At 41.1% G+C, this 116950-nt stretch overlaps 5 protein-coding genes and 1 pseudogene across 15 annotated transcripts; 5 read left to right on the top strand and 1 right to left on the bottom strand.

The window, feature by feature from the left end:
- Positions 1-10819: 10819 nt before the first annotated feature.
- On the top strand, positions 10820-47504 carry LOC109641574 (leucine-rich repeat and immunoglobulin-like domain-containing nogo receptor-interacting protein 3). The gene is made up of 4 exons (XM_020106083.2): positions 10820-11419; positions 37817-38426; positions 39339-40082; positions 40259-47504. Exons 2-4 carry the CDS (start codon positions 37872-37874, stop codon positions 40826-40828), a joined length of 1869 nt encoding a protein of 622 aa, XP_019961642.1. The 5' UTR covers positions 10820-11419; positions 37817-37871; the 3' UTR covers positions 40829-47504.
- A 1150-nt stretch (positions 47505-48654) lies between these two features.
- On the bottom strand, positions 48655-65272 carry onecut3b (one cut homeobox 3b). 3 transcript variants are annotated; one of them, XM_069511322.1, is made up of 3 exons: positions 63496-65272; positions 58692-58786; positions 54028-54268 (listed from the first exon to the last, which is right to left on the bottom strand). In XM_069511322.1, the coding sequence occupies exons 1-3, from the start codon at positions 64574-64576 to the stop codon at positions 54170-54172; spliced, it is 1275 nt and encodes a 424-aa protein (XP_069367423.1). In that variant the 5' UTR covers positions 64577-65272; the 3' UTR covers positions 54028-54169. The 3 variants fall into 3 exon arrangements, with proteins under 3 accessions (XP_019955712.2, XP_069367423.1, XP_069367424.1); XM_069511323.1 differs by having other exon boundaries at positions 54127-54268; positions 58687-58786; XM_020100153.2 differs by lacking the exon at positions 58692-58786 and having other exon boundaries at positions 48655-54268; positions 63496-65271.
- A 7463-nt stretch (positions 65273-72735) lies between these two features.
- On the top strand, positions 72736-80593 carry LOC109638647 (organic cation/carnitine transporter 2-like; annotated as a pseudogene).
- An 882-nt stretch (positions 80594-81475) lies between these two features.
- On the top strand, positions 81476-86439 carry map2k2b (mitogen-activated protein kinase kinase 2b). Of its 7 annotated transcripts, none has more exons than XM_069511681.1 (8): positions 81494-82276; positions 82406-82585; positions 82678-82818; positions 83406-83491; positions 84554-84752; positions 84875-84927; positions 85063-85125; positions 85355-86439. In XM_069511681.1, the coding sequence occupies exons 4-7, from the start codon at positions 83411-83413 to the stop codon at positions 85072-85074; spliced, it is 345 nt and encodes a 114-aa protein (XP_069367782.1). In that variant the 5' UTR covers positions 81494-82276; positions 82406-82585; positions 82678-82818; positions 83406-83410; the 3' UTR covers positions 85075-85125; positions 85355-86439. The 7 variants fall into 7 exon arrangements, 3 of the variants coding, with proteins under 3 accessions (XP_069367783.1, XP_069367782.1, XP_069367781.1); XR_011238832.1 differs by having other exon boundaries at positions 81500-82276; positions 84589-84752; XM_069511680.1 differs by having other exon boundaries at positions 81500-82276; positions 83435-83491.
- A 3694-nt stretch (positions 86440-90133) lies between these two features.
- Positions 90134-113021, top strand: tcf3a (transcription factor 3a). 3 transcript variants are annotated; one of them, XM_020109259.2, is made up of 20 exons: positions 90134-90728; positions 94172-94267; positions 94438-94510; positions 99642-99715; positions 100618-100693; positions 101332-101372; positions 101470-101605; positions 102146-102195; positions 103450-103549; positions 103892-104028; positions 104162-104312; positions 104436-104494; positions 104623-104701; positions 105899-105975; positions 106119-106292; positions 106454-106562; positions 106708-106840; positions 107815-108062; positions 110068-110214; positions 110348-113021. In XM_020109259.2, the coding sequence occupies exons 2-19, from the start codon at positions 94214-94216 to the stop codon at positions 110205-110207; spliced, it is 1911 nt and encodes a 636-aa protein (XP_019964818.2). In that variant the 5' UTR covers positions 90134-90728; positions 94172-94213; the 3' UTR covers positions 110208-110214; positions 110348-113021. The 3 variants fall into 3 exon arrangements, with proteins under 3 accessions (XP_019964818.2, XP_069367714.1, XP_019964828.2); XM_069511613.1 differs by lacking the exon at positions 107815-108062 and adding an exon at positions 109436-109677; XM_020109269.2 differs by having other exon boundaries at positions 90397-90728; positions 106122-106292.
- An 854-nt stretch (positions 113022-113875) lies between these two features.
- Positions 113876-116054, top strand: uqcr11 (ubiquinol-cytochrome c reductase, complex III subunit XI). Its single transcript, XM_020099965.2, has 3 exons — positions 113876-114034; positions 114711-114841; positions 115650-116054. Exons 1-2 carry the CDS (start codon positions 113895-113897, stop codon positions 114829-114831), a joined length of 261 nt encoding a protein of 86 aa, XP_019955524.2. The 5' UTR covers positions 113876-113894; the 3' UTR covers positions 114832-114841; positions 115650-116054.
- Positions 116055-116950: the final 896 nt, after the last annotated feature.

The following is a 116950-nucleotide window of genomic DNA, read 5'->3' on the forward strand; positions in this document are numbered from 1 at the left end:
ACTCAATAACCTATGATGATTAAGTCAAAACAAGATTCTTATGAACATTTACTGAGAATCAAACACAGTGAAATGTGTAAATTCAATTTAAAAAAGTATCCAGATGCTTAATCTAGTCATTTACAAATGCAGCTTCGGGTGGTACCTGAATTTCCTCCTTTTATCCTGTTCTTACCGGACAGATCTCTCAAGCTGCATTTAATTGGATGGGAAGTTTCTGTGAGATGCCATCTCAGAAGTCAGAGTTTGAGTCCCAGTGAAACCAAACTTCTTTAGTTTACCAATTATTGAATCCACTGTGCTCCAAGTAACACTCAAATCTTTACGCTTTATATAGGCCTAATACCTTTGCCCTGATATATGTCCCAACTCAATTTTATCACAGAGGTCCAGAGAGAGTTCCGTGGACTCGATGGCTCGGTTCTTATCCTGACATGCAGTGGGAATTGTGGAAACTTATAGACACGGTTGTGTAGCCTTCCTTCAGATGGAACTATCAACAGTTTGGTCCACAACAACAAAGGATCTGAATATTACCCTGCAGGGTTATGCATTCGATAATTGTTAAAACATTTCAATCAATATCAAAAATGGGAACCTTTGGAGCTGCAGGAAAATAATTTTTCCACTGGTCGAAAAAACCCACTAACACCCACTAACATTTGGCTTTTGCCTGCAATGGGAATGAACACAATCTGCATTCACTCCCAGGTCAAATAGGTTTTTATTGGCAGTGGCAATGTGACATCCTGGGGTGAACACGCTCATTTCTTTTTCTTTATGTTTATTTTATTTAGTCTACACAGATGCTACACAATGTTATGACTCACACTGAACTTCCAGGCATTGGCGTATTAAATAGCCACAATTGTTTTGTTACAACTTCGAAAAATAATGTGCAACAGCGATTTCTTGTACCACAGAACTAGCAAGACAGTGAAGTAAGAGAGCTTCTCTGGTACATTCATGACATCAAACATGAATCTTCTACTGGTAGTGGGAAAGGATATTTTTAGCAGGTTTACCTTTGTTCAAAAAAGCCACATATAACTGGTAATTTTGATGTAAAAGTCATTAGTTGTCATCTAACCCTAACCCATAGTTGTTGCAGTATTTCAGGTAGTACAACCAACAGACACACTAACAGACATGCATTGCTTTAATAGAGCCATGCTGCTGTCATCACTATTTCTTTAGAGGTGTGAATGTGAATGTGTCTTAAGGTGTTTTGCCAGACAATAACCTGTCCTGTAAACAGGTAGGTAATGTTTAATATATGTGCCTGAACACAAACACATGACCCCTCAATGAACAATAGATATTCAACATAGAAAAATGTATGGAGTGTTGCAGCACATCCTCAGCACCATTATTATCTGCAATCCAATCACAGAAAGACAACATCCTGTAATGAAATGCTTGGTTAGATACCCACAATTTGCCTATAACCCATATGGTCTGGAATGACTATGTGATGGAATATTACATGGCCAACTGTGGCAGATGTCCTGTTACTGCTCTGAATGGAAACTGTTGCTTCACAGGGAGGGACCCTTCTGTTTATCCCCGCCACATATTTGACGACAATACCGTATCGGCAGGTGATGGTGAGAGGTAGGCAATCAGCCAACACCCCTCCACTGCTCACTTCGCTCCATAAATACCAGAGTTTCTGCAGTCAGTGAGATATTACACATCTCAAGCTGAAACTTGTGAAAGGTGAGATGATATATTGTCCTCTGGCTCCACATGTGTCCCACAGTAAACACATATAACAGACAGCCCTCTGCTGCTCTCCTCCCTGCAGGGCCCTCTGGTGAATTTTTTGATTTAATAGCAGAGTTTTAATTATTTCATAAAAGGCCTCAGTGGGTGACTCCATTTTCAGGCAGCTATTTCAGTGTGAGGGCCCTCGGGTCCCCGCAGGATTCCTGACCATTAGAGTCGACACGCAAATTGAGAAGTAGCCAAGCCTTTCTTCTTTATTCTGAAACTAACAGAGCCTCTAAATCTCTGGCTGTATGAGAAATGACCTCCTGGAACCAGAGAGAAATCTCTCACACACAGTACCTCCATTGAATTCATTGTGTCCCTAGTGGCAGTGAGGTGGATGAGGCAGGGAAACAGCAGCAAAAAGGGACTATAACTTTTGAGGCTGTAGCTCAATGTGTGAAATCATGTGTGAGTGAATGTAAGGACCAAATCCAGGTAATTATAATGGGTCTTTATAGTTCAGAAAACTTTACAGTATACTCTTGTCTTAAAGGAAACCCGCCAAAAAACATGTAAAAGCAAAGAAGTTAGAGCATAGAAACCCAAACTGGAGAACCAGTTTTTGTTGCCATTGTTCTGAATGTACTGTGATCTACTATGTCACCTATGTTGGTGAGTCCCACCCACTGCTGCTACAGAGTGCTGCTACGTCTAAAGTGGAAAAGGTTTCTCAAAGTATGTCCATATCTCGAGATATGCGAGCCACAGACAGACAGAGATTTCTGGGAATATACATCACAGAGCAGCCACCATAACTTTTAACTTTTGTTAAGTTTCAGCTGATTTGTGTTTATGTCTTGTATTGATTGAAGAAACTAGGAAACCATGTTGAATTTGTAAATTCATCAGAAGAGAAAGTAGCAACAAAACATAGACATGAGACATAAGATGAAAGCAAAATGGCACATCCTGAGATAGCAAGTAAAATTTCCAGAAAAGAGATCACACCTAATGTTTGATATCTCTCTGTGAATCATAAACGATAAAATACCATTTAATCATCTATGTGGCTGCCACAGCTTGAAGCCCACAGACAAGACTATATTCAAATTGTACAGGCTGTGAGTCTGTCGCACTGCAGACTCTGCACAGGACACATGCTCAGCAGTGGGACAAATGATCAATAATCTGACTTGATGGACTGAGAGTTGGGTGGTCTCTGGGTCGATGACCAAAGACAGGTGCGGTACCTGGTATTTAGGCCATCCGAGGCCCGGTTTAGCCCTGTGTGAGGGTGAAACAGATGAAAATGAGCTTTTAAGCTGCAGCTAGTGAAACAGCATTCTCTTGAGCTACCTCATTTATCCCCCCTCATCCTCTCTTAAGCTGGGGATCCAGACAGCCGCTGGGTGGCTGAGTTTTTCAGCGTGGGACTCGTTTGGGACAATGACCCAGATGCCCCGATCCTCTATAAGTAATGCCCCCCCCGTTAGAGACCTGAAATATGTTCATCTCCGAGAAGCCGTGCCCGTCACTGTCTTGGCTCCCAGGAATGCTCTGACTAAGAGCCCCGTGGTCTGCGGTGGCACGATAACAATAACACCACCTCCCTGTTGCTGCAAGCTCCTCTCTCCTCTCATGGTGAAAAAAAACATCGGGCGTGGATTGGTAAATGACAGATAACATTTTTTTTTCTGTAATTGCACTGTCACACCTGTTTTGTCTCTACGTGGAGGTAGAGGCTGTTGGATTTCAGTTTCCATGGTTTCTTCTGTTTTGGTCTTTCTTATATAATGTTATTGGTGGCTGGTTGCTGTGAGAAATGAACACATAGACGCACACGCTCACAGTTTGTGTCAGTAAATGTTGCTAACCACCCCCACATCCTTGTCCTTCCTTGAAGAGAGCAGCCTGAGGACAAACAACAGCTCCTCTCACATCGTCTTCCTCTTGCTCATATACTCTCTCTCTCTCTTTTCCATCACCCTCTTACCCCTTCTCTCTATACCTTCGTTGCCCTTCTCTCAGCTTTATTGTCACCGTTCTCTCTCTCTCTCTCTCTCCTCCCCTGCCCAAAATTTCGCTCAATCCACTTTATCCTTCTCTAGTCAGAGGCGTATTGATTTTTGCAGGGCCTCTCCTGTCATATCTCCATATCTCTTAATTCTCGCACACACTCCATCGCTCTCAGGCATGTTAACATTTTCACACACACACACTATCTCTCCCTCCCTCTCTATCATTTTGTTTTCACCAGCTATCTCTGTCACACTCTCTGTCTTTCCCTTACAGATATCATTGTTCTTTATGCCTTTTTTCTGCATTTCTATTCTATCAATCTCCTCACTATTGGAAATGTACAGTATCTCTCTATATACCCACCTCAAAAACACATATGTCTCTCTCCCATTTCTAAAAGATTTGACACTGCTTTTCATTTCCTCTCTTCTCACCTATTTTACTTAAAAGTCACGAAGCACTGAGGAAGCAGAGGCATGTTTGAGGCTCCAGGCTGTTTGTACATAGACTCACGATTTGTTTGAGAGTTGCCATATATCCAACTTTGCTTTGGATAAAATCAACAGTACAAGACAAGTTAATGATGCCATCCTCAAACAGAGGAACACTTCTTGTATTATGAGCATATGAGCATCCTGACTTGAAGCTGCTCTAATCAGTATATTTCTATTAACAACAGATAGAATATATAATATTATAATTTGGTATTCCACTCTGGCTCAGCAGTTTCCCTTAAAAGTTTTTAAGTGTCTCTTGCAACAAGTCCTCCAACCTGAAAGACTGTGGTTCATTTGTCCCCTCCCTCTTATACAAACCACCTGAAGTAGCTCTTAGTTGTGCTGAACCTTTCTCATCACGGTTGGTTACATAGTTAATGATAAGTAAATGAATTACTTAGCTAATGGAATGTTACGCCTTGGTAAGAATTGTTGCAGCTTTGTTAGATTTAGATGAAGCTTTATTAAGGATTAATTAAGGACCTTTGTCATCATGGTTATAATAATAAACACATGCTTTGGCTTTTGTTTTTCATCACCTCACCCACTTTTGTGTCCAACATTACTGTTGTCTTTTATTCCGAGCAACAGTTTCCGCAGCAGTGGGCGGTTGGTTTCTCAAAAAATTTGGAAAGAGTCCAAAAACAAGCTCAAACCAATAGAGCATTCATGGGGTGGCGAGAAACACAAGTCACCATGAGATATGATGCTGCTCTGTCAGTTGCAGGAGTAAATAAAAAATGTTAACATGTTATGTTGCCTATTTCAGAATAACAGCTTGTCAAAGCACTGCTGTCAAGATCAATTACTGTAGATATAAGTGTTTCTCTCTTTTAATCTAGTGTGAGAATTTGATGGCACCATATACACTCCAAGTCAAATGTTTGAGGAAACCTCCAGTTTTTCAGTTTATTTAGAAATGACAGCAATTTAAGTCAATATGAATATGGTTTAAAAGTTTTGGTCCTAAACCAGACAGTTTTTTTCACTGCTGCAAAGGAAATAAATGAAGCCTTTGAAGTCAACAGTGCCCCACTTACAAACCTCCTGTCTGAGCAAAGGCAGAGATGGAACAAATTGTGTTCCTACATCCTCTGATGAAAGATAAGGAGTATACAGTACTGCAGGAGCTAACTGTAGAACAACGGAAGCTACTCGTCTGCAAGTTTATCACATTTGAAGGAACTAATGCTGAACTTTTTCATTTTAATTGAAAGAAGAACATCACGAGTGGCTGGCTTTTGAATCAGTCATTTAGATTAAATTCATGATTCAAATTGTCCTTGTTTGATTCGATAATAAATCTTTATATTATTTCTTTGCTCTGTGCTTCCGCTACACTATGTAAATTTCAGTACCAACTGGAGGTGTTCTGAAGCCTTTGACAGGTTGTGTAACATTTATAATTAAAAATGAGAAAATGTGAAGCCTGGTAGCAAATAAAGAGACTTTTCAGGCATATCTTCAGAATCCTGGGTGATTTTAATTTCATGCATTGCTGTCAGAGCACACAGGACATAATGTACAACCCACTACAGCCTGTAGGCCATTTTAAAGCCATGTGACAATACTCTGGATGAGAGCCCAAAGGGAGATGTGGGATTATTTGCCCCCTCGAGGCATCTGCACAGAAGACATATCCATCGAAATCGTCATTTCAGATGCCTGTCTCTCCACATGAGCCCAGCCCTCCTAATCACCTTTGAAGCATGGTCCCCAACTCCAACCAACTGCTGTTCTCTTCCTCCACCCAGTCCCTCACTCTGCATCCCCCACCCCCTTCCACACACTCTTTCCATCCGGATCACGTCCTGCCCGCTCCCCCTGTTTCCCCCCCGCGTCTCCACTTTTCTTTTTTACTTTTATCTATCGGCTGTCCTCATTCACAACACATCATTCCTTCCTGATATCCTCCATGTGTCTATCGTCCATCTCCCCGTCTCTGCCAAGCTCCCAGTCTCCCTATTTCTTTTCTTATCCTCCAATTTTCACTGTTACTTTTCTACCCCCACCCTCCACATCCTCCTCCTCCTCTTTCTCCTGCTCACCACCCTGCTCACGTCCAGGTCTGTTTCCACTGATAAGACTCTCAGTAACACACACACGCGCACGCACGCACACACACAAGAGTAGATAACGACACTGAAATTGCCAGCATAGTTAGCATGGCGGCTAACTGCTATTCCTCGCATCCCTAACATAGTGGCTAATGAATGTGTCATCAGTGATATTTTTCTCTGAGCCAAACATGCGCAGTGAGTAGATAGGAAAGAAAATGATGGAGACTGGGAGAAGCTGAACAAGAGGACAAAAACATTCTTTCTTTCTTTTTTTTGTGTGTGGGGCCGAAAACAAAGTTATTAGCTGTTATGTCAGCGCTGGCTCAGGTAGTGGGAGAGCGATGAATAAGCTGTGCTATCTGAGACCACAGGCCGAGCTACAAGTCAGCCAGTTTATTATGGTGCAGAGACAGATAAAGAGTTTCAGTCTCGCCCACGCAAACACAGACTTTCCTCAAATTGCCGCCAATTAACATGAGCCTTGATTAATATTAATGCATCTGATCGTGTTGAAGGTACTGTGGAGCAGAGTGACAAAAAAATATTATTTATTTTGTTTTCATCTAACTGCAATAGAAAGAGCAGATTAGAGTTCATTTGAAGTTTAGAAAACTCATTAAAAAATGTAACAGGTAATCGACCCTTAAACTGCATGAAGAGACCTTTCACATTATTTGTGATGGAAAAACAAAAATGAAAAACTGAGTCAGAGTATAATTAAAACAGAAGTGAGGCAGCATGTCTTGGATTTGCAGTGTCCCATTTAAGATTTTCTGAATTCATTTACGAAGCACGTATCAGCTCACGAGTTATTTGTACTGCAGTTACCTTTTCGTCAGGCTAAGAGAACTTTCTTCTACCTTGACTTTTGATGAATCACATTTCAGCACCCTGATACACACAGTTAATATGGATTTTTACTTGAGTGATTTGCTTTTATTTTGATGGTTTACAAAAAACATTTTGTTGGCAACAAGTGTGTTTATTTCTGTAGTGTGAAGTCATTTCTTAGGCAGAGTATGGAAAGGCATATGTAAAAGCATTTTCTTTCAGCTTTAGTCACTATATAATGCAAAACCTGTTAAAACTTTGTTGTCACTGCTGTGGTGTTTATACTTATGGTACAATGTGTGATGACTGAATGTAAAAATCAATATAAAAATCAGACAATCAATCAATATTTATATGATTTCAATCAGATTTTTCATTTTTAAATACTCAGTTTGTCAATTAAAAACAACAAAATATGTGTCACCATCACTCAATTACACCAAGGAAACCACTGTCATAATGTTGTCATGTTATCTGGACTGGAATATCCTGACCTCCTCCTCTATTAAACCATCTTAGGACTAAATGAGAATTTAAGTACATTTTTCATCTGTAGCAGCTTTATGCTTTTGGAGTCTCAGACTGTGGCATCCCCAGTGTAGAGTTACTTGATGGGAAATAGCTCCGGTCACATGAGAAGCATGTGGTATTTTTGAGTGTGACCACATCAAAGCCCTGTCGTTCCACCTGCCTCTCGATCGTCTCCCTTTTGAGCGGGCTGAAATGCAGAGAAGTTGCCAAAGACAACAGTAATGAACAAGGCCGTGATTAGCTTCTCGACAGAGCTGCTGATAGAGAGCGTGTAGGCCGAAACGCAAAAAGACAACCATTATGTATGCATGTGCAAAATGAAATTTCTTCTGTCATCCCTGAGAAATTGCTCCTATTATGGAATTAATTTGCATATCTTGTGAGCATAAGGTGACATGGAAAGGTAAGTGTGAACATGAATCATCCCCACAAGTGTAATAAAACCTTGCCGTCTTTGAAGATAATGAAAAAATAGACCCAGTAGTTACATTTATCACATATACCTCCATACATTTGCCTAATGAATAAACTGGAGTGTGGATGCAACTATCCAGGGGTTTCATTCGTTTTTAAACTTCTTTGCTGTTCTTGCTATATTCCATCCAACATATTGCATTTATATCTGACCCACATCCCACATGCACTCACAACTCAAATGTCATCCTATTCTGTCCTAAATGTCAGTGCAAATGAAAGTCCTCCCAAAAGGGAAGGCTTTGAGAGACAAGACTGTCACTTGGCTGCTTTTTGGTATAAAATTCTTACATTTGCAGCCATAATCTTCAAACACACATCTTCACACCCACTGTGAAGACATCTTGTGCAAGCAGTCACTCCACCCACAAGCATATCACAGGGAGAGCCACGAAATAAAAACAGCAAAATCATCAGAGAAGCTAATAAACGGAAATCATTTCATGATCTTGAAGCATGGGTTCAGTTACCGAAGGGGTTGGATTTCTGCAGTCAAGGCTGATCCACAAAGAACAAAAGTTATACATGCTACAAATCAGTAGAAAAACATTACTTGCTACTTGTGTTTCAGTCAGAAGTCATTTATCCAATTTCATCCTATTATCTAAACCGCTTATTTGAGGGTCACTGGCTGGAGCCAATCTGTCGCTGGGCAAGACGTGGGCCAGAAATATATAAATGTATAATAAGTATGAGCAATCATAACTAAACTGTCATGTACATCTGCAGTGCATCTGAGTGTGATTCAGTGTAATTCCTAAAATACACAAAATAGTGTATGGCAATAGTAATGATGGTTATATGCTATAGTATCAAAACACATGCAACTCAACTTATTAACGTTAACTTAACAAAATTACAATCAGGTGACAAACAAACAAACGACTCACCTAATTTCCTAAAATAAATCTGCCTGTGCGGACACAAACAAGTCTGCCAGATATGCATCACTAATTTAAAGTACAATGGTTTCACTGTCATCAGATAAGAGTAACCCTGAACAGACTCGGTCAGGACAGCCACTGCTGTAGTGGATTTGTCCATTGATAAAACAACTCGAACTGACAGGAATCTAGTGATGTGTCTCTGGTTGGATGTGTTCAATGAATAGACTCGTCCCTAATGCTTTAGCCTGGTGCACAAACTGGAGAGGAGGTATCTTACATTATTGATAAATTGTATCGTCTAAGTTGACATGCTAACGTTAATCACTGGTCCATAAGACTCTTCAAAAAGATGGATGACATGTCTCCACTTCCTCTATCCAGGAGTGCAGCCAAAATATCCAGAATCTAAACGCTGCCATCTTAAGTGGACTTTTTTGTTTGGTCCCATCCACTAACATGGAGGAGGCAGGATTTATGACCCACTCTGCAGCCAGCCACCAGGTTGTAAGCAAGATGATTTAATTTTCTTTCGAGGAGCCGTCATGCTGTCTGTTTATATATAAAGTGGTTTAACACTAGACCATTGTCTTGACCATTATTGCATCATTTTACTCTGCTGTGAAGTAAGAAGTGAAGTAACAGGCATTAATGCAAGAACACAATTTTCAGTGTGCACAAAGTGCTACTTCCACTCCGTCAGTAATGATCCATGTTTGCTTGTAAATAATCAGTAACTGACTACATTTAGCTCAGAGGTTGGTGCGCGAGGTGTTTGCTGGACTTGGTCTCCACCGAGCATCATGACATGTCTGACCTCTGGCCTCAGGGTCGCAGGCTGGACTTCTAGCTCCTCTCCTGCGATGAGCTGCTAACTGACCTTTGGGGCGCTCAGTCAGTCTCGAAGAGTGTGTTTCCCTGCGCATTTTTCTCTGTGTCTGAACCTCGGTATCCTGTGATTTAATTTACCCTGACAAGGCAACAGGACTGAACAATAAAAATGTCTATTCTCTCTCCTTCTCTCCCTCTCTCTCTGCACACTCCAGGCTAAATGGGGGAGGTGTTTAAACCAAACAAACCCACTGGAGGAGTGAGATTCCCAAAGAGTAATTTTTGGAATTTAAATCCACCTTTTGTATGTTTGTGTATCAGGAACAGTTTGCTGCTACTTATGGTTCATAGTGCAGCAGAAAAAAGTATAAGACCTAACAGATGATTCATGGAACTGAAATGTTAGCATCCATACACTGCCTGCTCATATTAGAGCAGATCTAAACATCAGTTTTTGGGTCATCTTTTTGAATTGTAATAGTTCCTGGGTCAATGTTAAAAAGCAGGGATCGGGTACTTGCATTTGAGGCCTGTTGACTTTCAAAACATCAAACAAACTAACTATTTATCTTTGCTATCCCTCCAAAGACATTTCTGTAGAAGAGCATTTTCTTATATATATATATATATATATATATATATATATATATATATATTTTTTTTTTTTTAATACACCATGGGTGCTTTGAAAATCCATTATTATTGTTATTATATTTTCACTATAACTACAACTATGATCAATAGTAGTAGTAGTAATGGTATTTTTATCGGTATTATTAATCAGAGGCTGAAAATGCAGTAAGCCCCCCCCCCTCCCAGTTTCTCCATCGTCTAATCTCGGCTCTCTCTCATCCTTTTCGTTTTTTCACCCTGCCTGGATGTTTAGAGAGACTCCCTAAACCACTGCACGCCCGGCAGCTCACTGAATTGTAAGTCCAAACAGCCGGAGCAGCAGCAGATAGATAGTGACTGAGAGGAGGAATGGAGGGGAGGCAGTGAGTGAGCGAGAGAGAGAGAGAGAGAGAGATGAAAAGCAAGCTAAGCGAGGGAGAGGCGTTCATACTGAAGGAGGCAGAGGCAACAGCAACAGCACGCTCCTTCCCCATCCTCCCTCTCCTCTCTCATAATCCCACATCCACACCGGGGGAGATGGAGGGTGCCCTGACCGGCTGAGAAGCACAGTCTGAAGGAGAAGAAAATCTCAAACCAGCCCTTCCCTCCCTCTCTCCCCTGCTGTGAATGCCTGGATCATTTTTTTGGGAGGGGGACCATAACTAACAAGGGGTGAAAGGAGGTGTGTACACACGAGCCTGCTGGAGGCAGAAGGGAGAGAGGGAGGGAGGGAGAGAGACAGAGAGATAGAGAAAGAGAGGAGGGGGACGAGTAGCAGGTTTAGTGCAGCTGCTGATGCCAGAGTCTGGGAGTGAGACAGACTGAGGGGGACCTGAGGAGTGGAGGAGGGCTGGCACGTGTGGAGCGGGGGTTGGCAACTTGTGGGCAAAGCGGAGGGGAAAAAAGATTCACATTCACAAACAGCTGGACAGATGAGGAGGCTTCAAGGACCACGCTTCAGTCCTGGGTATGTGCACGGATACCACACACAAACACACAAACACACACACATGTAAGGCTACATTTTGTCCTCAGTGCTTGCTGTTTTTTTCAACATCAGAGCTCAGACACACTTGAAACACAACAGTGCATGTTTGCAGATCTTCAGCGTTGATGACTACCCTCCCTGACAAGTCTCCCTACTTGCCCTCAGATACTTGCAGCAAAGGAAAGAGGACACAGAGGAGCGTTAATGTGTGTGTTTCTGTGTGTCATGCTTTCTACATCTTGTAATAACAGTATTTTGCACCACTAGAGGCATTTCACACAGGCTTTCGTAAGCTGTCACTGAGACGATGCATGTAAATAAATGGTGGAATGCTGTCATGTTGCAGATTCATCTCACTTTGAGCCTCATTACGTTAACTTTGGTACATATTTGTCCTGCACACAGCGTTCTGTCGTAAATTGTGCACAGTAAAAATCCGATTGGCTAACTTGTGTGGCTGCTAGGGGAGAAAAATAAAGCTGTAGTCCAGACTTGTTTGTGCGCTCTGGACTGAGACATGTATAGCTCTGCTTACCCATGCTACACTGCAGGATGCAGGAGCCGTGGTAACATGACATGTGTGGCCATGTGTTATGTCACGTTGTGGCAGAGTGCATATGGCTTATGACAGCAGGTTTTGCACGAGGTGCATCAGCCTCTTCATCTAACACCCCTCTTTTCCTCTTGTTTCCACCATCTTCCCTCTTTCTCCATTTCCAATTATAGAGTGTCGCCTCTCTGGCTTTCCTCCTGATCTTATCTACCATTTCATTCTACTGCTAAGCAATTACCTTTACCTGCCTCTGCCTCTCCGGACAGCAGGGCTGACTAGTCTCCTGTCTGCCCCTTCAATAATAGAAGTGAGGGATGGCTGGTGATTTCATGACCGCTTTCTTACAGTTGAGCGACACCTGTGACCTCAGCGCAACTAAACGCAGCAGCCACTTCATGCTATGTCTGCTCCCACAGATCCGGAACAGATATCTGAATATGAAGTGTAGTGTAGCTGCGGGGGCTTTTCAGTGAACAAAAGAACTTTGCCTCTAATCAGGCAATTAGCTCATTATTTCCTGGTCCTCATTAACTTGTTTGGGTTCCTAACTTCATTCCTGTTTGCCGTCTTGTCTTCCTGAAAACAAAACCAATCCAAAAAAAGACCCAGACAGAGCTGGCGGACAGATTGCTCCCAGCATATGGGCGAACTTGCTGTTGGCGTCTGAGCGTGGAGAGAGTTGCCAGAGAGCTACAACTCCCCGAATCACAAACCCCCGCTGACTCCCTCATATATTCAAAACCTTGTTTTTCTACCTTTCTCTGTCCCTACATTCCTGAAACCTAATAATCACTTTACAGGAACATTAAACCTACATAAAAACAGACACACACCCTGATGCCCAGCATAAACCATTCAGCGCAGCGGTGTGACAGCTACCTGAAGCGTAGCATCACTGTCCTTTCTGCTGCCAAGCTGCTGGAAAAAGACACACAAGAGAGAGACAAGTCCGAGACTGACAGTGAGACATAGAGGGATTACTGAGGAGAAGGATAAAAAGAAGAAGAGATAGAGGACAGAGTGAATTGTGATCGAACAGTGAATTATTAAAGAAGATTGAGGTGATAATGGAAGAATCTGAGGAGTCAAAGGAACAGAAGGATGTTGGAGGGTGATAGAGACACAGAAGAATGTGTGTGAAAATGTTTGGCTTCTGAGCTCACAGGTGCTGATTGCTGATGTCTTTTTCCAGTAAGTGGAAACCACAGCAGAGTGATGGTGTTCAAGCGCCCCTCAGGAGAGAAGGTGAAAAGACGGGCAGACACACAGACACTGGAGGCAGAGGGTTGGTTTACATTTTGAAAGGCGTTCTGTTGCATCTACTACAGAGGCTCTAAAGTGAATATCACAACAGTAAATACAGAAAAAACAAGAAATCATGAAACACAACCACAACCCCATAGCATTATCACAGTGCATCCATCCAATCAGACATGAGCCTTGTTGGGATAGCAATGTATTGTTTCCTTTAGAAGTGAATGCAGTTATGTTTTGTGATTTGTCATTGTGTCATGCACTTCAGGGCCGTCGTAAAAATTACATTTATTATTTTTTAAATTTTTTAAATTTTGGCAATCAGCAAGTTGCAAACAAGCTAGCCAAAAGTCAGTTTATTTGGGGTACAAACAAAAGGATGCACATTCAAAATGCCGATCATAATTTCAGTGTCACTGTTCACATCAAAATAATTGTGGACGTTTAATATTATTATTGTATCTGATAGTAGAGATGGAAAAGGCAATGAAAAAACACAGGTTGCATGAAAACTCCTACAACACAGAGGGTTAAATCTTTGCAGGGAGAATAATGTGAGTTTGTGCTGGAGGAGACGTGTGGAGGGAGAAAGGGAGCAATGATTGGCTGCATAGAGGGTTTGATTAGTGAGGTGACAGCGGCTACGCAGTCATTTTGAAGGAGCTTTTGATCTTAGCGTGTTCACGTCTCTCTGTGTGTGTGTGTGTGTGTGTGTGAGGATGACGGCTGACCTTGAGAAATTGCGCCAAGGGTCTTAAGGATGTCCTGCTTGGTGGATTGCTGCTATTAGATTGCTGGATGGTGATTGAGGTGCATGCACGGACAAGGGCAAAGACACACATGTGCAACGCCCACAGCTACCCACACATGAATAATACACACACACACACTCACGGTGAAACAGCAGTCTTTTTAAAGTGTGGAATTACACCACAGAGTCTTGTGGTTGCATCAGAGGTTGTTCATGAAACTGAATTTAATGGTCTTGCTTCCAGTATCATTCAGCATAACTGCACAATTGTACCAGTGTGTGTATGTGAGTGTATGCACGGGCAGAAGTTATTATCACACACACACACACACACCTGTAAAATACAGGGCATGAACCTACAGGTTTTTTTTAAATGAACAAGCGTTCTTCTACCTTATGGCAAATAACCAGCAAGTGTGAACTCTGACTCCTCCGCTGCCTCAGCCTCCTTCACCACTCTATAACAACCTCCTGACCTTCATTCGCAGCCGCCTTTTCCTCTTGCACTTTCTCCCTCACGATTTTTGCTGTTTTCCTCATTCTGCCCTTTCGCTTTCAATTCCGCTTACTTTAATTTACTCTCCTGGCTGCATTTTCTCAGACGTGACCCCGGGGCCGCGGATTCTGTTCATTCCTCTGCTCACGAACCTGATTGCTGTCTGTGAGTCTGTCTGTCTCTTCCACTTTCCCCCCTTCGACTCTCTCTTTCAGCTGCGTGGCTTTGATTGAGAAGTTTTAAGGTCACCTGATATCTGTCCCCTCACACTCAAAACAAATTAGCATTTAGCTTTACTTCATTATTCAGTCTAACACAACCATTCCTGGAGTCATTGCTAATCTCTGTCAAATTGAATTTAGAAATGATTCAATTTGTCATCGAAGGTTTGTCCATTACTTGTCCTTGGATCAGCCATGTACCTCTTCATTTAAAAGTCAGCTTTAATCATTTTACTGACTTTTGAAAGTTCATAAACAAAACACATGAATATCTTTAAATCAATTCATTGAGATTATCTACAGTTGCGCTATGAGTTTTATTTTATTTATTTCAGAAGAAACCTTCATACTCCTTTGACACCAATTCCAAAGCCTTCCTAATGCAGAAAGCAGAACGATAAAGTGTTGGAGACAAAAAGCCTTTTACCACAACATCACAGAACTGCAGTTAATGTGACACTCTGCCAAGAACCATTATTATGAGGCTGCTCCTACAAGGCAGTGTAAAATGAGTCATGAATAAACACTGGCTTATTGTTGGCAAGGAAAAATACACAGGTTGGTCCTTGCAACGGATGCATTAAAGCACGGAATTTATTGACCTTCAAGCGAAGCCTTGAACAGACACAGGATTCTCTGCTCAGTCAGTAGATGTAATTTCACTGGTATTCATGCAGCAGCTGATGATTCAAAAAGAAATCGATCACTACTGTTTACAATCTTGACAACAATGTGAGGAGCCGTGCTGCTACTGGGCCAATGAGGATCAATCGCACAGCCAGACTTCTGTCATTCCTCTCGGTCGACTGGTTCTTCACTGGTCTGTGATCTGTTCTTACCAACTTTTGACTCTGAGTTTCTTCATACGAGTGCAATGGCCATTCTGAACCTGCCTGTTTGGAATAGGCAGTTTGTTTGGACTGTGGTGGTGCTAGTTGTAGCTTTCTCTCTTAAACTGTAAAAGTGACCTGCAGATATTGAGCCACAGCAAGAAAAGACCTGCTGCAGGACTCAGTCCACTGAACCCTAAAGCTCCACCACCGCTGAAGGAGCTGTTCACCTGTTTATTCAAAGTACGTGAAGCTCGACTCAGTACTCAGAACCCATAACTGGAGAATCAGTTGTTGTTGACGTTGTCGTGACTTCACCCTTTTTATACAAAGTTTATTAATATTGAACATGTCCAAACGGCACCAAATTCGACACTCCACTTCTTTGAGCCCTTCAACAATGCACATGCAAAGTGTATGATAAATGATTTCCAAGATATGCAAGCCACAGACTGACAGACAGAGATTTCTGGGACTATTAGACAGATCAATGAGTCTGACTAATATTAATATTTGCTGGTTTCTGCTGACATAGCTGTGTCTTCCCTGGTTCTATCCTTCTAATGGGCTGCTCTCATCTCAGATTTGTGATTTAAAATGATCTGCTGCTATGCTCTGTTTACTACCAATAAGGAAACAATCAACCGATCAGAATTATTAAAGTGAAATAAATACACAAATACAAATACATATACCATACATGTATTCCAAACCAAGGAACCACATTAAAAGTCAATGTGCTGAAATTGTTTCAACTCCCAATTTTTTCTTTTCTGAGCTTTCAACTGCTTTTCATTGTCAGGCTCAGGTGACATCATGGTATCGACAGTACACTTGTCTAATGTGATTTAAGTCATGTGTTTATAAAAGCGAGGGAGATCATGATTCCTGCTTGTAGAGGATATTATATGTGAATGACTTCATTGATCCATCTCTGATCATTAACTGACTCCCGGTCAATGACTTTGACCCCTGCCCAGTCGATAATGTTACCACGTAGAAACTGGCTGATGTGTTTGATGGACCTGAAAAAAGCCAGTAAATGGACAATTGAGTTGGAATTATTTTAACTTACACAATATGTCCGTGGTTGTATTTCAATGAGAGACAACTATAACAAGAGAATTTTCACTTCCTTTCACAGGATGTGAAAATCCTATTGGAATTTTAAATCAACTTGATTTAAAAAATTATCTACAAATATTCTTAATACTTTGGTCTTTTTAATTTAGGTTTTGGAACAATAGTCTGAAAGGAAAATCAATAGAAAAGTGTCACCAACCTGTTCCTCTAATCACCTGTTGCAATAAGCGGAGTCGGTTGTGTGTGTGTGTGTGTGTGTGTGTGTGTGTGTGTGTGTAATAGACCTCTTTTACCTGCCCTGCTTGAATTAGGGATCGTATTTCATAGACTTCATTAAATGTTTATGCAGTTCACAAAGTTTGTAGTTCTGCTCACCTGTGCTTCCCCTCCCTCTACAAATGTTAATGCAGGTCAATGACATTAGCCTGTGTGTGTATCTGCTATTGTTAATTCAATGTTAATACAGGTTAAATAGTATCACCTTACATTTTAATAATGTAATGATGTACCTCAGTTTAGGACCACAAGCAGGTTCAGGAGCTCCACTTTCTTCTCTCTTTTTACTCTTCCTCCTCTCTCTTTGTCTTATGTGTGTGTGTGTGTGTGTGTGTGTGTGTGTGTGTGTGTGTGTGTGTGTGTGTGTGTGTGTGTGGCAGAAAGGTATTTAAACCAAGGTGGCAACCTAATGTAGAGTGAAATGTAGATGTACAGTACTCTCAAACTTGCTGATAGGCATATTCAGGACTGGTCAGATAGCATTTAGTATTCATGTGAATGTGTGTGTTTGTGTATGTGTTTGTGTGTGTGCGTGTGTGTGTGCGTGTTTGTGCGTGTGTGTGTGAGTGTGTGCATGTGTAAATGCCATCTGTAGAGCAGACCTTTGGGGCAGGGGGGGTGATATTCATTAACTCTAACCACATGACTTCTAGCCAAGAGCACAATCGAAGTGTCACTGTGTATGTATGTGTATGTGTGTGTGTGGGGGGTCAATCTCACTTGTACGCTTCACTTTCCTCTTCTCACTTCTCTTCCTCTCTGTCACTCTCTCTCACTCTTTCATCTGTGATGCTTCGTAGTTGAGCAGTGTCCTGATCAGTGAGGCCTCTGACTTAATGAATGCTGTAATGCTGTATTGCTATTGATTTCTCCTATGATCCCTCGGTTTGTTCTGGCACAATACAAACCACGTTTTCCCACGATGCTGAGAGGAGGGCTTGGCTGATAGATCTGATGGAGTGTTGTGCCCCAGTCCTGCAAATTGGATTTTAATGATTCAAGTAGCATTTCTTGAACACTGCTGACTGCTGCAGAAATGAAATTGTGATACCTTCTATAAAAAACTATGGCTATATCTATGCCACTACTTTCTTCTGAAAGGGGGTCATGTGATTGTATCTTGACAAATCAGTAAGAGCCAAATCTAAAATGGAACGAGCAGCAATTCCCAACTTCTCTGTTTCAGTAGTGTTGATGCCAGGCATGTCCAGAGCAGTGTTAATACTTTCTTAAATGAAAATGTATTAGTATGAATGTAGCTTAATAAAGAAAGGGTCAGAAAATAAATGATTTGGTGTTTGGCCTAAAATTATACTAAAATTCTTTACAGACCTTTTTACATCAGTGTGAAAATGTGTTGGATTCATCTGGAATTTTATATTGTTTGTTGAAAACAATAAGAACAAACGATAACACTACATAACAACCTGTGGTAGGCTTGTGGAAAATAGACACAATAACATGATGGATCAACATTCGTAGGATATGACATGTTTAAGTGCACCAGGAAATTGACTGACATTTGAGAGCCAGCGTTGCTAGACAACACACCGTCAACTTCCTCCACAGGAGAATGTCCACCCAAAGGCTTGGACGCTGTCTCCACAGATATGTCATATGTCAAATAGGTTTCATCGTCTCTTGAAAAATGGAAAATGCTGAAAGGTTGTTGCTGCATCATCTCTGTTTATATTTTCTGGCAAAAACGATGGAGTGAAATTTCAGCTGGACAAGCAAAATGTCTATATTCTATTTGTGCTTCTGCTTCTTGTTAAACATCCTCCACGCTGTGGGAGTAATTTGTTTGGGTGAATGTAGATAGACAGATTTTCTGTAATGTCCTTCAGCACTGACCCTCTATTCTACTCAAACACACAGACACAGACACACACACACACACACACACACACACACACACCCCTCTGAGGGAGCACAGATTCAGACATTACTTCTGCCTCACTGCTACACAAACAGGCTTGCAGAGGCCTGGGGACTGTTCACCATTGGTGCGCGTATATTCACACACACACAGACACACATTTACACAGGAACACATGTGCATCACCCCCCCCCCTTGCAGGACTGGGGGCATGTGGGAGTCACTTAGGGATGCAAGCACATATGTGTCACTTTGTCCTTTTTATGTGTCACATACTGTGAAGATGTATACGGCGTGTGTTAAGGTCCTCGCAGAGCTAAATGTTGAATGCCTGAAAACGAGATCACTCTCTGCTTGGCTTCTCCTTTTGTTTCAGCAAAACTGTCTCAAATCATGTGCTCGGCTACGCGCTGACCTCTGTGTTTTTCACCAGTTTTAAATTGGCCCGAGATACGTTGCCCTTCAGCGAGGCAGTCTGGGTTTTTTTGGCATTTGGAAACAAACCCCAGAGAAGAGAGGCTGCTGCATCCAAGGAGAACTTCCTGTTTCGCTCAAAAGTTCAAACGGAGACAGAAAGGAGGGCAGCAGCTGCATTCGTGCATATTAATGTGAATGTCTACATTTGCAGAGTTAAAGAAAGTGATGAACTGAGAGAAGTTGTTCATTAGCGCATGCTCTAGCGTGACTGACTGTGTGGTGCCTGCGTGTCCCCTGACGCAGTTCGTTTCAGCAGCTTGTTAAAGTGACTGTTGTTTGTTTAGAGAGAACAAAAGCCTGTGGCAAGTTGCTTCCCTTCTTCTTTGTTGACTTGTCTCTTCTTTAGTCAATCACCTGGTAACTGGTTTCTTGCAAAGCACCGTGCTGGTCCAGTTAGAAGACACCCCTCACGTTTTGAAGATAAGAAACACCAGTCTGACATAGTCCTTTTGGACAAGTCTCCCATGACCTCAAAGAAAAGAGAGTCCTCATTCTTAAAACAGTTTCAAAGATGAAACACGCATTACTTCTATTAAAGCATAATGCAGCCTCACATCCTCTCCTGTCAAGCTTTACAGATGTTTTTTGTCTTTTTGAGCTCCTCATCATGACACCTGTATAACAGCAGATGTTTCCTGTTTCACAGATGATTCAGTCATCAGGAGAGTGGTTTGACTTGTTTTCAATTGATTTCCACAGTGCAAACCATGTTACACAGGCTGTAAGAAACACTTAAGTTTGAGTAACAAGAAATATTAGAGACAGGTTAACACTTAGGCCTTGAGAGTCAGACATGAACTCCGGAAAATGTCTTTTTTTGTCTTTCGCATTATGTAGAATGCAAGATAATATATGCATCTGTTTTATTAACATCTGTCCTGAGAGATCCGGTCACAAGTGAACAGCACAACGTTTGTTTCTTCAGAACTGGAATTTAAATCAATACTCCTCCTGTGACCACTTGAGATTGGATCTCACTTGCCTGCTTTATGCGAATAATCATTACTTTCATTTGTGTTGGCTGAGACCAAATGATTTTCACCCAGTTTGAGTTCATAGATGTGTCAGATGACAATGTTTCTGTGTGTGTTTTGGTGTGTGTGAGATGGAGAGAGAGAGAGAGAGAGAGAGAGAGAGAAGTCAGGAGGGACTGAATGTATGAATGTGTGCTGCTATGAGGAAAGATTGTGTCAATTGGAAAGTACCAATCATTATGTGATCTAGCTGATATTGTGGTGATGTTAAAAAAAATCAATTTATAATGAAACTGAGAAGTGCAACAATATAATTCACCTATAGCGGGTCATAATGTGCCTCAGGATGCATTTACACTCACATAGAATGTGTACACATGTGTTCCAGACCACCTCCCAATGTGACTTACTGATTGGGTCTCAGGGAAGCATTTGGGTCCGTCAGACCTGAACTTATCACTGACCACCTGTGATTGGATCACTCAGGACGGATGTTAATACCAGCCTCATTCTCCACTGATCCTGGGTTAATATGCTTCATCAGTGGTGCCCTTGGGTGTGTGTGTGTGTGTGTGTGTGTGTGTGTGTGTGTGTGTGTGTGGAATCTACTTTAACGTGTTTATCCCTGAACCTTCTACATCCTTCTCAATTCAGAGCCTTCATTCCTGATCTCCTGCTACTTCCCATATCATCCTTGTTTCATGCTTCCCGGCTCTCACTACCTGACCTCAGCCCACCACTGTCCTGCCACCTCCTGCTCTTCCTCCCCCACTCCTCCTCCGTCTATCTCCCCTTCCTTTTAAACATGGAGTCATGAATTTATTATGCGAATCAAAATAGAGCAATGACTCTTTGTCCCCTTCGCTGCATGTCATTGGTCCAGAATGAATAATTCAGCCACTGTGGTTGAAATTAGGATCAGGGATTGAAAAAAAGGGAATTATTTTGGAGCTATTCAGGCTATTTTCGAGCTGCGAGCTGTCAGTGCCTTTCCTGCAGCGCTCACTCTTTCTTCTCCCTCTCTTCTTGCTCTCCCTTATTCCTCCCACCAGTTCACTCACTATCACATGAAGATAGAGCAGATTCTTCTCTGTCCTTGGGAAGCACTGCATACTAAGCAGATAGGATGGGATTAGCGGTGGATAAAGTCGGCCTCGTTGATTGTGTTTTTGCTCCATTGTATCCATATAATTGAGGTGTGCATGCATTCATCCATGTGTGTGCATGCTGGGGTTGCATGCATATTTGTTGTGTTTATTTGATTTATCGTCTGTACATTATGTTTTTTGATGAGGTTATGCATCCACCAGTACCAATCCTGAACCTTGTCAGTCAGTATGTACAGTAAATGGTGATTACTGAAGCTGTTTTGCAGATTTCATTGGAATATCTTTGATGGCACAACATGCAACAGACAGTTTATTGCTTTAGCTTTCTCCCTCAAAGACAGCCGCTGATCTCATTACAGAGAACTTGCCGTCTCACTCCGTTTGACTCGCATTCGATGTTTGGCTTTTAAGATATGGAATGACAGTTATTGAATGCCCCAAGACAGGTCCCACAAGCTCTCATGCAGTTAAAATTTGATGATATTTTTACGGAGAGGGGAAGCAACAGCGGGAGAGGCAGAAGTGCTCATCGGGTCACATCAGATTGCCTGTTTGGGATGCAAAATGGTGCAGCATCTAAGCTGCAGGTGATTTGTTAACCCTTGAAAGGCTGACGCAGAGGCCACTGTGCGGTCAGCCACCTACACTTCTATACATGATCCTCAAATGGACAAAAACACAGACACACAAGCTCTGTGTGCACATAAGGTCAATCATGCCCTCGGATACACACACATAGATGCAGACGCACACTTGGATGATTCTCCTCGGCCTCCTGGGGCATCATTGAAACTTTTCAGCCGTGACCTCGCTAAGAGATAGAGGGGGAGCGAGATGAGCATTTGAGGGAGCGAGAATGAGAGAGACGGAGAGAGTACTTGAATTTTAACCGGATGCTCCCTGGAGAGAACTCCCATCATCTCTGTGTGTCTTCAATGCCTGAATTCCACAGCTTCCTTTAGGAGCGTGAGGACCCTCACTGCTCTAATATTCTCTCAGGGAAACTCATCTGCCATCATCCACTTTATAGCTGCGTTTTCAGAGGGAAAATGATTTGGTAAATCAGTAGAAAAGCATTTCTTTTATCTGGTTTCAGTGCTGGGCAATGACATTCCTCCAGGGGAAGCCAGTTCTTCCTGAGTGAAGGATGCACCAGTGGATAAATGTCCGTCATTAGTAATGTTATCATGCTTTGGGACTACGGTAGTGTGTGTTTGGAAATTAGGTCTTGGTTCTTATTCCACCAGTTTTGGCAAATATTTCTCTCCATATGAACGCACTTATTTGTCATAATTCAAAAATCTGTGAATATGGCGACAACAGATATTCTGCAATTAAATCAGTTTCACTGCAAGGTCTGCTAGCAGCTGTTCTGGAGTGATCACACAGCCCCCCCTCAGCAGATGGAGTTTGCCCAGTTGCCCTCGAATTATTTTTCAAAAATATATAATATATCCAAAAATCCTTGTTTCTGAGCAGGATAAAAACAAATAAAAATAACACACCATTCAGACACGGCACGGCCATCAGGGGCAATTTTGGGTTCAGTATCTTGCCCAAGGAGATCAGACCCCCCACCTTGTTGTTAGTGGATGACCCCCATACCTCCTGGGCCACAGCTGCCAAAATGTCATCAAGGCCGGCTTTAGCCTGAACCCAGCAAAGGTTTCCTACCTTTCATGTGTCATGTTTATAGTCAAGGTGAAAGTGATCCAATCAAAAGCTTCAGAGGGGTCATGGACCTTGTGTTGTCAGTTCAATAGTTTATTATTTATCTCCTTCTGCATTTACCTTTTATTTTATATTAAATATGACCAACTAAGTGTTAATTCTTCACCTCAGCAGTGCAGCCATGAACACCTTGATGCATGTGGGCACTTGCTTTATGATGTTGGAGCACTTTGTTGTTAAATGTTTGTTCTATTTGTCTGAGACACACAGACACAAAGATCATTTAGAAAAAGGATAACAAGCTGACAATGGTGCTAGACGGGACCCAGCATTGTACTTAAATGCTTTGGTTGTGGGAGATTGGATAATACGAAGTGTCAGGAAAGGAAAACAAAACAGGTTGACATTTGGAACCACTTGCATTAAGATGAAACTTTATTCCTAAACAGAACAACAAGTCTTCATTAAAATGCCTAAAAACCTTTAGAATTATCTGATATATTTAGTCAACTTATGTACTTACATTATCCAATCCCATGAAATCAACAATTTTATTCACGTTAACTGGAAGTTTTATTCTGGTGGCTTATCAGTTGTGTCATATTTGCTTTACTGATGGCTTTGTACATCTGTGCTGTAACTTCCGGGGCAAACCACGAATGACAAAGGAAAAACCCAGTGCTAGTCGGCTATTTTTTCCATCCACTGTTTGCATTACTCACTTGTACTGAATCACGATTAGTCGTTACTGTTTCATCAAACTAGGGCTTTTGTTATTGAGAGACCCTCAGCGGCGTAAGTCACATATCAGACACTTAATTTAGAACTATCTAGAATGACACTTAAGGTCTTTGCACACCAAGGTTGTATTTTTTGTTTGTGTATTTTTTTAAATGACAGGTCACCACCTGAAAAAAAGTGATTATTAATATGTTCTAATTTATTCCAGGGCTGTTGCAAAAAAATATTTTTCATTGTCAAGGGTTTTATTTTTTCTGGTTTTTGATTGGCTCATTGTAAGAGTAAAAATGCTTAGATGTTGTCGCATCTTTTTAGGCTTAATTGTCGGATTTGAAATAATTCCACACAGGTTTAATCAAACTGATAAACATGGGTCTTGATTGAAATAAGACAAAAATAATATAAAGATGAGGTTGACTTAACAAGATTTTAAACTCACATTACTAAGACCATGAGTCTATAAGTCTCAAATTGACAGACAAGATTTGCTGTCGATCGGCAAATCAACCCTGAACTCTCCCTAAACCTGGCAACCAGCAGCTCCTCGTCCAGAGCTCTGTCTCCTCCCCTGGCTCATCCTGCCTTTAATATCCTCCTCTTATTTATCTTCCCTTTCGGCGTGTGTGCTTTTCTTTCCATTTTACCGTCTTCTTACTTCTCCAGCATTCCTTATTTGTTCAACTGCTTTTATGACCTTTGCAGAAACTTTCTCCCTTGTGATCTCTCTCCTCTGCCTCCTCCGTCTCCTCCTACTGTAATCTGTTTCTCTTCGCCACCTTGCTCTGCAGTGTTTACAAAGCCTTCGCGAGCATATAGGAGTGTACATACCATGTATGCGTGTGTGTTTGTGAGAGAGAGAGAAAGAGAGAGTGAGAGTGGATTATGTACATCCTCCTGGGGTCTCTGGTGAGAAGAGGATCCAGGAGGTGTGATGATCACCTAATGTCTTGTGGAGCACCCTCAACACACACACACACACACACACACAAACACACACTCTGTTGGTAGTGTACAACCACAAGCTGGACAGTTTTATCAGTGCTCAGGGATTGTTGCCTTTGTTTCCTCAGTACAAAGGACGCAGCTCTCTCCTCCACATCCACCGCTTCCTTTTATTCTTTATCTCCATCCTTGTCACTCTCATTTCTCTCCCCTCCCTACATCATCCATTCCCGTCTTTATCTGCCTTTACCTCTGTTTATTTCTCTTTCTCTCTCTCTCTCTTCCCCTCTCTCTCTTACCACTCCGTCATCCCCACATCTGAAACGGCAGTGACGGCTCCCATTGGTTGTGACGGCAGAATCAGAGAAACAGGCAGCCAATAAGCTTTTGGCCTAACAGGGTCACTATTGTCCACGAAGCAACGCAATTACTCTGCTGTCTACATCTCTGCCATGTATGCATATGCACTGCTTCCCCCTCGTCCTTGTCTCTGCACTTCCCATTTCCACTGTACATGAATTTCCTTTTTGGTCGTATGTTTTATTAACAGCAGCTTGAGAGCAGGAGGTCACTTTAAAGGCTTGTGGCTCATTTCAGGTCCAGTTCTTGAGATTTATCACAGTTTTAGACAGGAGGTAATTCTAACAATAAAGAGAGAAATTACATTAGAGCCTGAGTGGAAATTTAAGACATATTTACAATCAGGTTATGCATTCAGGTCAAAGCTCTGCACATATTCATCATGAATTCTTCCAGCATGAATCTGGCACCGTGCTGCTCTTCAAAGACCGGCGAAGGAAAACTGTCACAGTCCTCCCCTCCCCCTCCTTTCCGCCTCCTCTCATTCTCACTGTTTACTTCTCGCACTCTCTTCATAGATTAGTACCACACACCAGTCACTCACTCACTCACAAAGGTTTTCTCATTTCCCTCTGTGGACACGAGTGGCCTTTTCACTCAGCAAAAAAATGCCACTGAAGCCATTTTGCATATTTGACGCCTCTTGTTATAAACCGAGGATGTTTGAAATAATAGATCTCAGGCTGTTGTGTTATCGAGCATCATCAGGATTCCTCCGCCTCAGTCGCTGGCGTGTGATTGAGCATCGGGCCTAATGTGCATCATTTGATTCTCTCAACTGTGGAGCGGCTTTGACCTTCCTCCATCATTAGTGACGGAGTGAGACTGAGTGTCCCTCTAACCCCCTCCACCCCCACTCACTCTTCTCCTCCCCCTTTCATCCATTACACTCAATTCTTCCCCGTCCACCATGTCCATCATCTCTTTTCTCCCCTGACACCTAAATCTATCCACTGCACATACAGCAGTCGTATTTACACTGATCTTTTTCAGTCACCTTCAATTTCTTTTCGTCACACTTTTTTCCTTTTGTTTGCACCCTTCTCGTTCGCTGTGGCTTATCAAGGAGGCAGCGGCTGTCTCGGTTTTAAATTCCCTATTTGGCGTTCACCTATCTAACGAGCTGGAGAATTGAATTAATTTTCTGTCTTGATACCAGTGGGATAGGAAACACTCCCACATTTTATACACACTCAAAAACATGCACACACACTCGCACACGTCGAGCTGTTCAGGGTGAAAAAGGGGCCGTTGCCTTTCAGGTGAGATGTCTCCGGGGAAATGTTTTCCTTCGCAGAAATTGCCCGGCAATCATCACAATCTGCAGCTGCTCCATTGAATGCCGAGAAGAAGACGTGATTTTACTTCCCAATGACCAACCCATGGGATCGCCCCACCATTTTGTTATCTGGAAACTCATTAGCCTTTAGAACGGAAATGACAACAGAAATGAACACCCCCCTCCCCCATTCATATCCCACTCAGACCAGGTAATCAGAGCTGTCATGACAGAAGGTCTTGTTTGCATGAAGACAAGGTTTATTTGTTTTTTTGCAACAATAAGAGACCACATTTATCAACACGACCCACAAAAAAAAAGAAAAAAATCCACAAACGGATGGAAATGACTAAATAGTGTAGTTCTTGTGTTGCACAAACATGAGGCAATACCATCAAATAAAGCTGGTGGTGGTGACCAAGATTTTTGGAAGCTTGTGTCAGATAATTAATGAGTCATTTCAATCCACGTCAGTAATAAGGCCACGGATCCCCAAAGGGCGAGACTAATTCAAGGCTGTTCAGTCACTTGTCATAGTGTGTGTCACTCAAAATGATTGGTGTCTGCATGTGTGACTTTTTTTCTCAGAGACGGGTCAAGTTTGATTAAATGATTTCATCTTCCTGCTATTGTCAACTCTATCACTCCGACTTCCACTGCTCGGTAATGGTGCAATAATCTCCACACTTGCTGGTTAATTACACCCCAGCATAAACAATTGCCACAGTAAACGTGTTTCCCTTAATACACTTATAGAAAGAGCTATGCAAACACGGGCTTAGTCGTGTGCATGCACAGGCCCAATTTGTGCAGCTTTGAGAAGCTTCAGCAGTGCACATACCAGACTTAATAACTTGTAAGTCTTATATCTGCCTATCAGCTGGCGGGCGTCCAAATCTCTGAACTGCAAAGGAAGCTCTTTGTCATTCCTGATAAAAAAAAAAACATGTTATGGCTTATATACAGTAACGTATAACACAGGCAGCACATTTCACCATTACACACATCTGCGTTCAGAGCTGACTCTGAAAGAAAAGGCTGATTTTGTACATCTGTCAGCATGAGGAAACGAGGTCTGTGGCAGCTCCAACCAGCTCGCTAATGAGGCAAAGTCCTATCCTGGATATGACAGAGCCACACTTGTAGTTGCCATTTAAGTGCTGAATACACATGAATAAGGTTAAGATGCGCAGGCAAAGGAAAAAATCACTCAATTAGAGAAACAACTACATCAAATGCAAATTTCATTTTGTGAATCTACTTTAACGTCTTTCTGTTTCTAATGGTTTGCTTTTGAGAAGCTGAATGTAGAGATGCTATATGTGGCCTGAGCATGTATAGACATGTGAGTCAGAGCTGCCTATATGACATAAGTGAATGTTTAGAGTTCAGTGATTTAGTGATCATGTCTGGGTGACTTTTTATGGGACGTAATTCAATCCGTCCCCCTTTTAGCCCTGGCATGCTGCTAATGTCTGCCGACTAATCTGAAATGAACACTGCCCCGGAGATTTATTATAGCACCGTGACCCCTGAACCTGCAACTCCCATGACTTCCTCAAGAGTAACAGAGGACAGTGTGATGTCACATGGTATAATTAGTGTGTGTGCAGGTTTCTTATGACTGTGGGTTTGCTATGACTATAGGTGAGAGTGAAAAACCCTGAAGATGTAACACCTGAGCAGACACCATATGGCTGCAGGCAAGGTTACCAATCTAATAAGCCACATTCCTGCACTGCCTTCCATTGTTTGTTTACTACACTATATGTACCTGCATGTACGTGTGTGTCTCTTGTCGGTGCTCTCAGTGTGTGTACCCATGTGCTCTGGTTTGAGCCAGAGAAAAGCAGGTCAAAACACTGCAGGGTGTGAGAATCATCAGTGCAGCTACAGCTAATTAGACGTGCCAGGCCTTCGAGTAAAACAAAAGGATCTGTGTTCATTAAAACGTGAGGACTGACATGAAACCCGCCGCTCTTTGTTTTCAAAACATGACATTTTGGATGAGTTTAAAAGGCCAGAGTAGAACCACTAATTTTCTATTAGTCTCACCCAAGTAAAACATATTGTACTTTGGCTTTTTACCTGAGTAGACTTTAAGACACCATTTAACATTAAGATTTTACAATACCTGAGTTGTTGGATGGCACAGTTGGATGCAGCAGAAGGCCAGTGTTGATCACACAGAAAACAAAGAGGAAGTGAAGTAAACCAAACCATGCAAACCACGAAGGCTGAGGCAAAAGGTCTAGTCTAATTGAGACACAGCTTGTACATAATGGTGGACGACATGACAGCTCCCTAAAAGTGAAGCAAATCGTTTATATATATATATATTTGATTTTTTAAATACATTCCACAATATACATCTATGTCATTTCATGTTAATGTGTTTGCTCCATAAGGATCAGTATTAAAAACTTGTGACAGAGACACAACAGATGCGAAGCTACGAGGTTACAAATAAGTTCATATATGTTTGTTCCACTTTTGAAGAGAACAAACAGTGTTTGAAGCGATTGTTTGGATGCCTCTGTGTTTTGTTTCTGTTTTTGCCTTTAATCGTGTCGTCCCTCTGTGTATATTTATCATGACTGTCAAACGCAGGACTCTCTTCATCTGTCAGATTTTGCCTGAAAGAAAATGAGGAAGCAAATACAGAGGGAGATGGAAAAGAAAGAGTATGTGTGTGTGAGTACTTGTATCTTGCATGTCTTTGTAAGGACCATTTTGAGTATAGACCTTACAAAGTGAGGACAATTTGGACAATCCTCACGTTTTCAAAGAGCTGGGTTAAAAGTAGCTGTAAGGGTTTGAATTAGGTTTGGGTTAGAGGTAGGGTTAGAGTAATGCATTTAGTTGTTGTGGATAAGGTTAGAGTAAGGGGGAGCATTGAACCATTAAATGAGTGTCCCCACTAAAGCTATTTTCAGACATGACCTGCGGGTAAAATCCAGAGAATTGGCTTCAGAGTTTACCAAGAGTTTGCTTTTCACACATGCACAACACACATGCACTGCACAGACGCATTCACAACAGCATCTTAGTTAATAGTAAGTATAAGAATGTGAGTGTGTGTGTGTGTGTGTGTGTGTGTGTGTGTGTGTGCGTGTGTATTTGTGTGTATGTGTGTTTGTGTGTTTGTGTGTTTGTGTGTTTGTGTGTGTTTCCTTTAGAAAGAAGTTTGATGTGAGTTGTGCGCAAATGTTGTGTACCCTTTTAAGGCTGATTTGTGGGTCATGGGTTAGGGGTGTTATAGTTTGCTTTAGCTACATTGTTGCTCCTCTGTGACATTGCTATTTACAATGTTCAAATGTAAGGATGATTTAGTGAAGGTTTTTTACGCCTGAAAATCTGGACCATGATCAGAGCCAAGGTTATGTCTTTGTTATATTGTTGTGTGTGTGTGTGTGTGTGTGTGTGTGTGTGTGTGTGTGTGTGTGTGTGTGTGTGTGTGTGTGTGTGTGTGTGTGTGTGTGTGTGCGTGTGTGTGTGTTCATGTGTATAAGTTTACATGTAGAACTCCAGTTAAATCTATTTTGGGTGCACAGGGGATTTTACATAAAGGTTGAAATAACCAGTGCTGTGAAAGCTGAGACACTGACAGCTATTTACCACTTAGATTAGTTATTGGGAATTAAACAAAAAAATTACATTCTTTTAAAGCCAGTTATCATTATAATCCGACTGACTAGACAGGATCAACCCCATCAAGATATAAGGTTCTCTGTTTCGACAGGTGGACAATTCAGCATTCACACAGTTTCTCTCTCTGGTGGTTTTTGCATGTGAGCTCCGAGAAAACAATTAAGTGGATGTACAGATACAGAGGACTGAAACATGCCCCCCCCCCCCCCACACACACACACACACACACACACACTTCATTGATGTTTGCCATGGAGTTGATTATCTGGACTACACAGCACTGTTGCTCATTATAACAAGGAGGAAAATAACAAAGCCTGCGCTGAGTGGGAGCAAAATCATGCAAGGAACACAAGACTTCAAAGACAAGGAGAAAAAATATTGTCTCCGTCTCAATATGCCTGTTCAGAATGACATAGTGGATGCAAAATCTTATCGACAAAATTGTGATCGAAGCAGCAATAGTTCAGTCTCAATACCAACCATGTGTGCATCAGACACTTGGAGAAATCAGTGATAAAATTAACTCCTGCTTCTATGCATTCAGATAGTTTCTCTGGTCAGATTTATGCTGAAAAAAATTCACACTCTAAAATACTTAATTTCATGATTGAAATGTTGTCTTCCTCTCTGTGCATTAGATGTTGTATTGTTGCATAGTCTCTTATGCTACTTGCTACGTTTGGGTTTGTTGCTGTAAAATGTGTTAAATATATGACATATAAAGTGTAGTGAAATGTTTTTTATCCATCTGTGTATCTATGCTACAGTTCTATCCACAGTTTTAACTCTTAACTTTATACTTGAGCCTTCCAGATATATTCTGCCCCTACATGGTGGCACTCACGGTTAATATTCAAGCTGTGAATGTGAAGAAACAGAATGTTCCGGATTATTGTGTGTTTCTGACCTCCTTGTTTGTGCAGAAAAAGGAAACTCAAGTGGACACTCTGTAAAATAGGTTGCACTCAGTAGAGTCCATACATATGCCAAGGACACTATCTCCTAATGTTGAAGAAAATGATTAAAAAGCTCCTGCATCTGCTCCTTAGTCTGGATCTGCAGCAAAATGTATTACTGTACAGCACATGAAAAAAGCCCACACTTCTCTGGAACCACATTTAAATCAAATATTTGTCCAGATCATGCTAAAATTTTACAAGTTGTATCTATCTATCTATCTATCTATCTATCTATCTATCTATCTATCTATCTATCTATCTATCTATCTATCTATCTATCTATCTATCAATCATCTATCTATCTATCTATCTATCTATCTATCATCTATCCATCTATCTATCTATCATCTATCTATCTATCTATCAATCATCTATCTATCTATCTATCTATCTATCTATCTATCTATCTATCTATCTATCTATCTATCTATCTATCATCTATCTATCTATCTATCAATCATCTATCCATCTATCTATCTATCTATCTATCTATCCATCTATCCATCTATCTATCTATCTATCTATCTATCTATCTATCTATCTATCTATCTATCTATCTATCTATCTATCTATCTATCTATCTATCGGACTGCCAAAAAGAACAAAACTAACATATCTTTTCAGGGATTAATGGAGTGAGATGTTATCACAAGTAGTCACTCGAGACGCAGGTGGAGACACATTCTAATGCCGGGTGTGAACTGACGTACTCAGGTGTCCGCTTGTGATCAGGTCGCTCCAGATGGATGTTAATGCCACGTCTGAACACAATCCTACAACATAATAAGAAACGAGACCTCTTTTCTAATCATTTCCTCGGTAATCAAGTGTTGAACAGTACAAGTGAACAGTTCAGTAAATATTCAATGAGTAATTGCCAGTATGTTTTATGGATTAGCTGCATTTGACTAATTACTTTGAGTGAGTTTGGCTGCACTGGATGACACTGATACAGACTAAAGCTATCAGTGTCATGGGATTTGCCCGTCAGACTCCCTGCTGTGCCCGGTGCCTCTCACTGAGAGCTCAGTGTTGGTGAAGTTCAAGATGAAACCATGACACACATGCACACACAGATGAAATGACCTTTTTGGATCATCTCACTTCTAATCAACTTAGAGTTGTCTATGTCCAGACAGCTCCTGTCCAGATACAGGGGCATTATACTGCCTGTGTGTGTGTTAGTGTATGTGTATTTGAGTGTGTTTCTTTCCTTTAGAAAGAAGTCTCATGTCAGTTGTGCGCAAATGTTGTGTACCCTATTAAGGCTGATTTGTGGGTCACGGGTTAGGGGTTGTTATAGTTTGCTTTAGCTCCATTTGTGCTCCTCTGTGGCATTGCTATCTACAAAGTTTGAATGTTTGGATGATTTAGTGAAGATTTTTTTACGCCTAAAGGTCTGGACCATGGTCAGAGCCAAGGTTATGTCTTTGTTATATTGTTTACAATTGATCGGGTTAGTTTTTGTTTCACACTGTAATTTAGGGAGCACACGAAAGACTTCTGTATGACAAACATACATCCTGTTCTCAGCACCTTAATGAGCTGCATCCATACTTGACCTTGATTCACTTGTATGCATACATCTGACGTCTCTTTGGAAAACTATATAAAATGCATAGAAAAAAGTAGTCTTTCTGTTTGAAAATGATCATCCTCATCGTTCCAACATTATATCTTTGGAGGTGAAGACTATAAACAATCCTGCAAGTCGCCTCCACTTTGTTTAATGTTGTCTCAACTTCCAAAAAATCTGAAATTCCAACCTGTCCAACAAACCAAATCATCATTGTTCAGTTTGATCAGGACCTCTTTCTGACTGAATCTTGGTCCATTGGTCTAAGGCACCTTTCAAACTCTTTATTTTCGGACCAAATTGAAAAGTCAGTCTATATCCGGTAGATATGAATGCCTTTGTAAATGCAGCTAGAGAACTGGAGGCTTGAGTTTGGCTTCTTTAGCTTCTGCCACTTTTTTATTGACTAACTGTCAGCACCGCTGGCTTCTCTCTTTATACTGCACTTCTCAGGAAAGATCCAGACATACTTCAGCTCAGAGGAATCACAGAGATCTGTGAGGTATTTTGGGGATCACCTGGTTAGAGGGGAAAGAGTACAGTAGGAGAATGCATGAGTCAGAAAGCGTTTTTCCATCTCAAAACAGCATCTCCTGTATGAGGAGACAGTCATCAACAGAGAGGTGATGCTTCCCAAGAGGAGGTTGAAGTGTGTGTGTGTGTGTGTGTGTGTGTGTGTGTGTATGTATGTGTGTGTATGTATGTGTGTGTGTGTGAGAGAGACCTTAGCTCATATACGTCAAACTTATAAGAATAACAGTTTGAGTATTTTAAAGAGCCACTTTGCAGTAAAAGGTTTTTTTATTAAGTCAAATATGTCAATCAACTTCAAGCAACATTTCAGAGAAACCTTTTAAAGGGGTTGGGAACATCTTTCCCGTCAAAAGCCAATTCAATTTTTGTATCATCCTTCATGTATCTATACTACAGTTCTATCAGGTGCTGTCAAATGTTACCCTACTGCAGCTGTACCATCACAGGTTTAGGTTTTCTCATCTCTAATCAGCCAAAGGTAAAAACAAGCAGCACGTCAGTCACACCGACTGCGTCAGTGACTCCGAGTTCTGAGAGGAGAGGATTTCATGGCACTGAGCGCCGTCATGAGCATCGTCTCTGTTTGCAAACTAAAAACAACTGCAGAATCCCTCGTGTCACGCTGCGGCTCACTGGACTGACGCCAGCTGAACTTTTGTTGAACATCAGGAGCGGTGGTTTCTCGTCTTTCACTGCAACCATTGTCTTGATGTAAACAAGTGACCAAAAGTTTGTGAATGTGTTTATGTTGTTTTTATTCTTTCTGCTCCAGTTTTTATTTTTCTTAATTCACATTTTATCTTTGTACTCCCCCTCCAGACGCACTCCGCACTCAGAGGATCCTGCTCTATTAAGTGATTCTTCCCTAATTATTTTGTGTTGACAGTTTTCCTTTGTTATCCTCAAGAGTCCTCGGCAATGTTTTCTTTTCTTTTTTCTTGGTTTGTTCTTTTTACAATGCTAGAGTTGTGAATCCTTATTAAGATTTAAACTTTGAATAAAAGGGACTCAAAATACTTTTGACTTGGACAAGTTGATCCTGTAGATTACAGTAGATAAATTAGAATTTCAGACTTTCGTGAAACTGTAAATCTTTGCTTTGACTGTTGCTCTTCCCACCTTCTTCAGTGCAGTTTTACCAAAGAGCTGCTAAGTTGTATTCAACACTTGCACTGGGCTTAAAATGAAGTGACTAAGCACAGATTTATTATTGGACTTATAACTACTTAACATTGGAAAGTAACAACTGTCAGCTTTCCTCTGGAAGTAAAAATGTCTTGCAATAATACAGTGTGTGCATGTGTGTGTGTTGAGGATGCCCATGCTCCTCAACACACACACAAGACTTATAAAGGCTACCAGTGAGCATGGGTAACCTATTTATGATCGGACACACTGCCTCACAAACACACAAACCAGACGACGTCCACAACCTTTCTTTTCTCGACAGATTAATTGGTAAGCCTCTTTTCAACCCTGTCTTCAATCCAACTGTATAAATCAGGTGAAACAACTGGTGTTTCAAACATCTGGCCCTGGTAATGAGTGTTGTGATGATGTACCTATAATCAGAGTGTGTGTTGTTCCCCTAACATCTGTTCATCAGGTCAGCTATCTAAAAGCTGGTTATTTTTAGCTTCTGGGCTGATTTTCCTCTTTTTCCTTTTCCTCCATGGACAACTGAACTGTCTGGATAGTTGTAGGTTTCACCACTGCTTTTGACCTAACAGCTGGCTGATGTTAATTTTCAGTGTGTGGATTTTGGGGCGAGTGTCAGCTCTCCAGGCGTGGGATCATGTTGTAAGACTCTCCCTGTGCTTTTTAATTGTGATTCAGGACATGGAAGCTGCTGCTAAAACCACCTGTGGCAGTGATAGAAGAAAAAAGCATCCTCTGTATTTGGCATGGGAGTGAGAGTAAAGGTTTATATTTATTCTTCAACTCTGCATTATGCACAGATTCCTCTGAGTGTGTGTGTGTTTTTGAAGGCTCCCCGCCTGTTTTTGAATCAAGCAGTGTTGACCTTGTCTGCTGCTACGATGTCAGTTCACTGATTCATGCTGCGACTCTGCCACTGACCCATAGGATGACTCTCAGGGGGGTGCAGAGACAGATTGCATCCATCCATAAAGCGCTGGGCAGATGTGCACTGACACACACATACACACACACTATACACTCAGCAGAATGCAGAACTCAGAGTTTATAGCCATGCTGGCAGAGCTTTGAGTTGAATGCCAACATCAGCATGCTAACGTGCTGATTTTGAGCAGTTATATCCCTAACATATCATTTTATCCTCTTAAACAAACAAACTACCTCAGATGCTCGTAGAGACATCAAACAAACCAAAGTACTGAAAACTGAAATTTGACCTTAAGATGGTGTAAGATTAAACCAAATTTGTCAATCTACCCAACATTTAGAAATAATTTAATAAAAAACAAACTTGAATTTCACATTGGCATTAGTACATAAGGTCACATTATCATCACAGCTTTTATATGGGCTCCATAATTTGCGAGGTGAAAGAGTTTCAAAGTTTTCGGCACGTTAGTGACGTCAAACCGGGGGAAAAAAGCCCAAAGGTAAACTTCTTTGGCAATGTGAGAGGAGTCAGTTACCTTTTTTTCTGGGTTCAACTGCATTTTAAAAAATCCCCTGCACCCAGTAATTTTAGTATAAAAGAGAAAAGTGTTTAATCTCTTGCTGTCAGTAGAGAAAAGATGTGAGAAAAATTTCCCTCAAGAAACCCTAAATGTCTTATCCAAATTTCAAGGTGAACCATCGAATCATTTTAATTGTCAAGATATTTCACGTAGAAGCCCAAATGTCAGCCTCCTTGTGGCACTCGAGGAAAAATCATGAGACCATTAGAGTCATTAGGTTTTATCCTCAGGGGACAATGAAAACAGCAGTGATACTGATGTGGCTAACAACCTAACATTTCTTCAACACATTCAGTGGAGAAGAAAAAGTGCAAGAGGTGGAAATGTGTCACTGCCACACAAAAATGATCCAGACGGTGCAATGACTCAGACGCAAATTTGTTTGATTTTGTCCTATAAATAGCTCGTCATTCCAGAACATCAGTACTCTTGTGTTTGTTTCTCAAATTTCTCTCTGCTCCTCTCCTGGGCTCCCTTCCACGGAGACACTGGGGTTTGCTGCTCTTTTGTTGTGGTCATTGTGAGTTGCTGCTGGTTGACAGTGCGAGGCGGAGTTGTAGCTGAGAAATGGGTCAGTTTGTGCAGAAACCTGCATAGCAGCCTCTCAATGTCTACGTTTTGTCCCCCAGCGAAAAGGGAAAATCGTGCCAGATTTCTACCAGATCCTTCGGAATCAAGCTCTGTAAACAAAATGTTTTCTAGGCCCTGTCAAACACTGTGGGACTTATCCACCCTGAGGCTTAGTAAATGAGACACAATCTCTGGGGATTTCACTGCAGTTTCATGTGTGAAATAGGAGCGTTGTGCATGAGTGTGAAGAATTAATGTCTGCCATCATTTAAATTTAGCTTTAATCCCATTTCATCCCATTGATGCCGAAGCATTGAAACAGTCAGATATGATTAGGCTTTCAAGAGACTGTTTGCTGAATCCAACTTGCTAGAAAGAGAGTTGAGGCGAAGCCCAGAGCAAAGAGAGAACTGACAACTTTTGGCTCTTTTCACTGTGAGACTCTGAACGCTGCCCATTAAACACAAACCAGCCAATATATAATTCATCCATTTGGCTCCTCCTCCTTCCACTGCCAGCATAAGAGTGCATTTTAACATGATACTCCCCGGTGAAGATGATAGATCCTCTCTCATTTATCTGAAAAACAAACACCCAAGTGTGGAGTTTAGCTTCTGGGGTTTCCGGTAAGCAGTTTGTGAACCCCCCTCCAAAACCCTCCTTCTTTGAACGACTTCTTATCAAGCAGCATTTCTCTTCAGTATGAAAGTGTTCCTAGCCTTTCCTACTAACTGGACAGACAGTGAGTTGTGTTCCAGATCCGATGTCATGTGCTCTCTCACTGCCTGTGAGTTGAAAACAGTGTGTGGGAGAGATGACAGGTTGCCTGAAGGAACGTTAAAGCTTGAGTGATTCATCTCATCTTCGTGCGAGAAGGACCAAAAAGGATTTTTAATTCATGCCCAGCAAAATGCCAAGTCCCCCGCAACACACGCATCAACACGTACCTGATCAAAAACGTAATATATGACTTGAGCACCAGTCACTCAAACACCTATTCCTTCTCACATTTCATCGGCACGGCCTGCGCAGATCCGAGGCATAATAATGAGAGCCGAGCAGCTCAGTCTGTTTGTGCGTGGTGATAATAAATTCATTGTGTTTGTCAAAATGGAGCAGACGGTCTCAGTGCTGCAAGGAGAGCAGAGGAGATACAACATGCATGAATTCAGCTGAAGTAAGAAGTTCCCAATGTCCCAGTTCTCCGACTGAAACCACAGACGACTTAGTGAAAAGGCAAATTATCTTAAATATCTTAAACGGATCAGTGTTCCTCTAATGGGGCCTTGTGAGTAGCATTTTTTCTTGTTGTGTCATAATATGTCTCAAGTCTCTGCAGCTTTAAGCACAATATTACTTAAACTGCAGGACCAATACATAATTTACTGCCGTGTTGATGTAATCTTTATGAGCCTGCAGATGATGAATGATAGGCTCCATCTTCTTCCTGTTGTTACTCACACTTCTCTTTTCCTTTCTGTTTCTCTCCTCGCTGCTTCCCTCCCTCTCGTCCTGCAGGCGTATGGTGTACTGACCCTGCCTGCCACAGGCGAGGAGTCAGAGGACCAGGGCCATGATTGGCTCTCCTGGCCCTGGTGGGCGTGCCTTAGTGCCATGGCCGAGGGTGTGGCGGTGGGTCCTGGCTGTTTCTCTGGTTGCCATGATAAACTTGATGCTGCCAGGAAGTAGCCAAGCCTGTCCGCCACGGTGTGAGTGCTCGGCTCAGCTGAGGTCGGTGTCGTGCCAAAGGCGGCGGCTCACCAACATCCCAGAGGGCATTCCCACCGAGACACAGCTCCTGGACCTCAGCAAGAACCGGCTCCACTGGGTGCATGCAGGCGACCTGGCACCTTACCCACGGCTAGAGGAAGTTGATCTCAGCGAGAACCTCATTGCCACATTAGAGCCCAATGCCTTCGCCACCCTCCAGAGTCTTAAAGTGCTGAAGTTAAGGGGAAACCAGCTGAAGTTAGTGCCCATGGGGGCTTTTGCCAAGCTGGGAAATCTGACCAGCCTGGACCTGAGCGAGAACAAGATGGTGATTTTATTGGACTACACCTTCCAGGATCTGAGGAGTCTGAAACATCTGGAGGTTGGAGACAATGACCTGGTTTACATATCCCACAAGGTAAGCTCTGCAGCTTCCTGTCAGTCAGTAGGTGAATGTTTTACAGATGAAAAAAGTTAACTTTATTTAAAAAAGAAAATGTCTCCTTGGATTCCAGAGGATCAGACTTTCATACTAAGAGCAGTAGAATATATTCTGCTGTTGAATAGATAAGTACCAAGGAGTCATTTACCCACTGTCGTATCTGTAGCTTTGGTTTAATTTAGGAATATTACATGTATTTCAACGCTTTGGGTAATTCACCTTCTTAATGCTGAATTATTCATTTAACAAAATACTATTATGTGTTAATCCTGAATCAGGGAAAACAAAAGTAATCAATAAGCATGCAAACATGTACAGTATCTCTGTGGAAACAAGGGTGGAGCATTTTGAATTTCAAAGCTCTTTTCAGAGTAATTATGGCTCCAAAAACACCTATGATTGATAATGTGTATTATTCAAGAGATGTACTCACTCTTATTATAGCAATGGACCTTGAGTTTCGGTTAGTAGTTAAGTGTGAACACCTTCCTCCGTAAGATTTAACATTGACATTAAGGGGGCTTTCACACTTTGTTTAAACTTCATACTTCTCAGTTTTCAGTGTCCAAACCAAAACCACAGGTGTGAAAACTTTTTATTTGGATCATTCGGACTAATTGCAGGAAGTTGAGACATCATTAAAAAATAAATAGAAGAAGAAAACGAAGTGTAAGCAGCTTGCAGGATTGTTAGTAATCTTTACCGATGATAATATACATTTACAAACCAATCAATGTCAAGTATAGGTGCAGCCCATGTAGAAGTAGAGGAGCCAAAACTGGATATAATGTAAAAACTGTAACAAAGACATGAACTATGGTTTGGATCATGTTCCAGACTTTCAGTTGTGAAAACAACCTTCACTCCTCTGTCCTCTGTATCTTCCAGGCTTTCTCAGGGCTGCTGGCGCTGGAGGATCTCACAATAGAGCGCTGCAACCTGACATCCATCTCTGGTCAGACACTGTCCTATCTCCGCAGCCTGGTCACTCTTCGTCTCCATCACCTCAGCATCACTGCCCTGGAGGACCAGAACTTCCGCAAGCTCTCCAACTTGCGGGGTCTGGACATCGATCACTGGCCGTACCTGGAATACATCTCCCCTCTGAGTTTCCAGGGTTTGGACCTCCACTGGCTCTCCATCACCAACACCAACATCACCTCTGTCCCCTCCGCCTCCTTCAAGAACCTGGTGCACCTCACCCACCTCAACCTGTCCTACAATCCCATCTCCTCACTAGAGCCCTGGGCCTTCAAAGACCTACTGAGGCTGAAGGAGCTCATCATGGTGAACACAGGGTTGGTGACAGTGGAGCCCCATGCCTTCGGAGGCCTCCGACAGATCCGGGTCCTCAACTTCTCTTCCAACGACCTGCAGACCCTGGAGGAGGGCTCCTTCCACTCTGTCAACAGTCTGGAGACCCTCAGAGTGGATGGGAATCCCCTGATGTGTGACTGCCGTCTGTTGTGGATCCTGCAAAGACGCAAGACCCTCAACTTTGACGGCAGAGTGCCGGTGTGCGCAGGGCCGGTGGAGGTGCAAGGGGTCAGCCTCAGCACCTTCACCGATTCTGCACTCTTCGATCACTTTACATGCCAGAAACCTAAGATTCGCAACCGTAAGCTGCAGCAGGTAATGAAGATGATTACATTTAGGTTTAATACATTTAATTTTTTTTTTAAATCTATAATTATTACTAGTTTTATAACAGAGGTTAAATCTATATATTCTACAAGCATCTTGTGTACATATTTCCTGACTCTCCAACATGTATTAGTCAATACGGTCCTTTTCTTCACCTCCCGCAGGTAATGGCACGTGAAGGTCAGCCTGTGAGTTTTCTGTGTCGAGCCGAAGGAGAACCTGCACCTGCCATTGTCTGGATTTCCCCACAGCGCAGACGGATCACAGCTAAGAGTTCAGGGCGTATCACTGTCCTCCCAAGTGGCACCCTGGAGATCCGCTACGCCCAACTCACTGACAGCGGAACTTACATCTGCATTGCCAGCAACGCTGGAGGAAATGACACCTACTTCGCTACGCTCACAGTGCGTGGCCAGCCGCTGGACGCCGCCTCAGCCTTCTTTCTCAACCGCTCGCTGTACAGCGGTGAGTTCTTGAACGACACAAATCTGAACAGCACACGTGTATTCCTCAAGTTCACCTTGGACCTGACCACCATCTTGGTCTCCACGGCGATGGGTTGCATCACCTTTCTGGGGGTGGTCCTCTTCTGTTTCCTGCTGTTGTTCGTGTGGAGCCGGGGACGCGGCCAACGCAAGAACAACTTCACAGTGGAGTACTCTTTCCGGAAATCTGAACCCGCCACCGGGACCTCCTCGGGAGGGACGAGGAAGTTCAACATGAAAATGATATGAAACAACGCAGCCAGGGGTCCCTCGGGGGAGGCATGAGCACGTCCCAAAAACGTGTTTGACACACGTAAACACACACAGCCACTGACTCGCAAAGAAGTTTGATAACACAAAACAACTTCCCATCCATGGCTCCATTGAAAATTTGAGTGCCCACATAAAAAACTGGAGCCATGATGTGATTTGGTTTAATCTGTGAATGAAAACAAAATGATCCTGATCTCCCTGTCTCTCTGTGGTTATTCAGCATGTGATGAGAAACATGTTTGAGTGGTACTGTGAGGAAGAGTATTGATAGATCGGAAAGAGCTGCTTATCGTGCTTGATAAGAATAATAACATTAAGCATTATAGGAGATAAGTTGTGAATTGGTTTGATCACTGAGCTGTGGAAAACTGGTAGTCGTGTTATTTTGATGAGGAAATAAAAAATCATTCCTTCAAATCAAAACTCTTCTCTATTGTGTTGTGTGCATTTTAAGAGACACATGTAGAGTTGGTAACTATGCTCTTGTTAAGAGTCGTGCATGTAGAGTTAAATTTGAGAGTTAAGTTGTAAATTAATTTCTCTAAATAAAACACATGGTTTTCAAATACATTTTTGAATAAGTTTTCTATAGAAGAAACATTGAGTCGAACAAACAGCTTTATCTAATCTGACCACATCTGAGCAGAGAGGACGATTGCATTGGGTCAAACACTTTATTAACATTATCATGTGTCAATTATTTCAAAGAACAAAAGCTCAGGGGATGAAGAAAATCATCTGAGTGTAATATCTTGTAAGAAAGAATAGATTGGGATCATTCACCTAAATGACAATCCGTCAAAAAAATTGGCTTTTTCTTTGCGAGATTTTTCAAGAACATTCGCTGTGTGAGTTTGGGACGAGCGCACTAGCCGTGAGCTGCTGTGGCTGCCCGTGGCCCGGAGGGTTTGGTTAGGAAGTCAAGACCGACGTGCACGGGCTGCTACAGTAGCCATAGCAACCAATACGATAGAGAGCAAGGGGGGACAGGGCATGGTGGCCATGGGAGGGTTGCTCGGTGGAAAAGGGGGAGGGTTGAAAAAGAAGTCAGCGTGACCTCTGCTTCCCCTCCCTTAGATCACAAGCCCCGATCGTGCTCTTTCATCAACAGGAGAGGGGCGACCCACTGGCCTCCGCTTCCCTGTCCCTGCCCTCTGCTGTGTTGGTGGGCATCTGACCTTTCCAGTGCTGCCAGGGGGGAGCAGCCTGGAGAGTCGGGTCACACTCAGAGGCAGATAGAGGACACACAGCAACACTATAGAGGTGTTCGCCTACACAGTCATCCAAGTAGTGGAACCCACACATAGCAACACGTGTATAGCACCTTTTCTCAGGAAAAGTGAAATAACTAGCCAACAGAGCATGTATAACAACACGTGCTGTGTTTACTACATTCCAGCAATACTGTTTGTAGAACCATGAAGCCAAATCAGAGAGAACTGAGGTAAATCTGTGAGTGAAGAAACAAAGCCATAGAATCTGTATGTTTATTTTTATACTAGTGTGTGTATGATTTAGTTATATGATAATAATTATTGCCACTGCCATCTTACAAGCTGTCACGATGATCAAAAGACCATCTGCTGTCACCGGGCCTGCTCAGCGCTGTACCTCGTAACACGCGCACTCGCACAAAACCAACATCAAGGTTATTTGAATTGGAGGGAACAACAATCACCGTCACACATGAATAAACATACAAATTGACAACACGCCGCAGCCCCATCGCAGAGTGTCCCCCCAACTGATCTCTGTCTGCCTCTGAGACGGCAAATGCGCAAATGTCTCTGCCTCCCTAGCCCAGTGCATTCCCCCCTCCTCACCCCCACCCCCTAAACCCCCACCACCACACGCCCCCACTGGGTCCTCCTTTGGGAGGGGTCCCTGGCTGGAGACCGAGGATTCAAATGTAAATGAAGTCGTGTTAACCCTACCCACGCCATGTGCATCGTATAGTGGAGAGTAGTACTGTGGTTTTGAAACGCAACAACAAAAAAAGGCAAAAAAAAAATTCTTTGACTTGTTCCTTTGTCTCATGTTTGTCCTCCATTTTTTTAACCTCTGTTGTTGTTCTCTGTGACCTTTGCCCCTTTAAGGCTCCTTGTCCTCTGTGAGGGACTGTTCTGTTCTCAAGACCCAATAATTTGAGTTCACTTGACCCCCAATCCACTGAAACCAGGAAGAGCAATATCGAGATCAAGAAACATCCTACAAACGTTTCCTAGCACTTCTTTAGTCGGTTATATCCTATGTTTAACGGTGCCACCACTAAAAGTTACTTGACAGTTTCTCAGGATCTAAGGAAGGATTTCACACACTAAGCTTTTTACTTGTTTAGACTGAAGATTAAAACAAACCTTACCTCACCTGGCATGTAAGGCCTTTGCACACTAGAAACATTTTTGTCATGCAATAATTTGCACATTATAAAAAACCTGTATCCAGTCATGCGGCCTTTTAAATCCGATTTTGTGGCTCCTGTTTTTAGACGAGGTGCAGTCAGATATTTAATGATTTATTTAATATGTTTGTCACTAAAAAGAATACCTCGTAAACTACTTGCAGCTGGGATCAAGCAACAGGTTACCCAACTCCTGTTTAAGAAAATGAATCAACCACATAAGCAGCCACTGAATTAAAAGCTGAGACGGGACCTCGCTATTTTGTGCCATTTATTTGTCGCGCCCTTCATGTACAAAGGCCTTTAATCAAAATGTTATTTAAGATTGATGTAAACTAGAGATGTAAAATTGCATTCCACCAAAATGTAGAATATTTTTTTCATTAAATGCCGAATGACAATAGAAGAAAGACTCTTCCATGTGCATATTAGGGGTTTCTAACAGTCTCGTTTCACTTTAAAGGGTGACACTATTAAAAAGTTGATCCATTGATCTAAAGTACACGTCCAACACAGTTTAAGTGGTTTGGGATTAATTTGGCCCATGTTTAAGTGAGTCTCAACTCTTAAAACTTTTACAAAATAGATCTTGCAATCTCCATTTTTGTCCCTGGTGAAGAATGATGAAATCCCGACTTCTGTGTGAGGATGAATAACTGAACACGCTTTAAAAATTCATAAGGCAGAGTGAGATTAGATGAATACATTGGCCTGGTTTATTTTTTTAACACGGACGGTTTTTGGCTCGTTCGGTGTTGAGAACAGGACGCTGCCCTCACAGATGTTTCCCCTCCCTGAGCCAACCCGCTGTTTTATGTTTCCATTCCCTGGTATTTCTCAGTGGAACGTAGGTTTAGAAGACAACGAGAATGTCTGTAGTGATTGTTGATGGTGTTATTGTGTAAGCATCAATCACAAATGTAAGCCTAGATGAGGGTGTGTTTCATTTTATGATCTTCTCCTTCTCCCTCCTTCCTCCTCCCCTCTGTAATGTTCCCGTCTTCTCTGCATTTCTTCCCGACCCCTCGTTGTCCCTGTTCACAGTATTAGGCTGGAGTATGGTTGTGTGGTAGTAGACACGTGTTCTGTGTGGTCGGTGAGTTGGTGTTGTCGTGCTATGATTTGTTGCTCCTCGTGGTGCCATCAAACATGGAGCATCGGTTGGACCAGTGGAGACAAAAGAAGAAAGGGGTGACCCAGGTTCCTAAAAAAAAATTTAAAATTTAAAAAAGAATGAACACTGATTCCCATTTCACACCCTACCCATTCCTACAGACCATTTCTGGAACTTTCCCGCTCTGCACAGTGCCACTCTGGGATCGTTCTCTACATATGAAAACCCATGGACTGTAATGTATGTATTTTCTCTGCTGACATCTTGTCACTTTATCTATCACATGTAGAAAGGGGTCTTCGGTTTGGGTTGTTCTGGGGCCTACCATAACTATCTGCAGTCCATTTGATGAACACTAGCCTTTGGTCAGGGTTTGGAAATGAGCAATTTTATGAAGTCCTTAAAAGTTGAAGGCACACCTTTTGCTTCCTACTAAATGCTCCTGCTACTTAAATTATTAAAAAACGTTTTTGGAATACGTAAAACATTTAATTTCTTCAGCAGTACTCATCAGAAGAAAACGGTGCCACGTCTTTTGCAGCAAAGCAGACTCTTGGTGTTTGTAGTTGCCAGCGAAGAGCTTGAGCCCGTATTCTTCTCCTCTGCCGTGATTCTTGAGAAAGTAGGCTAAGCAATCCCTCCTCTACCTCCTGTGGTTCGACCTTGCCTCGGGTTGGTGTAGCGTAGTCTAGACGCCCCATATACAGCAACAGCAGCAGCAGTACTATTAGGGATGCCTTCCACGGGGGGGGGGGGGGGGGGGGGGGGGGGCTTCTGATATCCAGACCAAAATAAGACAAACCCTCACATGCTGACAAACATGGCATCCTAACCAGCCAAACATGAATGATTCATCTGTATTTGTAATTTTTAAGGGGGCTTTCTAAAAATGTTAGCCTCACCTTTAGGATGTCGTCTCTACAGCCTTCTGTCACTCCTGACTCCATATTAGCCCTAAATGAATCCATCTCTTACTCAAGATCCTACAGCTGCTGTTTGATTGGATTAGACTTGAGATGAATTATCCGAGCTGAGAGGAGCAATAATGGGATGACTGAGGAGTGAGCTCGACTGACTGGGTGATTACTTGGCTTATTAGGCTCATTTCCATAGCATACCTCTTAGAAAAAATGGGTGTCGCGCAAAAACTGGAGGCTGAATTCATGCTGTTATCTCAGCTCTTCCACATCTGTTCAGTAGAAATATATGTAAATACGACATGTCAGGTTTCATCCGACATGTAGCGGAGCATTGCTGAAGGATTGTTTTATTTAGAACACCTTGGACAGTGACTGCTCCATCTTAACCTTGACCAGAGGAAGTGCGAGTGTCCACCCCCCCCACCCCCTTTCTACGTGGCAATACTGACCCCCAGTGGTCAAAGGGAGCAATGGCAAAAACTTGGGACCATACTGTTGCAGCTGATGCACCGGTAGGAAAATAAACCAACAGCTCTGGGTCTCATACAGTGAAACACTGAAGAGAACAAATTGACTGTTAGTTTCTTGGGTCAGTGCTTCGCTGATTATCTTATAGCCATAGTGTGGTGATCTCCTCTGCGTTCTGGGTGTCACAGAGCAATGCTTTGCTCTCGGCGCGCCTGTGTGGGCATGCAGAGGCGTTATCGGGACAGGCCTCACATCTGGTCAAGAGCAACAAACCTGGCCTAGTTCTAGACAAATGATCCCCCCCCAACTAAAGTATCACAGCATAATTTTTTCTCTGTACAGGACCGAGAACTGGTTGCCAACTGATCGGTTCTTTCTCTCTTGTGGTCTTAGCAGGTTTAATCTATGCATGCCTTTTGTAAACAGTGATTGGTCTTGCCAAACTCTCACCTGCACTTGTAGAGAGAGCGATGGGTGCCATTGTTGCTGGCCATGGGACTGGTGGAAAAAGAGCATGTGAGGCCATCCAAATGTGTTGCACCTGCATTCACGGATACTTAAATAAGTATTCATCTCACGAGAGAAACTTTTTTTTCTTTTCTTGGGATGATTGAATACACACACATACATACACACACACACACACACACAGAGGATCCGTTCAAATGTGTCAACTGTAGATAAAGCGATTGATATTCCAAGCAGGACGGTGGGACTGATCAATGCAGTATGGGGGATAGGATTATTAATGGCACACGTACATTGATTTATCTTGAACCTCATCACTGACCCAGAATCCATCTGGAGTAAGAGGAGGTGTACAGAGCTCTCACAGACCTGGTTGGCACTCATTCCTAGGTTTCCATTTCACCGTTTTAAGCCAATTTTCCTCCTTTAAGAACGAGATGGTGCCGGATTTCAATTTTAAACTCCAGGTCTGAGCCAACGTGACGCTCTCTCGCCTTCCCTACTCCTCAGAGGAAAGTGTCTTTGGTTTAGCTCTGTATTTGTTGGAGCCCTCTAATGGAAAACACTGAAGTGTATCTCTCAAATTGGGATGGGGTCAACTTATCCTCTCTCTCTCTCTCTCTCTCTCTCTCTCTCTCTCTCTCTCTAAGCATGGCACCGACCTCGTTATACATTTCAGAAAATGTTTCATTGATCACATTATTTTTGCATTTATGCATATTTTTCACGTCCTTTACTGACTTCTGAAACCTAGGAATGGGTGCTGAGCGCTCCAATTAAATACAGAGCTAATATATGTAGAAAAGTTGTCAATTTCACAATAGCGACTGTTATACAGCAAGAACCAAATTTGGACTCTTCTCCTGTCTGGCTTCACGAACATCTCACTGCACCTCAGTTGTTACATTTCTATTCTGGATGTGTTGATCCTTGGATGGGAAGAAACAGAAACTGTACATATTAGGTATATTAGCCATATCACGTCATCCAATCTGTAGACCTCCTTGCCATGTCTGACAGAGGAAAATGACTGTTGAACTGTAAATAGTGTAGGTATAGAAATATATAGGATTTAACATGCTGCTTCTTTTCTCCAGGGATCACCCACATTTTGCTCAGTCCCATGGCTGCTTGGTCTCAAAGGGAAGGATAAGACAATAATGTACTTGTCTATAAAAGACACACACAAGTTCTTTTTTTTATTTCAATGTATGTTTTATATACCGTCTGTCTTGTAAATTAACTCCTTTTTCGTCATAAAAGCATGATGTGACTCTCTCAGCTGTGTCCTGTGTCCCTCTATGCTGTCGGCTTGTGTCACCTGACGTTCAAACAAATGGGCTGAAGTTAATAAAACAGGAAAACACACACACACACACACATACACTCGTTATACTGCTTTAATAGGATTGCTGAATGTTTGACAAAAAGAGTGAAACTGGAAGTGTTGAAAATTAAACATACAATATGAATATGAATAGATATATGTAGATACGAATGATATGTTCAATAGATACACACTACATTAAAAGCTGCTATAATTAATAGTTTTTGGTTAATAGTGGCAGATACCACTTGTACCACTTGTGCTCATGTTGACAAAAACACAGAAGAAACACAAGAAGTGTCTCTCAGGAGGTTTTCAACATCTCTAAGGTCCGTGGTTTAACTTTATTCAATATGCACATGTAGGCAGCAGCAGCAGGAAACTGTTTTCAACCAAAAACCAATGTATTAGATAAATAAATATCAATTACAGGAGTAAGGCCAAATCCAGAATAATGTAAGTGTTATTCTTTAACTGCTGGATGTGCATACAAGTAACTGTTGTTTCCAAATTTGTCAAACCAGCCTAAAAAACAATGACATGCCAAAGTTGCATGAACCGCTAAATTCCACTGCTCTTAAATAGACAAAAGAATCAGTCCATTTAAACGCACACTTTGACCCTAACCCTAGTTTCCAATTTTAGAATCAGCCATTGTTTTTATTTTGCAACTCTGTTAAACTGAATGAGTTATAATAAATACAAATTTTGGCAATTGTTTCCCAAAACTGTAATTTAAATTTTAAAATCCATGGTGAAAATTAAAAATCCATATAAGATGATAATCGTGAGACACCTTCTTTTAGGTTTCTGCTCAAAATGTTGCTGGGTGATGCATTTAAAGGGGCAACTGGTGCAGTGTGGGTCTGGGAAGAGCAAATAAATGTGCAGATCCAGGTCAGGGGGTGAATCCAGGAATACTTTTTCACTTTCTTTGACATTGTGAGGTAGGATATTTTTCCCCGAGAATAATTAATGAATGTAATGAAAAAGTCAGGCACGTTTAGAGAACTGATCTATGAATGTGTGAAATACTAAGCGCCATTCTAGCTTGAACTATTGACCAAACCATGACGCCCTTGATCAAAAGTACACATAGTCATATGATATACAGTTGTTCGCCACCAGATGGCAACAGAGCACCACATTAAGAGACAATCAGGCAGAAAATGAAAGGCCAGTCAGCCAATTGTTTGTTTTTTATTTGTTTTTGTCAAAACACACAATTTACCCATACTTGGTGTATTAATTGTCCCATTACTTGATTCTAACTCCACAGGCTGAGGGCAGAGCTGACAGATTCACTGTATCTTTGAAATGAACGTCAGAAGAAAGGCTCTGTGTGTGTGTGTGTGTGTGTGTGTGTGTGTGTGTGTGTGTGTGTGTGTGTGTGTGTGTGTGTGTGTGTGTGTAAAGGCATTTGATCAACATCTTCGATTAGCTGTCCACTTAACAAGCCAGACCCCCCACCACCACCTCCCTCGTAGCTGGGGGAGGGTCCTGGGTGCCTTGGCCCCCACTGTAAAGGTCATTCTGCAGAGGTTAAAGGTGACCACACACACACACACACACACACACACACACAGACACACACACACACACACACACCGATCCCTCTGAGAGCCGTCCTTCCTCCATTCTTCCCATCTCTCCTGTGCAGTCAGGTTCTCTGCCCTCCTCCATCGCTCTCTTTCTCTCTCCCCCCCATTTTCCCCACTCTGTCTCTGCTCTATTTGAAATTGATTGTCTTCTACCATCACAAAGACACTTGGTTCTGATTGATTGATTGGTAAGGGAAGAGGAAGAGAACATCGACACCGGGGCTTCCAGAGCTATGTGGACTGTCTGAAGGGAAAAAAAGCAAATGATCCCATTTTGATTCAGTGGAAGAAACCGTATTTCAGCTGCCCGGCTGTCTGTTTGTTTAGCCTCCTATAGCAGACAAACACCCGGGCTGATCGAATTCCGATTGGAGCCGAAACACGGGAACAAAACAGAGAAACTCACACACAGACTCACGCTCACACTTATGTGATGAAACAAGAGGTAAATACAGATACAGACGGTGGAAGTGTGAAGAGGGGGTTACAATGGGGGGGGGGGGGGCACAGTGATGAAGCTGATACACATTCAAATACACATTTTTATACAAATACACAAACAGCACATAAAAGACAACAAAGCTAAAAATAAGAATGTAGAGATCATTTGGAAACCAAAACCAGTAGATTTCTCCCTGTTTCTCCCCCTCTCCTCCACCTGTAGAGGTACAGTTCATCCTGCAGTTTATTTACACTTATATAGTATCCATGCATAAAAGAATTGCTCATCACACCCCTAATAACAGAGGTGCTTCAGTTGAATCTCTTTTTTTAATATGGGAATTACTTTAACACACATAGGAGACAATCTTCAAACACAAAAGAAGCCAAAAAGTGACGCAAAACAGAAATTAGTGTGTTCTCAACGTCTGATTTGATGTTTTCAATTATTATTCATGATACATTTTCTGATTTCTTTCTTTCTTTGTCACATATGATTAATTTTCACCCATCTTTTCCCTGTATACTCCTCCTCCCTGTTTCTTTCTTAGTTTCTCTCTTAAAGGACAGCGTGCAAACCTACAACAATAATTTAAAAAGATGTTAAACCATAACACACACTTCTTTAAAGAAATACAAAACAGAACAATCATGTCGCCGTGTGACTTCAATGTCACTCTCATTGCTAAACATTGTCATTATTGTTTCACTACATAACCTTTACAATAAAGATTTGAGGTATATCGAGATGAATTGTCTACACGTGCCTGCCTTGCTGTGATGCTACCCTGGACGCAGGGACCAAGAGGTTTTGCGTGGATGGGGGGGTCACCGGTGGGCGTCATGTGTCTTTATGAAATGAAAAGTGTAAGAATTTCTTGCTCATTGGCTGATTTTAGAGAAGGTTTAGATTTGAGTCAGTGAGAGAGCAGGATCAGAGGGCTTTGTAAACTGCCAGATACACACACACACACACACACTCGGATTATAAATTACACAAAAATATCTCTGATGGGAGTGTGTGTGCATGTGTGTATCATGGAGGGGACTTGGTTAGATGACATCTTATCAATATGTTTTTAAAAAATGGCGGTAAACAATCTTTTCCCATATTTTTGGAAAAAAAAGTGCTCTCAGAACAAAAGTGGCTTTTTTTGTTGCTCCCCCCTTCACCCAGTGTGTGCCCCCCTCCACTTGTGTGATCGTATGTGTGTGTGTGTGTGTGTGTGTACAGAGCAGTCCAACCCCTGGTTGAAGGAAAAAGGCACTCAACTCTTCCCACATAACAAACACCTCTGTGTGTTTGTTATGTGGCACGACTGCTCTGTTTTGTGTGTGTGTGTGTGTGTGTGTGTGTGTGTGTGTGTGTATGTGTGTGTGTGTGTGTGTGCGTGTGTGTTTGTATGTGTATGTGTACGTGTACGTGCACAGATGAGCATATCTGAACCCGTCGCTGAATCTGCATGTGTGTGTTGGCATCCGTGTTGTGTTTGCTTGTGTGCATGTCCCAAGTCCAGTGTGAACTTAGCAGGCTTGAAGTATCTTTGGTATTGATGGCTGTGTCACAGTCCACTCTATTCTGAGAAGTACACACACACACACACATACACACACACATACACACACACATACACACATGCATATACACACACACACACACATGCATACACACACACACACACACACACACACACACACACACACACAGCTGTTTCCATGACTCTCTGTTTGGGGCATAGACTGTATGTATAGATTGACGGCATCATTTCTACCCAAAAGTGAAGCCAAAACATCTGGATCACCACCTACAATGGCTGGTTGCAGCATCGGTCGTAAACCCTGCCTCCTCCATGTTAGTTGATTGAACATGAACCAAATCAAAAAAGTTACATGTTAAATATATTTTTCACAAAGACGTCTTTGGTCATTGTAGGTAGGTATCATTTGTCCGGTCAGTTTGGATGTAATTAGTTATTTGACGGTATGTGATTGACAGCTGACACTGACTCATGATTGGTCGAGCACAAATATCTTTGGAACCTGGCTATCACAGCTCCATCCCGCGATCGCTACTGCTCATACTCTGCCTCCAAATTCTCAAGATGGCAGCGTTCATATCTAGAATATTTTGGCTTCATCTCTGGATAGTGGGAGAAATTACAGATGTGTCGTCCATCTTTATTTACAGTTTATGGTTTTGTGTCTATAATCAATAATCTGCCCTAAAAGTCTACAAAGTTTTCCCCATCTGGACTCTAGCAGAAGTCCTACATGACACCTTGGACATGGAATCAGTTGTAGTGCACCACATCACAACCAGAACCTGATCTAATGTCATTCGGATGTTTCCTACCAGTGTGATGACAGGCCTCTGGTGCTCCTGCCTCCTCGGCTGCCCCCCTTCTTCCTTCTGTCTGCTTCTCCTCTCTAATATGATTATCTCCCGCTACAAGATGCTACACGACCAGTGGCTTTGCCCACGAACAAATAAATAAAAAGGCATAAATAAAATGAGGCGGTTCTCATGGTAACCAAAAAACACTATCAGCAGAGGAATGCAGTGACAGTCCAGTTCAAAAGGGGTCAAAGTTCAGAGATCAAGGAAGAGGTCCTTCACGTCCAGACAGTCCACCACACAGGTATTCACAAAGATGCACAGTTAGTCACTTGTGGTATCCCCTCCTTGTCTGTGCATAGGATCAGTCAATGACGTGTTGATTCTTCTTTTTTTTCATTCATTAAGTTTTTACATTTGGTTGACAAGGTGCTTCTTTACATATAGTTTCAGCACAACATAGCACAATAGTCACGAGAGAGAAACCATGTGTCTATGGTACTAATATTACCCGCATCAATAGTAAGGAGGGAAAACGAAAGAGAAAGTCACAACAGGAGGGGGTTAGCAAGAGAGTAGATAAATAGAGAATAGATAAGACAAGTGAGATGAACTCAAAGGTTATTTACAGACATTTTTCATTGTGTTTCACGTCGATCGCGTCAATGTTTGGTTCTGAGGTATGGAATAGGCTACATGCCCGTATAGTGCTCGCAGTCTGAAGGTTGTAATGACGCAGGCCAGACACAGTGGGGCGTGTGGTGAGGGAGCGGGCCGCGCCTGTTCTCTGATTATCATAAAGAGGCAAACATCATTGGCACTCGGGATCCTATATTGTGACGTTTGACCTCTGTGTTTGGCCACTAGAACAGAGCAGACCCCCTCCCTCCGTTTACTCCCTACACTCCGGGACGACACCTTTGGAACGTGGGGAGTGTCGTCCCAGTTTGATTGTTCTCCTCTTAACCTGAAATTATCCTCTCATGTGGCTACACGGGTTGTGGCCATGTAGCCATACAACAAGTCTTAAGAAATAAACCTTCTAATATGTATAAAAGGATGTGTGGGTTGTCATGTGTGTTTGGTGTCTGCAGGGCCACACTTATGCTTGAGTCGAGTATTGGTACCTGTGTCCTATTAGAAATCTACAGTGCAGGCTGTGATGTGTTGTCGGCCTGCTGGAGATGTGAGTTGTAACTACGGCAACATGCGCTAAACATGTCCAGAGGTGGTTTGACTGGACAGCAGGTGGCACTGTTACTCTGAAGTGGAGCAGGGGAATCACTGCAGAGGAATTACACCCCTGGATCACATGCAAGACGTGAACATTGCACACGCATGACACACACGCACGCAGTGATGCAGAGCTGCTAAGTTGATGTGTGTGTGGTAAGAGGGTCAAAAGGACGAGAGCTCTTAACAGACAATTGACAAACACAAGCAGCTTTCAATCAGCCACAGTGTGTGTTACTTAAATGACGAGTGGTTGATCACGGCCAAACAGAAACATGTGCTGTCTGATTTCTGGCTGATTTGTGAAGAGCAGCAAGGTTCCCTGTCTTAAAGCTATCAGTTCCTTGTCATTAATGATTCTTTGGTGTGTTCAAATCCTGACACCCCCTCCTCTTCTCCCCTTTCAAGGCTCAAACACAGGCCCACAGTGTGGTGTTTCAGTGTGGATGGATTTTCTTTGGTTTTCAGGTGGATTATTTAAGAGCCACGATGGAAAACTACTGGATCTTTGGTTTGGAGTCACAATTTGAGATGCATGTGAGGCCCCTACGATTATTACATTCAGATTCATAGAAAACACGAGGAGCTTTGAGAAGATCTGATCCATCTGCCCAAGTCCTCAGCACTGTGAGCAGATGAATCAGATGATCTAAAGTACACATCCTAAAACGCTGCAGGATCAGAGTTACAGCCCACTGCTTTAGTGAGAACCCCCCCCCCCCCCCTTCATCCCCTGTGCATCCGTTCAACAACCTGTCCAGCCACCGTCAGGCCTTAGAAAACGTGGTCGCAGAGGAGGTACCGGGTTGGAGCTGTGAGGTGTTGTTTCCGTGAGGTGTGTGCACATGGCCATGCATCCCGTGGCCATGCTCCTCTGTGTCCCAGCGGTCCGTACAGCGGCGGCGTGAGTTCATGAAGAAGTTGGAGACAGTTGAAAGCTCAAGACCCAGCTGCTGGGAGATGGTGATCTGCATCTCTTTGGAGGGGCGGCGGTTCTCTCTGAAGATGGCTACCAAGGTGCGACGCTGCAGGTCGGTGAAGACCAGTCGCTGCTTCTTTGGCACCTGGTTACGCTCTCGTCCTCGGTCCTCCTCCTTACGTTTGCATGCTGGAGAGAGAAGAAGGGATCAGGCAGAAGAGAGAAAACGGAAAGAGAGGAGAGTTTTATTGCTACTAAAATATTCAAAACTCCTGCAAAGTTACAAAATAGATCATCTGCAGTGGAGAAACAAATGATGCTACATGTGGCGACATGGTCAGGGTTGGATGTTTTAGCTGCCTGATGATGACATAAACGGAAATAACAAAGAAATTAAAGTGGGTGAGGGAAAAATTAGAGTGTGAAAGCAAGATGCAAGATTGAATATGAAAGAAAATGAATGTTTAATGTTCTGTGAATTGTAATATTTCATTTAAACTGGTTTGATTACTTGTTCAAATGTAAAGTAGGCCTATATCATGAGTGTATAAAGTGACATGTGACAGGAGAGGATGCCGGCAACAAAAAAGAGGGAGTGATCAGTGGAAAGGCAGAAAGGAAAACAAGATGTCAGATGGTCACATTCTGAAAGTCGAAAACTGAGATACTTAATCATGAAATCTCACTTAAACCAGTCTTCCCAAGCAGCAGACAAACTTTAAAGACTTACAGTGGCTTTCACATTATTCAGCCTTTAAATTGTTGTATGTATTTTAGTTTTTTCAGGTTCAAGACTGTTTGTTCTTTTGGGGTTTTTTTGCACCTACAAGACAAACCAATGAAATCATAGGTTTTGCCACGAACATGAACTCTCCACTCGTAATAAAACTTGTGGGTGCAAAATGCATATATCTGTAACAGCTTAGTATCAGCATCCAAGTGTTAAACTCTCCTTTCTTTATGTCTGTTTACACCTGGCAAAAAAGTTAAGGGTGATAGTTTAAGATTCAAACCTCGAGAAGTCAATTTTCAAAGTGCAGTGAAATGTAGGGAACCCAGAGGTCAGTCTGTAGGATGTGAAATCAATCTAAAAACTTACAGAGGGCAATAATCTATAAGCAGATAGATATCCATGGTATAAAATGGGTGGATAATGGACCACAACTGAGAAAACCACAACAGGCATCATTTAGAGTCAGTACAGTGGCCACAACGTGGAGGAAGGACGAGTTTAATTGTTTATGTTCTGTTTCGACTATTCGATGTAGTTTTACTCTCTGCACACAAATGTTCTGTACAGAGGAGCCCTTTTAGGAGCCTGCTGTGTACTTGTGGTGTGGCTTTCGCAGTGCAAAACATTTCAGCTGGCACATAATAATGATGCAATCAGAATTTTGCTCAAGTTACCAAGAGGGACAAGTTTGACTCACATGTTTGATTTGATAATGTTCCCACCTGACTGAAAAAACGTGGTAAGGGACTTGACTGAGCCCACACAGCAAAATAGTTTTCGCTCCGATCTGGCCCACACTGCTACTTTTTTCATCTGGCCCACATACCCTGTGAATGGATGGCACTTGGACGTTCAGATTTGGGCCAGATCTGGGCCCAAATTAGTTTTGTGCTATTTGGCGCATATTCAGCATTTACCATGGATTGCACTTTGCCTAGAGCACTGCATGTTTGCCAAAAAAGGCCCAGATTTGTTTTGGAATATTTGTGCCACATTTGCTTACAGTACAAATACAGTACACTTTGTCCATTTTGTCCGGGCCACAAAAAGGCCAGAAGTGCCTCATCACTGCCTGAAGTGGCCCACATCCATATGGTGACACAGGGTTCTCAACAAGGAAACACTGGAACCAAAGTCTGTATGTGTTTTTAATCTCTGCAGACTTGTAAAGTGTGGTGATTGTATATTTTACTGCTGCTTATTGCAATGTATTTATTCTATCTTTATACTGATATGGACCTTTAGGATTGTCAACTTATAATCTTAACTAACAAACTAACTTCACTCTCTAATGATGAAATTCTCTTGGGGCTAAATGAGGCTATGGGGGGTAAATTGTTTTCACTGTGGGTCTGTGTGTTGAAACCGGAGGAGCGTGATGTGAAATGCTGACAAAGAAGCGCTCCTCCGTGCCTGGATGCACCGTCAGATGGCTCGGCTCTCCGGCTGTGGAGACTGGAGGGAGTCTGTTCTGTTCTGCTGCCCTAAAAAGCTGCAATGATCGATTTTCCGCGGTTTTCTCCCGAACACGTGGTCCAGTAATCAGGGCTCCCTTCCCCACCCGATCGATCCACATCGATCCGCAAGACCCGAGGTGTGTGTGCGTGCGTGCATGTATGTGTGCGCGTGCGTGCGTGCCTGTGTGTGTATGTGTGTTGGGTAATATAGCTCAAGAGCGCGCTTCGTGACAGACAGATAGAAATTGTTTATCTGTGGAAGAACAAAAGAGAGATGTGGCAGTCATCCAGTCTGAGAGCTCTGGAGGAGGACACAGCAATGTCTCTCATCTGTGACACTGGTTGTTTTTTATTTGGGGCTATTAAGAATGGAGAAAAGTATGAGTGTGCACGAGGTGTGGTCTGTGGGCGTGCGTGAGAGAAATAAACAAAGTCTTGATGTGTTGGTGCACATGTGTGGAGGAAGAAAGGGAGGGATGAGATGAAGGGGAAGAGAGGGAATAAAGCTGGCTCCTGTGTGGAGGTGGTGTATGCAAATGATTGATGACTTTACAGCAGGTTTAGACAACAGCAGTAAACAGATTTGACTGTGAGTGGGGTGGGGGGGGATCAATATGAATGTGCACATGTGTATGCATGCATGCCTGTGTGTGAGCGTGCATGTGTTTGAATTGCCATTGTTCATGCTTTGTTACTGCAAGCAAAGCATAATTACAAGACGACCCCCCCCCCCAGCAGCAGCAGCAGCAGCACATGGAGGTTACGTGTTTGTCCCTGCAGCAGCAGAGCCTCCACTGATACATCACTCCATCCCTCCTCGACTTCTTCAACTCTGCTTGTTTTTCTCAATTGTTTTAATTTGTCCTCAGATTGATAGCCCCCCATATTGATTGATCTGCACTTCAGAACCATTTCATGGAACGTTTATTCAATTGGTTCAGGCCCAGCCATGCCAGAATCTCCTCACGGCTCTTTAAGTGCTGTCTCCAACCAAACTCAATACTCCCTAATGTAATGACTGAATGCTAGTGCTAATATAGTGATAATTTAATATGTAATGCCTGTTTTCGAACAACTCGTGCTACCGGCCATTTTACAATGCCAACACCACTCTGGTTCTCCTCCATCAGCTCCGCGGCTCGGAGGCCTCCGCAGCAGCACATCTGCCGTCCTAACCAAGTGAAGCCAGGGGAGTTAGCGAAAGGCCTGTGAACCTGCATGGTCAATACATATTGCAGATAATCAATAGGTCCATATCAAATGAGAGTCCTCTGGCCCCGTGGACATCCCTCGCAATGAATAGGACCACAGGGAAGGGAAAAGAGGGAGCTGCTCATTAAAGACACCCCTCAGGAGACGAGCAGCACACAGTTGTGGGTTATCTTTAGGTGCCTCATTACCAAATGAGCATTTCTGAAGAGACAAGGCAGGGGACGCCCGGCGGCCTCAAGTGGCACTTGCTCACGTCGCCTCTTTCATACGCCCCTGGTGTCAACAATGCTAAAGGTATCAGGCAACTGCCACTTTGCTTAATCTCGACCTCTTGTGGGTCCAAAGATTAACTCGCTGGCTGTGTGGTGTGTTAAGTTGCACTCGTGGCTCCTTTTAAGAGCAGCTCTGCTTTATCACTTAAGTGGCTGCTATTGTCCCGACTGTGCACTTACATGTGAAGACGAGTGGGTGGATGTTGGTTATTGCAGCAAATGTCAGTATGTGAGAGGAATTTACAACTAAAAGCAAAACAAACTGCTATTTATTCAGAATATTTCGTGTTTCCTCAAATTAAATTGTGCAAATTCACAATATTGCTGCCCTTTAATCAAAAAATTAAAAATGAACATGCAAAATGTGTTTTTTTTGCTAGAAACATGAGTCCTATGTCACTGAAGTGTCCATTATCATTGTCTCCAGATCAACAGACTTGTGCATACAGACCAAAGAACAATGTCACAAATCTTGTTCGGTCATGCACATCCTGAGCTCACAGAGCTTTACCTCTTCAACATATGACTTTGAACGCAGCTCTCTGCAAATCCATCTGTCTGCAAAAACATGTATTTTTGATAAGAGGAGGCCTTTAAATTTCTTTCCCTTACACTCACAGTCACGGATAAGGACAGTGGATTATAGCTACAGGCTGAATTACACAACAACAGGACCACAGACTTGAACTCAGTCGTACTTTTTGTGGATGTCAAATGGCAGCGAGATGTGATCTGAGGTGTCTCGTTGACATTAAACACACATGAAGCTGAGATGTGGGTCTGATGCTCAAAATGCAGAGAAACAAACACAACAATTAAAAAAAAGAAAAAGTTTATAGGAGTGTGTGTATGTGTGTGTGTGTGTGTGTGTAGATGAGACATGGGGGGGGAGGAGAGAGAGAGAGAGAGGAGGGTGGCAGACGGTGAACTAACCGCACCGTGCTGCTGCTAGTGGTAGTCGACGCCTGGACGGAGGGATGAGATCGGGCTTTGTGTGCGGTGAGACGGGCCCTCTCCCGCCCTGGACGGACTACTGCAGGCGAGAAACAGTTTGGCGTCAATCACACCCCTCAGATGGATACGGTTATTGATTATATTGATCATATTATAGGCCTATTCATTGATGGGAAGTTTAAAAAAAGACAAAGAAAGACGCTCGAATTGCCCCCTCCTCCTCCACCACCTCCACCATCCACACCCGTATTCCAACCACACACAGCAGCGGTGAAACCAAAGCGTCTTAAAACACTTCCCATTGACCAGGATCGGATTATTTGAAAGCTTTCGTTTCTTTGTCGATGTAAAGCCTGTGTTGTCTTGTTGAGACGAGTGACGGGCAGCTGCACAGTCTGTCACACACACACCTACAGTCCATGAAAACCTCTGCTTGCGATCCATACTTCCTCCCACTGTCTGCTCTATTTACAAGAGAAAAACTCAAAAATATGAACGTAACATTTCCCCACAGAGAGCGCAGGCTTCTGTCAGATATGTGTGGTTTTGATTTGTATAAAAACAAAACGAATCTCAGATAAAAATGAGCCACTGAGGGAAAAGTGAGAAAAGTTTTTATAGTTTCTGAAACGGTTACAAACATTTAATGAAAGTGTGATATTAAACAAAATATGCATTTTATCTAGGTCAAGCTGCTGATGGGGTCGATATATAAAAAGGATTCAAATGCGAGGGATTTTGAATTTGTTCTTTTGGGTGTTTTCTTTATATGTTCTAATTTATCATATATATTTTTTATCTTCTTTTCGAAAAATTTGCGGAGAATAGTGACAACAGTGTTTGGCTGAAATAAAAAGAAATGTGCGGCCTGAGGCAGAGTAGCAACAATCTGCTGTTTAAAATATTCATGTATTGGCCCGGGTGAAGTCATACGCTATAAAAACAAATACATGTTAAATCAAAGATTTTGAATATAAATCTAGGAAAAAAATATAATTGTTTATTTCAATTATTATTTTTTACCTTTTCATTTTTGTTATTTTCCCTTATAATAAATTAAAAAGGGAAATTTGATGATAAGGTGTTAAAATCGGGCTCAAATGCTAAAATAAATTCAACCTTTATGTATCATCTATGTCTGTGTTAATATCCTTTACAAACACATGCATAAAGTATCTCACACATAGAACTATAGCCTAAATATGTGTGTGTGTGTGTGTGATAAATTTCCCTTTGAGGATATTAAAGTTAGAATTTGAAACTTTTCTACTTTCCTCATCAGAAAAGTCTGATGATAAGTGTGTCTGGTGTTTTCACCTCTAACACCAAACTGTGTGAGATCAACTGACATGAAGTTAGTTAACCAAGGTTTTCCAAAACAAAGTTTGAAAAATTAAGAAATGCATCAAATGCACAACATCGCTGCTGAATGTTTGCACCTTAATGATTTTAAATCACACCTCAAGGGAAAATGAACATCTGTGAGCAAGTGGTTCATATGTTTCTACCTCCTAACCTTGACATTCATTTTTACATGAAATGTTACATGTTGTGCACAAATCACATCCATAAAACATATACTCTGATCAGAATGATAGGTTTATGGTCATTTAGTGCCACAAATATCTTATTTCATTAGGTGCACGGTAAGAAAAGGTGTTTCAAATGTTTGGCGGAGGTTGTTGTGTATGATGCTACTGCATATCGAGCTTGTTCACTGAGTATGTTGTAAAGTCTGGAGATTTTCTGAGGTCATGACACGTTAACTCTTATTTACTGAGTGTCCAAATATTTCACAGCATGCTTTGTGCCAGTGTGATGGCTATGCAAGATGAGGTATGCCTGTTACAGAGACAGGGATGACCAGAGAGCAGCGATGAAATCAGGGTGGAAGACAGAGGATCTGCTTTGCTGATGCTGGTTCAGAGCCAGAAGAGACAGAAGGGGGGAGGCAGGGAGGGAAGGAGAAAGAGAGAAGAGGTAGAGAGAGAGAAAGAGAATGAGAGAGCCGAAGAGAGCAGAAGAGAGGAAATCAATACCGATTCAGAACGAGTCAGATAAGCCTGAACAATGTATAGTGCAGACACACTCTATAACCCAGTCACACACATGTGTGCATGTGGAAGCACTCACACAGACACACACACGTGTTTGCATGCCTCCATAAAGACATATTACAATCCCCATAAAGCATAGCAACCTTTAAAATCAAATGACATCACAACCTTGGATTGCTTTAAGGATTCGCTGACATGAGCAGAAAACACTCATTACTTCAACTCGATAGGCAACTGGATGCTCTGATGCTCTTTGTCTACTGTAAGATGCTCTTCTCATGTTGGTGTTAACACATCAGCCTCCCTGCCCTGGTTTCACTATAAATATTACAACCTCTTTGCAGCCTATTCCCAGATAGGTTTGTTTTCCTGCTTTGTGTTCTGATGTGAGTCTTCAGCTGTGTAAGTCTACACTATCCCCACATGGTGTCAGATCTGTGCTGTTGATATTTCACAGGATGTTTGGGGTGTAAACAGCATTCTTCAAAACCACTTACACGCCCTCTGCCATGGTGTTTAGGCAGCGATACCATGGTGTGTGGTCCTCCTCTGTTAACCACAGATCTGACTCTGCTTACCTAGAAGATGCTGTTACATGCGCTAACACTACCACTCTCTTTCCTCCCTCCTCTCCTTCTCCCTTATACTTATCAATTATTAAGGTCTGTATTGATCCTTTCACTACCCTGCCTCTATCTGGCTGTTCACACAAAGCCCAAACCTGCCTGCCCTCACTCAATCAATGGCATCTCCCCAGCTCTTCCAGTTCTTTTTCCACATGTCAGTTTAGCTTTTTCTCACTTTTGCACTTAAGCAGTGGATGCCGACGGAAGTTTTGTTCATCCCAATTTGGTCCATTTGAAATCTTCAGAAAATATGAGGAACGGCAGACTGGCATTAATCTTTCATGGCACAAGCAAGTTTGATGGGCATTCAAAGATGGAGCTGGTATAAGAGAGAAAAAGAGAGAGAGAGAGAGAGGAAGCAGGAAGGGCGGAAAATGGCTGTGTGCATTGTTTGACTTTATGAAACATGTTCTCCTCGTCCTCCTGTCAATTGTTTCGCTTTTGATATTTTCAAGCCCAACAACCTGCTGGCCTGTTGCCAGGTTAACCAGTAAGAGATTAGTGATGTTATTTTCATATGCTGCGGAGAGAAAGAGAGAGGGAGAGAAAGAAAAACAGAGAGGGAGAGCACCAGGGAGAGGAAGAGAAGGGGGTTGGGAAGGGGAAACAGCCGTATTGATCTCCTATGTGCAAAGCCAGGCAAACACTGAAAGGACAGAGCTACACTATTAATGACACTCACAGCCTCAGCTTCTAATCCTTATCTATCTATCCATCTATCCATCTATCTATCTATCTATCTTTAAAACAAAGTGAGGCTGTTCTCCAAAATAAGAGCATCGAATACATAAAATCCCTGATGCATGTTTACATGTTAATAATTTATCAATCAATCTATCTATTTTCTGTATTTAATTACATTGCATTAACCATCCTGAAGACATTATCAAATGCATGACTGTGATGTATTTTGAGATAATATATTTACTCATTTGATATTTATTCTTCGGAGTTGATGAAACCATTCTTTCACCACTGTTGTGAGTGGAAATGTGCGCTAATGTTTTACTTATTCTCATCACCCAGGTTTGTGTATTTCAGCATCTGAAATTTTTAAAAACCTCAAACATTCTGTGTTTTCTCTTGTCCATACACCTTGTCCCTGTTACCAATTCCCATCCCAGCTCCAATCAATATTTCATCACAACTGTTCATGCAGCTTAACGTTGCCTTGAAATAGATCCAGGGATCATATTGGCTGGGTTGGACTTACACTTTCAGTTATACAGCCCGTGTCTTTTAATTGTTTTTTAAATCTGCAATTGCAATAACTGCGTTCTGAATTAATTCAGTGACATTCTGGTGATATTGGAAGTCACAATTTAATTTTATTTCCACTGACAACACATGTGGAGGACGTGTCTGTCCGTGCGTAAAATCCTCACAATATAGTAATAAGTTGGAGCGATCATACAGTGTCTAAATTTAGAGCTTTTACACCAGAGTACTAAATGAAAAGCCGGAGAGACCGTGCGGTTATTGCGTCTTTCAGCTCCGATACGAGTATCGATCAGTGTGCCACATTTAAAAGGGAGAGTGGGAACTGGCGTATTGATCAGGCAGCCTGGGGTCACCCCGCTTCTCCTGCGCGCAACTGGTTGGCCCAGTGATCGCACCACCGCCGCGGCTGTGTGTTTATGGTCGGACCGAGAGAGAAAGAGGGGGAGAGAGAAGGCGTTGAGGGAGGGCAACTATTCCGAGGTTTATTGTGAATCAATGGCGATTTGCTATGTGCCGATCAAAAATATAGACCTACGATTTTAGACAACAAAAGCCCGCTTAAACGCAAATGTACACGCCCAAAGCAGTCATAAACATCACTGGTCTCCAGAGATCTAAATGAACTACAATTAAACCTGCTCTCTTGTTATTATATGTTGTGTAGACTTGTTTGTTTCAGGTTGTAGGAAACAGAGGGACTTGTTTCAGTGAAGCCTCTGTGCGCTTTGTTTTGGCCGGTGGAGCTGTCCGTGGTGCTGAATCTTTTAGCCCTGCTTTAGTGTTCCTGTTTACAGTTTGAAAATAAAGGTGGGAGGGGGCTGGTTGTTACTTAAGAATGATAATATGTAATGTGAAATATTCATCCAGAGAGGGAAGTATCTTACCGGCGAGTCGGAGAGCAGACATCCGCTGAAACTCGGGCTCCTGCAGCCACTTCCACATCCTCCTGAAGGTCTCCCGGCCTGACTTGAGCTTACTCCAGGGTTTGGGGTTCCGTAGGAGGTCTGAGAGTGTCCCCTGCGACCGGCTCAAGATCCTCTGGGCGAATATGGCCTGCGGGATGGAGTATCGCTTCAACTCGGCCGTTATCCTCTGAGCTACCTCCTTTGTGTTGATCTCCTCCGCTTGGATGTTCGACCCTGCTACTCCCTGGCCGGCTCCGTGGCCGTGCCTCTCCCGGTCCCCGAGCATCACCGCGCCGTTCGCCTGGGAGTGAAGATGACTGTGCGGGTGGTGGTGCATGCCGTTGAGGTTGGAGATCATGCTGTGGCCGTGACCGCCTAAACTCCTCGCCAGATGATCTTGTTCACTTCGGGACAGCATGGAGGCGTGGGACTCAAAACCTGTCACCGGAGAGATCATCTTGGCGTCGGCGGAGAGGTGCGCACTCGGACCGTATGCTGAAAGCGGCTGCTGGGAGTTGTGCAAAGAGCCCAGCCCGCTAGACATGGGGGAGAGCGAGCCGTGGCCCATGCCAGACACGGACATCTCTTTGGGGTAGTGACTGTACAGATTGCCCATGGAGGCGAGCCCCCGGTGGTCCTCCCGCATCAACGTGAAGCTGCCGCTGACGTTCCCGGCAGAGAGTCGTTGATGGGCGGCAGCGTGGTGGTGCGAGTGCGGGTGGTGAAACTTATCCGAGACGGTGGATATCGGAGGTAGATGCTGCAGGGGCGTCAGGGTGGTGTACGTGTTGCTGAGGCTCATCCCGCTCTCACACATGCTGATGGATGGGTGCAGGTGACCGGAGAGCGAGGACGGGTCTGTCCGGTAATCCCCGCCGGAGCTCTCCAGGAGCGAGCCCATGCCGGTGACCATGGCTGACCGTGCGCCAGGAGCGTGCGAGACCAGATTCCTGGGTGTGGAGCTGGGGGACGGAGACGGTCGTGCGTGCTGAGAGCTCATGAGGTCTCCCGCCTGGGGGTGCGAGGAGACGCTGTGAATGTTCTCCATGGTGAGCTCCATGGCTGAAACGATATATTTTCCCCCAGTCCCACCCTCCCCACCCTCTCCCCCTGTCTATCGTTCCTGTCTCTCACTCAGCGACGCGCGCTCTCGCTCTTAACCCTCTAACCCTCCTGGAGCGATAAAATTACGTTTGAACGCCAATCCATTGATTCAAAATTCCCCGATCAATCCGGTGAGGTGCAGATATCGGTTCTCTTGTTCCGATGCAGCTGCAGAACCGAACAACTCCGCGGCGTCTTTGCGCTTTATGCGTTCATGTGGACGGCAGCTCTCCAGGGCGATATCTCATCTCTGGACCAACAGCGCTTCCACTAAGAGCAGACTGAGCCACGTGTCAGGGGCATGGGAGCGCGCCTCTGTGTATTTAAAATGTGGGGCGGGTACGAGCAGGGGGTTCTTAATAGTATTCCTTCACTTGGATGAAAACGTCCCACTTTGGATATTTCACAGTTTGAACACATCCTGCATTTACATTTTAGTTTTGAGAAAAGTATTATTCACGTCCACCTTTATACATGAGCGTGTGCATGTGTGCACGTCAAGCTGCATGTGCACGTGTGACAGAAACAGATATGTGATGATGGCTCATATGCGGCGAGAATTTTTTGCGTAAAATACTGTCAGCATCAGTTTCCGGACGCAGGAGTTCCTTACAGATAAACTTTGTTTTCCCACGGACTATATGGTTTTGCATTTATGCGCTTAGTGATAAACCTGATCGAAGTATTGATTGACAGAGATTAATGACGTGACGCAGGCCGGTTAGACAGGGGTGGGGGGTGGAGGCAGGAGGTCACAAAGTTAGGATCCCAAACGCTGCAGACTTTAAAGGACACTGACACACTAGTTTGGTTGATTCGGAGTTCACCAAGACCAGATACAAAACTCAGTTTGTGGTTTTATCCTCACAGAGTTAATAAAGGCTACAAAAAAATAATATTAAGTTAATTCCAATTCCAATTTCAATATGATACAATAGCAGCTGCCTTTACAGAACAAGAGGTCAGTTTGCGACAACAAAAATTGATAACACTCAAGATTTCCTATCAGTATATGATATTTATTGTTATTTTTGTTGTTGTATTTTTATAAACATTTACTATAGATTCTAAAAGAAGGAATAAACAATCAAGTTAATTCATAAGTCTTATGATGCAGGTTGGTCATTTTGGACTCTGCTAAATCAATCATTTGGATTTCTGAAAATATAGTATAGGCTGTGCTAATACAATAATACTAATACCAATGATAATCATAATAATAATAACAATGATAATGATGCTAATAATATTAACAACTTAACTTTTTACTGATATATGTTATTTCTCTCATAGGCCTCATTACTTTTCTTGCTTTGCTGTCAAAGCACTTTGTAAACTCTGTTTTTAAAAGTGTATAAACTATATAAATTAAGTTTATTGTTGTTATTATCATTATATATTGTCAACTACATTTGCTGTTTGTAATTTTGCAGACGGTCACATGCTCAGTAGTTTTGCTGTGATCAGTGTGTTCGCAAACAAACAGAAACAAACACGCATCAGCACCGGGCTCAGTGCCTGTGATTGATGCACGTAACACTCGCTCACCTCTCCAACCACGGCAACGTTTTTATCTGACTGTCCAAATGTGTGTGTGTGTGTGGGAAGGAAAACTGAGACGCTTTAAACCAGTTGTGTCGATTCGTTGTGTCAATAGTCTGTTTGTCTTTTTAATTTTCATGGCTGTTTAAAGGGTTCTCGTTTATTTAATTTTCTGGACAAATAAAGAAATAATCGAAAAGAAAGACATAAACAATTATTTCTCTACTGAGGCTATTTCTAAGTTAGTGTATTAAAAAGAGGAGATTGCAGATTCTGTCTTTGATTTAAGGGTCTTTATAAAAAATATAGGTTTTGAAACTTACAGTCATTACGTTTTAATACATTTACACTGTTAAACATTAAGAAATGTAATCTTTACCTGTAGAGGTTTAACCGCTGCAAAATACTTTTTAAAAATCATTCTAAATTTTTATTCTCTGGTAAAATCTTAAATTAAACAATTCATATAAAAAAATTATTAATGTCAGGTTATTATTTAAGGTCTCGCAGTTTTTAGGAAAATAAAGAACATGAGCGAGGAGAACACACACACACACACACACACACACACACGCACGTTATGCATTGGGTCCTCTGTGAGCTATGGGCCTCCGGTCCTCCCAAACTGAAAACTCAAAAGATAAAAAACCAGAACTGAAGCTTCTTATTGCAGCGTCACTCATTTTATTTGCCAGATTTTATCCACAAATATAAATATATATCACGAGCCAAACACCATTTTACCGAAGTGCAGTCCATAAATGAAAGAGGGAAAAGCCATTGACACAGACTGTTATTTCTGGATGTCATAAAGCTCCATGATTAAGCTGTTTCCCCTAAAGTTCAGAAATTGATCGCTGCGTTCGATATATTGATCATCGATTCCTTCATTCCCACTCGGCGCTGTTTCCTAAACAGAAGCAGTGGTGTGCGATGGTTTCAGCGGTCAGGCTCTGACCTGTAGCACTTGAATGACTGACACCACAAATATACGGACGAAAAATAAATGTCAACCGTGATGTTTTATTTCTCCTCCTCCTCCTTTAAACGGGGTTAATCATCAGATCCGTGTTTGCTTGTATTTCAGCTTCTTACGTCGATGTGGTTCAACAGCACGAGGTTATTTTGATTCTGATTCATTAGTTTGATTATAATAATGACTATGTTTATTTAATCGAAAAAAAAAAGAAAAAATAGAAATTAACCTTTATTGTTTTATTTTCTAAATTGTGTTCGAGTTAATTTAGTCTTAAAACATGTAGGTTATTATAGCATAGGCCTATGTGATGATGGTGAGGTCATGGATTTGATTCTAACAATTAACTAGTTTGTGGCATGGCTGTGTGTGTGTGTGTTTGTGTTTGTGTGTGTGTCTTTTAGTCTATTTTTACTGTAGCTTACATTTCTTGTTTATGAGGATTCATGTGCAAAGTTCCCATTGCTACCATCCACAAAGTTTTTGTAATTCCCTATTTTTCTACTTTTGTTCTTCAACTTTTGGTCACCCACATGTTCATCACAGGCTGGCAATTACAGATTAATTGCTTGACTGTTATAATTTTAAAAGAGGTTTTTTGAATTAATAAACCCAAAGAAAAGAACTGAGCAAAGAAAATCTCCTTCAGCAGTGAAATCATACAAGATTATTCCTCTGTCATATTGTCAAAATCTACCGAGGAGAACTGCTTGTATCACAGAGAAACACTGCAGATTATTATCAATGTGTATGTGTGCAAATACAGCTGCATTAGAAATAAAGTGATCTATAAAAACAACCTAACTGCATGTCCACAGTTAACAATGAATTATTGAACTAATTGCACGTTTATGTTTTGCAAAAAGAACAAAAATAGGCCATTAATGACATTTTACTCTGTGAGAAGACTCAGCTATAAAAGCGAAGTGTGTCGCCTGAAAGCTGACATAGTCGGATTCAAGTGGATCTGTCAGATACATACAAGGCCTACCAAATGTCCTGCTTTTGATCGGCCCGAACTAAGCCTTTAACACTTGTGTAAAGCAGTATGGTGAATCAATATATATAAATGAAATGTAAAAATATAAATTAAGTGACAAATAAACATAAATATATGTTTATTTGTCACTTAATTTTATATCAGGTCTTTTCTTTTCCGCATTTCACTTCTCCACAAAGTGATAATTTCATATTTATTTTTGTAGCAAATTTTATCAAAATATTACCTAAATGATAAATTACAGTTTGTCAGTATTTGTATGTGAAATAATGAAAGGTTTAGATGTGTTAGGATTTGATGCTCTCATACAGAACACAAGACAAATCATTTCATTTAGATACTTGAACATACTGAAAGTGTTTACTGCACAATGTGCATAATCAAGTAAAGTAAATTGATCTCAACTGTTTTTTAAACCAGATTAAAACAATATTATGGGTTTAATAAACATCGTACAAATTTAGATTTAAACCTTTAATTTGCAGTCATTGTTTGTATCCCAGAAGTGGTTCACTGGATTTGGTTCCTTTTAAGGTGTTGAGGCCAAAACTTAAAGTCTAAATCTAAATTTAAAAAAATGATCTGAAAATATAGTCGAAATTTTCAAAGTAAAAGGAAATACGGCAGCCTTATGATAGTAAATATAGGTGCCTTTACAAAACAGCTTGTTTTTCATCAATTAATTTTAAAAATCCCATTGGTTAAAAGAGCTAAACAACTTAATCTACTTGCTTAATTGGTACAATACTGAGGAACCAAACTGTGATGTTTTTGTCATTGATTATAATTCTCCTGTGGTGTGTTTAAAATCCAGAATGTAGGGGTTGGAGTTTAAAATATCAACAAGACCCAAAAGTTTATGTTTCCTCTTTTATTAGTGATTCGTTTTTTTCAGCATTTCACCACATGCAACAGTAATGGGGACATTTTCGCTAATCATATCTCTTCATCAACTGAAAATGCACAGTGGTACAACTTCTCTAACATCCATAGCCTCCCAGGCACTGGTTGCTAAGTAACAGAAGGAGAGATGTATTGAGACAGAATAGTCAATCAATTCTCCTTCGAGGTGTGTGTGCGTGTGTCTGTCTGTGTGTGTGTTGCACAGCCATATTGTTTCTGCGGTTGAGTTTGCTGGCTTGGAGTATATCTATGTTTTTAAAGCTATATGGAGGGAATAGAAGTATAAAATATTCTTTTAGATTATGGTTTAAATGGACACCACTTCCAGGACAGTTCCCCAGCTCCCCCTGAGAACAATATCATCTTCAAGCATTTTATATCCAAAGGTCACAGGTCACCTGATGCCTCCTCGAGGGATTATCTGCTTTTCATCACATCATTCAATGCATTTAAAGGCTTATAAGGGGAAACTCTTATCTTCCCCTTACAGAGGCAATGCAACAGATTATAAATCAGTAGGGCCACTGGAAAACCTCACACTGCCTGTACCCAAAAGGGATGCATCGGACTTCATTTGCTTGGCCTGGGTCGACAGCAGGGCCGCAAAGAAAAGAAAGAAAAAACAACAGCATTCCTGACCTCTGTGTCCATAGACTTTGTTTTTCCTGAACCCAACAGTTTCCTTTTTGTTGGATTAGCCAATTGTATAATTTATGATGGGTTTGGATATGAACTGTTCATTCAAATGGGTTTCTGGTTATTTCTTGATGAGCATAATGTGGTGGGGGTTGTGAAGGTTTAAGAACTGATGTGCAGATTCATAAATTAAATTTAGATTTTGAGCTATTTTCTTTTGTTCGCATGTAACAGTTTAAGACCATGTGAGGGTCACAGTCAAAACACGTCTCTCAACTTCTTCTTGAAAAGATTTGAGATTTTTGCTCTGAAAGCATCAACAACATCTACCATGATCCTACCATGTTTAAGAAATTGACCTTAACCCAAATAGAGGCATTCACAAGACAAAAAGAAATGTACAGATTTACTGTGAACCATCTTCTCCTTGTCTGTTTCCCTCAGGTCTCCTCAGCGCAGCAAGAGAAATATGCTAGTTTCATACCTCTCATCGATTTTGCCCTCGAACAAAGACAGACATAGAGAGATGGAGGCAGGGGAGTGCAGGAGAGGAGGAGTGAGAGAAATGAGAGATAGATGAAGAGCACTTGGCCACAGTGGTAAATCTTCTTGTTTTATCAAATGCGCAGCTACATAGATTCTGTTTGGTAATTATTGACAAGTGGAGGAGGAGATACAAAGATGTGAATTTAATATCTGGATAATTTAAAAGGCTCTGTGTGTGTGTTTACCTCAGAGAAGAGGGAAAACACTCATCAAGCCAGCTTTGAGCTCCAAATGGAGAAAAAGCGATGTTTACACTGCAAATGAGTGTGAGACAGAGCAACAGAGCGAGAGACGGAAACAGAGAGCAACAGGGAAGGAGAGAAAAAGAGAGAGAGAGAGAGAGTTGGGCTGGTGTTAAGGTGATTAGTCTGGTGGGTTGGCGATAGAGAGAGTTGATCAATAACCTATCGATCTCCCATTGCGAGTGTCAGGGGGGTAGTGGGAAAGAGAGGGAGGGCGAGAGAAAGGATAGGGAGGGAGTCGGTCCTGGCTTGACTTTTAAAAATCCTTTACTCTGCAGATGACAAATAACCCATTAGTTTGCAGGAGAGCTGGAAAATCTGGAAATCCTTTCTACGGCACACACACACATAAATATACACACACACACACCTTTGCATTTACTTAACATGGCACATAATTTCTCAATTTCAAATATGCGTGCTACGATTTTTCACAAATGGATGCATGCAAAAGGAAAATCATTTCTGTAAGTAGTGTGGAGGAACTATCGAGCTCAATGCAGTGAAGTTACTTAGCAGACCATTACTTCAAAGAATTCCTCTAGGCTGAAATATTCACTGAAGCAAGTCACACTCGATACTCACCCTGAAGCCTTTTAAAATGTTCTGTAATAAGTCTATTAGAAATAGGTGACAAATCTAAAGATGAACAATAGCAGAAAAAGAATAGAAAGATCAAAGTCTTCCACCTGGATCTTTTTTATAATGTAGTTAACACAATGCATCCGACATCGTGTGAGTCATCGTGCATATTCTTCTTTTGGAGCATTAAATAGCTAATTTATATTGTGAAAATGCTGAGATGATGGCAGTAGACGAACAATAGCAGAAAAACAAAAGAAAGATCAAAGCCTTCCGCATAGATCTTTTATACAAAATAGTAAACACAGTGTGTGTGTGTGTGTGTGTGTGTGTGTGTGTGATCAGTGCACACTCTCCATTTGGAGCATTAAATAGCAAATTTATATATAGTTTATAGTGAAAATACTAAGATGATGCAAACAGTCCCTCAGGTCTCCTCGCAACCAATGCTAAAGTACAGTCTGAAAAATGAATAGTGCAAGAAACCTTTTTTTTAAATTGCTATAATAAAACCAGTTGATTGCAGTGTGTGTGTGTGTGTGTGTGTTTGTGTGTGTACAGTATATTTTTGTGTCACCTGAAAAGAGGTCATGATGTGACAAGGTTTGTCGCTCCCTGGTGTAATCCGCCCCAACACACTATGGGGTCAGAGTTGAGGGGTGAGAGGGGAAGGGTCACTTCCTCTTTGAAAATACCACAGTGCGACAGAGGAGAAGACGGTTATTGAACAAGCCATCATTTTTATTGTCAGCTCACATACACTGGAAGTTTTTCACAACAGCAGGTGGGGTCAAAGCATCTGGAGTAGATTCCGGAGGATCTGGTGCAGGTGCATGATGTGTACGTGTTGAAATAAAAAGCACTTCTCCTGTGAATCACAGCCGGACTACCCTCCCTGTTTGCAGGGGTTTGATGACAAAGAGTGATGGATTCCCCCTCACGTCAGGGACTCTGCTCTCTATCAGTTATTATTAACATTATGAATACTGCTGACTCAAGGACTCATTTGGAAAAATGAACGGGGATTTTGATATTTGAGTCAAGTCCTGTGTAAGAATGGTTGATGGGCGAAACACAGCCTCTTTGTCCAGTGCATGCTCAGCTCTCCCATCCTTCATCCTGCTTCCATTTCCTCATTTTCCTCTCGTTTCTCCTCCTCCACCCGCCCGTCTCCTTCCTATGTCCTTGTCTCCTATATGTGCCACTGCTCCCCCTCTATGCCTCCATCCATACCTGCTCCGAGAGCCCTGCCCCCACACATAACATCCCCGCTGCCACGCAGTCTCTCAAATTAATGTAGAGTTATTGACAAGTGATGGGCCTGCGAGGCATAGATCATCAGGAGGGAGGGGAGAAGCGATCTGAGATGAGGCCAGGCCCAACTGTACCTCATGAGTGGAGAGGTTTTCCCAATTGTTACTCAGAAGATTACATAGTCATCTAAGTGCCAGAGTTATAGACTTAATCTCAAAAGCCTTCATTAGTGAAGTTAGCACCACTTCACTCTTGTGATTCAGAAAGCATTAGAGGTTGAGGCGAGATGGGGAGAATATGTGAAGACTTAAGGTTCCGCACACAGACCCAACTTTAAAATAATTTCCAGGTTTCCACATTATCCTATGCAAACGATATAAGGTGCTGCTAACAATGTGCAAAGGGGCCAGTTGATCAATATGCCAATTACATAGATGAGGGTATGGAAAGGGCAAATGATAGTGCTTTTACTGTCTTCTAGCAGGAGCTGACCCCCCCTGACCCCATTTGATGACCCCGAGGCCAAAGGTCACCTCTCTGTGGGTCAGAGGGCATTGCCATGCACAGACCCGAGGGGTGTTGCTATGGTTACCACTCTGGCCGAAGGATCACAAGGTGTGACGTTCAGGAGACGAGGGGGCACTGCGGATGGACAGAGCTGTGTGATGTAGGTGTGATGTGATGTTACTCAACTTGTTTAAGCTGCATCCCAGAAATGAATATATTTAACATGATAAGCTGATTTATCTTATGTGTGAAATAAATAGAAGAAATACACTTTAATACCATTTTGTGTTAGTTTTCATTGACTTTTTTCTCTTTTTTATGATACTTTCAGAGGCAAATGTAATTTTCAATATTCATCTGGAAGTTGTTCCCAAACTTTTTTCCTTGCTACACCTTCCCAATATTATAACTTCTTTCTCTGGCCCCATGTCAAATTTCAGATGTCTTTAAATTGTTAGCCAATCAACCATTTCCCCTTTAAACATCTCTCATGATTTTTTATAAATTAGTGTTTGAAGTAGAGGAAAACTTATCCAATTTATCATACTACTGAATTACATTTCTTTTTACTGAATTATTATTTTAGTAGAACTTTTTTTCTTCTTTTCTCTTTAAATAGCCTGTCAGAAACTTCAGTAACATTTAAAAATGTTGTTCCTCTGCAGAGTAAAAAAGTTTACTGGTGATATTTTTGCACTTTTATTTAAGCAGTTTTGTGAGCGGACCTTTTCTATATTTATGTTGTGGTAATGGTAACTTCAGAATACTGCTCCACTACTGCTTTAATATAAAAATATAACACACATTATGTTGCACCATCTTTTGGTTGTTCTAACTACAGTTTTTAATTGTTAATCTGTGTTCGCTGGCAGGCTGTTTACTCAATGATTTTCCCTCTATGTTCTGTTTGAATATCATTAATAGCATGAACAAACAGCCCCTCCCATGTATACATACTCAAGCTATCCCATGTATAAGTACAGACCTGGTGGAACCTGTTTAGAGTTTAAATATCTGAACAATTCAGCTGATATATCACCAGTGGCAGTGTATTATTTATCAGTCATTGATGGAGGTTTAACAAATTCAGTCGTCATCATTTGATGGAAATTGATATCTTATTTTATGGGACTGGAAGGAGCCTTTTATGTATACATACTTATATTTACAGCAAAACATTTTGAGTTTCTATGACAACTGAAGACTGCCACAAGTTATTTTTCATGTTTGGAAGGGGAGGGGGAGGGGAGGGGTATTCATCTGCAACATGAAACTTCACCACTAGATGTCACTAAATTCTACACACTGAACCTTTAACCTAAACCTAAACCTCACCTAACCTAACCTTAACCTTAACTATAACAACCTTAACCTAAACATATTAACCTAACCTTAACTTAAAGTGAACCCAAAAACTTGTTGATTCACATTATGGGGACCCATGATAAGTCCCTATAATGTGACCGTGTAAACAGATTTAGGTCCCCACAACAGGAGTAATACCTGGACCACACGCACACACACACACACACACACACACAGGTAATGATGTGAGAGCCACTGTTTGGAGGATGTCACTGAGACTGCTAACACTATCATTGTCATAATGTGATACAGTAACAACATAATGCCACACACTGAGGACTGCACTCCACTGACACATTTGTCACAGTCCAGTTCACTGGCTTTATAGGGTATTTGATTGCACTATGCAACATATAAGCTAAAGGGAAAATATTTTACAACAATAACCTTTTAATTATTTCCATGTTGGAAGATCGGAGCATTAAAAACACATGTCCCTGAATGCACGTTAACCTGCAGCAGGACACGTTGACAGTGAAGGATTTAAAAGCAACTTTTGGTAACTTGTTGTTTGTGCTTTGACAGGAGAGAGTTGGGAGTTTGGATGTGAGTTATACAGGGAGTGGTGGAGGTATCTGTGTTGAATAAATCAAGAACAGCCAGTTCAGTGAGCTTGAGATTCCTGTAGAAAGGGAGATGGGTTGAATTTCACCTCACCTACCTCTGGGTAGATTTACCTGAGCAACAAAAATGGGCGACTTCGACTAGACAAGACGAGAAATGGAAGTTTCTTACCCGTTGCGCATTGAGTGTGTGTTTATGTGTTTTCTTTCTACAATTAGTACTGGAGAACATCACCATTCTGAGTGTGTGATCTGCCTTTTGTGTAGAAAAAAAATTAAATTTTAAGGGCAATTCTAACATTTGCAGATTGAGTCTAATTATGAATCAGATGATTGAAACTTTTATTTGTATGGTTTTCTGAAGGCTTGTGGTTATAGCTGAACCTTTCTATAGTTTTTTTATGGTTTGTTAGTTTTTTACTTTGTTATTTTTGGATTAGATTAGTTGAATATGTATTCTGTGGTTGGATTTCTATGATATTTGTCTTGCAGTAATCTGAATTAAACATGTCCTATCTCCTGTTGATTTGAAGTGGGAACTGGTGTGTGACAATGCATGGAAGGTCCCTTTTTCCACATCTCTATATTTTGTTGGAGCCCTGTTTGGATCCTTTATTAGTGGCCACCTCTCAGACCGGTAAGTCCTTTAAATAACTAAACAACTCCACACCTTCCTTGGGTCCTGAGTAAATACATCCTGTAGTGCGAATGTATGTGGGATCAGTCTTCTAGGTTATTGCTGGATTTGTTTGCTCTGCTCCAATAGTGTCTGGGTGACGGCATAAAAAATGTCATTGCAGATGAGCTTCTTAAAGCCCTGATATGTGCATGTGGTAGATTTGGGTGCTGCACTGCCCTCAGAGTGTCATTCTGACATTTTTCTGCAAGTCAAGTTACATTAACAAAAGCAATGTTTAAAGCTCTTTCTGGAACTTCACAGTTGACACTGCACTTTTGTAGTTTCTCAGCAATGTACCGGCAATTAGGTATTAGGAAGAGCTGTCAAAAAAGTCCAAATACACAGAGACAGAGATTACTCACTCAGTAGATAGATTATAGGACCACATAGAAGCAGGGGAGGCCAAAGTTACACAGTTACAGCCAACCAAACAATCAGTGAGTGGGTTTCTGAGAATCTGAATGCCTAGACCGTCTATACAAGACCAGCTATATTCATCCTGCCCACTCACAAAATCATACGTTCAAGTTCGATACTGTGTAACCATGTTGTTTGTCATGAATCTTGTGCATTGTGTTACAGGTGTGGCAGAAAGCCAGTGTTTTTTTTCACCTTGGTCTTAACCACAATCACTACCTTGATCCAGGCCGCCTCTGTCAGCTGGGTCATGTTCTGTATCTTCAACTGTCTGAAAGGATTTGGCATGATGTCATGAATTACATCACGTCGCTTGTACTGGGTACATGCACTTCCACTGGTCTCAAAATCTTCCTGTGACAAAACTTTTAGCAATGTGGCAGTGTAAGATCTTTGCGCTAACTTTAGACATGTTGTAGAAAGTTATTGCACTTTGCTGTTCATAGTAGAGCTTCACATACAAACACCATATCGCTACAGACAGCTTTACCAATTTTCCATGCTCCCATTAAAATACCTACCAAGAGGATTAAGTGAGATGGTTTTTTTGTGACTTTTTGGAATCGACCCTGTTGTTTTCTGTCATTAACGCCATGCTCTTGATCCTCTTCTTGGTCAGGGTCTGAGATTCTGAGTCAGTCTGCCAGGGTGAGCTAGACTTTTCTGAGCCACAGTCTGGGTTTTGGCATCGGTTATGCCTTGCTGCCGCTCTTTGCCCACTTCATACGAGGCTGGAGGTTGCTTCTGGTTGCTTCCCCCATTCCCTGCCTCCTGCTTGTTCCGACATGGTGGTAAGTCTTAGTGAACGTTGGCGGATGAATATATACGATTCCATGGAAGGATCACTGAGTCGGTCCTCCAAGAGGCAAAATCACAGACAGACTCAAGTGACTACGAAGAGATACAGGACAATATCAAAAACACAAGGAAACACAAAGAGATACATAATCACTTCTGATTTCATTTCTGAAATTGGGGAGCAGGTGCTTTACAAAACAAAACTCTTTTGCTGGCTAAGCTTACAAATAAGCTTCAGCAAATATCTGTGTTTATGCAATGACAAGCCATTTTGAAAGTGGATTTCAGTCAGTGTGCATGCTGTTCACATTCACATGTTCAGTTTCCAGACTGTATGAAATAATCATATTTTGTGCTGAATGCAAGTATCTCCTTGGAGATTTTAAGATTTAAGATCAACTGTTACTAGTGTGCTGTGCAACGTCATATTAAAAGTCAAGTTTTTTACATGTTCAGTGAACTTCTTTTTGTCTCTCCACTCAGGCTGATTCCTGAGTCTCCACGTTGGCTTTTGCAGAAAGGTCGGGTGGAGGAGGCTGAACTCGTCATACGCAATGCTGCAAAAAGGAACCGAGTCCCTGTCCCTGAGGTCTTGTTCAAGGCTGGAGAGTGCTTAGAGCTAATGGTGCTTATTTACCTCTACATATGTGAAAGTCATTATGTTTTAGTACAATCCAAACCTGTAATCAGGCTGTACCTTTCCTGTACTTATTAAGTAGACATTGCACTGTGCACAACATGATTGTTCTGTTTACTTTTCTGCACTGTATGTCTGCATCAGCAACCTAAAGATGAAGCCCAGCAGACATTCACATATATGGACCTGATACGCACCCGTAACATGAGGAATATTACAATTCTAGGTGTTTTCATATGGTAATATAAACTTTCTTCATTCCAAGTCTCTGTACTATACATGTATGATACAAAAGTTGTAACACTACAAATTGACAGTGTTTTTATTATTATTTACTTAAGACACAGTGCTTATAATTTGATCTTTAGAAAGAATGTCTCTGGACAGTTACCTCCACCAAGGTAAGATAAAAGATAAGTTCAAAAACATTTTGTGAGTTGATATAGTGAAATTTAATTTTATATTAAATTTATAAAAACGGCTTGATATACTGCTTTGGTAATCAGTTTTTACAGATGTGAAAAGAAATTCAATTTCAAAGTCAAATTATTTAAACTGTTGCAAAAATCCAGTACACTGGATTTTGGCTGGGACAAGTATCTTTTGAGCATTGTTAAAAGTGTTAAAAGTGTTAAAAGTGTTAATAGTGTGAAATTATTATTGTTGTTACTAAAACATTCTGCATCATCTTAAATCCACCCTGATTTTGTATTTCTGCAGGATATCTGTCACCATGGTCTTTTATGGCCTCGCTCTCAATATTAGTAACCTGAATGGAAACATCTACCTCAACTGCTTCATCTCTGGGGCCATCGACATTGTGATGTACATAGCTACATGGCTGCTGGTGAACCGGGCGCCAAGACCCATTCTCCACTTCTCCTCAATGATGTTTTGTGGCATCATGCTTCTGATCATCAAGCTGGTTCCTGAGGGTCTTTACTGTATACACACTCAGTGCAACACTGATTCAATCTGGGCTCTTTTCTTTATGTTTTTCTTTTTTTATCCTCAGACATGCATGTCATATTTCAGGTGTTGGGCTTGCTGGGTCGGATGGGCGTGTCTGCTGCTTACAGCTTAATATTCGTGTTCTTCACTGAGCTGATCCCCACTGTTCTCAGGAACATGGGATTAGGGGTCAACTCCACGGGTGCACGATTAGGCACCATCCTTTGTCCGTATGTGATTTACTTAGGTAAGTGTTTCTGGTTCTTTATGATTTTTGCAGCTGCAGTTGTGCAGTGTTTAAACCAAAGTACCATGAGAGAGAGAAAGATTGAAATACACATGAGTGAACAGGAAATTCCAATTAAACCGTAAAAAATATAGATAAATAATAATAAATGCAGACCATTTGTATACAAAAACATAGATGGAGTAAGAGCAACTGCAAATTTACTTCATCTAAAAATGCCAAGTCAGGAATTTAATTTTGATATGTGACACTGCAGAATATAGATACACACATACAGTATATATTCTCACAAGAAACATTATGATTTTGGTATCCTCTTTGCCTCTGCGGCATGTAATTCTTAAGATTATATTTATCACATTTAACACTCGACAGTCATGAGATATTGTCAGGTAGGGCAAAGGGTTATCTTTTCTGTCACAGTCTTTTCTGGCCTGACATATTATCCATAGTTGTTTCATATTGTGCATTGTCATTTTGCTTTCTGTGTTGAATTTGCTATCCTGAGTTTTAATTACATTGTTAGCATCAGAGCACCGTTCTCTTTCTGTATCATCCCCAAAAGAATCAGATTCATGGGTTTCTTTAACATGTCGCAGATATTTAGACAGGAAGAAACCCCGATTAAACTAATCCCATTAAAGATCGCTCTGTTCTAATGCACCAGTTAATAATGTTTATTACATCAATGTTTAACAAGTTAAAATGTCAGCAGTGGTAAGGGGCTATGAATGCAACCCATTGAAATGAACAGATCAATGACAAAGAGTGCTTGATGTTCTGATTGCAGGTGTTTACAGCAAGATCCTCCCATACTTGATTTTTGGCATCTTAAGCATCATGGCTGCTGTTTTTAGCATAATGCTGCCAGACACCAGAAACAGCAAACTTCTCGACCTCATCAGCCAGGCCCAACCCATCAGAAGGTATGTGTGAAATATGACTAGCAGAAATAATTATCGATATTCTTTAAACCGTAATTTTGTGAAAGTAAAACAATAACATCTTGTCGCCTAAATTGGACATTGCAGACCTCATTGCGTGAAGAGCAGGTCTGCAGCAGCATTTTAAGTCTGCATTTTAAGGGTGCAGAAATGTTTTAGATTAAACTGAATAATAGCGTACTCACCACATCTTGTTTCTGATTCTTCTGCCTCTCTTTCTCTCGTTTTCTTAAAGCTGCCACTGCTGCTGTCCAAAGAAAACAGATCCAGCCCAGGCAAACAAGGCTGTAAAAGAAATGGGCAACAGTGCCACCTGCTGAAGGAGAATCACAAAGCAAGAGTCGAGTGATGTCAAAACAAGAAGACCTCTCAATCCTACACATTAGTTCTTTTAGTAGAAATATATACATATACATATATATATTTATACAGCTTTACAGTACAGTTTTTGCCATTCACATTTTCTCTATTACACATCACTCACACACGTCAGCAAAGTCATCAGGGATAATTTGGGGTTCAGTCACTTACACAAAGACATTTCAGCATGCAGAAAGTGGTACACTGGGATTGAACTGCCACATTTCTGGTCAAAGCACAGCCTGCTCTATATCTCCTGAGACACAGCCCACCCATCTTCTGCTTCTGTTGTGTAAAAGTATCATCCAACCCATCCTACTTTGCTGTTCCATCTGTTTTCTTTAACATGCACAAGTCTTCCCACACCCAACTTCTATTATTTCAACTGTGAGGCCATCACTGGCATCAGGAGCACAGGACAACACTCAACCACTCAACTGCCACTTTAACATAATATTATCAGGTCATAGGTTCAGGTCGATAAGATGTAACAGGTCAAAAGCCTTGTATGTGCAGCTGTAGCAGCACTGAGTAAGATGTCGCATCTTTGTTTCATGTTTCTGAGATATCCCTGGTTGTTATAGTTGTTAATGTTATTAATTATGTGTAATGTCTGCGGTGTTGCTGTAGCATTTGGTCCATGGGAAGTGATACTGAATTTCCCATCAAAAATCAACCCTGTAAAAATACAGTTTCTTGGGTGAAACATTCCATTTCCAAATACCACAGAACAAGCTGAATCATTAGATTTTTTTGCCATCTTGCTAAGATTTGTAACTGTTATGTACATGGAGAGGTAACTGGGTTGATTTACCCTTGGGTACTACTAAAGAAACATTAAAGATCCTGTTTTACAACCCTGTTGTCCTTGCTTATAGATGGCCCCTGTGTCCATGTGATTTTGCAATTAATTTATTAATTTATATTCTATATAAAACGCATATTATAAGACGCATATTCTTTAAAAAAGTGTTGAATAATAAAAAATACCACAAACTAATGGACACACCAAAAAACTCAAGACAGCTATGAGGATAGCAGCAGTATTGGTGCCATATACGTTTAGCCTCTGACATATCATATGCTCTCTCCCTGATGGGAACCTAATTCATAAACCCCGCCACATGTAGGTTTACAGATATGTGCATTTATTAGGTACACCTGACTAAAACTAATGCAGCCTAATAAAAGTCCTGTAACACAAGGCTGCAGTTTGTTTCACTGAATCGTACTTTTGTATGATACTGACTGTTCTTTCTATTATTTTGTCCACTCAAGTAAATGAGGCTCTGTCGCACACTTACAGTTCAGCAGCACCAAAAACTGCACCCTCCGACATGATCATAAAGCTGGATCAACAGCTCTCTCACACCATTTCAACATAAACTGAGCATCAAACCAATTTCATGAAGTCTGGATTTATTACAGGACAGCTGGTTCTATGTGGCCTATTTATTAAATTGAGAGTATTTCAATAAAAACGCACTGCTTATTATTAAACTATAATAGTGAACAGTGTTGTTGGTAATACAGACTTATTACTAAATACATAATCTCGTTTGACTGTCCACCTCTGAAATATCGCGAGATTCCGTCCAGCAACAGGTCGGTGCGCGGTTCGGCTCCAAGGAACAAAGCCAACCCTGTCGTGAATATGATTGGCTTATTTTTTATATCCGTCGGAAATTTAAACCAATCAGAGGTAAGCTAGGGGCGGATCTTCCACCGATGCACTTCCCCGCTGCTGAGCGTCGGACCCGGCGTCTGTCCTTCTGTCCGTCTGTCTATCTGTCCACAGCTGGTAGTTGAGGGACGAGGAGACAAACTGACTGAGCGAACAGCGCCAACAAGCGGGTGTTTGTAATTCAAACAGTCTGTTGGACAAAGGTCCTGGAACGGAACTCAAACAGTGGCGTGCTAACAGTTAGCGTTAGATGTGGTCAGCTAGCTGAGAGATGAAGTCAGCTAGCAGAGAGATGAAGTTAGCTAGCTATAGTTCTGCCAGTAGTTCTGTGTAGATCCATTTATTAAGTACTTACTTCACATTGGCAGTGACCGTGTTTCTGTATCATCGTTTAACGCGACACCACTAACCTAGCTAGCGATAACTTCAGCTGAAGGTAGCATCACAGTATCCCATTACTTGGTGATTTGCAGCCCTTTTTAGAATAAATAATTGTTTGAACAAATCCGTGCATAGTGTTAATTGTAGTTTACCTGGCTTAACTAACTATCTGTCAACTGACAGGAAAATAAATGCATTAACCCAAATATCATCTACAAGATAACTAGTTAGTAATCGTCCCAGCCCAGTGCACGTGATGTAAATCTTACTGCTGATCACAAATGACATTACCTTCAGTTAGTCTACGTACAGATTGTATTTCACCCCAGCCTATAGTTTATCCATAGTTAATGATGGGCCCTAAAAAGAGACCAGTTCCCTTAAACCTTGCTCCTAATGGTAGTGGATTATCCTCCTCCACCAACACAGATGTTGCGTCAGAGTAAGTAATCCTATACTGATCAAATTATAAACATTTTGTACACAATCGGATGTGAAACAGTCATTTGTCAATTCAATCTGAAAGATGGTTTATTCCCATCATGTATCCTCTTTCTTACGGCTAATTTAGAGGCACAGGAGGAGCTGGATTTGGATGAACAGCAGAAGAAAAGGTTAGAAGCTTTCCTCACCCAGAATGCCAAGGTAGGCGAGCTGAAAGATGATGACTATCTGTGAGCTGAGTGAAGGCGATGGAGGTGTAGTCAGCATGTAGTGCCACAAACTATCAGGAATATTCATGGCCAGAAAGGTGAGCTGCCAACCTTACTGATATGGCTATAATAAAACTCAGATTTATGAATTTGGAATGTATCCTCTATCTAATCTGTCTTTTCTATTCAGCTCATTCATCTGGAAATGAAACCTGCCATCAGGAACCAGATCATCTGAGAGCTTCAGGTGATGCACAAGTTCAACTCTCACTACATTGTGGGTTTCTATGGAGCCTTCCACAGCAATGGAGAGATCTGCATAGAGCTCACGGTGAGAGAATTGGAGAGGGCTGACTGTGTGTGTATTGCTGTATTTATCCATTCATCCCTTAATTGATTTTTTTTAATCTTTCCCAATTGTTCTTGTACTATTGAGCCAAAATATTATGATCACTGACAGATGAAGTGAATAATATTGATCATCTTGTAACAACAGCACATATATTGTTGGGATATATTGTTAAGAAGTGAGAAGTCGGTTCTTTGTTGTGGACATCTTGAAGAATAGAACTAGCAACATAATAACGCTACATATGACCTGTATGTGCCTTATTAGGTTATTTCTGGTACTCTCTTCATTCAAGAACAGTATCTACTAAGTTTGAGAACAGAGTTTGTCTTATATCAGGGTGAATATGGCAGATAGTTCTTCCGTGCATTTGATTAAATCACTGCACTGAAGTGTTATAATGTTAGGAAAAACCCTGTAGGTGCATTCCTCTGATTCAGACCCACTGTACCTTTTCAATATTTTCACCATACTGTAAGTGCACATTACAGTCATGGGACAGATGTGACCCTTTGAAATGTAGTGCTTTTTGTGATTTCTTTTCGTTTTCTTTTTTTTTTGTCTCTTAGTTGTCATGGATGGTGGATCTATGGACCAGGTGCTGAAAGAAGCACAGCTGATCCCAGAAGAGATTCTGGGCAAAGTCAGCATTGCTGTGAGTACATGCTTTATTGTCATATTATATGATGCAACATCATTCGTATTAATGACACAGTGACTTGCCTAAAGTGTTCTGTTTAGATAAAGCAGTTTCATCAAGGCTTGAAAAAACATTTTTTCATCGTAACAGGCTTTCAGTTTACTGTTTGTTGTATTGAGCTCAAAATAAATCATGGACTTCATATGCAGACCCACACGTCATTGGCCTGGAGGGGTTTCATGCTTGTTCCTGACTCTGTTTTCACATTATGCTTATTTACAGTTATTGACCTGAATAATTTCTCTGCTTTTTAAAACTGGTTTCTACCTGAAAGAGGAAGAACGCCAAATCATGCAATTGTGAGAATTTTCAGTAAGTTGATAATTGATTTTTGTGTGTCATAAGATTTTCCTCTCTGAGACATAATGCACAGTATTGAGTTTATTCAAATTTTGGATATGCATTTGTATTACTGACCACGTACCAAAGACAGATCAAGTCTATGTTTATGTAAATAATTGTCATATACTGTAGCATGTGATGCCTTCAAACATACTGGTGAATTCACGTGGTGAGATCAAGTTGTGTGACTATGGTGTGAGTGGGCAGCTCATAGAATCCAATGCCAGTTCCTTTGTTGAGACAAGATCCCTAATGTCGGTATGTTTTATGCTGTGAAAACATGAACTCAGTTCAGTTCTCACCATCACTCTGACCTGTTGAAAGTGGCATCAATAACCTAACTTTTAACAGTGCCTGGGTGTAAAGGTCCAATGTATAAGATTTAGTGACATCTAGTGGTGAAGTTGCATATTACATGAAAATAATACCCCTTACTTCAGCCTCTCCTATGAAACATTTAGGAGAAGCTATGATGACCTTCAGGTAACGTAATGGTGTCAAAGGTCCTCTCTAGAAGCAGTGTTTGATCTGTCCATTATGGGCTACTGAGGAAACATGGTGGCCTAAGAGCAAGAGCAATATCTTAGCCATTTGACACCTGACATTTAATTCTGTAACAGTTCCTCGTATTTGTTAATATAATGTTAATATTTGACTTTGCTGTTTACTGTTAAGGTGAGAGACTTCGGGGAACCCATTTTTCTGTGCAGTCCAATGTGTAAAGCATGGGCTTGTCCCTCGTGGAGCTGTCGATCCGTTCGCTACCCAATCCCTCCTCCTGATACTAAAGAACTGGAGGCTATATTTGGACGACCCATCATGGACGGTAGTGAGGGAGAGAGACACAGCACTTCTCCGCAACCAGGGCCACCAGGTAGACTTGTCAGCAGTGAGCAAGACAAACGCACAAACACATCACTAGAATCTGTTTTTTTATCTCAGTCTTTTTTGAATATGTTGAACGTAAATCTCAGTTTATGTTGAATCCTATTCCAGGTCATTGTGCAGTCATGTCTATCTTTGAACTCCTGGTCCACATAGTAAATGAGGTAAGGATCTAAGAACAGATGATAAAGGCCCTCTGATTCCATTTGGGATTAACTGTGATCCTTGCTAAATCAGGATGGTGTCACTCATATCGGTGATATGATCAAATGTTCATTCAGCTTTCTACTGTATTTCAGCCTCCCCTCTAAACTATCACATGATGTGTTCACTTCTGATTTCCAGGACTTTGCAACAAAGTGGTGAGAGAGAATTTTAGCCTGACATTATTGCTTAGATGTTGTTTATTAACATACATTTAACACGCAACATAACTTTTTTGAAGTGTTAGCTGATTCATTAACATGAATTTATATTCATACTCACTCTAAAGTCTTTGACAGCGGCAAAAATTTTGTTCAGTCTGACCTTTGAATTTTGATGGTCCAGTATTAGGGTTAATTCTCTGTGGTTGTTTCTGTTTTGTTGCAGCACCACATGTTTATCAAGCTGTCTGAGGCGGAGGAGGAAGACTTCGCTGGCTGGCTTTGTAAAACTATGGGGGTGAACCAACCAAGCACTCCCACGTGCACTGCAGACTGAACACACAATCTACTGGTCCTCACACACTATTTAAAAACACGGAGAAGCTGCTGCCTTAAACCGTACATACACATACATATCTTGTGTGCCATGTCCTCCTTCAGGTAAAGAGAAAGATGCTCTAACTACAATTTGCACCTTTTGTGTTATTAGTTGCATAATAATTCTTCTGAATGTTTGCTGACAACATGAAGCTCAGTCATTTGTAATTTGGGTTATGTTTGATTGGGGTTTTAAGAACATTCTTACATGACATTTACATTTTTCTCAAAACCCTGCAGTCATACATATATCAAACATACTATATCAAAACTGGAGAATTTATCTCTTATGATAATAAAATAAACAAATACAATAGCTCTGCATAATTTTCAAACATGTCTCTTCTTCAGTGTTGGTTTTTCTCATCTTGTGTCTCCTAATAGTTCTGAGTCTTCCAGTGTGAGTGTGTCAGCAACATGTCAGGTTGTGTGTGTATGTTAGCCAGAGATGAGTGAGTCCAGGACATTTTTAAATGCATTTGTTAATGTGATTGATTTCATCAGCCTAGTGTTTAAAACACGACACAACTCCCCAAAAAAGATGTATGCTCTCTCTGTATGTTGGGGTTGTTACTGAAAATGGCGTCCTCCGCTTGTTCTGGTATCAATGGCTTCACATAAGTGATGCTGAGGAAGAGGCTGCCTTTGTAACGACCAGAGATTCAGACCTTGAAAAGAGGCTACTGTTACAAGACTGATTTGTCAATCTCTTTAGCAAGCTGTGTTGTGATTCATTGCAGTCTCAGCTGACTAATTTTTTTTTGCCATTTGAGTGCCTCCTGTGTTGTCAGGATTTGGGAATTTCGCTCCCTTAGATTTATTCATTTTGTGTATGTCTTCTTTTTAAATACAATAGATATTTAATGGTAAAATCGTCGACCATGTCTTCATTAAGTCGTAATCCTCAATAAATTGTATGTATTGTAATATGCCGACATGATGTCCTCATTTGCTGGAATATTACTTCTGTCTCACGCTTGTTTCACCAGATGGGGGCAGCATATTAGGCGTATGGCACTGTGGACTACTGGTACAACTATTAACTTCAGTATGCTAAACCAAGATAGATACAGTGGCTGAGCGGTGAATTATGTACATCGGTGCAACCAAGGTAACTGATGAAATACATTAGTCATATGAGATGAGATAACGTAGCATAAGATGAGGCTGTGCCTCGGGTGGGTAGTGTGGGCCATCCACAGACCAGGTCAGCTGTTCGATCCATTCTCCCCCATACCCTTTTCTGAAATTGCTGCACATAGATGCATTTAGTAAATATGTTTGTGTGTTAGTGAGAATGGGTTAATAGCAAAAGATAAGATAATCCTTAATTAGTCCTGATAGAGGGAAATTGGCTGTGTTGCAGCAGCAAAGAGGACAGTCAAAGAAATCAGTAAAATTGATAGATTAGTAAACATGCAATATAAATCCAAGGAAATGGAATTTAAATAATATTTTCCATGCAAACAGAACATATATTTGAATTGCACTATTTTTTACTCTATTTGAGCTTTGTAGAATGTCTGGAGTGATCATGAAACGTCTCCCTTTAGTGCTTCTGAACTTCAGTCTGAAAGTGTGAGGCCTCGAGCTCTGAGAGAGACAGTGTTGCAGTATGTAGGGTGGCTCTGAGCAGCATTGACAGGAGGAGGGGGGGGGGGGGTACCACTGCAGCAGAAAAACAGCAAAGTCTGCAGTCATTAATATGCAAACATGCAAATGAGAGGGTAATTAGGATTGGGCGTTTGTCAGTGGCTCTTTGATTGCTAATGAATTCCAATCTGCAAGAAAGGGGGAGGGGATGATGAGCTAAAAATTAGGAAAAAGCAGGATGTGTCATTGTGCTTTCTCCTGCAAAGAGAAATGTGAAAAACAATGTGTGAAGGCTCTTTAGAAAGTGTACGCCTGGTTAAAAAGAATAAATGATGCTTTATTCAACTTACAATTTACACAACTACTGAACAAGCTGCTTTTAGACTAATCAAGCATAAACAAGATGACAACAGCCTTTTGAAACTGATGCAAAACATTCTTTGGGTGGAACATGCACTAATAAATGTAGTATGTTGAATTGTTTCCCAGCATCAATGAAAGCCACAACATAAAAAGGAGGAAATGGGGTTCTGAGTTTGTGCCAATACAATTAACCGTGCACGATGTCACTGAGCATGGCAGACTACTATGCCACGGAAGCAAAATAGAAAGATTCCTTGCTCATTATGAATGAGTGATGGGTCTGACCCCTGTAGAGAAGGATGCTCAGGTATTTCAGTGGGGGGTGGCAGTGGCAGCATGTTGTGTGTCACAAACAGTGTTATTTTTATATTTTGGGCTAACGTGTGTGCGATAGTGTGTGCGGATGGGGGGGGTGCTGGTTCACACACGAGCACACACCGTTGTTATTGCTGTTTCAGTGGTCCCTTGACACTTGTGCATCTTCTTCCCTGGCATGTGAGATGAGGAGATGTATACATGGAGTAAAAACAAATTAAATGTTGTGAAGAACGGGGGGAAAGCAGCTGCTCCTGTCACCTTATAGCATAATGACTTCCTTGCAACGCTGCAGCTTTTTCAAAGCTGACCACGAGAGCACTACATATAAGTGATGCTCATTCACAAGGTTCAAACAGGCCACCTCATCATTTACATAGGCATGCATGATGTTTATATCAAACATATTCCAAAAATACTTGAGCCAGGAATTACAAGTACAAACACTAAAACTGATATATTTGAGACGACTTATCCCAGCCCTGCTCTTGTTTGGTGTGTGATGAGTATGTGAGTGTGTTTGTGTGTGAGTGTGAAAGAGAGAGGGGGAGCTGTATTTTTCATAGGAAACAGGAAACCAGAAGTCATAACAGGATGCCCTAGGTTTTTCATACTGTACCTGATGCGTGGGTGGCTGCATGGGGGTAACCCATTTGCGAAGTTTACTGCTCGTCTAGAAGAAGAGAGAACCCAGGAAAGAGTGGGTGGAGAATGGGGTGCACACTTTGGGGTTAGGAAAATGGTGTTCCAATCTAATTATAGCTCTTCCTCTTGAGTCTCACATCTTATCGTTCAAACTTGATTTTGTTTTGCATCCGTGTCGTTTGTCCTACTTTTTTAAACGCGACAAACCAAACATTGTTTGATGTTTTCGTGTGGAGCTGCGATATGATCACTTCCATTGCAAATATATGTGCCTGCTTTCCCCAGGTGTATTGTGAGAGCGTCACAAGTGAAGCGCTGACATGAGACCAGTTTTGTCATAATGAGGTTGATGTTCTCACACTGACTGAATGTGCCTCAACCCGCTGAAAACATATGAAGCTCTAGCAGCTTTTCTCCATTTGTCTTTGACAGTACAATTCTAAGCATGCATTTTCAGTTTTTTTTGTATTCAGCGTTTTACTTTGTTCTGAAGTTATAACATGTTGGACCCTTAGTTGATGACATGCAGGTGTGAGTTGCATGTGTGCAACGCATGCTGCTAACCATATGTGCATGTGTTGTCAACCACAAAGTGCAGTGGATGGCTGAGTTTTCTCGTAAAGGCCAGCACAGATGTTATTTAGGTTGGTTCCCCCCTAAAACCAGTTGAGGTTTTCTCTAGAAAGTCTCAAAACAAACACTGACATTAACTGCAGCGTTGTTTACATAACCACCAGATATACAACTCAAGAAAAGAGACCAGCCAGGCCACTTCTGTGGACTCATGCTGGCTCACGCTGGAAACTCAGTCTTTTAATTTCAGTTTGAGAAAGAGAAGAGGATAATGTATTGCTTTTGTGTGCTCCTTTTATGTCCAACACATCAGGGATTTCTGCAACTGCAGATGCTTTATTTTCCATGTACCCAAATACAAAGTCAAAACTATTGCAGAAATTCTGAATGTGTAACAAAATATTGCAAGATTTCAAATATTATCAAATGTAAGCTGTTATGGTTACTGGAAATATTGCTCAGGGGTGCGCTCATAACATTCTGTAACTACATGTAATTTTGCATTAGCTGGTATAAACTAGAAAACTTGGTTTTAGTTAATACAGCATATCATTTAATATAAGTTTGTAAACATGCCAATAAACATAATACACTGTAATTAACATATATAATATAATAACATAATTGTTTTATATTATTGCACTTTTAAACTGTAGATATACTTTCTCTGAGATACCAGTACTGTTTATATTGTGTGTGTGTTTGTAATGAGACACAATGGTAAGACTGAATTTATATTATGTTTTTTGGTCTTTTAGACATTGGACTAAACTAAATCTACTGGATAAAGAGTGAACTCATCAATATTAGGTGATCTGTTAGGCTGTTGTGATATGTATATCATTTTTCATTGCAATATTTTATGTTTTGTTTATAGCAAGGTCAACCCAGAATCTGATCTTATGTCATTATTTTAAACATTATATTTATAAATCCTATTTAAACTTGATAACATTATTATCATACTGTGACATTATGAACACACACGATATGAACATTATCTCAGTGTTTGAGAACAAAATTAAAAGGCGAGCAGCCGCAGGCGGAGGGAACCGCCCCTACAGGGTGATGCTGAAACATATTTGGACGTCCCCCCTGTCAATCAAATGTTCCTCGCATCCAATTGGTTCCTCCCTTCGATATTATCATTCCATCTTCTGGTGGTCGGCTCTGTTGGGCTTTTCCGCTGTCTCCTTCCGCCAGTCGAAATAGACCCCCCGCAAATCGATGCTCCTGTCGTTTCGTGCTTTTCTTTCCGCAGCCGCGACACGGGGACATTTAGACGAGTTTTTAACACAACCGCATCAACGTTAACACCGTCGAAACCTGATTCGCACGATTTGAGCTGAAACTGGACACCGCTGATGTTTCAGCGTCCTCCCGTGGGCTGCGCTGCGCAGTGATACCACACTGGAACCCGACAATGTGGAGGCTGTTAAAATGTCTTCTCGGGGAATGAGACGCGAGCTTTTTCTCTAACGATCCGAGGACCAGAGCAACACCAGAGTAATGGTTCGTGTCGGAGACGTGATTTCAGTTGTGTGACGAAGACGGCAGTGAGGTGAGGCGGCGGTGGAGCGGTTCGTTTCGCCTTTCGTCATCTACATCAAACCCGCGGCAGTGAGTCCGGACCACGGGGGGAAGGAAGGACCCTCTCCATAACTTTGTGTTTTTTCCTCGCTCCACTCCAGCCGTTCATTTCTCCCTGTTGGATGCCACATCACTGAATCCAGGTAAATGGACAAACACACACTCGTGCATGATGAACAGAAGTTGCGTGTCTCGTTGTTACCGGAGTAATAATCAAGTTTTACGCGCATCGTTAAGTTGCGCTGAGTGGGAGCCTCCGCCGGGAAGAGCGGGGTCTCTGGGTTTGTCTCCCCCTCGGCCTCAGCGAGGTTTTTTTGCGGTGTTATTACTCAGTATTAGCCGCTGGTGTGTGCGGGTAAAGACTTCTTTGTTCACTTGAAGTGGCTATAACGTTACCGCACGTTAGCATGTAACCAGACTGAGTTAGCTCCCCTCGGGGTTTAGCTGTCTGAAGCACCAGTAGCTCCCCCACAAACAAACGTTAGCATCGACACGTTAACGTAATAACTGTTTTAAAAAAATCGGTTTGACGTGTTTTTAGCTAAAATAGCAAACTGTTACACGTTTACGTCGCATAGTTTAGTGCTTTACTGATGTAGCTTAGGACACTTGGATTACGTGCAAACAACCAAATGGAGCAATGCTAATAAAACCCGTGTTAAAAGTGTAACTCGGGAGTGTTATTTTTTCACGCACATTCACCAACAACAAACAAACACGCTGCAAGAATGCGACCGAAGCTACATTCGCTCCTTCCTGCATGGCTTTAGATACAAGCAGGCCAACTTTTTACAGACTTTTTGGGTGTTTTGTGAGGTTTTCTTGTGTCTTGACTCCTCAGCTTTAACTTGGGCAGCCCCAGTCTTTGTGTTCATCGGTGTCTCAGTCCCCTGCTCGACGTGAGCGGAGGCAACAGGTTTTTTTGTTTTTGTTTTAAATCATTTTTAAAAACTTGTAACCCACCGATGAGCTATGAAAACACGGGCTCTCGATATCACACCGTCCCCCCTGTCTGACACCAGGTGTGACATTTTGTTTGGTCGTTCATGCTTCTAAAGTTTTCTCCAAATGGGCTAGGCCCAAGGTGGGGGTGCTCCAGACGAGCCACTTCCATTTGTTAGGAGGGGCTAAAACACTTATCCCCCATTTTGACCTCAGCTCACTGACACACAGAAACTACAAGATGATGTAGAGTCCACACATTTTGGCTTGATCGCAGATCATACATTTCCCTTGTGATCACTTAAGTATCTATCTAGCTATCTAACATATTATTTAGTAAATGTGTCATTACTGTGTGTATCTGCCAATGCGCAACTGTGGTGCCATTGTACACACTGCTTTACCATTAGTCTGGATCTAGTTGCAGCACCCTTTCAAGTGTCAAGTTTTCATGTTGTCATACACAAGGGTCAATGATAAAATAGAAAAGTGGAACAGAAGAAGAGATCAGTTCAGCCTCATTCATGTGTGAGTATACAGAAGGATGAAAGAGAGGAGAAATTTCACATAAAGTTATTTAAGTAAAGCAAAAGAGCTCAATATTAACATCAAATACAATACTATGATTATTATATTCCATTTGCTATATACATTAGAGGATGCAAGTGTAAAACTAAAGTATCAAGTGCACACTGTGTAAGTATATTCATTAATGTTATCGCACCCCTTTATGCAATAAAATCAGGTCCAGCTGTTATTTAGTTTTGAGTTATCAGCTTTTACTTTTTATTTTATTTTTATTTCTCTGTGTTGTCCTTCTCATGTTTTTCACTGGTTTATAAACAAAGAGTTGGGAGATTAATTCTAATATTTCCTTTGGTGTCACTGGTACAAGTAGTATTTGTTCTTTTGCAAACTATTTGCGAAACAGATAAATGACAAACCAGAATGGTACTCAGTGGAGTGCGTACCTCTGCCAGCAACCCCCTTATCAAAACATTCACCGCACCAACATTTAACAGGTTCTTTCCTGACCCATTCTGCATCCTTCCACCAAGTTTTTCACTGAGAAATTCTGACAAAAACCCTGTTACTCTTAGTTAACTGATCTTGTACCAACATTAGCAGATGACAGAAAGAAAAAAACATGTAAACACTTTTTAGGTCAACCTGCAGAGGTACACTGACTCTGCATTATATTTAAAGTGGCAACCATCCAAAATAATGACAACACACTCCGGTGGCAACAAGGAAACCTTCTACCACACGAACTGAACAACACATTAACATATATCTGCTTGATTTAAAAAAAACAGAAAAAACAAGCTAGAGTCTTAAAGATTGAACTTTGAATTTAACACCTCTAACCACAGAAAAAAAAACAATAATGTCCCCCAGCTTGTATTTACTGAAGTGTTTGTCTGTTGCTAAGTGTTTCTGCAGTTTTGTCCAACTCATGTAGAAATAATATATTGAGATATTTTACACACATGGCCTGCATTCACTTTGATGCAGACCCACTTGAAAGTGAATTGCCTTTTTGAGACTCCAGCAAGTTGTGTTATAACTGTGAGTTATTTAAAAGAGCTTTCAGAGCAGGTTGGTTTATGAGGAGAGGAAGCAGCCAGGGCCCAGGGGCTGACTAACAACAAGCACAGTGTAGCCTGTGGATGAACCACTGTCACCCATGTTAGATATTGGCTTTTCTGACAAACTGTCACTTGAAAGATTGAAAGATTACATGTGCCTGCATAACCCTCCCTTACAAGCGGATTGAGTGAGGTAACGAGTTGTAGGTTATGTGCCTGAATGAATTGAGTCATCATCCTCTTGAATCACCGTCTTCTGTTTCGAGATTGAATGATCAACATTAGATTTGCATTGTAAGTGTCAATTTTGCCTGGGAATATATTTATCATAATATTAAATGTTCATAATTCATTTCTTACAAATAAGGTATTGCTTTTATAATTTTGATCTTTACTCCCTATTGACTAAGGTATTTGACTTACTAAGCCTTCTAAACCCATATTTAAAATCTACTCCCACAAACATGGGAGGTTTTAACTTCAGTCAGTTCTGCTTCATGATTGGGGCATTTACAGATTGCGTCGTAATGTATTCAGTGGTTTAGGTAACACGTCAAACCAGACTTGTTTTAAAATGATCTCTGATTGCCCATGTGGATGTTGTTTCAAAGCTGTGTCTGACTGTTGTTTGTCCTTGTTTAAAATCTCAGCTGTTTAACTGGTGAGTACAATGTTGTGAACAACAGGAATGACAAACAACAATGAAAATAACACATTGTTTATAAAATGAAAACGCTGTGTAATTGTTAAGTTATAACATTTCCTGAAACTTTGTACTCTGTTCCCCGTCGAGTGCAATCAACAATACGTCTATCTCCAGTTCTATGTATTGGGTAGTCAGACTATCACTCTCCCTTACTTTAGATTAAACATTGTAGACAGCATCATAGTCATACCCATTACTTTGTCACATAATCTTAATCAAGGTATCCAAAGATACCGATTCCGGATTTTGAGAACATCTAACTTTTCTGCTTTGTACCTTTGCTTGTGAGAATAGTTCACATCTTACAAATGGGAAAATATACTCATATTCTCCTTACCTCTGCTTACAGTCACTTGCTGAGACTGAAAGGACAAGTGAACAGCAGCAGAGCATGGCTGCAGTGGAAACAGACAAGGAGCTCAACGACTTGCTGGATTTTAGCGCGGTAAGATCCCTCTGAAGAATCAGTATGCATCTAATAGAGTTCATTGCTACCAGAACTACAAAGTAGCAGTTGGTTGAATACATACTGTATATGATACAAGGCTACAACTTATTAAATTCTTGACAGACTCCCACTGGTTTTTCTTCACTGTTTCATTCCTCTCATTTTAGATGTTTGCGCCTCCAGCTTTAAATGGCAAGAACCGGCCGACTACTCTCGCCAGCAGTCAGTTTGGTGGTTCAGGTAAGATCAATACATTTATTCCTGCTGTCCATGTGAGTCCTCTAGTATAGTTTAATGCCTTGTCTACATTACTGCGGATATGTTATTTTAAAAAGATATTTCCCCCTCCATTTCTAAAAAACATCTCCAATGACTGCAAAAGCTAGCATGCAGGGCCAGTAGGTAACGTTAAAGTCCACATCGCGGCCCATCAAACACCAGAGAAGAATGCTGTTGTTCAGGTAATTAGGCAAGGCAGATAAAGAGGGGAAGGTGTCTGCAAAATCGTAAAAATTTGCATTTGGACAAGATGCCCAAATGCAGAGGAAAATGGTAAATTTGTAAAATATCCAGATTAGTGTGGAAATCTGGATAGTTACTATTTTGTAATAATTTGTTTTTGTTTTGCTGGATTTCTTTTTTTCTTGGTTTTTCTAGATTTCTACGTCTGTCTTTGCAATTTTAATGAAATAAATGCTTTTATTTTATTGATCTAATCAAAAATTAGCTGCAAAGAAAATAAAAGCTATTTGTCTGTTCTTTAACCTATAGCTAGTGATGAGAGCCTTTTTTGTTTTTAAAGCTCCCTAGTATTTAATTATTCATATTAAACTACAATACAGACAACATAAAATACTGTAATAGATAAGATTTGATTACAGATCACAGATAATTGGAAAGAACCTCAGGAAAAATGCTAAGCTAAATTTATGTAAACTATATTTAAGTAAGTGTTACCTCCTCACACTCCCCTTGCAGGTGTCCCTTCCATCACCTTTTCAGCTGTTGCTATTCAGTCACCTTAAGACAAAGGCAGAAGGGGGTTGATGGGAACAGCTCAATTAATCTCCTCTCTGTGAAAAAGTTTTTTCTCACGTCCTACTCCCACCCTACTTCTACTCTTTATAAGTAATTTCCCCCCAGTGTATTATTATCCATCCTCATTAAAAACATGAAAAACTAATCCCAGCACTTACCACAGGTTTTGAGACATACATTTAATTTACAATTAATAAACATCCTCAGAGATACTTAAGATCACATTTCCTTCTTGTGTTTTTCATTTTGTATTGCTGACATATACAAAAATGTGTTAACTTTTAAACATATCTGGGTCTGTTTCTACAATAACCAACACCACCACTTGCCCCATGCAAACCTTCCCCCGTCACCTCTGTATCTATAGAAGTGCAGTAGCTCTTTTCTGACTGGCCATATTATGAAACAGAATATTGAATTAAGATGAAAGACAAGGCAAGCTTTGACAGGGTGGGGAAATGGGACTTTATTTCTTTTCATTTGAGAACCATTTGCACATTCTTTTGTCAAGGCAAGGTGCGTGCTTTAAAAAGAGACTCAGATGTTTAATCCAGCGGCCCTTCATGGCATTGTCCCTTTGCCTTTAAATTTTTCTCCACCTAAAATCTAGACTTTGAGCATCAAACAGCCTCTTTTCTTATCTGCAAAATATCTGTTGTTTGCTCCTTCATGAAGAACAACTTTCGTTGTCAGCACGATTATATGTATTTTTACAAAGTTTAACTTTAACTTCATTCAGAAATATGTACTGCTGTCCTCTATTATACATACAGACGATCGTAGAGAAAGAGGAAATGATACAGCTATCGTATGAAACCTTTTTTAGTATATTTGATACTTGTCTCTACCCTTTGAAAACACATCACCTTCTTAATTCATTATATCTGTTTAAAAACAAGGAGCATTCACCTACAGGACCTGCTACTACTTCTGCTTTGACAAGTTTTGGTAGTTTATATATGTGAATTCAAACTGTATTCCTGCTTTTTGTGGAGCAGCTGCGACATTTTTTCCTTTCAGACTTCATTGCCTTTTTTTTTTTTTTTTTTACCTCAGAATGGTTAAGGTTTTGGTTATGTGGAGGTTAAACATGTGTGGCTGTGGGGATCCTCCCTGCCAGTGCTTCCAGTGATGATAATATCTCCGCTCTGGTCTTAATGTGCCTGTTCAATCCCTTTCACTAGTCAGTTAAAGTCATTTTCAGCACACTTTCATTTTTTGGTCACTGGAAACCGAGAGTCCTAAAATATATTTTTAAACTTTGGTATGGGCAGACGCAGAAGGTTGGTAGTTTCAAATTTGCATGACATGTTCCATTTTTCAAACACAGATGTGAACTAAACACACAGAACCTGAGAGTGATACAATTTACAAGTAGATTTGGGGTTTAAAAAGGGAACTCCTGACAAATGTGTGTAATTTCACACATAGTATGTACAAAGACTGCAAGCTGTATTAGGGGTTAGGGCACAGTGGGTTGTGTTTGAGAAGTCTCCAGTGACTCATGGGTTAAAGCAGCCTGGCCTGTGTTATTGTACATTGTTCAGTATTTCATTTACAGTGTTCACTCTCCCGAGAGTTGATCTGACATCATGCTTTGTGTCTGTGTGACTCACTTTGCCAAGGGAAGGAAGAAGGTGTGCAGACAAAACGGTACACTCAGTTATAGGTGCCTGGGGCAGTTTTCCTGTAAAACGAAGACATGTCTGCAAGTTTGGTCAATGTATGTGTAAGAGGTTTTTTCTCATGCAGCCTATGACTCAGACTGGCTGTCTGTTTCCAGTATTTCTTCCTGTGTAATTATAGACCATCCATGCTTAAAGGGGCGTTTCATGCTGGGAGGAGAAGTGCATTGGGGTTCACCAGAGAATTTGTCTGATGTTACTCACCCTTTTCTTCGTTTTTCTTTTTCCAGTCCTGATAGTCTGTCTGAGCACCACACTACTCATGTTCCTCCTCACGGTTTTGACAATTATCACGTCGCTAATAAATCTTGTTTGCTCTGGCAAAGTCATTTTGTCACTCAAGTCAAAATGTGAATTAATTTCATACCTCTGTGGTCTCATGTCTAATTTATATTTGATAATAATTTGCACTGAGATTTGTTCTAACTCTTTTATTACTCCAAGTCTCTGCCCAGCATGTTGAAACACAAAATTATGAACTGTTTACAGGCCAAAATGAGAGAAAATAAAAGCATATTTATAAGTGAAAAAGGAAAAAATAACAATTTATACTCACAATAAAAATAAGGTATCAAGGATGATGACATAAATATATACACTCTGAGTTTTGACAAAAACCATATGCTTTAGACTTAAAGTTAACAAGCACATGCACCTGAAAGGACCCAACAAAGATCTCACAGTCATAACAAAGATGTTTGCAGGTCACAGACACACTAATATTCTTTAAAACATCACTTTTGCAACGTTTACACCTGGCATCCACATTACTCTGAGGACCACAAGAAGTAAATTACGTTTTCACATATTATATGCACTTTATACTTTTTATACTGTTACTAGTTTCGATTTAGCGTCTCAGTGTTCAACTGAAATTACTCTCGGTTCTAGATTTAACCTGTTCTAAGCCATCAAAAGTTGCAGGCAGCACTTTGATGGCATATAAACCTGCAATATAATATTATAGCGTTTGTAAAGGATTATACGTAATATATCCAAGTGATATCACAGGCAAATGATTAGACGTACTTTAGTATAAACTACAAAACTGAGACCATCTCCCCAAACTCACTGTTTTCTTTTAGTGATTACCTAAGTTACATAGTCAGTATTATTTGCAGCAATTTTGAAAATCTTCTGAAATATCCCTCAAGTTCTGTTCCTATACTTGTCATCAGATCAGCTCATGAAGTGAGTTAATTTACATTTATTTAAAATTCTTTAACACCTTTTATTTCTTGTGTCTACTCTTCCATGTACCATTAACATTTATCTCACAACACTATTGCTCCAGGTGTGAATTTTCATGAATTCTCAGATTATCTTCCTCACATCCAGATTCGTGCCTTACACATGTTCCCTCTCACCTGGTTAGAGAACAGCTATTGCTGCACTTATCCTGCTATTTGTGGAATGGATGGTGACAGTTCAATCTTCTTGCCTTACAAGCAAAGAGGAGAAAATATCCAATTTTGATGTCTTGTCAATTAGCTGGATAGATCTGATAGGCTGCATGGATACATGGTATTAACCTAGGTGTGTAAGAAATTAGTCTTACTGTTTGTAAACATACATTTGTTTAGTGATACTGATGTTAGCTGGCTGCTTTACATTAAAAATATAAATACATAAATAATGTCAATTAGACTCCAGGAATATATAGTATACAATAAACTTATTCTGAGTGGTTTAAATGTTAAATCCAACATTGATTTGGAGCTTTTCTTGTCTGAAACTCAGATACTCATGACTTCCAGCAGAAACAAATTGTTCATGTGTTTTCTTTATTGTATTTGATTGACAGGGAGAGTGACAGTCAGCCATAGACAGGGGACAAGACATTGCCTCCTTCATCTCTTATTCTGCTGGTGTCGTGCGTATAGATCACAGTTGTCACGGCAATCTAGCAGCTCTCAGTGTTGTGGACCCATCACTCTGTTCTACTGCTGATCCTGTCATGATTCGATCCCGCCTCTACCCCCTCCCCCTCCCCTCTCCGTTTTTAATTAGACAACAAAACAAAAATATGAATATTCATAGAGCCAAGCTTCATTAATATGCACAATTATGCAAATCAGTACGCAATTAAGCTTCAGCTTTCCCCTAGAGATGGTGTGTAGCAGTATGAGAGAAGATGGAGAGGAAGGGGACGGGCAGAAATTTCTGCTTCACCAGTCTCTTAAAATCACTCATTTTAAACACGCTGGCCTCTGTGGAAGCTGCACGGCTCTGGCCAGGGACAACTTGTGTGTCAGCCATGTAAGATTGAGACTTAGCGTCTGCGTTAAGATGAAGGTGTTGGCCAAATGTGAGGAGATAGATGGCTGATGAATGACTGTTGCCATGGAAAATGTGAAGGAGTGGAGTGGGAGAATGAAGAATGTCGAGGATGATTCTGGAAGCTTCATACTGGGTGTTAATTATTCAAACTTCCCACAGCTCATATCCATGTTATGTGACTGTCACTGTGCTGTCTCTGTGTGAGCTGTGAAGTCAGGCTCTTCAGTGGAGGTTACTCTGAGCAACCTGATAAACCTGTATCAAAGCAGGTCATCATTCTATGAAGTGGAACTTAGTTTTCCAAAGCAAAGCTTGAACGCCTTTGAGGAATGTGTCTGAGGTTAATGGGCCTAATTTCTGTCTTCCAGGTATAGATGAGAGGAGTGGGTCCAGTCACTGGGGACCAGGACAACAGAACGGTCCGTCTTTCAACCAGGGACGGGTACGATACATCGTCATTTACTCCACTGACACTTTGTCTCACATATTTTAAATGCAACCTGCATTTGACCTTTGATATAGCACCAGTTTGTGCACACTATGGGAACATTTTACATATGATCTATAAACAACAGCATAAACATATTCACAGTGAACGATACAATTATGTCATCTTACACTTTGCAGTAGGAGTTATGAGCCATCTCTGCCACAATAATTAGTTTCTCATTGCCATTTGTATATGAGAAACCTCAATTTCTCAATTTTCTGGTCTAGATTATTTCTAATTCTTTATCAAACAGGTTTTCAGTTATTGGAATTGCCCAAGTTAAGTTTACCATCAAATGACAGGTTTACATCAATAGACAGCTTAAAGTACCAGATCTTCTGAGCTCAACCCAAGTACAGATGAGGCAACACTAAACCTGATTTCTGCCTGAAACCTGAAAAGATTAAGTGTGCCCTCACAGATGTAATGTATTTGAAAGAAACTCTTGTCAGATCCAAAATTTAAAAAATGATGTAATGGCAATATGCCACTTGAAAATCCAAAGAATATGATAGAGATGCCAGCCTGTCCACACTTGTCACTTAATTCCCACACACACTTGTTCGGTTGTAGTATCTAACTAAACCCCAAAGCAATTTTTTTTTGTTTATGTTATATGGTAATCAAGTATTAATACTACACTAACCCTGTATCTGCTTAAGAATCCTATACTCACTTTTTCAGATCAGTGCAGTTCCAGACCTGCTTTAATGCTCACATCAAAACTGGACAATGTTTACTGACCAATTTTCATGAATACACAACAGTTTGCTTCATTACATAATTTAATTTGCTTTATTTAATTTAATTTATCTGTATTAATATCCCTAAAGACTCTGCTGTCTCTCCCTCAGGGTTATGGAGAAGAAGGTCTTTACAGTGAACAGCAGGGTATGGCCTCTGCCCCCATATTTGGACCGGGGATTGTTGGTAAGAAGGTTTAAATTGAACTATGTGGTTGAAGCACAGAAACCACAACTTCACGTCTCTGTGTTTCTTATAAAATTACTTGACAACTGAAGAACATTTTCATTGAAATACACACATTTATTTCAATGGACAGTGTGACTGAGCTAAAACAATGAGTTGTTTGTTCAAGAGAACTGCCTTTCACAGGTTAGACGATAATGTACCACTTCATAGCAAACCGTTTTTATGGTTTGGTGGCAATGGATGAAGGGAACAGGGTAATCAGGGAGGATGTGGAGGAGGGGTTTGTTTGTGTGTTCCAGTTTGTGTGTTCAGTGTGGGCAGGGGGGGTGTAAAGGGCACCCATGCACAAACAAGGCTCTCCCCCGGGACTGTGGCTATAGTTCTCCTCTGTTTAACTGTCAGGGGAGGGGACAGAGGTTGGGCACAATTGCCCCTGAACCATTTATAATGGTCCAATTTGTTGTTGTTTTGCAATTCACAGTCATAAATACCACACATCATCATGTATACTCGCACAGCAGATGGGAGGCACTGAAAAAGAGGAAAAGGGAATTGCCAGATTGTGATTTAATATTGACATAAAGGCCTACTTCTCACGTTCATGACCTGATTTTTATATTCCTTTCTCCAAACAGGGAAGGCTGATCGAGGGCCATACTCGTCATTCACAGCACAGGTACATTAGTCAGAATGACAGTATGAGTATCTGTATAGTTTTCATACCTGTCCTGTTACACTGCAACAGCTTTGGTTTTCTTTTACACTGTCTTTAGCCTGGCTTTATGCCCAATGGGTTACCAATGCCCAGTCCTGATCCGCTCTCCCCGTCTGGCCTGAAGTCTAACTCCCAGTTTTATTCCTCCTATGAGGGGAGCAACCCTCGCAGGAGACCCTCACAGGACCCCATTGGTAAGACTCTAAAGGACTGTCTCAAGTGTTGAACACAGAAGTAGAATATGTGGAAATGCCAAAAAAATCATGCAATGTTGTAGAAAGTGATAAAAAATTCCTGGATCTACCCAAATTTTGCCCAATCAAAATTTAATGGGGTTTCTTCTTGTCCCATGTTTCATCCTTCCACCAAGTTATGTGAAATCCGTTCAGCAGTCTTTGCATAATCTTGTCATAGATTTAATATCAGAAAAACTTTTATTTCCTTAATTTAAAATGAAGTTGATGTATATCATCACTTCTCCTCATGAGGTTTTAAAAAGTGTCTGAGAATTCTCACTTCTTCTTAGTAAGAGAAAGTGAAATCTGTTCTCACTGAGGAAATAGAATAGCTGCTTATTAGACATTAATGAGGGTTAGGGTCATAAATTACTTCAGCACCAAGGTAGATACCTTTATTAAACACTGTGACTCGCTTTATTGGTTGTTGTATAATTCACTCCTGCAATAATTTTTGACGTTTGTGTATGTTTATGTGATTTCTCTCTCTACCCTCAGAATCACAGCCAAAAAAGATCAGGAAGGTGCCCCCTGGCCTGCCCTCCTCAGTGAGTACTAACCTCCAGAAAGGCTGCAACCCTGTCAGTGGGAGCCCATGTTTCCATGTTTCTGTTCATTTTCACATCCCATCTTAAACCTCCTCTTGGCTTGCGTAGCTGTAGAATAGCTGCAATACAGGTCGTCCAGCCTTACAGCTGTGTATCTTCACCAGTGCGGAAGGAAAAAAATGGGGGGGAAAGCCACTTGTTTCGCCAGTCACTCATCTGCAGTATGTATTTATAGTGTGTTGTATTTGTAGGCCCTTTACTTTATGGCCACGTCCCTTCTCCTCAGCCAAGTGCACTCGTCAGATCACTGGAGGGAATTTATACTGGGGTTTGATGGTTCTTACTCCACCTCATTTTTTCTCTCTCACTCTCGCTCTCTGGGCACCCTATATCCTCCCCCCTCACCACCAACACCACGAACAACAGCCCTCCCCTTTTTTCTCTCCCTCCCCCATCCCTCTTTCCCAGCTGCCAGTAGAGTTGGCTTCCGTCCAGGACTCGACAGATGGTTCAGTAATTAGGAGTGCATCTCTCCGTTCCCTCCTCTCCTCTCCCCTCTTTTTTCCTCTCCTTTTCTCTCCATTTAATCAAATTACAGGAGACAACTTGAGTCCATTTGGATATAAGTTTTTCAGACACATTTTGATACTTGATTTTGGTCTAGAATAGTCTCGATTGAAAAGGATGCGGTTGTTCAGAACATTGGTGCCTTTATACTCATTCTAAAGTCGACTGAATCCAGCCCATTATAGGGTCACATCTCACCGTGTTGAAAAGAGTGAATTATGTATCCGTAGACTATTCTTCGTATGTTTTTATTTAACAGGATAGTGTATAAAAGACAGGTAGACAGGACCCAATAATATCACTGACACTGCACATTCAATACTTAAAGCTCAGTGCTCCAGTCTGCAGAAATGCTGCCGCAGTCTGTTTATTGAGTTAAGTAGTAAAACTAGATAGTAACAAAAGATTCCTAAGAGGGAACTCATAGGTATTTCATGCATAAACACACTTTTTTTTTTGAAGTCTTAACTCAAAAGGGTCTTGATACTTTTTTCTAAGGATAAATAATTCATTATTCATAATAATTTCTCCTCACCTAGAAAAGCACAAGGATGCTCCCTACATAAAATGCAATACTTGGTTTTATAGTTTGATACACAGTTCATCTCGTTTATGGTCATGTATAATTTTTAGATTTTAAAGCACGGGCTGATAGGTTGTTTCTCTGTTTCTGTGTATTTTCTGTAGGTTTATGCATCAGCCTCAGGAGAGGATTTTAACAGGGACAATGCTGGTTACACATCCTCCAAGGCAGGAAACGTGTACCCACCACCTTTCTACATGCAAGGTCAGTTGAACATTATTTGACCTCAGAACCTCCCTTTCATTGTGTTGTGTTGGGAGACAGTTCTGTTAAGTATGGATAAAACACTGTACACCTAGATAGATTAATAGTGGATTAATGTTTCCTTTTTGTTTTAATATAGTTTTAATTGTTGTATAATATCCTTCTGGAAATCTACATGTAGGTGTTGGAGCCAGAGTTGTAAATGATGCATCCTAGTTAAATTAAGTTATCACATCAATGTGACATGTCTCATCTGTGGCCTTCATTGTCTTTTCATCTGCTCTGGCTGGTTATCCCTCGCCCTTCTTACTCCCCACTCCTTCACTTGATGCCCCCTGACAGAAGGCCTCCACCCACCCTCCGATCCATGGGGCTCTGCCGGGTCGATGGTTCAGCCTGGTTTTTCTTCCATGCTGGGCAACACCCCCCATATGAGCCAGCATGGACCCTTCACAGCCATTAACCCCCAAGACAGACTGGTGAGCTCTTCCCTCACACTCTGGACTTGTTTTTCTATGTAGACATAATGAGGTTTTTGAAACTTTTTGACAAATGTCTCATTGAGTGCCTCTGTCTGTGGATTTAATTTTATCTGCTGTTTTTGCTTACTAGAAACGTCAACCACTGCCCCTCTCTCCACAAAACTACCCCCTGCATGGCAGCGAGGTGAATGGGGCTCATCCCGCTGGCTTCCACTCTGGTTCCAGCAGCTTTGGTGTTTCCAACCACACACCCCCTATTGTTGGAAGTGACACTATTATGGGTAAACCCTTAAGTTTGTGCTCCTTTCTTTGTGTATTCCTAAAGTTTTCATGTAATTCTGTGACATAGTTGAGTTGTTATTGAGCAATTTGAGCAAAATGCTATGTGCTCCTTCTCCATCAAGCCAATCGGGGACCAGCACCTGGCAGTTCAGGTGATGAGATCGGAAAGGCCCTGGCATCAGTAAGTAATGATAAAAACGCATATTTGTAGGGAAAATTCTTAAACACAAAACTTAAAATATCTAGCATAAAGAATATAGATTAGCACATTGTGTTTATTTGATTAAAAACTGAAACTTCTGTGTCCAGATCTATCCTTCAGACCCGAACAGTAACGGCTTCCCTCCATCCCCATCTACTCCCTCTTGCTCACCTCAGGGTGTTTCAGGTGAGTCATTGTTACCTGAGGTTTAAAAGTCAGCTGGCTCTTAGAGACTGCTTTTTTTCCCCACACTTTCCATTCTTTGATGAATGCATTGTTTTCATTCTGACTGTGAATGGCTCATAGTGACAATGTAGCTCCATCTATTGGGTTCAATGTGGAAGAAAACATGTTAAGATTCTTTATTTATGACAGACCTTTAATTTCTCTGTTGCAAATTACAAATTAAATAACCCAGATTGTTTTCTCACTGGTGTCAGTGAGTTCACAGACCCTTTTTTATGTGCTGGCACTGAACAAACATAGAACTGAGATAAGTTTGGCAGGCGAGACTATCTGGACATTTAGGTCATCTGATATAGAAGTAAAGTAGTTGTGAGAAATGTCTCAGCGATAAAGATTTAAAGGGCACATATGCTGGTATTATATCCATGTTTTTATTGAATTTCTTATTTTTTTATGTTCTGGGGCAATTATGAAAATTAAACAGATAATGGTATTTTTCTCGGTCCATACTGAAAGTGTAACTATGAGTACACACATCCACAGCACAATCTTTCAAACACACACACACACACACACCACCCACACCACCCAAATATAACCTATGAGAGAGGAAGAGAAAATAAAAAGAGGGTGGGGTTGCTTCCCTATTTGTCTCTGAATTGGCTCATCAGACTTCATACATTAAGGGGGAATTCATTATTATAACATACATTTATCTGTTTTCTGATAACTACAGAGACAGTTTTGTTCCAGTCTCACAGGGAGTGAACAGATTCTCTGATCTGTTTTCTACAGTTTCCCAGGCGAGCTAAAACAGGTTTGCCACATGGCTTATAGATGAAGGACAGTGCAACACTGAAATCAAATGGTAAAATGCAGTAGTGGCAATAAGGTAAAGGCAAAGATACAATTTGTCATAACAAGGGCCTTTACGAAAATATACCAGTGCAGCACAGCGCAGAGACTGGAGTGTTTGTGAGTTACAAATGAAAAACCAATCATTTCCAAGCCTCAAGCAAAAATGTTATATCCATTTGGATAAGCGGGTCAACAAAAATCAACAGCTGAGTGCAGTGAGTATCAGTTCTGTATTAAAATGCTTATATAATATGTAAGTTTATATAATATACACTCAGCTGATACTCTTGAGTGCTCAAATGTCTGAATGAACCATGTGATCCCCTACATTTTCTCCAGGCTCTGCGTCTCAGTGGAATCGTTCCTCTGGCCAGGCCACACCTTCACCTAACTTTGACAGTGGTATTCAGTCCATGGTGAGTCAATGTTCCTCAATTTTTCATTCTTGTCTGAAAGATGGAACAAAATATTGTTCAAGTATGTTACAGATATACAAACAATGCTAGAATTGTGCATCCTGTTCTGCATTCTCTTTGTTCATTGTTTTCACCCTCTATAGCAGAGCAAAATGGAGGACCGTCTGGAAGAAGTCATCAATGTTCTTCAGCGCCATACCAACAGCCAAGGAGTTCCAGGATTGGCCGAAATGCACAGTCTGCTGGCGTCTGGTTTAGGGCTTCCTCCTGGCTTCAACACTGCAGCACTTGGATTGGCCAGTCGCCTTCCTGGACTGGTGAGAAAAGTGAACAGTAGCAAAAGAAATGTATTCACCAATGACTGATTAAAGTTAAATTGTTACGGTGGGCACAAAGTCAGAGGGGTATCATTACAATGTTATTCTTTTACCAATTTTACAAACTTCAACATAAAAATATTTGTGTTGTTCCCTTTAAGGTGTCTGGTCACCATGAGGACTCTGTTGGTCTGCCCTCTAGTGGAGGACTTCTGCATGGTCACCATGGCTCCACATCTGTTCCAGGCTCTCAGCCTGAGGGTTTTACTGGTGAGACTTTCTGTTGTTCTTTGATTAGTTTCATGTCAGACTGTGGGCAAATATCCCAGTTCCTTTTATTGAACTGGTAGATATACATGCATGGGCCTAACTGATACGGGTGCTCTGTACCATTGTGTGTAAATTCTGTGTGCAGGTCTGAGCAGCAGCGTACATCGTTCCAGTGCTTCAGATATCAAAAAAGAAGGCAAGGAGGATGATGACAACTGCTCCAATACTGACAAGTCAGAGGACGAGAAAAAAGACATGAAGGCCCGACTTCAAACAAGGTGTCAAGAAACCTACATTTATTTTCAGGAACACATACACTCATTGATCAATGCATGACATATGACATACTGTTTGATACTGCAGTAGTTTAGTATATTTTTTATGAGAACACACTTTAAACATTTCAACATGTCTTGCTTTCTACTTAATTCATTGCTCTTGTATTTCAACATTAGACCTAAGGATACTAGTCTATGTACTTGTTTTTTTGCATGTTGATAGAGGCTGATCGTTATAAATATATTCTTGTAATATTTTTCACCTCATCATCACATGGAGATGAGCAAGACTTCAAACAGTCATGTCAGTCATATTAACCTTTAACAGTCCTTGTAAAATAAAGTTTTATTAAAATAGTCACAACAACAATTAGATGTAATTTCAAGTTTTACACTAATTCCATTTGAGTAGTTTTATTTTGATTTTAAAGATTTATACAGAACCATTTAAATTCCTATTGTTCCACGTTCTACCTTAAATACTTACATATTTCCTCCATTTTCTTCTCACCCAGTATTTAGTGGTCCAATTGGGGTCGTCTTTTACTCTTACAAGTGAAAACAAAATGCTCCAATCCTTTAAGTTAAACTACAGATGAAAAACAATTACAGGGCCGATGATCACGGATTATGACATTTTTTATTATGATCAACCCTCATGAAATGGGACCTAAGCTTGACAGTAATAAAACGACAATTGCAAACAGTGCTGCAGCTGGAAATTACATTATTTTATCCATAAACATCTTTTTTTTCTGGCAGTTTCAGCTTAACTGCTGCGCTTCATTGTTGTTCATATTCTTCTTGTTTGGTCAAGGAGAGCCATATTTCTAAAACTAAACTGTAATGCGATCCACCATATGATGACATTTGTAGCAAATTTTATTGCTCAACGAATTTTGGAAGTAATTGTCAGTGAATTGTTCCCAACTGTTGCTTGCTTCCCTTCTCATCTTCCATTGGTTCTTCACTAGTCTGGATGATGATGATGATGAGGATGATGACGAAGATCTGCCAGTGGAGATTAAGGTTGAGCGGGAGAAAGTGCGGAGGATGGCAAACAACACCCGCGAGCGGCTACGCGTGCGGGACATCAACGAGGCTTTTAAGGAGCTGGGCCGCATGTGTCAGCTCCACCTGAGCTATGAGAAACAGCAGACCAAATTGATCGTACTGCAACAGGCCGTTAACGTTATAGTCAACCTGGAGCAGCAAGTTCGAGGTCAGTGGGTGTCCAGGGAGGAAGGAGGAGGAGGGGAAGCATCTCTTTAAAAAACTAAAACTTCCACACAGCTTCACTTCTTAGCTCATGACATATTATGTTGGCATTTAAAATCTTTTTGAATTAATTTTGTCAGTTAATTTTACTTTACACATGGTGGTAAATAAATACTGCTTTCTCAGATGTAGAGAATTTAAGTATTACACTTTTTCCACTTGATCCTTAAAGTGATCAAACGGTGCCATGGAGAGATAAAGAAATGAAGCTGCGTGACTGTTTTTAAGACATGCCCATTCTCCAGCTCATCTTCTGAGGTTTTTGTCCTCTGGTTACACACACAGGACGGCTGTTTGTTCTGATGTGTTGGCCTGTCTCACAGCTGCCTGTCTGTCTCCAAATGTTTACACATCTGTCTGCTGCTCCCTTTGACTGGATTAACATCTATTCATTTATTTATTTTCTGAATATACTGCTGCCTCATTATGCTTTAAACGATTAAGTCATTTTCATTTCAGATTTTTTTTTCTAACCTTTGACCCATAGCCAGTGTTAGTGCATGAAAGCAGGGTTGTCTGTCGTTATGTGTATCAACCCATCTTCAGCTATGTTGCCGTGTCTGTGCTTCAACAAACCTTTATATTTATTCATTTACTCCCCTTTCCCCCTGTCATTTTCCTTTTACAGATGGCAACAGTGATTCTCTTCTCCTCACATTCAGATAAATGCATCTCTTACTGCTGATGTATTTAACATGGTGCCTTCAGTCTCTCCCCTCGGCTTTATATCTGTGTTTCTTTCTATGTACTGTACTTGGCAGAGGGTGTTGCTTCCTCGCTCTCCCTTTCTTTCATATCTTCATTTTGCTGGACAGTCACCACATCCCCTCCACTTCCATCCTGGACCCCAACGACGGAACTGAAAAATAAATTCCGTGTAAAAGAGGAAAGATTCATTAGACCCGGGCGCTCTAGTCAACTGTTGTATCTTGATCAGCAGTTTATTTGTTCTTGGCTTGACATCAATTATTGTTGAACTCGCTCATATAAAGGATTAACATTTATTATCTACATAATGTAGATCTGTTTATTCAATTTTCATGCGTTTATTCCGTCTTCTGCAACACTCCACTGGGATTTTCCTCAGCAATCTCATTCATCTTGTCTCGTCTAGACCAAGAGCTTAAAGTCAGCCTCATCCTTGCTCAAACATAAAAAGATAAAAATAACAATTCTGACGAGGAAAAACACTAATACACTGTATTATACTTAAGGTTTAAACCAGTATAGCTTCAGTGTTAGCCAAGGTTCAGCAAGGGTTGTGATTTGGGTTTGTTAACCAGCCCCTCCAACCCCCCTCCTCCGTTCTCCTACCAGCTGCAGCATTGTCTCTGTGACTGATGAAAACCTCACTGCCGAGGAGAAGGAGCAGAGGGAGCGAGAGCGCCGCCAAGCCAACAACGCTAGGGAGAGGGTGCGTGTTCGTGACATTAACGAAGCCTTCAGAGAGCTGGGCAGGATGTGTCAGGTCCACCTGCAGAGCGACAAGGCCCAGACAAAGCTCATCATCCTGCAGCAGGCTGTCCAGGTCATCCTGGGCCTTGAGAAGCAGGTGCGAGGTAGGTCGGTGAACACAGGTCGGTGAACACAGGACAGTCCTGTCCACCTGGACAACCGCCTCTCACCATTACTGGATGGAAGGTGCTAGTCTCTCACCTGACTGAGTAACACAAACTTAGTGTTTCTCCTCGCTATTTTCCTTTATCACATTGAAAAATGAGTAGAAAGGGAGACGTTTGGAGGAATTATATCCCTGCTGCCAAAACCCTGTATTTCTCATCCTACTTTTCATTTTCCTGTCCTGCTTTTTACCCATTATCTTTCCCTCTGTCTACTTTGGCACTTCTGTATATCCGATGCTCCGCTTTCATTTCAGCACTAAGAGATTAGTTCAAGTTTCATCACTTGTGATTTTAATCAATATATGTCCTTTTTTTTTTATCAAAAAGAACGCAATCTGAATCCAAAGGCTGCCTGCCTCAAGAGGAGAGAGGAGGAGAAAGTGTCAGGTGTGGACCCCCAGATGCAGCTCGGTGGGGGTCACCCTGGTTTAGGTGGAGATGGACACAACCCTGTTAGCCATATGTAATTCTCAGGTCAGTCTTTAGAATCTCTACAATGGGATTTGTCACATTTGTGAGATACTAAAATGAACAATATATATTTTTCTTGCTATTTTAATTGTTTTTTGTGAGAGTGGTTATTAATTTCTTTCTCCTTTTGTTCCAGTTCCTGTTGATTATACAGCCCTTAGAACACGTGGCCTTAATCCATCATTGTCATGCATCTCGGTATGTTAAGCAACTTTTGGAAAGTGTGTGACACACACACACACACATACACACACACACACACACACACACACACACACACACACACACACACACACACACACACACACACACACACACACACACACACACACACACACCACAAATACTGACAAAGCAGGTGGCCACATCCCTGATGAAGAAGCACACCCATCCAGAAAGAGACAAAAGACATTGTACTCTTTACATGACAATACTTTGAACCAAGGACTCTGGTTTGGAGACTGGAAATTGGACATGATACAGGACTTTCTTGTGATGTTTTGTAAAACATTTTGAAAAAAAAATGCATTACATGTTGGGAGCAAAACTTGTTTGGATCAAATAAAACTTTTGGATCAACTGCTCATGTGAGCAGAGTTAGGATTTTCATCGTTGGATAAACATTGGCATTCCCATCTGAAAAGAAGGTCTTACATTCTATAGAAGTAAAGACGGACATCTGAGTTTATGTTGTGTCTGAACAAATACCTGTTTAAGCACAGGCCTGATGCATAGTGTTTGTTGAAGATAAAAAATCAGTCACCATGGCTATCCTCTAATATAATGACTGAATAACTGAGGCAGGTTTGGAGACACAGGGGGAGGATCGAGTCACTGACTGGCCAATCATAGAGCTGACTCCCCTTTTTGATATGCTGGTAATCCTGGCTGTATTTTTTTTATTTGTTGCTTTGCTAAAACGTGCCACAGTCAGTGACCTACACACGTGGTGGGAAATCTTTCTTTTAAACCATGGATCCCTGCTTCTTGTCTCTTTATGTCCTGTACATGTGCTTTATTGTCACTGCCATGTAAGTGGAATGGAAAGATTTCTGAAGATAGACCCACCACTGGCACAAACACAAAATGAATCCACACGCATGTTCAATAACATGTGGACATCCCAACCTTCCCTCTGTGAGGCTGCTGTTGGATTCGAGCACACAAGTCTCTTCAAATCTTAAACCGTCACTCAGTCTCAGCCATGTGGTCATCATAATGCCTCTGACTCACATCAGCCTGCCCACAACAGATCATATGTAAACACTGTTACGACGTGTTGAACTTGTAAGTCTCAGAGCAGTTTCACACAGAAATAACTGCGTATTGAAGGGGTCATGAGTGTTACTGCTACCTTTGCCATTGACTGACTTGTTCTGGTTGTTGCTCCTTGTTGAGCATTTAGGGATTTGTTTATTTCTCTCCCTTTCGAACAATTGCAAAGCATGTTGTAAGGATCTTCCTATTGTAGAACTGATTCAACGTTTCTTTTCTCCTTTGTTTTCTTTTTTACTTTGTAATATAGATGTATGAGTTTTGTTTTTATCATTTGGAATGTTCTTTCTTTTTTTGTTTACATTGATTAAATGTAAGATGACTCTCAGTTTAGATTCCAGGAACAAAGTGAGGTGTTTTATTTTTGTGCCAGGTGCTTAGAAATGTTAGAAATGACAAAATGATCTGGCTGTACCATCACATGTTGTGATATTGCTCTTTTTTTTTAAGAAAGAAAATGCATTTGAACACAGACCCGTCAGGCCAGTTGTAAGTGAATTGTTCTGGTGTTTGCAACAGTTTTTCTTTGAATGAAACAACAATTTCTTTCTCCTGCATACACCCCTCTCTTCTCCCTGACGTGCAGCTCTGTGATGAGCTTGTTGCTTGGTTTGAGGAAGGGGCAGAAGGGGTTGGTCAATCTGCAACATAATTCAGTGTTTCATTATGAAAGGAAGCATAAAATGAATCAAAAAGGGTGGCCTTAGTCATTTCCCTGACTTTGGGAGTTTTGATAATGGTTACTCACCAGTGCCTGAATACTTCTCTGCTACATGGTGGATAATGTTGCATTTAAGGATTTATAAGTTGTACCTTTTCTATAATACAGATGTATAAAAACATATATACTTCAGTTACATCTGACAGTGTCTCTGAACATCTAAATGAAGAATTACACTCATCGATACTCACTGCTTCAGTGTCTGTCATTAGATGTAAGTTGAGTAATAACCTGGTCTTCGACTTGACACTGAAAAACTTAAATCTTCTCATGTATTATGTACTAGTTCTGTTAAATATAATTTTGGTCTTGACTGGCATGTGCATTGATATGTATGTACAGCTGTATGATGTGTCCTTATCTGCTTAATCATTGTAAGCCGATACTGATATGTGACAGTATTTGTTTTACCTCTACCTGTCAGTTCTTTACAAATCTTGCCCCATGGACTAGCCCAAACTTTATTTTCTTTATCAGTTACCCTAACCATTCTGCAGGAAAAATGTGGTGTTGTTGTGATATGGAAAATCGCTACTGAAGACCTGTGCATTTTTTTCTTAACATGACAGATATGTTTGTCTACAGTATCCAAGTTTCAAGATACACACCTGATATTCTTTGTTGACAAACCCTTTTCTGTCCTGCACAGTGGGTGACCTGCAACATATCTCTGTCTTCACTCATGTTTGGGGACAACATCTATGTAGGCTATGTCCTCAAAGTGCCTCCAGTTTCCTATTTTTTTATATATAAAGTAGATACCGAGGACTGTTGTGTCTAATGTAGCAATAAATGTGCCATTTTTCATAACAAAGCGCATTTTTTCCAGTGACTTTTTCAATAAATCAAATAACACTTGATTGATTTTCCTTTTCCGGTAATGCAAGCGAACCAGGATTTTGTTGATCGGTCTAATATTTTATTTGAGTTTATCCAATAAAGACTCTCAGAACTAAATTGTCCACTAGGGGGCAGGCATGAGCAGCACTGTATAAAGCCCTGCACATTCTAATGCACATTGCAGATTCATTATATTTTGTACAATGCTGAAGTACTTACTAGTTTTAGTTTTGCTGTGGGTAGTTAATACATGTTGATTTTAGTTAAAGGGATAGTTCACCAAAAAATGAAGATTCATTCATTATCTACTCAGAACTATGGGTAAAAAAACCATAAAATGCCTCCATACTGCTCCTGTGGTGTCATCCAAGTGTGCGTCAACCCTGACCTTCAAATTCAACTCGAAACTGCGTCATTTACACCATGTTTTTAGTCTAAATATCCACTGTTATCGTCCTCATTGCAGTTCTCGTTTGAACTCACACAGAAAGAGCAGTATGGTCATTATTTACTTCAATTGTATTAGATCGGATTCGGCTGCAACACTGTTTACCCCTGAAACTAAAGTGTTTGGTGGACTCAAACATTAACTCACCCCTCCATCAGCATAATGGTGAGTAGATAATGAGTGGATTTTTATTTTTAGGTGAACTGTCCCTTTAACACTTATTTCAATAGCTAATGTTCCGTGTATGCACAAAATGTAAACAAGTTATTTTGACTCAGGACTCCACCCCTTACTGACACCAGTGTAATAATTATATGGGCTACCATTCGGTGTTCTCCAGCTTTTATTGTGACAATGGGTCTTTTATTTTTTCTTAACAGCAGGAAGTGCACTGTGCACATGCGCAGTACGTCATCAAACCAAACTCGTTACTTCCTTCGAGCTCGTGTAGCCGCGCGTCAGGCGTCAGGAGGAAACATCTCAGACAAAATGTTGAGTAAAGTCATCGGTCAGAAGTACGTGTCCATCGCCAAGTCATGGTAAGATTTCATTTGAACCTCGTGTTCGTAAAGAAGTGAAGAAACACACTCGGGACCGTCACAATCCGAACGTGTCCTTGTCTAACGTTAGCCTTTAGCTTAGCCGAGGTCATAGCTGTAGGGACAAGCTAACTTTAGCTTCCAGACAGTTAACGTCAGAATTAAAACTCAACACGAACACTTTAAATGAAGCTAGCTGTCTGGTCTCCCTCGAAGGGTTGATGCTGTGGCTCCAGATAAGTCCGAAAAAAATAGTCAATTAACCTTATTAACTAATTAACTCTGCCTCAAAATGTTTCCCTGGTCTGAGAGCAGCTGGGGTGAACTCGGTAAGAACCAGCAACCTTACATATGTGAAGCTATCACAAGAAATCCCATTCGTATTTTTAGCTAATAAACAAAACAAACTATTATTTAGATCAATGTTGTGGATTATATTAAACACATGTTTGTTGTTTGGGTGTTTGACATTCACTGTCCGAACGATAACTTCCCTGTTGACAAGGCAACAGAATCTTTCATCAGTCTGTCTCTTTACTTTGACCTTGAAGAACGTGTGTGTGTGTGTATTTGTGCCGGTATCATAGAATCTCACCAGAAGCAAAAATTGTACAATGTTTACGACCACTTTATTTGGTTTCATTGTAAATAAGATAAATGTGGTCAATCTTGACAGGATCCCCACTCTGGCTATATGGGGCACCGCTGGAGGTGTCGCTCTTGTCCACTTCACAGACTGGAGGTTGTTTTTGGATTATGTTCCCATCATCAACGGCAAATTCAAAAAGGATGAGTAATGGCAGCCAGGTAAGAGAGACTGAATTGAATCACTGTTACTTCTCACTTACACTTCTCAAGCCAGAGACGATAACCTGACACTGCTCTCTGTTGTTGTGGTTTTTGACTTTTTAAAACTATTCAGTCATTTCTTTCACGCTGTATTATTAAATTAATTGACAATGCTCTTGAGCCATCTGTTGCTGGAAAGCTGGATAGTAAAGGATCATTACTCAGCAATCATAGTTCTGTAAAGATCCTTTCATCTCACTGCAATTTGCTAATTAATTTTATCCGCTTGTGTCAACTTGACGAGGTTGTTGATTTTGACAAGGCACACACGCATCAAGGTCCATTGTGTAACTATGCAAGGCAGTTTGTGTTTGTTGTGTTCTCCAGCAAAAATGAGACACGAGGTTCTAATAAGAAAGAAATGTCTAAAACACCTTTGACCACTGGACATATTTAGCGTTGAACCTTTGGTTTCAACTTCAAATCTTTGCTACAAAACAAACAGCTGCTGTTCTTAAAGTCTTTAACACTGCTGCAACTTACTAATAAAGTATAGCTTCACAAGTAGATACAAATACTATTTGGGCTCAATTATTTTCAGCATGTCTTTAAGACCCGACTCAGGCTTCAAAAACGATTTGATCAATGAGAAAATGAAGGTGCTTCCTGCATGATTCGATCAGTTTGGATAGAAACTACAGAAAGCCTGTTGTTGTGTAGGTCAGGTTCAGGTTAATTTTTTCTCTTGCGCGTTCTCAATTTGTTATTGCTTTGGATTCCACCCGCAGACTTTACAACATAATGACTCTTTGTTTTCTGCTTCCAGGTCAGTGCTGCTTTTTACTCAAAGACTTAAAAAATGAACAGAAGCTGCTGCGGCCGGTACCTTGCACTGTTGTCTGCCTGCCAGGCCACTGGAAGCCTGTCATCTTCACCCAACAGCTCAGTCTACATCGACCTATTCACCACAAACATCCAGCTGAAATACACCACTGTGTGGCATTTCAACTTTTCCTCAGCCAGTGAAAACATGAATGGAAGGAAAATGAAAACGTGGATGATAAATGGACTCTTATTTTTTATTTTCCTGTTCAGTTTGGGGTCAGATATTTATTTTTAATCATCAGTTCTGTGTGTGCCGTGGATCAAACCTGATTCACAAAATACAAATCTGTCCTTACTGTCATGCTGTAATTGTTTTGATGAGAATAAGTAAAATATGTGAGATTTATCCTGTATTGCATTTGTGCATATTTATTCCACTTACAACGCGTTAACTGATTATCACGTTCAGTTTTTCCCTGCTCTCAACATTATGTCAAATTACATTTATTGTTCCACAATGCAGACACATGAGTGGAGCTTCGCTTTGGTCACCAATGATGTCACCGTACCAATCTTTCCTTTTATGTAGGGGTCATATCTGAGTTGTCGGTAAAGTAATTTAAGCTTTTCCTTAGATTCAGTGGAGTAAAGTGAACAATATCATTGCAATGTTTTTAACTGTGATTAGATTCGACCTGTCACTGCTCAGAGAGCAAGCACTGGGACAATGAAACTCAGTTTAATACTGAATCAGAAGTGCAGAAGCAGTAAAGTGCTGAATAATGTCCATAATTATAGTGATATTTATAGAATATATAACAGTGAGGGGTATTATATATTCTAATATCACTACATTGGCGTCAAAGGTGCAATTTTTGAGTTCCAATTTGAATGAAATGGAATATTTAAGTCTGTTTCTGCTGGCTCCCTGAGAATGCTGTAGTTAAGTGGAATAAAACATCTGATATCTTTGTGAAGGCTAGTTATAACAAAAGGATAAATGTAACCATCTCAAGGATGAGTGGAACTTAATAAAGACATTATTTTTCTATTTATCCCCAGAAAAAAAAAAGTTATTGTTACACAAGCCAAAGAGATTTTTATTGTAGGTAAACATCTGACAAGATTATTTGAATGTGAACGAATGTAGGAAGGGAAAAGAGATCTACGAGAAAGCATGTTTTCTTTTGTGTAATTCACAGTGAGGACAACAGGCAGTGCATGTTGGTACTGTTAGACCCACAGGATCTTAGCTTCCGGAATCAACATATTTTCATGACATTGTCAACTGCCTGAATTAAT

This window comes from Paralichthys olivaceus, chromosome 16 (genome assembly GCF_024713975.1).
Source record: "Paralichthys olivaceus isolate ysfri-2021 chromosome 16, ASM2471397v2, whole genome shotgun sequence".
In the NCBI taxonomy this organism is placed as follows: domain Eukaryota; kingdom Metazoa; phylum Chordata; class Actinopteri; order Pleuronectiformes; family Paralichthyidae; genus Paralichthys; species Paralichthys olivaceus.

What these genes read in the sequence shown, in the direction of transcription:
- LOC109641574 (XM_020106083.2), top strand. Translation starts at nt 37,872, where the DNA reads ATGATTGGCTCTCCTGGCCCTGGTGGGCGTGCCTTAGTGCCATGGCCG. An exon ending in TGGTTTACATATCCCACAAG is followed by an intron (nt 38,427 to 39,338) that starts GTAAGCTCTGCA and finishes TGTATCTTCCAG; the next exon opens with GCTTTCTCAGGGCTGCTGGC. An exon ending in GCAACCGTAAGCTGCAGCAG is followed by an intron (nt 40,083 to 40,258) that starts GTAATGAAGATG and finishes CACCTCCCGCAG; the next exon opens with GTAATGGCACGTGAAGGTCA.
- onecut3b (XM_020100153.2), bottom strand. Translation starts at nt 64,576, where the DNA reads ATGGAGCTCACCATGGAGAACATTCACAGCGTCTCCTCGCACCCCCAG. An exon ending in GTCTGCTCTCCGACTCGCCG is followed by an intron (nt 54,269 to 63,495) that starts GTAAGATACTTC and finishes TTCTCTCTCCAG; the next exon opens with CATGCAAACGTAAGGAGGAG.
- map2k2b (XM_069511682.1), top strand. Translation starts at nt 82,608, where the DNA reads ATGGCTATAATAAAACTCAGATTTATGAATTTGGAATGTATCCTCTAT. An exon ending in AGATCTGCATAGAGCTCACG is followed by an intron (nt 82,819 to 83,405) that starts GTGAGAGAATTG and finishes TTTGTCTCTTAG; the next exon opens with TTGTCATGGATGGTGGATCT. An exon ending in TCCGCAACCAGGGCCACCAG is followed by an intron (nt 84,753 to 84,874) that starts GTAGACTTGTCA and finishes ATCCTATTCCAG; the next exon opens with GTCATTGTGCAGTCATGTCT.
- tcf3a (XM_020109259.2), top strand. Translation starts at nt 94,214, where the DNA reads ATGGCTGCAGTGGAAACAGACAAGGAGCTCAACGACTTGCTGGATTTT. An exon ending in ACTCGTCATTCACAGCACAG is followed by an intron (nt 101,373 to 101,469) that starts GTACATTAGTCA and finishes CACTGTCTTTAG; the next exon opens with CCTGGCTTTATGCCCAATGG. An exon ending in CCCCTGGCCTGCCCTCCTCA is followed by an intron (nt 102,196 to 103,449) that starts GTGAGTACTAAC and finishes TATTTTCTGTAG; the next exon opens with GTTTATGCATCAGCCTCAGG.
- uqcr11 (XM_020099965.2), top strand. Translation starts at nt 113,895, where the DNA reads ATGCGCAGTACGTCATCAAACCAAACTCGTTACTTCCTTCGAGCTCGT. An exon ending in GTGTCCATCGCCAAGTCATG is followed by an intron (nt 114,035 to 114,710) that starts GTAAGATTTCAT and finishes CAATCTTGACAG; the next exon opens with GATCCCCACTCTGGCTATAT.